We start from the raw sequence: 144,179 nt of genomic DNA, 5'->3' as shown, positions 1-144,179 counted from the left end.
AAAAACGTATGTTGAAAGGAATTGGCTGTCATTACAGTTCTGATCGAACTGAAAACCAATATAAGCGTCAGTAATCAAGAAGCCATGATGTTTCTGGTTTATCGTTGTAACATATCAAATGGCAAGATACCTCTGCCAATCGCTACTCCTCTCGACCCAAAGACCTGAAAGGTTTATACCTCACTCTATATTCTCGGAGTTTACGGTGCCTGTCATGTTTTGACTATTTGGAGACCCAATCACATTAAAATTTCACCATTACAGTATAAGCTGAGTGTAAATTGAAGTTCAGGCGAGAAAATGGGAATTATGTTGTCATTGTGTGTCAATGAAAACCTAGGTATTTCTTCTGCTTTACAGTCTGTTCACGGCCCGTGAAGGACAGGGTTAGAATTGGCCTTCAGTAACGCATGCTTGTCGTAAGGGGCGACTAACGGGATCGGGTGGTCAGGCTTGATTGACACGTCATTGGTTCCCCGTTCCGTAGATCGATCCTGACCCTGTTGATCACTGGATTGTCTGGTACTGATTCGATTACTTACAGCCCGCCATTATATAGGTGGAATATTGCTGTGTGCGGCGTAAATTCACTCACAATCTGTTCACATCAGTTTTTCTACTTCCTTTGACCGGGAAAGGTGCCTTAATAGATATAACCTGTTTCGGTTGACATGATACTGATGAATCACAATCTAGCACCAAATCGCTGGGTGATCAAACATACATTCATTTCAATACAGAATGTAATGAAAACATCAGACCAACTCTAGGAAAAAAGCTTTCAAAACGTTTCTCTCCAAACTGTACTGCTAGAGGAACCAGTCTCAAGGGCCGGACGTGACTTCACGCCAAGCCTAGCCAATCGATTTATTGACACGGTACATAGGACAATGAAATGATTTTATGAATTGTTAAAGGCGGAAGTGAAAGGGTCGTCTTAAATATGTCCCGGATGACTTATTAAATGAAATGCATGTGCAGCTGGGGTGTCTTATAAACAACTGAAAATATTATTGAGACAATGTGCAACCGACTCAGGCACTATTGAGGAGACGGTATCAAAATCTCCATTAATTAAATTTGACAAATTGACTGTTTTCAAAAAGAGTTAGTAAGAGATGCTAATAGAAGACAATAGCAAACAATTCCCTTCCTTTTCCTTGCGTTTTGAAAAAGCAAATGGACACAAAGCATTGACTATATTCAAACTTTAGCATAAACGAGGGTTCTGCTACAAAGAGGAAAGTTTGGAAAACAGGCTAGTGCTGTGTGAAAGAGCTAGCCCCAGCGATTACGCAACATGTATTTATGCACTAACAGATCTACAGAAATAGATTTTTGGAATGAATCATGGGTGACGGACGGCCAGCCATGCCGTATAATGTTAAATAGAACAAATCTTTAACACTGTAGTATAAATAAACTTCCTTTCAAAAGTTAAGACCCACTAGTATAAATACTAGTATAAATATAGCCAGTTATGTCAGGCCGTCGGGCATGTGTTCAACCGAATTTTTGCAAAAAAATTCCATACTATATAAAGGTACTGACTTCACATATACCGATGTATTGTAAAACAAATTCGGAATGTTGAAAAGATTATTGTCATAAGGTCAATAAATAATAAATATCAGCGCTAACTGGAGACATTTTAACAAAACTTTACACCAGAACGATACTGTTCACGTGTAATTCCCCATCATATACTTATATGCACTATAGGCCTGTGGCCTCTCCATAGCGAAATCACGATGGAAGACTGAAAATCCCGGTTGAAAAACCACACGTAAATTTCCAAGGATTTAAATGGGATGTAACAATTAGAAAGGTTAAGTCATAAAAAATAACAGTGGAGGATGTGCATTTGCCAATTACGACAAACACTTGAGGCAATCGAAACAGTGAATACCATGTACGTCCTCAAAGTTATATGACCGCACGTCACCCACCAATAGAATCATTGTGGATGATCCAGTTCTTTCTGAAAGGCTTTTGTCATTACTCCATAGTCTGTGACTCTAGTACAAAGTGACGCAAACGTGTGTCTCGCGTAGCCATATATACTCATTTGGGGGAGATCTGGTGACACTGACGACGACAGTTAAATTATATCCTTTGAGTTCCCTGAAACAAATGCAGACGAGTTGCTTTGTCATACCACTATAATCAAGTGTACTTGTATTTTTGTGCGTTAAATTAGATGAGTTTTTAAGGAATTATGGATCGTACTGACAGTTCAAATCTCGATTCTTAGGGACACAAACAATGTCTTGAAACTGCCTCTCTGAGCAATATCCTGAGAGATATCTTGTCTGCCGAGACAGTCATGACCTCTTGTTGTCTTCAAGGAATATCATATGAACGTAAAATGATATAGTTGTTTGTCACATTCCACAAGGCGTTCAGTTCGACCTCGACCTTGTTAGTGTCAAAACCACGCTCGTCAATCATGATCAGAGTGCTTGCTGGCGTGGGTTAAGCATGCAAAACCTTGAAGTTAACAAAACAGGCAAACTGAATGACATAATTGAAAACATTTCTTGTGAATCAAAGGGATCTTGGACGCTTTCATTTGGTGAACGAATACATGATAATTTTGCTCTTTAACAACAGAGCAGAAAAGGGAATATAATCATGGCAATGTATGTCGTGAGCGTTATAAGAGACTGCAAACAGTGTCACAACGCGTCGCTGATATCGCACATCACACGAACCATCGACTTAGGCGGAACAGCCGTTTCATGTAGTGGATTGTGTTGAGGGTAGGGATTTTTGTTACGACTAGATTTGTGTTTGGTATTTTTTTCCAGCTAAATATATTAGGTAAGAGTTTAGCCCGTACCCCACCCCAATCAAAAGCCAAAATTACAAACTGACATGCATGCCTGACCCTATACATTCAATAAACTAGGCCAGCTATTAAAAAAAAACCAATCAATGAACTTATTTCAGTGTTGGAATATTACACCGGGAAGGTGGAAATATTCTACGTGAAGAGGGGGGGCAAGGGTGGAACTCTTTCCATATATTACACCAGATGTTCTTAATCAAAGTTGTCGGTCTAAAATTACTTGGGAACATTTTTGTGAGGTATTTAATCAGGAATAGCATACAAGTATGAAATCCACAACCTTCATTTTACTGGGTGATGTACGCTCTCCAAACGCACGTGCATTTTCAGCTGTCCATTTCAATATATCTTACAGTATACCTGAGTAAATACATCGACTGTAAAAGTCCAAACCTAATTCATCGATTCCTTAAGAAACTTAGACGAAAATGAGGATAAAAATGCCAAGATTGAATGCTTCTGACCGAAATATCGCCATTGGACGTTAGGAAGAGCAGGAGAGTCACAGTTTGCCACTTCAACGTCCACATAGCAGTGTATCTCGATCATGGCATCGATGCCTGCTTCAATTTGTCTCACATTCGCCTCAGAGCCATGTCCTGCAAGGGTAGATCAGAGCTATTGGTAAGTTTACGACAATCTTGCAGCAAATGGCTAGATTGACCAACTTCTGCGGCCTCGCCTCCTCCCACTTTTTACCCGCCAGAAGGAGCTATTTCAAGACGACAAAGCTATACCTCAAACAGTTTGTGTAACAGGTGCTGTATCTCGCCAATGCAAACTTCAATGTCCTTCCAAATCACCTGATCTGAACCCGATCGAGTATCTATGGGACAAACGAGCTCGATGCGTCCGCAAACGTCACCATCGCAATCCCTTCCAAAGTGGAGTCGAAGTGGGACGACTGCAAGCGTTGGCGTCACCGTCAAATACTGACCTGACAGCCCCTTGGGTCCACACAACTTGTGTGTGTAGTTAGTGCACTGAATTAATGCTGACACTGACGACAATACATAAGGTCATCTATACATTTCTTTCATAGTTACGTATGCACGCTCAAATACGTCGAATACACCTTTTTTGCGCTCTGCGTTTCCTTTCTTTTTCTCTAATTTTGCGAAGAGTTTACGTTTCACAATAACGTCACGAGTCTACATGCGGAACAGGGAGTCAAACGACCATCTCATAAGCTCAATAACGGGTATGTGCACCATCGGCGTTGAGAACAACAGTGCATCATCCCCAAGGCCTGTGGGATGTCGCGCCTGATTCTCTCAAGCTCTATTGCAAGGCTGAAGACGTTATCTGGCGGATGAGGAAGACGGCGTAGACGTCGATCCATCGCGTCCCAAACATGCTCTATCGGAGAGAGATCCGGTGAATTTGCAGGCCAAGGCAGTATATCAACGTTGGGGTGTTGCACGAAATCCATAGCAACCCTTGCCATATGAAGTCGGGTATTGTCTTGTTGGAATCTTAACCCAGGGCCATGACGTTGCAAAAAAGTAATTGCCACAGGTCGAAGAATCTAATCCCTGTAGTCCACGTCAGGTAAGTTGCACTGAACAATCACCAAAGGCGTTTGGTGTGCTGTTAATCCACCCCAAATCATCTCGGAACCACCTTCAAAGCGATTCCTCTCCAAGACACAGGTCTGTGTATAACATTCTCCCAATGGTCTATAGGCACGTTGACGTCCATCACTGTGGGAAATGTTAAACCTGGACTTGTCTGTAAAAACAACATTTCTCCACCACAACAAGGGCCTGCGGACATGATTTCGGCACCACGTTCGGAGAGCTTGTCGGTGACGTTGTGTCAGGATACTTCGTATGGCGGGACGTCGTTGTCTTGTCTCGTGATGACGTAAACGTTGTAGAAATGTGTTGGGTTGAATACAGCGAAGTCCTGGGATAGTCTGGGAAGTAAGCAATGCAGTCTGAAACATGTGGTGAAGATGGGGGTCACCCTTATCCATCTGCCCTGTCTTGGCGTTGTTACACGTGGACGTCCAGAACGTGGCCGCTCGATGACGTCATTTGTGTTCTTGTAGTGTCTCACCAGTGCAGAAATGATGTTCCGGTGGCAGTGGAAATGTGCAGCCACTTGTCGTTGAGACATTCCCCTGTGGACCAGCCCAGTGTCCCCATGAAGTTGTGCAGACGTTAGTCTTGGCGTGCTGTGCGTTTCAATAGCCGTTGCTCAACGATCGCAAGGGCAGGGGCTGAGATGTCCAAAGTGACTGTATTCTGTAGCATTCATTTGCCCTGTGTCTCTTTTTTCCGGAATGCTGGAAAAACGTATTGCAGGTCTCAAGGACGAAACCACTGACGTCACGGAACGTGGCACGTGCATGCATATTGGATACGTGTCACTCGTCTCTGAGCTTAAAGCCTTATGTGTCTACACAGGTTTGATAGATTTAGATGTTAAATGTTTGTATGTACAGTTTCTTTATGTGCTTAGTATACATAGTGTGCAGCAATATCAATGTGTAATATTCTGCATTTACTTTTCATACATCGGTCATCGCCACAATAACATTTCTTTGGACGTGATCCTACAGAGACATAACCATCAGAAGCAAAAATACAGTTGCACGTTTTTCTTTGTTATAACACTACCTTGTGATCTTCAACAGAAGAAAAGAATGATGTAAGGATGCATTAGGTTCATTAAATGAGGGAAAATCGATATATCATCTGACCTTTAAGTATTGATTTTTCATACCGGACGTCTTTCTAGAGCAGAGAGAGAAACAAAAAGAGAAAGCAATAGGGACTATGGAGATGTATCAACAAAAAATCTGTTTTTCTTAAAAGAATCAGCTAGATTCAAAGGTATGTTTTATCCACACGAGCCCTGCCATTTGGAGCCCTACATGGTGTTGATTTTGAATTCGTCGCCGCTAAAGTTGTATATCGTAAGTTATAAATCCCTGGGGACTGCGGCGACTTCGTCAACAACACGTCTTGAGCTTTCATAACATATACTACAAATAAAAGGTGGGAACACACTAACATTTGATAGTCATATATAAACATAAACATGGCTTTATCGCTTATACTGTAAAGTAAATGCAACGTTTTGTGTGCTCAATATAATCTTTAAGCAACATGTTAGAACCTGCAGTGAAGCAACTGATTCAACATGTCTTGAGTTTGAGTGAAATGAAACATTGTCAAAACCAGCGGAAAGCAAGGGTGCTGAAACACACCAGTGACTTATTTGATTCAAATCAAACCAAACATGACAAACTTCCTGTGCAGCTTGTGGTACTTGGGCAGTGGCAGTTGTGATTCACAACACAGCTTAGTGCACAACACATCGGTCATCTGCCCTTGATGTTTTCTCTGACTGTTACAGAGCGAGGTCTGTTGTGTACTCTACTAGATGAAACCCGTTCCTCAGTCTGCGAGTGATCGAAAGAGACACCTGAAGACAGCGAGCAACACTTCTTGTGGATTCCCCATCCTGTAACCATGCAATGTCCCTGCTTCTGTCATGGGCGCTTAACGGTCGGCGCTGTAGCATGTTGAAGAAGTTGTGAGGTTTCAATACTGTCTGCTGCTTGTTTTCACGAGGGCGAATACTGGTTTTTTTTCCAATTTGATACACACCAACACGCCTACAGCTTGAACAGCATTGAAGGGTAAAGGAAACATGTGTGTCTTCTATCGTTCAGATTTTGTGACTCGTTGGATTAAACATGGTTTAGTCGTACATCCAAGCTGAGAAAATATCCAGTTCCAGCAAAGAAACAACACACATTAAAAACTCCAAAATAACTTAACACCAAGACGTTAACGCTGACTAACTGATCCATCAAGTCGCTCTTACTGTCTGCTCAGGTTCACGTGTCCACTAATTCTGTGAATCCAGAGCAGGCATCTTGTCTACAACCAAACTTGCAAAAATCTGTTCATTTGACATTTAAATTATAGTTCGGGAAGAACGTATCGGTTACAAAACTGAGATAAAACTGATAATTAATCAAAGTATACAATTTGATCAAAATACTGTTTACATTGCAACATTCAGTCATGAAGGCATGGATTTAACCCCACATTATACCTCAAGGCAATGTAATAGACATTCCGCAGTTGTGCAGTAACCTCATTTGTAACTGCATAGGAATTAGTGTTGTGGACGCAGTGGCTTTCTCACCAGACAGAAGGGGGCAGTTTTCAAAGGCGTCGGTATGCGTATTCTTAATTCTCAATTCCGACACAATTCACTTATTACGAACCATTATCATTCATTACGGGAATGGTATAGTCCCGCTCCCTTTTGGGAAGGTTCAAAATGGCCGTAGATGGAAAGAATAGCTCGATAAACGGAGGACGAGCGATCTAAGGCGCTAAGATCCTGATCCAGTGAGCTTGAGGTGCTGGGATCGAGCCCACCTGTGACCGGGTGTAAACACCATGGAGTCAACTTTGTGTGTAGACTCCTTCAGTGCTGTCACAACCCTTGGTGTACTGTACGCAACCCTGGACATTTAAAGGAACCCACGAATCCATTGGTATGTGACCAGATGGTGGCCACATGTATACGTGCAAAAAATTGTGACTGTGAGTCTCAGACCACTTAGCTGTGATTGGGTACGTCGGTAAGATGGGGAAATCGCCTAGTGGCACCAGACGATACATTGTATTGTGAGTACGGATTATTTTCCAAACATGCACCACTGCAATGGTAAATGTTAGTAAACTAATTTCAGGTTAATGTACAGATAATGTATGTCATATTACGCTCTTTTAGGTATCTACAACAAAAATCTTCCTATGGCCAGTCCATGAATCTTTGATTCACTTTGATCAATTTCATCGTTCTGTCAGCTATCAGGTTGTGATACGGACATTTTAAAGAAACTGTTGTGTATTGAAAAGTATAAACTGCTTGTTTCTAGATATTGTGTGTTGGTGTTCAATAAAGTGTAAATAATAGTATAAAGCGGAACCGTGCATGTAAACAAAGTCCTTTTCAAAAATAAGTGCATATATGTTTACACATATATGTATACAGCGCATATGTTTATGTGCATGTCTGGTCCCCTCGCTATATGGTTGAACTGACTGCAATACAATATCACTGACAAATACCTGGAGTCATCCCAAGAGAGCTGTGTGTAGACAGAGTGGTTGTTACCAAACTGTGTGCCGATTACACACTTGATTAGTTGACTGCAGTGGGAACATGTTGCGCTGAAAGAGTAAAGAGTGAAGAGTAAGAAAGTAATGATTAATAACAAATGCAATGTTTGCACACTTTCAGGTTATACAGTACATCAGTAAAATATTAACCAGCTCCAGTACAATGTATTGTATAAGAGCAAATACATGTCCATTGGTGTTCATTGATTTGTGGATAAATGATGTACCATTGTGCCTTCGTTCTGTAGTATATGTAGCTGATTGTATCTTTCATGTTGGATAGCATCCGCGAGTTGAACAAGAAGCAAGTTACGTCCCTTTGGCGTTGGTCATTTGCGTTACAACAGTGTTGGAAGCCTTAAAATTCATGAACGTGGCTACCATTGTGAAAAAATTAAAAACGTTTACTAATGATTGGTGCTTAAAACGTTGGGCATGGCCACAATAATATCTAAAAAAATGTACATTACAACTTGTCGGGCTTACACGAAAGAAAGTAGCTTGCTACACGCCTGAAATTTCACGAGGTTCCCCTCTGTAATCATGTACCTAAAGTGCCCAGTTGTTCTGCTGATGGTGAGATGATATAGGTCATTGTGATTTGACACAACCATTGCCCCTGATCACATGAACGTAAAATAGTATTACTGTTTATCCCATTCCACATGGAGTAGCGTTCGGCCTCGATCTAGTTAGTGTTAGCAATACTTTCAGGCATTTAAACGTCCTTTTTGGCATGGATTTAACACGATAGGATTCCATGCAATACGTCATGCCCGACAAATAAAATAATTGAAATTTATTAAATAATTGAGGGAAAAGGGACATGTTTTTTGTCGTATGTTATATGCAGCCATATGCAGTCTCACAGTCATTTGTACTATTTAATGTATACAGATCGTGCACAGTACAGAATTTCGAGAAATGTTTATGTGTACTATTCAGCATATCACAAAAATCCATCAGATCTGATGGACTGACCAGTTCATATTCAGGTAGGGGTTGGTGGCAGAACATTTGCTGAGACTAGGAAATCTTTTTTCCATTAAACCAGATGTTTTCATCAAACTTGTAGGCCTTAATATTTATTTACAAACATTACCATTTTGTGAGGCATTTAATCAGAAACAGCACAGTAATATGAAAGCCACAACTTTCCTTTCACTGTTTAATGTATACTCTTCCACTATAGGAACGCACATATATTTCGAGCAGTTATTTTTTTGCCAAAATATTAAACCAGAAGTTGTAATCAAAGTAGTGTGTCGAAATATTTATTTAAGAACAAAACCGTTTCTTGAAGTAATAAATGTGAAGCAACACAGTAACATAAAAGCCACAATCACCCTTCATTTTATTATTTAATGTGTATGCATCGTTTGCAGAAACATTAATTGGAATTATACGGTATATATCTTTCATATGATAATCCACATCGTTGTAATTATCTGCAATTACCATAGCAACTGAATATCAGCAAAAAATGAATATAGACTGTAACAACAAGCAAAATTGAATAAAGACTTTTTTCTTTGTAACAACCACCTTGTGATTCTATCATCATCAACTGAGAAGAAAACTGCAAAGCAATGATCAGTTTTGATACTTAAATGATGGAATATCGATAAATATTACTGCAGGTTAAGTAGTGATGGTATCTCCTTTACTGACTGTATCAGACCGAGATTGATTTATCACAACTGCCTCAAACATCTACCAAGTCGCCTTTAGATCAGCTTCAGTTTAAGAACGTACTCTAATTTTGAATCCCCAGGATGCATCTTGTGAAATGGGCCAACTTGGAGAACGTAAGTTTGTTCAGTGTTTATTTGACGTTCAAATGAGACAACTGTGGACCAATTTTAGACCACAAATCCTCACGGCATCAAAACCGTAGGTAAAAGCTGCTACTTAATCAATGTAAATATTAAACTGGGGAATGAATGGAAGAAAGCTGTTCACGTTGTCATACTCAGTCTTGAAAGCATGGAATTGTCCGTATTACTTTAGACTGATGTAACTGACAGTTTGCTGTTATATGGTATCAAAGGCTGACCTATCAGACAAAAGAGGAAGGAAGAGGCTCAGCTACAATGTACGTATTTAAGACAGCTAGAATACAATATTTAGAAGCCTAGTAGTATAGTCACACACCACGTTCGGGCCAGTTCTGGCTGTACAAAAGTTTATATTTTTTAAAAGTTAAAAGGAGATGGAGGTGAAAATAGCCTTTAAACTACAAGCGTACATCTTTTTAAACCACACCTTTTCTGTGGCGAGTTCTATTTTCAAACATATGTCATTGCACTGGTAACTGGGATAGTGTAACACCGCAGCAGTAATTGAGCTATATGACGACCATCTGTAAATAATCGAATATGGACCAGACAATCCAGTGGTCAAAAGCATGATCATAAATCAACGAAAATGGAATGCAATATGTGTCAAGCAAGTCAGATATGGTGTGAAAGAAAAGTAATTAATGAATTTCTTGTAGTGAGGTAAATGCAAACATGTGCAGAAGCAAATTTACTAAAACCATGATTTGGTGGTTACCTCTAAAGATCACATATACTCTAGGGGGTGCAAGTCCATGAATCACTTATTAGCATCGTTATAAATGAAACCCCGTCATTAAAACTCCCCATTTCGATCTTTAATTACCTCAATTCTTAACCTCATTTACCATAACCTCATTTAGTGTCACTGCCATCAGAAAAGAATGACATTTTTAAACCGGATCTTCACGGGTCCCTCCTACTGACCCAGATTCTATCAATGACATACATACAATTTTCAAAAGTGGGAAAGGTGCGACAGTTTATGGATTACAATTTTTCGCACAATATGTGATGCGGCATTTTCGAATAGATTCCTATACCGTTACTCTGGTTCGGCAACAGTATTATACTCTATACCGATTCAGAAACGTCACATAATATTCTAGGAATTTGTTCTCTGTAAAGTATCGCACATTTGTTACTTTTTATAATTATTGCTATATGATTTTAATGCAGATATCTTTCTTACTATTTATCAGTTTCTAAAATGCCAATCAAACAGATTCATTTTCAAAAGTATTTTTTTTTATCTTTGGAAATGTCGTTCAAAGACAATCAACAGAATCGGGCATGACAGAACGCAGTTCAAACCCACAGTTTCTTAAATGCCAATCAAACAGATTCATTTTCAAAGGTATTTTTTTTTAATCTTTGGAAATGTCGTTCAAAGACAATCAACAGAATCTGGCATGACAGAACGCAGTTCAAAAGCACAATTTCGTATCTTAAACTCATTCAAGTCAGAAGATGGCGTAATCACAGACATCCCCAATAATCGGATGAGTCACCATCTTTCCACATGCTCCAGGTCTTGTTTCGTACAGCAGATGCGTCTTAAAGGCATCTCTCGACTCTAAAGCGTACATCGCTAAAACGAAAAGGAAATTTATACACTCGTGCGACAATCAATTACGGATTCGCCAGCAGGCACGTATTAGGAGTGGATATACAACACAATTCCACCTCACTAAGGCGGCTGTTACACATATCTGTTCAAAGCATCATTATCCATAATCACTTCCGTGTGTGCAATTTTTCATATGATCTTTACCAGAAACTTCTCTCTTCCCATGAAAAATGTCAGTGGCTATGGTCTGTGAGCTACACAGGGCACATTCGCTTCCTGGTTACACAGCAGGAGATTCTCATCGTTCTTCTTTTCCTGGAAAAACAGCGAATGAAAAATATGACGTTTGGATGTTTCACACAGCAGAGGACCAAGTTAAACGTCAACATAGATGCTTGATTTATAAGCCACGGCGTTTGTCCTGTGTTCGGTTAAGAAGAAGGTAATTCATAATTCATAATCTGAGAATCGGGTTGGTTCTGTCAAACCAAGTAACATAATTGGGCTAAATCTTGGATTCGAACTCTTGATAATTTGTTCCTCCAGTGGAAATCATGTACACGAATAGTTTTTTTCCTTATTCTATTAACATGGTTAATTGGTGTTTCATACTGTTTATTCCATCTATATGGCGGAAGTCTGTAAATGGTCGAGTATGGACAATTCAGTGATCACCCGGATCAGTTGGGATGTGGTGACATGTTTCAGTCAACGAACCTGACTACCCGATCCCGTTGATCGCATTTTGCGACAGGCACGAGTTACTGAAGATCGATTCTAACCAGCATCTTCAAGGGTTCATACGTCTAGTGAACACTTGTAATATTGATACTGAAGCTGAAATTTCCACCATCCCCTATTAGACCATACCTTACCAACAATTAAACAATATGAGAAAGAAACGGTCATGTGGCATTCTAGCACGAACCAAACGGAGTACTCACAAATCCATTTAAAGACATATGGTGGCACAGATGTCAGGATCCGTGCCATCTGACCCAGGACTATGTCCTCAAGAATGTTCACTGCTAAGGTCAAAGCTATCTATACCGTTTTGACTGTTTTGATTGTTTAGGGAAAAACACAGTAAAACGTTCATCGTTCAAGTTCCCTGTCATCCCTTCAGGCTTTCACAAATGTCTCCTCGAGTAATCCAATTATCCTTGACATTTTGAAGCCATCGTTCTACTGGCCAGTGTCACATCGTGTCTTGTTGATTACCATGCAGTCAAGCTGGTGAGGTCTACACAAAAAGCCAATGCAGCAGGCATAGCAGCTGTTGACTAGCAGTGATCCCACCGCTTATCCCGTGTTGAGATTTCAAGACCACCATCAAAAGTTACATCTGGCATATTAAATTTCAATCAAGAATCGTCTGAACATGTTTGCGTTGTCGGCCATGAGATGACGATGCCATTTTGCGACCAGTGGTATTGGCCACAGTCGGTTTACTCACAATTATCTGCTTAAAGTGAGTGGGTGTGTTGAGTTGCACTCAACAATAAATATGTTTAAGCCATAACAAAAATAAAAACCCACTAAAACAAACTGTTAAACATACTGTGACATACAACATAACGCTCTCAAAACTAATAAAAGAGTGAGTGAGTGAGTTTAGTTTTTACTCGGCAATATTCCAGCTATATGGCGGCGGTCTGTAGATAATCCGAGTCTGAACCAGACAATCCAGTGATGAACATCATCAGTATCCATCTGCGCAATTGAGGACCGATGATAAGTGTCAACCAAGTCAGCGAGCCTGACCACCCGATCCCGATAGTCTCCTCTTATGATAAGCATAGTCGCCGTTTATGGCAAGCATCGGTTGCTGAAGGCCTACTCTACCTGGGACCTTCACGGGTATTGTCTGCTTAAAACAGATGACAATTCTCCTGTGCATATTCCCTGTGATGAGAGGTTGACCATTAAACATAATTACTTCAGGCAGATACAGGCAAGTTCAAACATCAAAACGTTTTGTTATCAAAATCCCTCAGGAGAAATTGCAGTCACTTTTCACATACAAGTGTTCCTTCTGCAGTGATGTTTTCGTGAATACCGACATTTGAAGGGAAGTCATGGTTTTGAACTATGTCATTGGGGCAATGTCAGAACTTGCCTGAAGGTCTTTGAACATGTTAGTAAACACTTGAAAGATATCTAAAACATTATTCTCCAGAATCAAAGGATTTTAAAAACCAATTTTGCAACATACCAAGTGATGGAATTGTATGGCATGTGTCTGGGAGCTAGAAAGACGATTTCTAAACGCAGACAAATGCGGTCTCACTGGTAAAACACTGAAAAACATATTTATCACACACAAGGATGAGAACTTTCTGGAACACTACCTTTCGGAGTGCGTACTTACTGTGTCATCAGGTAAATGGCCTCTTGCAATTATACCTCTTGAAATCACTGTTATATACCACACCATCGGGCCACCAAAGTGAAGCATTTATTCGAAAATATGCTTAAGAGTTGGGTTGGAAGGCACACCAAATCCCAAACTCATAAAACAGCTGACAGCGGACAGCTGACAGCTGACAGAGTGAATCCGATCTAGTGGTCATGTAGCAGTTGAGGTCAGATGACCTCGTGCATGATGCTGTACAAGTATAAAGACCTACTACAGGGCCGCCTCCTATTCTCGCGGTAAACACATTTTCTGCCGAGATCGCCGATGCGTGATACTTAGCGGTTGTTTACATCATTGACCGGCAACTAGGAAGTGGCCAAAGTCTGTGAATTATCAAAATTTTGCAATGTAGCGAATATTCGTATGTTTTAAGCAACTTGGAAAAATCGTAACTTTTCCCCGCCCTTTCCGATAAGATTCCCCTTCCTTAACCTAATAACGTTGTTTTCTCGTTATGCCGCGAGAATGGGAGACGCCTCGAAAAATCAGCGGCGGACGACCATGTTTCTCATTGAGCTCAAGTGAGATAATACACCTGATTGATCAAGCAGTCGACAGATGCAGATGTTAGAAGGGGAATCTCTTCATTTACAAACAACAAGCATACATACGAAAAGAACTGTTTGTATTATTTTCTCAGCCGATATCCTCAAGTACCTCGAGAATCGGAGACGCCCGTATACCAACAGAGATCACGAGTTTCCTAATATCGTTCTTGGTTGAAATGGTTTGGTTGATGTGGTTTAACAACACCAAGAAATATTTTTCTGTCATTCACTGTGTCGCAAAATGATATGTTTCAAAAAGAGCACATCCATGTGTGTTCCTCGCGTTCGTGCTAACTTGCTTGTAATGCAACAACAGAGAATGTTTTTGTTACGATGGAAAGAGAGAGTTCTTTCTCCTAACTGTATCAGCAACAACGACCAAGAGACTCCGCACGGTCATTTCAGACAAACACTAAGACAAACGAACGTTAAACATACCTAATGAAAAAGTTCTCACACTTGTAGATAAAACGCTGAAAATATCCCCATCAAACGTGTTCACGTGCCAAATGTTTCCAGTGATCTTTAGCAACACTGGTAGCCAAAGGCTAAACTTCCTTAGAGACGCATGATAACATCTCAGCATTAATCATTGAGACTTTTGCACTGCGCATCCTTACTTCCAAGGATAATCTATTTTTTAAATCACAAAGGAAAATTGATGTTCAAATAACATCTTCTTCATTAAACACATTGAATCCTTGAAATTGACGTTGTTGAACCCTTGGTGCACACGCGATGGCACACGTGCCAGAGAGAACTCACTATCGATTATCAGCTCACGCATCAGCAGTTGACAATATACCTAGGTATGATTAATGTGCACATCTGTGTGTGTGTTCGTTAGTTAGTTAGGAGTTAGCGGGGACATCAATATTGTACATATGTCCTCTGGCTGGAGGGGGTTTCCTTACTTGTTTTTTCAGGAATAGTTTTGTCAATGCTCTAAGAGTTATATCTGTGTCTTTTGAAGACTGGAACGTTTGAGTTCATCACAATGGTGGAATCTTTAACAGAGCCGATTACATGCCTTTTCAAGCATCTTACTCAACGGCAAATACAGTCAACGTCCTCAAGCATCTTGAATGACCAGTCAACACCCGTCCACATAACCGCAATGCTTACAGCTCCCTCAATTCGTTCAGAGGTGCTTGGGCTAATTGCTAAAGTCTGCAGCCGTCGTAGACGTTGACGTAAACGTCTGTCTAGCTAAGCCCATCTACTCATGTAGTTTAGGTCTGGTGACATTGACGGATAGGACAGTATGTTTATGATCTGAGCTCGTCGGAAATCAGTACAGACTTGTGCTGTTTAGAGACCAACATTGTATCCACAACAATCGCCACTGAATTATATGTGCGAAGTCTTGTCATAAACATGTCAAAAATTGTACAATCCAGATTTTTTATGTACGTGAAAGGGGTTTTGTCGCTTTTTGCATTAATCAACTTGTTTATAGATTAACGTGGAATCAGAGAAAATATGTGTCTCAGTTATTTCCCAGTAAATATGAACTTCATCAAATATGTTTAGACCACGAGTATTGATGTGCCTAGTGCATAATCACATCAGGTGACACAAGAGAGATGAAATACTGAATAAATTGTTTTCTCCGAATCAGCCATTAACCCTTGTTGTCCTCTCAGAACATGTATATCACATGAATGGAAAACAATATCGTTGTTTGCTGCTTTCACATGACATATTCAGTGGAACTAGACACTGTTAGCGTCTCATGAGTCACGATCCCAACCCTTGCTACTAGAAGTGAAATGTAAGACGAGAACCTTTAGTATAATTGTAACAAAATAGTTTCTTCGTGATTAATTAATCAATGATTAATGAAAATCAATTTGTGTCAAATGCTTCCAGCAAAGGGGCGTTATTTGTAAAAGAAAATGCTACTTCGTTTCGGTCACGTCGTCACAGAACAGTCTACCAGGGAGAATAATTATTTTAGCTTTGAAGTTGTTATGAAACTTGTGCCACGTACAGAAGGGTACCTCAGCAGCCACGTCGTACCTACCCGTCGGAAGGGGATAGATAACACAGCTGCTCATGCAAAACCACATATTTTGTTTTAAAAAATATTTGTACAAATATGCCTTTTCATTTTTCTCAAACAGAACCTTCCAAGGGCGCCTTTGTTAAGAACGAACATTTCTTTTCCAACGGTCTAAACCATAATAATATGGTTGTTGAGCGTAGACATGACAGAAATATGTTTTGTGGACGTGGCGCACACCTCACGCTTCACAGTTCAGGTTTAGCGCAAGCCAGGAGGAGGAAGCGATGAAACAAGGCTGACGTCCAGGTAATTTCACCAAATACACACAGAGACCAATATACATGGGACCTTATTACTCAGAGACCCTCACAGACAGAGCATTCTTTTCTTCCTTCTTGAAATGTTTACTCAAAATATTGGCACAAAGAGAACCTAAACTAAGGCAACACGACCGTCGCTGTCATCACAGCCAGTTCCCATTGTTCTGTCACCACCAGTGCATCTTAACACCATGGGTATAACTGTCATCCTGGCTCAGACATATGAAGCTTGTATTTATCCTCTTAGGGGAATTTGCACAGGTTGTAAATACTGTACGGCAGATATAACAGTAGCATGAATGATACCTTTGCTTCCTCCATCACCAACAGCATTCGACTGGTCATCCTTACGAGTCAGAGATAACACGGTGTTAGTAACGGTCTCCTGAATGCTTCTTTAGCGCCTTAGGTCTTTGAGAAATTGAAAAATAACCTGTAGCATTAGAACTCCTATATAGAGATCGGGAGATTACTCTTTTGTATCGCTACGGAGGTAGAGGCACGAGCGTGGATAAATCTTAATCATGACGCCATGGGTGTTGTTTTTATTGAATCGTGAATCTATTCTATTCCTTCGGCTGAGGCCCTCAGTGGGGGTGAAACCTGAACCTGGAATTCAGACCCTTGATAGTAGTGCCGTGAAGTGATTAAGAGTCAGATCCACATGAAATAAGGTATATGAACTGCTTAGCACAGTTTCTTCATCACTCAGAAAGTTACATTATTCTGGAAATATACAGAAATGGTCAAGAGGCCTTTGAGTAAGTCAATTCAGGCCAGTGTCAAGTGTTATCTTGTCAGCGAAATGGATCACACTGCTTTGGGCAGTATTCCATTTGTGTACATGTTTTCGTCATTCTGAAGCACAGGTTGGTAATGGATTACATAGACTCAATGCACACAGATATTGCCAACTGATCAAGACACAAATAAATATTATGTTGCATTGAAAAGGCCACATTCATTGTGAGCTTACCATAGGGAAACAATATTGATTTTAATACTTTTTTCACGTCGACTGTGTAAACGAAATCCACTTGAAGCAATACAACTGCACTAAAATCCAAATTGCATGAAGCCTCTGTGACTCCCAGCTGATCCCAAAATGAATCCCCTAAAGGGTCGTGAGAACTAAAACAGGCTGCTGTACCTGATTTTAGATTGGATCGCCTTTAGCAAAATGTTTACTCTTGACTAATCGACTTGAGCTATTTTCAGTAACATTATATATTTCGTGTGTTTATTTGGTGGTGAACATCGATCTTATTAAGTGATATCATTTGACGTGAGCCAGTTTTCTAGTGAACGGCTCAATGCAAAATCCTCATTCACACGGAAACAAAACTTGGAGTGGTATACAATTTTCTAGGGAGATACTGAACACATAATTCCCTAAATCTGCCAGTTGTGATGGATGTTACGTTTATTTTGGTGTTTATTAAACCAAATGCTCATAAAAAATCTTCGGAACAATTTTCTTAAACTGCGAACGAAATATCTAATTGCTAATAATTAGATGAATGAACAAATGTACACCTCAGCAACACTTGAACTGCATTTTCCTTTCTCAGTATAATATCGCAAAGCATTAATTCTCGTTGTCATCCTTTCTTCAGCTTTTCCGTTCAGGAAGTAATTGATGGCTGTCTTTTTACTTTAGACGAAGTGAATTTATCATTAAATGTGAAATCTCTGACATGAACTGAATTAATGGAGGCATCTTAAAGGGTTTCTGCTGTGCTTAAATAATGGAAAATGAAAAGTGAGACGGTCATTCTTTTTGGTTTGGATCAGCTTTAAGAGACCTACATACTTTTTAAGAGTAGTTTTTAAATATTTTTGGCACACAACTGATGACCGCTACCTCCCCAAAACAGAATGAATGACCCTTAAAATAATAACCACGGGATCGAAATCCATACTGGATTATATTACCGCCGATCTTTATAACTACAGCCGTGTTAGATACAAAATCAGAACACAGATAAGGTAACAGTGGTTAAACCACTAGGGATTGTTATGTCCATTGCCCTTGCAACAATAGGAGCTAAAGTGATTAACCGACCTTGGGCAATTATTTCTATATTTCTATTTTAAAAAAAACAATAAAAATGTGCTTATTTTGACAATCCTCATCATGCCAAGAACATTGCAAGCATCTCCGCGTGGTGGATGACCCTCACTACGCTATATATAAATAAACTCCGCTCTGGCAAAGTCCTCTCAGAGTTTATATAAATATTTACCTTGTATGGGTGATTAACCTATACATAATCGGGCATCTCTGTCGGTGACATTTGGTATTTCTTTGCCAGATCAGCCAGTGACCTTTATAAAGATTGGATGACAACATGTGAGATTTCACTAGAAACTCATCATAACAGGTCAACATGTCTATATTGAGCTTTCCACACAGAGCTTCCTTGCGTGGAATATATCAACCAATATCATGGTCTCCCGAACAAATGAACGTTAAAGTGAAACGTGTTTGCTTTTATGGACAAAATGGTATTTTCACATGAATGATAAACCATCATTACTTTAGTGTCATCTTGGGTATGAAAATGGGTATGGATTCCCCTGAGATCTCGCGAGAATCCGCATTGTGTATCTGTGTAGGGTTTGTGTCCCCATAGATGATCCAAGTATTTTAGTAATATCAGATTTGAGAAACTCAAATGCAGCTAAAGAAATATGTTGTCGCTGATTAATTGGTATACAGATGGCTGAAATGAAATGTTTTCTGAATTGGTCCGAAACGGTTATTCTCAGTATATATGTAACATGAGGACACGTCAAACGAACAAGGTGTTATGTGTGCAGATGACCATTGAAATTTAGGTGCTCCTGAACAGATGAGGTGATGAACCCTTGTGAGTAAAGCGTTCGGTCGTCATGCCGAAGACCCAGGCTACATAGGTACAATATGTGAAGCCCATTTCTGGGCTGGAATGTTGCTAAAAGTGCCGTAAAACCAAACTCTATCAATCCTGAATAGGGATACCGCTGCATCGTTGCTTCGGGGGTGCTACCATGGGAACAACGACAGATTCTCAACTTATTATTTAACCGTCTTTTCTATAAGATACTTCTGTGGATTTGGTTCCATTTGCGTTTGGCAATTGTAAAGCATTGTGTTCTTGACCACACTATGATCCCTTGGCAAATTTTCTGGAACCGGTAACAGTGAAGCTAGCTTGTGTATAGAGGAACCCGACCAGTCCAAACTGGGGAGGGAGCGAGGGAGTCCTTCACACAAAGCAACGTTCCTTCTTGACAATTGACAAAGTCCACCATACCCTATTCACTTAGTCTACATAACCAACATTTTGTTGATACAAATTCAACTCATCGAGGTGAAACTAATGGATACTCGCTCTTGTAACGTCCTTGTAATTCAGCAAACAGAAGCCACACGTCCTGCAGAAAGACACACACTGTCATGCATGATAATCAAAGGGGCACATTTATCCAGTTGTCTGCTTCGAGTTTTGATGTGGGCGTATTAGAAATTCCAGCGTTACGCGTTTTGAATGACCAAGCTAACCCTTTCACAAATGGTCGGCTTTTGAAGTTGCACTGCTTCTGACCAAAATGCAGCATGAAGATTGTCTTTGCTCAGTTAGCTAAATGGACTTCTTTGCTTACCAGAGGGGAGGACCTTAAAAGGCAGTAGTACATCGTAACGTGGATGACTCGGTACCACATTATGGCTTGTCCAAAACAATAATGTCATGACATGGAGTATCAGATCGTTATAGACAATGATAGACAATACAGATAACCAAGACACAGATAACAGTCGAGCTGGAATGTGTACGGTCTTAAGCCGAGCCCACTGGTGTTGTGTAATGTGGTTTAAACGAATGACCAATGTCTATGTCAAACTGAGCCCGCTGGTATGGAGTAACGAAGTATTTCATAGTTAGCAGTCGACATTAGCAGTCGACAATAACCAGGCCGTAGTTATGAGAATGATAGAATGATACATGTATAGTAAACAGTCTCAAGATCGAGACACGAGTTACAGATCAGCAATGGTCAGTTGGAGTGCGTATGCCAAAACCTTGTACAATTCTGGTAAAGTGGCGCTGTATGCTGACAGTTAATTCTAGATGTATACAGTACAGATAATTCTTTTCACAAATCTTCCCATCAAAATCTTCCCAGCATTTTGCAAAGGCTTATATTGAAGAACGTTGGTCCGATGCAATAAGCTTTAATACAAGTACAATATGCTGTAGTTAGTTATCATGTGACGGCGTAACTTTACCTTGTATCATCAGTATTTGAGAGCGCATCGACAACTCATGGGTAAAATGCTTCAAATGGTATCTTTGGACTCTTTAAGGATATTTTGGCCATTCCCAATTTCCCTGTTCCGAGCACACGCTCGACCACCCACTAGCACGCGCGCCTGCACGCGCACATGCACATGCACATAAATCACATATTTCATAAATGCATTGTTTGCACAATAGGTGTGGCTGAATAAAATACGAAAGTGGGATTTTGGCACCCACTTCGGATCGTTATATTCAACTGGGTTAAAAGCATTCAAAGTCATGCGGTGACAAACTGCATGTCTGTCAAATGACCTCAGCTTACCAATAAAACTTCTAAAAGCACATTTTTCTTTCCGAAACTGCAAAGTCCATTTATTCCTTTTGCTTTAACGTTAAAACTCAAAGATTAATCAATAAACAAGCCTGAAAAATTGTCTCACCCACAGAGCAGGTTAAAAGCTGTAATACATCACAGCTTAGAATGCAATTCATTCATCAGATGGCGAATGTTGTGAGCTTGCATTCCAATCCCTTCATTGCAGTCTACACAGGCTTAAAAGTTGAAATAAACACACCGGTTCATTTCTGAGCTTAGTTGGTCTTTCAAGAGTGAGAGACGAACGGATTTATACAGTCATTGCGTTCAGAATCTGAAAGCAATTTCTCGAAAAGCCATGTCGAAGCTGTCAGAGACGCGTAAAGGCTCAAGTCAAAACCGATCTGCTGTTATACACTATGACCAATATATTATATACCGATTGATTATATCAAGATCATTTGCACGCTGAATGTTCCCTCTGTAACTACTTGTATCCTTTTCAAAATATCGAAATAACGTCATTCAAAACATTCAGGGAACGCTGGCGATTTCAGATCAAACAACCTTGACAACAGACGAACAGCATTTAGTTTAGAAGGTTAACAGGAGGGATTTTAAAAACTGCACAATGGTAAAAGGCTGTCAGAAATCAGCTTAAAATGACAGATAAAACGTTCAATAAAGAATCACGAACATGTAACAAATGTTTATAGGACATTATTATGCAAGGAAGTCATACTTACAGAAGTGAAACAACACAACATGGAAAATCGTTGATTACATCAGTGCCCAAAACATTTAATAGTGGGTTTCTACAACTCATACCAACACAGTCAGTGTAAGCACGAAGTGCACCAAAAAGGTCCGTGGAAATGTTCATCGGCATATGCAACTCGAAAGAGAACAGTTTAAACAAGAAGAGAAAAATTGAAAAGTCGGAGAGATTTATTTTTGGTCTCGAGCATGAGTTCTCCATCAAGACTCTCAAGTAGCCCTGTGCTCATGGAGTGACATGATCGTCATATTTCCTGGAGAGAGACTGGCTGTGGAATTCTGGACCCGTTGTAGACCGGAGAACGAAGTTGAGAGACGCATCGGCAAAATGGCTAATGCAATAGATGTGGAAGGGTGACAACTGGAATATTTCCTTCTTTACAAGGTTCACTGATTTTCCCCAGTGTGCCTTTCCAATTGTCGGCCTCGTTTATGAAGAGACAGGATAATACTTCGTTTCCATCGGGGAATCCAGTCTCAATGACTATGATGTACACCAGAGTTGATGCATCAAAGTGTTTTCCACAAACCTCCGGAGTTGATGTTCTGGTCATCCTCACCAAAAGACTTGTAGACTCGCTAGACCACCTCCTTGGTTATACAAGATGTTAAGACACACGCATCATCAGAACGCAGCCTAATAACATTGATCTCTATCTCAACTTCAAACCTATTTGCATCACCAAAGTGAGCCAGACTGGTTGCACGCATCATACTTTTGTGACCAACGTTTCCTTGACATCATTTGTTGGCAGTTCCATCTACTTCTGGTTCGGTGAAGCAGCTTTGTGGTCAAAACGTTCGTTTGTCACGCCGAAGAATCGGGATGAACTCTCTACAAACGTACAATGCTCGGAGCCCATTTCTGTTGTCCCCCGCTGTGATGTTGCTGGACTAATGTCATGATAAGCGTAAAACTACATTCACTCACTACATTTGCTTCTTACGGTGTACATTCCTTTAAAAGCATTCGTTTGCCATAACAGAAGGCTTTTGTATCCAGCTCAGTGGTTTGGTAAAGTCTACAAACTATTTATCCGCATGCCTCACATACTCCCTGAAGAAATCCTAACTGGACTAATATTCCTCGAATGATTGGCAATCCATGTCCCTACAAATGCAACTATGTCGTGACTGAAGAATGCCTGGATGGAAGGCATAGACGCACACAAGTCATGACGGCACCAGTTCAGTAATGTACATATCACTCATCAAAATTTCTACGAAAAGTGGGACAGGAAAAAAATGTGTGTGTGTGTGTTGGTGATGGTGGTGGTGTGTGTGTTGGTGTGTGAGTGTGTGTGTGTGTGTGGGGGGGGGGTCTTCAAAACAGTGTTGACCCCCCAATTCACTCACTCACGCATAGACACAACTACAGGCATCAGTCAAGTCAGTGTTTCCCTTGCATCTTAATCATCATCTTGGATTTTTCGTGAAAAGAACATGTTGGCAACAGCCTTTGCTGTGTATCTATGTATTCATCGAAAATCAAATCCTTTTTGCATAAAAATGACATATGAATTTGGAATCTCAGTGGCATGGTGTCATTGTGTCACCTGTTCTGACATATGAATTGTCGGTCACACTACAATGTCAAATTATTTTACTATCAACTAAAACAAGGGACATAACGTGACAAACATCTACATCAGGCGGATGTTTAAAAAATCACAATCAAGAAAGGAATCGACAAAGGATATTGACATTTTCCACATCAGACTAAAGACAATAACACATTTGATCAAAGAAGTTTTAGTTATGGCACACAATACCATAGATCCAGTTCGGTGACCGTAAATTGACATGTATACAGCATACATAACTTGCTTCAGATTCTTCAAGTACACATCGTGAATTGTGCAGCCAGATCTATTGATTTAAGAAGCAGATATGCAGTAATTGGCCGTGATCAGCTCCGAATCGTTAAACTATGGTAAGAACACAGATAATGTGTGTCTGGAATGACATCTAGTCACGCAGTCTCAGCATTCAACTCCGAGCTCTAATCTCAAAGTCGAACAAACGATGTGGGAAATTAAGACAAGATTCCTTATGATGTCTTTTTTCATCTTACGCTACTTACGCATCATAACGATTACTCAATGACAGAATTAAATAATCTAGTCTGGACCAGATAATCCAATGTTCAACAGCATGAGCATCGAACTTAACAAATGGGAACCGATGACATGTGTCACTCAAGTCAGCGAGTCTGACCACCCGATACCGTTAGCTGCCACTCACGACAACGCCTGGGTTACTGAAGATCAGTTCTAAACCTGATCTTCACGGGTTATCACAGACATGAGGTCTTAGAAGTACAAGCAGTCATGGTTGTACAGACATGGCAAGTTAAGACGTTTAACCATAAGAATGCATGTGTATATGGATAAACTGGGTTAAATCTTTTAACCAGGTTGACACATACATGTGCATACATACGAAGGGTGTCCCAAAATGTTCGGCCGCACCTGGACATTTACGAAAATGCAGCTGTTTTTATGTTTTATATTTCTACATATTATCTGTCAAGCTCAAGCAAATTGTTTTTGCCATGTTCCAGCACTCTCGATCCCCGTTTTATTTGACTTTTTATCTTGGTACACCCAAAAAAACGCAAATCGGCAATAATTGCAGCAATAACTTCAGGAAACAAAATATGAAAGAAACATTTTGTGCGTTTGAGATGAAAGGAAGTCATCTAGAATCAAACGTAATATCAAAGTGCATAAAAATGCAATTTGAAACTACAATCGCCTTTTAAAGTGACACCCTTCATGATATTTACTGACACAGCTTGTTTTGGAGATACTACCCACTCCACTTTCAGATGACGTGATCAAAAGGACATGACTTATTCTATGTTTTCACTTATTCGTGCATGATGCCAAGAGTTCAAACGAAATACTGAATGGTCACACAAGTATGTCCTCTCAATATGTTGTAAACAGTGCCAAACTGAATGTCTGGACAAAATGTTTTAGAAAGATGAAAATAGGGGTGTCCTTTAAAACACAATCTCGCCTAAAAATAAATCAAGCAATCCAAATCTTTGAATGGTGATTATGAGGTGAAGTCATCCATACCATACTGAACATATTTTATATCACATTATCTGAGCGCATGCCACCATCCAAGAGGTACCAAATGACAGATAGTTTTTCACTTTCTGCAATGTCTAAAGCAATATTACACCCCAAAGTGTTGTGATGTCGAATACCTCGTTAACCACATATGTGAAATTCTGCACACACACAAAATATCCCTTGCGTGTTTTTTGCACGAAAAACGCAGATTTCTACGTTAACGCGAACACCGTTGTCAAAAAGAAATTTGAACCTATTATATAAAATGGATAAATGTCCCACATACCTATTGGACTACCCATAAGAAAAAACGAAAATTGGTACGAACGAACTGAGATTTACTTTCCTTTGAATGACATTTCTTATGGCTTCCTGTACTGCACCTTCAAATGTGATGAAAATTACCGTGATAGATGTCATATGGTACCAGAGGCTTGACAACCTTCTGAAATGAAACCGTTTCCCTTGCGTAAAGCAATACAGCAGCTCCAGACATTCATAGATGTCATTTCACATCTTTTAGTTTTCTATAGAGAACCCTCTTTTCACGAGGGGCGGTTGAGTAGCCGAGTGGTTAATTTGTGAGGCCAATTCCTGTTGTCCCCACGCCGTGATGGTTGATTATTGTTCAAAGGAAATTCGGTGCAAAATTGTGTGATTACAATTACAAAGATCACAAAATTTTACGCAGCTGTTTGCTTCATATTTAGATCTTTGCATAAGGAAGCCCAAAGTTCTTAAACGTCATTCACTCTGTGCATTCATCTGGCATGAAGGAGAAGACGTTTTTGACTCCTGTATCCCATGATGATAATCCAGTGTATCTTAAATATCTTGTAAAGACAAAGCAGAAAAACTGTTACTTCCTCTTTGAGTCAACCCAGCTAACAACCTTCGTTAACAACCTACGTCTTCCTTGATATATGAAACACATTTTTTCTCAAGCTGAAAAGCACAGTAGAAAGAAACAATATCATTCTAATATCAATACGCGGCAGACGTTTGTTGCAAAAGAAACTCATCATGTCATTATGTGTGAGTTTAGTTTTACGCAGAACTCAGCAATATTCCAGCCATATGGCGGCGGTCTGTAAATAATCAAGTCTGGACCAGACAATCCAGTGATCAACAACATGAGCCTTGATCAGGACGCAAGCCTGACCACCCGATCCCGTTAGTCGCCTCTTACGACAAGCATAGTCGCCTTTTATGGCAAGTATGGGTAGCTGAAGGCCTACTCTACCCCGGGATCTTCACGGGTCCATGTCATTATGTAGCTATAGGTACACACACAGGGGCAGATAATACAGATACTTGAAAAAAGTGCGTGTTGAGAGTGGGGTTGGGGGTGATACCGTTCATTTTCACCCGTTTTCACGAGTGTTTCAATGGTCATGTGATATACCTTCAGGCGCACCCCGGTACTCTTGAGGTGCGTGTGCTTGTGCGTGTTGTGGCTTTGGGGAGATAGAGGATGCGTCGAGCAGGCACATCCATGCTTTATAGCATAAATAGGAAATTAACATACTGTGTTTGAAAATCAAAGGTACATAACGAAATTATCTCTGACACATATCACAAGAAGCAACATCCATGAGATGCAAACAGACAGAAATTGCTCGGGCTTTCTGAGCAACTATGTTTTTGCTTTCTAGATATTTTGACCAACGGGAAAGTTCGTATATTAATGGCTTAGGAGGTGGAGGATGGAGAAGCAGGTACAATGTGAGTGACCATCCCTAATTTTTGTACAAGGTTCGTGCACACACAGACACACACCTCCCCTAACCCGCACCCACCACTCACGTTTCCTGTTTACTAGGTTCCGTCCTATTGCGCAACTTAGTGCGATAACCAGTCCAGAACGTTTAAACTTTGTCATTTAAGAGGATGCATGAATACTAATCAGTGATTTTGATAAGGTTAAGCACTTTTATGTTGCTCCTTCTAATCGTAGCAAACACGTCGTACAGCGATCTCTGAAAAACGGAAACTTCAGAAATCGTGGAAATCTCAAAACGAGGCTCTGCCGATAGAAAAGTTTGGTACGGAACTGACATTACATCAACCTCACTGTGGGTAACAGAACTACGCTGAATAAGCGTAAAAGGTTTAACTCATGCCAGGTTTAACCAGTGAGCCAGATACACTGTGAATCATTTTACGACCTCATCAAACTGGGGCAGTCTATGATTCCATAGTTAAGGTATGCTGCCTGAACCTCGACATAAAGTATAGAAAGACGGTGTTATTCAAGTTTAAAATTAAAATTCATTTGTACATACCATTTTGTTATGAAACAAGGAATTGGAATTCAGTTTAACCAGATGTGTTTGTGGTGTCTATTTTCACTTTCACTCGACAAAATTCGGATCGGCTGAAAAGTAGGTCATTGTCTGAATAGTTTAATGAGACTAATGTTTCGGTATGTGATTCATTTAAACGTTTCACAGTCTTCAGAAATAAATCATTGCCTTGCCTCGTCTATTAACTACGCAACATTTCTCCTAAAGAACGCCAAATGAAGATTTACTCCGCTCATCTTCGATTACCCAGATGAATAGTCTGCTTCCCAGACAAAACGACGCCAGTTGTTATGAACCCACTCGTCTTTCAAAACGCCACACTGGTTGAAACTTCCGATGTGTGGTTGCTGTCAAATATCAGATTTTTGCTTTGCAACTTTTTTGATGTTTCTATAATACATTTAATACAAAGATAACATGCATCTATTTCTATCATGTAATTGACTAGACGTCTGTAGTCCAAAACGAAAAGTTGAAAAAGTTGAATAGTCCATTGTGGTTGCTGTCAAATATTATATATTTCCTTGAGACCTGTCTCAAGTTTCTACAATACAATTATGCCAACGATAACATGCAATACAATAAGCATGCATCTAATGACAAACAAATGACACAGAACGACAAGAAATCATTAGAACTTTACTTGCTTATTTCCACGGTAACATATCTCAAGAATAAGTGAGTTGCTTTAACACAGCTTTGAGCAGTATCTAAGCTTTTAGATGTGTTTTTGTGTGTCAGTGAGTGAGTGAGTTTTACGCTGCACTCAGCAATATTCCAGCTATATGGTGGCAGTCTGTAAATAACAAATCTGGACCGGACAATCCACTGATCAACAGCATGAGCATCAATCTGCACAAATGGCAACTGATGACATGTGTCAACCAAGTCAACAAGCCTGACCATCCGATCCTGTTAGTGGCATCTTATGACAAGCATGTGTTGCTGAAGGCCTATTCTACCCTGGACCTCACAGGTCTTCTGTGTCAGTGGATCCCCAAGCACAGATATGATGCTGACACACAAATGAACATACGTAAGATGGGATTTGAACCCAACACCACGGGGTCCTAGCACACCTAAGGGTTACTGCAGGTCACAGTTGTGTGTTCAAAGAAATGGACCACAACAGCATGTGCACCTCAACCAACTTAACACCAACTTAGTCCACTCACATCAGTCAACGTCAGTCATGTTAAATGATGGTCTTTGCCAGCATTTGTCACTCACCATGAGCTCAAATCTCACAGGACTCCATGATCTATAAGGAAATCAGTTACACCTCCACAATCATTTACATTGCAGTGTATATTTCATGTTTATTGACCATGATCAGACCATGTGCACACAGACAATTCATGTTGATTTCAGCTTGACATCTGGAAAACCCTGTGCCTCGACATACTCCAGCGCCTTCTGTTTCACTTTCTCCACTGACTTGGCATCACCATTTTTCTTCTCAAAGTCCATATATTTCTTAAAGAAAAACTGCATCTTCTTTGATGACATTTTCATGTGGATCACCCTCTCAAAGAGACTCCTGCAAATAGTGTTTATCAAACATGTATTTAAATAACATCTAGTTAGACTAGAATGGCTACAATATTGCTGACATGGCAGATTTTTCTGCCCGACAGACCAACATTTCTTCCACATACACCTGTCTCTTAATATATTTGACCCATGAAGGTCCGGGGTAGAATAGGCCTTCCTATATGGATTCATACCAGTGCTAGTCAAAGTCGAACTCATACAAGCACAGGGCATGTTGATTACCTGACATCCTCCATGTTGCCTGTTCTAATGACCATGTCCAGATACACTGACCAGAGGTCAGTACGCTTGGGGTAGTTGGTGAGGATGTTCTCAAACATGGTGCATCCACGCTGGGGTTCCCCCTGTTTGTACTCCATTTGAGCAAACTTGGAGATCATCTCCACATCTGGGGAAACATAAATACATCATAGTATAGTTGACAGTGGTTGCCCTAGACATGAAAATTTAGGAGTCATTATGACTCCCTAATGTCATGAGAGGGAGTCAAGGTCATGTTTGGGGTAGTCAACTTCAGTATGGAACTTTCATAAAGACATCAACTGGGTCGTTTAACAACAATAAAAATCAAGATAAAGCAGATCAGGTATTTAATCTGCACTGAGCAGTTAACTGGCAAACAATAAAGCAAGTAGATTTAAACAACAAGAATTTACTTGCTTTGATTATCTGAACAGTAGCAGTGTGTCAACAATGGCGCAAACCTTTAAATTCACTGTGTATTTGAGATAATTTGAATGTCAAACACATAGGTGATCAGCATCAGGGTCAACACTGGATTGGTTGGTTTTTTGCTTAATGCAGCACTTAGCAATATTCCAGCTATATGGTGGCAGTCTGTATATAAACAACTCAGGACCAGATAATCCAGGCCTGTGAGTCTGACCACCTGATTCAATCGGTCACCTCTTACAACAAGTATGGGTTGGTAAGACCCATTCGAACCTAGATCTTTTTGACTATTGCATAGTTTAATTCTAACTTATATTCTTTTATTCAAATTTAACTGTCTGGGAAATAGTATCCACGTCAAAACCATTTTTAAGTACATTCAACACTGGTTGATGCATAACACAGTACAATACACTTCATGTTACCCTGGTTCGCAGGAAGAACTGAAAATCATGTGTTTCTTTTGCACACTTCTTGTACGAAGCTGCCACAACAGAAGACTTTGGAACATCTCTAGCATTGATAAGTGAGGGATTTTACATGACTTCTAGCAATAATCCAGCAATATCATTGTGTGGGATACTGAAAATGGACTTTCCCACACTGAAGCTGTGTGGGTAATTGAACCTGTGTCTTTAACGAGAGGACGGAGTGTTTAAAATTCACTACGGTGGGCCCATGATACATAATAAAGTCAAAACATATCTGAGTGACTTACGATCTTTCTTGTCCAAACTTTTGAGACATCTTTGAAGAAGTTTTCTTGCAGCTTCAGGCCGACCATTTTTGAAGAAAAACAAGCCAAACCCTGTCCAAACTGTTTTGTCCTGGGTGAACTTCTTTGTCATAGTGTTGTACATTTTCTCCGCTTCCTGCAAACAGATATGACAGGCTCAAACACTATGGGATAACACTCACATTGCTCAAGGATATGAGACTGGGAGATGATTAGACAGTGATTGAAAGGTTGGAAGTAGTGTTGGATAGTTTTTAGCACTATTCCAGCAATATCAAAGAGGTGGACACCAGAAAAGGGCTTTAAGCACTTGGCTACTCCACAACACCCTGCACCATTGGATGTGAACGATGCATGACTCTCTTGTGTGTGTTTGACACATGTGCATATGTGGTAAATGAGTGCACGTTAATTGATGGGTAATTGAAGATCAATTCTAATCTGGATCTTCATGGACAATTAGGCATAGGATGCTGACCATCTGATCCTTTAAGGGCTTCACACATTGTACCCTTGTGAGGAATCACACCAAAGCCTTCGGTGAAGTGAATGCTTTAAGCACTTGGCTACTCCACAACACCCTGCACCATTGGATGTGAACGATGTGAACGACTCTCTTGTGTGTGTTTGACACATGTGCATATGTGGTAAATGAGTGCACATTAATTGATGGGTAATTGAAGTATCAGTTGTATGAGACTGTTGAGTTATGGCAGACTGGATAATGGGTAATGAAAGAGCTGATAATGAATGGGCAAATGCCACATTTGTAGCTGATAATTAACTTGTGAATGATTATATGAAGATAATGACTAAAAGATGGATGGGTGAGTGGATGGGTGAGTGGGTGGATGCGTGGGTGGGCAGGTGGGTGGGTAAGTGAGTGAGTGGGTGAGTTTGGGGCAAATAGGTGTTGAGGAAGTGAATGCTAACAATTGTTCTGATAACGGATGTGTCTTGTACAACCTCTCACCTCCATCTTGCCACTGCCAGAGTACACCTGTACCATTTGCTTGTACACCTTAATGGGGTCGTTCTGCTGCAGGGCTCTGTCAAACACTGCTGTGAGCTGGGCCTCTCCACCGTACATATTCTCAAGGTTCATGTAGGCCAGCCACACATTCAGCTTCTCCTGCTCTTCCCTGACACAAACATACACTCATCACTCAACAGCAACAGCAACAGCAACAGCAACAGCAACAACAGCAACACACTAGATGTGTTGGCAAGTTGACTGAAGTTATACCTCCCACAAACTCATGAGGAAAACACCCTGATCACAATTAACTGGAACTTGATAATTCAAACTTAATCTGCTGATCGACTCATTTATTGTACTTACAACACGTACTTATTCTTCACAACTGTCACGTTCATCAATTCCTTTCTAATTGTCTAATACCACTCTGTCATTACTGGGTGGGTGAGTGAGTATAGTTTTATGCATCATGGGGACTCAACCCTGGGTCTTAGGCACTGCAAGTGAATGCATTAACCACTGAACAAACCTGACACCACTTCACAGCTGGATTCATGTGTCAAACTACAACTGGCTTCAGTCATGTGTCTACATAGCAAGTCAGTTCAGATTTACTTAATAAGAATATCAGGTCCTGATTTTTTCAGTATCATGTTTCATAGCAGCATGACCATTATCATGTGTGGACCAGACAAACCAGTGACTAATATTATGAGCATGACTCATGCCTTTAAAGTAAAATTGACCAGTAGATCCATTAAGCTTAGGAGGCTTTGGACAAATTCCAACTAGGATACCGACATCCCACTCCTGTAAGTATTGGAGTGAGTTTAGCCTTACATCACACCCAATATTCCAGCTATGTGATGGTGGGTCTGCAAAAAATCGAGTCTGGATCAGCCTCTTGCGACAAACAAGATCTTACTGAAGATCAATTCTAATCTGGATCTTCATGGACCATTAGGCATAGGATGCTGACCATCTGATCCTTTAAGCTTAGGAAGAATTGGACCTATTCCAACTAGGATACCTGTGGGGTGACAGCGATAGAACACAGTACCTGAAAGATATTGTCTTGAGTGCTCTCTCTGCCACAGTCCTTGCCTTCTCGATCTCGGCTGTCTCCAGATGGAAGGCCATGTACCTCGTCCACAAGAGTGAGCTGTTGGGGGACTGCAGCACCAGACGGTCAAAGTCATTGCTGGTCACTGGGACCTGATCCCCTTCTAGCTGCTGACGTTCATACTGTAACATTGTTATAATACGCCATTTTGACTGTAATAATATGGAAGATTGTACTGTGACAATAAAGTGCCATTTTGACCGTAATATCATGGAATCATTTGAAGCCGAGCACTTGTACTGTTATTATTTGGAGCTGTTTGCACTGTCATCATAGGGAACCATTTTTATTATAATAAAAAGCACCATTTGGGGGGTAATTACAACTTGTTTGTTATCATAAAGACAGGTTGGGATTGTAATGATATGGAACCAATTATATTTCAATACAAAAGTATTTGGACTGTTATAATATGTAGCCACTTGTATTCTAATAACACAGAACTATTTATACTGTTTTAATTTGTGTTGTATACTTAGTCGCTAATACTATGGATAACAGCATGCAGCCATTTCTACTGCAGGTGTAAGGAATTATTAGTTTAGTGCTTGTAAGGAGCAGTTTCTACTGTAGTAACATGCATACACCTGAACTGTGAATGTAATCTCTTTCACCGTAATTACACAGGGCCATCTCCACAAGGAATCTTTTGGGGTTTAGCATGGACCCATTGGTACTGTGACAAGATTAACTGATTACTTCACTTCTTCCTATCTGAGTGGTCAGTATCAGAGAGGTTATCAAACATTCATCTCACAGCATAAATTTTCTTCTCTTCTTCAATCCTTTCTTGTCGGCGTTCATGAGCGGTCTTCTTCACAGGTTTCTGAAAAAAAAGCTTTAATCAAACATACATCTTAAATTTCGGTCCTGTTCCACAACAAGGCACATGTGAGTCAATGGGTTTCACCTTAGGCAAGCGAGTTAGCTCAAAATTGCCTCTGTTCACACAGCAGAAAATGGGTGCCAGGTGTGATAAAGTTGTGTGACCACACCCCTCCAGTGCCTTGGCAAATTGGGTTATCTGAGGGTAACAAGAACCTGATTCTTTGGGCGTTTCAAGAATGCATTGAGCACGGTGAAATGTGCATCATAAATGGGATATTATTACCATGGTGACACACAACGACAAGATCATCACATCTCGTCACCTAGTTTATACAGTCAAGAGTATAAGACAAGACCTATGCTAGACTTGGTTGCTGGTGACCTATATCAACCTGGATTCCCACAAACTTCCACAAGAGGTACTGGGTTCCAGTGTGGCATCACAAACCCAGCAAATGCTGTTCATGAATAGGTGTGCTTGCTTACAGCAACTGTTCATACACTGCGCCAGAACCTTGGTTCGATTCCCATATAGAGCGAAATCTGAAGCCTACTTCTGTTGTCCCCTGTTGTGACATTGTTGGAATGTCATTCAGTCAACTTACCGTTTCTTCAACCTCATCATCACTGCTGTCATCACTGACATGAGTTGGACCTACAGAAAAGTCTTCACTGAAGGAGAACCCTGCAGACAGCGATAGTCTTGGAGGATTAGAGCCAACTTTTGGTATCTGTGAGAGAGAACATATCACATAATGTTTGAACTATTTGTTGTTGAAGTGATTTTGAGTGGAATCAGCACAACAAATGATATCTGGTTCATTCCATGCTTCAAAACATATACATTAGAAAACTAGCAATGGTCAGTTGCCCTTAAACAGAAATCATTCCAAGACAGTCATGTGCAGAATTAATCAAAATAGATTCAAAGATTCAGTGCTGGAAACCAGAGTTCAAACTAAAAGCAAGTAGTCTTCACTTTTGTGTTTCGACTAATAGCATCAGTTGCTGAGGTCCTATTCTTATCCATTACTTACATCAGTTAGACTGACACTGAAGTTTTTGTCAATACTGAGAGTCACTGAGCTTTTCTTTGTGTTTTGTTTGTTTGTTTGTTTGTTTGTGGCAGTCTGTAAATGACTGAGTCATGGCCAACAGCATGAGCATTGGTCTATGCAACTGGGATACCATGACATGTGTCAACCAAGTCAGGGAGTCTGATCGCCCAATCCTGTTCGTCGCCTCTTATGACAAGCATGGATTACTATAGGCCAAATTTAGCCCAGATCTTCATGGATTTGACAAGACCACTATAGGTGCGTAGACATGCTGCTACAAGATATTTGAGAATCACCAACATTACCTTCATGTCTTCATCGTCATCAGAATCTGAAGCCTTGTTTATTTCAACCCCACTGTCACTTTCCTCTGTTGTTTTTATCTTCCCTTTCTTTGATGGCGTTTCTTTCACTGATTTCTCCTTAGTTCCTTTGTCTTTCTTTCCTGGTGTTTCTGTTGACAATTTCTCTTTCAAAGCCTTTTCTCTTCTTGGTGTTTCTTTCACCAACTTTTCTTTATCCGCTTTTGCTTTCTTAGCTGGTGTCTCTACTTCCTCAATAACAGCCTTTACTTTCTTTGATGGTGTCTCTTTTACTAATTCATCCTTAACAGTCTTCTTTTTCTTTGAAGGTGTCTCTTTTACTAATTCCTCTTTAACAGTCTTGATTTTCTTTGAAGGTGTCTCTTTCACTGATTCCTTAACAATGGACTTGTCTCTCTTATTTAATTTAGTCTTTGTTTCCTGTATATCATAGTTGTCAGTTTCCACCTTTCTCTTGTTTGTACCTGTTACCTCATCATCATTATCATCATTATCATCATCACTATCATTACTTTCACTCTCAGAAACATCCACTGCATGTTTCTTTTTCTCCTTCAATTTCTTTTTCTTTGCACTTTTCACACTGTCCGAATTGTCAGTTTCACATGCGATGTCACTTTCTGACTTAGATTTCTTCTTTTTCTTTTTTTCACTCACACTATCAACATTTGAAGCGTCACTTACACATTTCAGTTTTTGCTCATCTTTTGAAGATTTGTCACCTTTTTCTGATTTCTTCTTCTTTAATTTTGGTTCTGATTTGGCAGCAGTATTCCCAGTTTCTAACTTTTTTTTTTGCGTGTTTGACTCTTCGGTTTTGCTTGGTTCGGTCTTCCTGTATGACATGGCCATGGAATTCATATCAAATTGCAAAATTTGTTCATACTATGAAAATATTCTACAGATAGATGTTATCACATCCATGATGATATCTTTGACACATGATAACCTTCAGAGTAAGTGAGTATGTGTTTATACCACTTTTAGCAATATTCCAGCAACATCAGGGCAGATGAAGTGGGCTTCATACCTTGTACCCATTTGGGGAATCAAAACATTTTGCAATTTGACTTTTCAGATTTGGTCATGAAAAATATGTTCAAGGTTAAGAGGAGGGTCATACTAAATATGACAAGCAATGGGGTAGAGTATTTTCAGTACATCAGTGAAATAAAATCTACTGACCTGTTACCACTGTGATAAACGACTGGTCCCTAAACTAATTTTGAGAAATGGTGTTGGCGGCAATAATAATGATGATGATAATATTCATAAATTAACTAGAAATGACTCTGATTTGGAATCAACAATGACATTTACAAATTTCTGGCACGGTTTCAGTGTGTCTTACATTCTGTAACTTTACTGACAGACCCTCTTCAGTGTTAAGAATACATACTCTTTAATGAGTCAGTTTTATGCCAGTTTTAGGAATTTATGGATTATCTGGTCCAGACTGCCAGCGTATAGCTGGAACACAGCTGACTGAGACACAAAATCAAATCTGCCCTGGTATTATCAAAGGGGTGAAAACTAACTTACCCTAACAAGTGTAAATGTACAACATTCTCCATCAAGTTGTAGCCAGTGACTGTACACCTGACAAAACAAAAAGAACATCACCAACTTCTTCAAACCATAAATCCTGGTTATGTTATCAATCACATAATCATGTAAGTTTCTGGTATTCCAAGGGAAGTAACTCTGAACAGCAAACATGATACTGCATTCCAGACAGCTAACCAGAAGCTCTCATATTTGAAACATCATACTAAAGTCCTGTCAAAGAAAGATGTGAGTGAGTGAGTGAGTGACTTTAGTTTAACGCTGCACACTGTAAATAATCGAGTCTGGACCAGACAATCCGGTGATCAACTACATGAGTATCGATCTGCACAATTGGGAACCGATGACGTGTCAACCAAGTCAGCGAGTCTGACCACCCGATCCCGATCACCTCTTACGACAAGCACAGTCGCCTTTTATGGCAAGCATGGGTAGCTGAAGGCCTATTCTACCCCGGGACCTTCACAGGTCTCAAAGTATGTTGTAACGTTGCTGCATAATTAACTCTGGAATATACCATGCTATTTCATCAGACATTTATTACTGGTGTCATTTTTAGCATGAGAATTAGGACATAAACAAAGGTATATAATCTGTCCAACGTAAGTATCATGAAATATCCGAAGATGGTGATAACTAAGTATTTTGATCCACAGGTATTTCCAGACTTTAAAATTTCCAAACCATGTCACTTCAACACATTCCCATTTCAACTCACTGACAGTTCCACACACTGACATTCAACACCATGTCATCTCAAACATATTTATATTGCAACAAACTTACATTTCCACATATTGACATTTCAACACTGATATTTTCCAACTTTGACATTTCCACAAATTGATATTCCCACACATTGACATTCCCACACTAATATTTGCACACACTGACATTTCCTACCTGTGCTTGTCTCCGATCTGGAATGTTTTTTTCAATGGTATTGTCATGTCAGCTACTGCCGCCCTCAGATGTGGTCTCTGGTGAACAGAATACAGTACATGATTAAGAGATATGGATCAATGTGCAGCAACTGTATAGCATTACCTTTTAATTTCAAACTGTACATTCAGTCCTAATTTGGGCACAATGTTTTCCTGAGTAACTTTAACTTAAATCATACCAAGTTCACTTTGTCCACAAACTACGATTTCGTGATTGATACCCATTTACCACACTCTTAACAAGATGACACCTTAGTTTGGCACATGGTAAAATAGAAACTTCCACAGCCTGGGACTGGAATCGGTGCCATATGCCAGTCCCATTCTAAGCATACAGTTTCCTATAATTGACCTTCATAAACACTTGTTGCATAAAGAGAATTAAATAGGTATATTTTGAATAATATGTGACGTTTTGCAGCTGGGACATATATTTTTCTGCTAAAGTTCTCTATTTCACGTATATTTTGGTATTTAAACTTTTACTATTTATGTTTAACTTGTACAAACCGTTGCCAATGCTCTGAGTCCATTGTCCAAGGTGAACCAAACTATCCACTCCGTGACGTCAAAAACTCTGGCGACATGTGGTACGGTCTTATCTGCTGCTAGTGTGGAGAACTTATCGTTGAGGGTTGCACAGCTGGTGCCAGACAGGTGAGAGAGGAGGGACAAGTGGATTGATTTATTGGACAGAGTGTACAGCACTGTTCCTCTTACCTGGAAAAATAACCAAATACTGGGTCTGAGAGGTTTAACTCCTGCAGTAGTCACACAGACTCACTAGGGATAAACACACACACATTGCTTACCTAAATCCAATAGAAAATCATGAATGTGACATAAAAAAAACATTTGACTGCACACACTGAAACGATGAAACATGGTATACGAGTTCCAACACAGGAATTCATACATGACGTATAGTGTCTGAAATCGGTGGTTTCTACTGTCCATGATAGCTACTGATTTTAAAGAGCACATGTTCCAGTTTTACTTCTCCTCCATATGTTTTCACCTCAGCGTTTTACACTATGTGTCTAGTATTCACAAACTAGAGAATGAGCACAGAACACATACAATACTGCATCTGGAGAGACTAATAAAAATACCTAGAGCACACATAAAGCACAACAAGAGTAGTCATTTGTAGTATCTATCAAGAGCTGACCTATCAGTCATGACCACTGTCCACTGACTTCATTTACAGAAGTAAATATCTGAATATACAGTACAGAATGCAATTCAATTCAAATTTCAATAATTAACTGTACCCTCTTGTTACCAGCACAGACCCGTAAAACATATTGATTGTAAGTGATTAAGTGAATTTTACATCACTTTCAGTAATATGACAGCAATATAATGGCTGAGATACCAGAAATGGGCTTTGCATTTTGTACCCATGTGGGGAATCGAACTCAGGCCTTTGATATGATGAGCAAATGCTTAAACCACTAGCCTACACAACTGCCCCAACTTACTGATGGGTTACCCCTTGATCCCCACTTTTGTAAGTCAAGGTAAAACCCTGGTTCACCCTTCTCACTTACCTCGCTCCCCTCCTTATACTGCCCAAGGGTGTAGGCCGGAGTGTGGGTCTGATGTACTAAGCCAGTCTGGCCATCAAACTCAACAACCAGTCCTTCTTTAAGTACCTGGCAAGAGAAACAAATACTGCTGACCTATTTGAACGTTTGGTATTGACTGTTTGCAGTGTCACGGAGGCCATAGATACACACCATTCCTGCCATGAGCATCAGATTCTCATTGGCTGAGACCTACTTTTACCTATATTACCTTTCACTCTTTGGATACTCACAGGGCAATGAGATATATCTCTGATATTACCTGCATGAACTGTTGAACTGTTGACATCACATTTGCAGCTTATAAACGGCAATTTTGTGTGGGTTGATAAAAATAACACACAGACCTAGGGGGGATAATTCTGAGTTCATTACATTATGGCTGCTGGTTTGATGAATGAGAATATTATGCACAGAAGATACTTGTGTAACTGTGGCATTTTGAACAAGAGTGAGTTATTTGGGTTAGATGCTTCTCTGAACAGTATTAGAGCAAAGTAACAGAAGGGGACATCAGAAATTATCTTCACACATTGTATCAGTGTGATGAGCAAACCTTTAACGAATAATGCCAGTCACACTACTAACCTGCTGAATAGTGCCTGACACCTTCATTCCTGGGACCACAGTCTCGATCTTCGCCACCTATAATACAACAGAGTAATATACCATGATGAGTTACTTCCCTTTTTGTCCAATTTGCAAATGCTGTCAAGTCTGTACCATCAATTAGTCCCTAAAAACTCCAAGTCAGACATAGTCTATAAAATCTCAATGCAATACACAGAAATTAATAATCTGTACTTAACAGTATCTGTTGTTTGTGTGCTTGTTGTTATACACATCATTGAGGGTGGGGGGTGGGGGGTGGGGGTTGGGAGTGTAGGGGGGACAACGGTTGGAGAAATAGCACAAACATCCACTGAATGTGTGACATAGTATCCTACACTTGATTTTTAGTTATTTAGCAATTCAGTCTTCTCAATGAAACAAATTTATGCATCAGGACATTTCTCAATAATGACTTGAACTTGAAGCAAGAAGACATATGTAATCACTCACTGCATGTTGACAAGGGTGCATTTATATAAGCAACATACTAAGAACCAAATACCATTTCTCTGTCAAACTTAGCTCTAAACTGCAACTAGCCAGACAGAATGTGAGTTATCATGATTAAGCAAAACACTGGTTCAAAAATATATATAAAAGACAGAGAAAGCACACAATGGTCCATTTCACTCATTCAAGAGTAAGTTAAAAGTGAGTTTTACATCCCATCAGCAATATTACAGCCATGTAGCAAACATTACACTGTAGACTTCCTTCTTCGTCTAACATATCTTTAGTTGATATTACACCAGTAGTTCATTTTTTTGTTGACATACACTTTCCTTGAATCATGGTTGCTTGGCTACCATTGCCGGCAGTGTTCCTACCTGTGCTTTGTCGACTTGTTTTGGATTGATTGACACTTTGATGTGTTTGTTCTTGCTGGACACAATGGAGCACTTGACAACCTGGCCAAGTTTCAGCGATTCACCTGCAAAACACAAGAGTGAGTGAGTGAAGGAGACAGGTTTAAGTCTCCAGTGGTATCAGCACAAATCCACTAAATGTGTTAGTATAGTCTGAAGTAATGAATTTCCTTGACATCTCTCAGATTGGTGAAGTGTAGAAGCATGGTTACAGTGCTTTAAAATAGACATCATATTCATAAGTGCCTTGCGCTCCAAAGGGACACAACTCTGAACAATGAACTGGGACAACAAAGATAGCTCTGCCACCTATACGCAGTAACAAACAAAGGGATAAATTCTCGAAAAGAAACACACCCTTACTGGAAAATGGAACTTCCTTACACAGACAATCATGCTCTGCAAAACTTGCAGGTCCAGTCTTGAATTTGAAAGTCACTGATCCTAAAGTGTGTTTGCATCAGGGCAAGGTCACTGTGTCCAGAACACTTACGCATCGAAAGCTTTTAAATCCCAAATCCACCACAAACTTACCATAATAAATTCCTATCCCTTACTGTTTAGATTATACATGATTCAACATATTATCTCCTAGACAACACACACACAGAGGTCACAGACATTACAAATTCAGTTTAACTCCTAACTGTTGCATCATTAACAAACTTTACTGAGTGAGTGAGTTTAGTTCTACGCTGCACTCAGCAATATTCCAGCTATATGGCGTCGGTCTGTGAAAAATTGACTCTGGACCAGACAATACAGTGATCAACAGCATGAGCTTCAATTCGCACTATTGTGTCAATCAAGTCAGCAGGACTGACCACCCGATCCCATTAGCTGCCTCATAAGACAAGCATAGTCGCCGTTTATGGCAAGCATGGGTTGCTGAAGGTCTATTCTACCCCAGACCTTCACGGGTCCAAACTTCACTGAACATGCAAACAATACGACTGGACACAGTAAACATAGAATCAGTAATACAAGTCATTAACAAAACATAGGTCCAGATGAAATGGCGGGACATTAATGTCAGATGCTTTCTACCTTCATTCACACAAGTGATGTATTTGTCTGCCCGATTGTTGGCTAGAAATGCTGTCACTCCATCCACACCAACATCTAAAACATAGCCATGATCTTCGCATGACTTCACACTGCCAAGCAGTACCTGCAACAAACATTTCCAGAATCACATCAGAAGATCATTATGCATATCACAATGAATAAGTCCTTCAATATCAAACAGTGCAGTCAGTGACTTCCTCTCACAAGTAAGCTCATATTATCAATCCCTGAAGAGCATTTCTCTCTAGTGTCTGGACTTCATGGTTTACAGGCATCCCCTTTCACCAAAAACCTGGATCCACCCTGAAATACAATTGTAAAGACCAATCCACTTGTTATGTGTAAACTGTTTCCCTGTATAGGAATAAACTACATGCTGATATCACAACACTCATTACCATGCCCTCCACAAGATGCTCCACCTCGAGCTGTCTGTTGACAAGCTTGGGGTTCATGCTGAGGAAGATCTTCTTCTTGGACCCAGAGCGTATCTTGAGAGCTGTCACCTGACATGGTAGGATCAGTCCTGGTCTGAACATATCCTTGAGGAGGGCGACTTCCTGCAGGTACAATGTCATATATTCCCGAGATACATAAACCAAAGTGAGCTTTAAATAACATTTAATGAATAATCACCTGACAGACAATGTGTTAGTCAAACAAAGAATGTCTTCTTTTGCACTGGAACAATTGTGACAAATTAATAATGTCATAATACAGTTTCAGACACAAATAGTGAAGCTCATTTATTGGAATTATTAGGAGAGAGGCAGTTATTACCATTTCAAAACATATTCATTTTTTGGGCTTAGTTAACGCACAGTCAGCAATATTCCACCTATATGATGTTGGTAAGTAAATAAAGTTTCCAGAGACTGAAATCACGACATCAATCTACCTATCTGGGAAATGACGACATGTTCCACCTAAACCAGTGAGTGTCATCATCTTACAAGCTTGGGCTGCTGAAGAATAATTCCAATTCAGATCTTAACAGGTTATCATAGATGCGTACTAGAGTCTCATTAGTGTCATAAAGTGTTACTGTCATTTATTTAACTGTCGCCATCATTACCTCTTCCTGTTCCTCTTCATAGTCACCACTCGTCAGTCTGCTGAGCTGGTCAGTGTAGATGTCTGAGATGGCTGTGATGGCCACCTCTCCCTGCAAACCACCTGGAAGGTCCATTGTCAAGCTGTAGTTTCCAACTTTGGCCACACAACACAAGACGTGCATCCCAATCTCAATGTGCTGGTGTAGAAAAAAAGACATCCATTACAGGCTGAACATTTAATCATAAACAAGTGTTTCACTCCACAGACAGCAAACTCCTTCTACGGCAGTATCAAATCTAGTTCAAACCCAGTGGTTGACATCATGAGCATCAATTTATGCAACTGGGATTTGATGACATTATCAGCAATATCAGAAAGCTGACCACCCAATCCTGATAGTAATCCCTTATGACAAAATGGCAAGTTGAATAATACCAACCCCAAAAAGTACTGGTGCTTGCTTGTAGTTTATGAAAGTCTCATAAAGAATATTTTATTCAAAGGTAGCAGTTTTGAACATGCTCTCATTAGTTCTTGATCAACTGTTAGCCCTGGAAATAATTTCCATCAGTCTCTCCACAAAAATGGATTGAACAAATGAGCTCAGTTTTACGCTCTGCTCAGCAATATTCCAGCTATATGGGTGAGATCTGTGAATAATCGAGTCAGGAACAGACAATCCAGTGATCAACAGCATCAATATTGATCTACACAAATGGGATACGATTACTTGTGTCAACAAAGTCAGCGAATCTCACTACCCTATCCCATTAATCACCTCTTCCAACAAGCATGGGTTACTAAAGATCAATTCCAAGTAGGCTCTTCTGAGGCTGCATGTCATGGCAATGTGTGTAGTATATGGTATAATATGACAAAAACAGACAGGAATGCAGAATTCCTGTAAATATTGCCCTTCTTACATTAAATCAGAGACACTCAAACTTGGATGAACTCTTCTGGGGCTGCATGTCATGGCATTATGTATAGTATATGGTATGATATGACAAAAACAGATAGTAATGCAGAATTCCTCTTAATATTGCCCTGCTTACATTAAATCGGAGACTCTCAAACTTGGATGAACTCTTCTGGGGCTGAGGAGTGTGGCTGAATTGTTTCTGTTTCTGTTTTCCGTGCTTGAACTTCTTCTTCTTTGGCCCACTTTGATGCTCATCTATCCTCTTCTCACCATCATTTGTCTGAAGAAATATTCCATAATGAAAACCAATCTTAACATTGTGAGACGAAATAGATGTAACTGCTGCTGAGATGTCAATCTGCCATCAAAAATAATTACTACTGATAATATGGAAATTTGTATAGCGCTAGTTTCACATCACATATGGACATGCTCAAAGGACATAGATTACCAAAGATATGAATATCGATCAGTTATCAATAAATATCAGTGAAGTACCTTTGAACACTAAAATCAACATCTTTCACATCAGTATTGAAGGCTGATATGATAAGTAAGTGAGTGAATTTAGCTTTTGCCATTTTTAGCAATGTTCCAACAATATCAAGGGCAGGGTACACCAGATCTGGACTTGTACCCATGTGGGAAATCAAACCTGGGTCTTTGGGGTGATGGGCGAACACTTTAACCACAAGGTGACCCCAAAGTCCCACTGATATACATGTCCCATGTATTACGACTTGGGTTACTCAGCAGATACCATCCTGAACATGGTTTAGAAATATCCTGTGACTACAGATCTACTTTGTGTACTGTTGCAGCAAATGAAAACTCAATTTCATCTCAACAGTTCATGCAATATGCAGTGTATAATTTGTATAACCAATGACACAATTTTCGTATCAATAAACATTAATAACTTTTTCAGCAAACACATTTCTGAATATCAATCTTTTCAGCCTGCCCTCACAATTGAAAACTACATGTGAAAACATTTCATGTAAAAATCTTCAAAATAATGTGAAGATGATGAAATCGGTTCAAATCTGAAATGTGTGAAGATACACTATTCAAAAATGCTAACGTCACACAATTCTTTTAGAGAACCACAGTTAGTCAGTCATTCCATGAGAGATTAACAACAGTACATTGTAATAACTGAGTGATCTTTACCCCTTTTTAGCAGTAAACAAAAATGAAAAAATATAGACAGAGGCTAATAGCCAATGTCAAATCAACACTCTTTGCCATTTAGTTCACAACATAAAAATATGTTCTGTTATCAATGGGCATCATGATAATTTTTGATAACTTCTGTGTTTTTTCAGAATGATTCTTATAAATGAATTGTAATATAGTTGTTACATGGGAAACTAAATATATCATGAAACAAAGGCACCATGATAATCTTGATAACTTGTGTATTTTTTTAGGATGATTCTTATAATGAATTGTAACATAACTGTTACATGGTAAACTAAATATCTCATGAAACAAAGGCACCATGATAATCTTGATAACTTGTGTATTTTTTTAGGATGATTCTTATAATGAATTGTAACATTACTGTTATATGGTAAACTAAATATATCATGAATTGTAACATAACTGTTACATGGTAAACTAAATATATCATGAATTGTAACATTACTGTTACATGGGAAACTAAATATAACATAAAGCACATAAAGCAAATTACCTTGAACAGTTCTTGAACTGGCCCAGTTGATTTTCTCTTTTGAGGTATCTTCTTGACTCCACCTCTTGGGAAGTCCTCAATGACGGCCATCTTTACCTTGGAAGGTTTTGACATTATCTGTTTTTACCTGTCAAATGCCAGACAAATAAATAATACAAATGAATATCAATCTCCAGGCACATTTCTATGTAAATATTTGAAAAGAGAAAATATACACGCTGGAAATATTTAGGACATTTTTCAAACCTCTAATCATCAGAGGCGCCAATGGGATAGCCTTGTGGGTAAAGCACTTGCATGTCACAAGGATCCAGGTTTGATTCCCCACATGGGTACAATCTGTTAAGCTGATTTCTTTCATTGGGTATGCTGGAATATTGCCAAAAGCAAATCTCACTCACACTAACTCTAAACTCATTATGCCATGGAACTAAAATATCTGCCATCTCAGGATTATATTTCTGTTTTATTTCATGTTTAATATTAAAGATACAAAATGAATCCCAACCAGAGGCATTTAGTAATGAAAATTGCAACCTCAATTCATACGTTTCCGATCGTCATATGTTTTCAATCGGCCATTATGATTCCCATTTGTAGCGCGATTTTGCGGGCAAATCCATGAGAATCCATCCTGCATGTCAACAACATGATCCCTGCTATTGGATTGGAAAGATTTATTTTCACTAGGAATCATTCATGCAATATCTACCTCATAATCAAATGCATAAAAGTCCTAAAACTTTACTCTAAAGATGCCATTCATGTTTCGCCTGCATGGTTTACATACTACATTACATTAGTTACAAGATCACGTTACTAGTCATATGACCATGCTGCTAGATTTATTTTCATGGCTCGCCAAAATGGCAAAATTGATTGCGTAAAATCGGAATTGAATTGCAAAATTCATTTCCAAGAAGACACTAGTGTCGTTTAAATTATTTTGCCTCATGAAGGCTATCAACGCAAAAAGGCCAGATACCGGCAGTGTAATTATTAGGCTCTAGATAATGATGATAAGGGGTAGCTGGACGGGGAATCCTATGTCTTTCTATCTCATATGGTACACACCATGATAAATGACATGGGAAATCTACTTATGGAGGTGTTTTGTTCACGGCTACAGCTAAAACTGTTTTAGAGCAAATTAGAGAGGGAAATTCTTTATTATCTCTCCAAACTGAAATGTTTGACTGTATGATGAGAGTTTTTTATACCAGAGGCATGTAGTACTATCACAAAATTGATAAACATATTTGAAAGGATCGAAAACATATGAGTCATGTCCGGCAAAACTTTGAGACTACTTCAATAGAAGTGGCGGCTTAACGACAGAAAATGCGTGATATGCATGGGAATATAATAGTTTATGAAATAAACTTCATCTTGTCTTAAGGTAGGCTGACGGATATTAAAAGATTGTATTTATTTTTCCTTCACGAAATATTTTATCATTATCCGCTCGAAAACCCATTACGACAGGATACATATAAAGAAGTCTTACTTTATATGTATATGGTCGTAGATATCAGTGTACGCTTGTTGGACCCAGGACGTATTATTTTCAGCAATACAAGCCCCTGTGCTGGAAACTGATTGCAGATTACATCAATTTTGGTCATTCAAAAAGAGGTCCTGAAGATATGAGGTTGGAGATATTGATTTCTAATAAATATGTTCAAGACACAATTTAAAGATTTAGATCTTGGTCAGTGTTTTCAAAATTTCATTGTAAACTGTACTTAAATGTGAACTCACATGACACGGAAAAGCGATAATCATCACAGATGTATGGTTGCATCCCTATCTGCGATACTTACCTGATCTTACCTGCAAGGATCCTTGAATGTTATTTGGTCTGTTTATAGTACGATTCTTCAAGTCCACGTTTTCATGGACGTCGCCATATTTGAAGTTCAGCAGTAAATAGTTTTACAGCGTCCATGATTCAAACACATAAAAACACTGGTAAATTGGAGTATTTATAGTAGCTTGCCATATTCTACTGATCGCCATCCTTTTTTAATATTGTATAATAATTTTGTATCCATCAAACTTATGTCTGAAATATCATGAAACAAATTCGCCCCGAACCTACTTTCCTTGGCCACCACAGTTTCCGGAGACACTGTGACATTGAAAATCTGATCAGAAGGTACTTTTGAACAAACGAATGCCTCAAGTAGATATTGAGGAATATATAAATCACTGCTTTTACTTTCTGTGTCACACATTCAGCAAAATGTTTGAATCAACGTGTTTTTGTGTGATGGATTGCAAAATTCCGCACACAATGCGTAGGGCGATATGACTTGGAGGTCTGTACATTTACTGCATCAAAAGCTAAAACTTCGGCAAAAGCCCTTGACGTACGGTTTGACTTGTAATTACATGCTGGCGTGGCTGATGCAAGTGCATCATAGCCCTTTGACCCTGAATGTCACTGTGTCAAGATTTATTAATTTCAGAGATCAAATTTAGGATATCCCACGGTATGAAACTCCCAAATATTTCAGAAAACCAGACCACAGGTCAGATGAATAACTTGCCAGCCCTGACCAAAACTTACTGGTAAGACTTCCGCCAGTACCCACCCCCTCCCTCCCCCACCCCATACTTTTCTTTTTAATCAAATTATATAACCTGAACATATATATTTCCCACTTGATAAGGATGAGTTTTATAATGTGTATTTAATTGTAATCAAAATTTGTATACTGGTGTCTCCTATTCTCGCATACTTACTGATATCAGCAGAAAAAATAATGCAAACAGTTCTTTTCGTATGTATGCTTCTTCTTTTTAAATCAAGCGATTCTCCCTCTAACATCTGCATCTATCAAATGCTTGATCCATCAGGTGTGATAACACACCTAAGCTCGATGTAAAACATGGTCATCTGCCGCTAACTTTTTGAGGTGTCTCCCATTCTCGCGGCATAATGAGAAAGTAACATGATGAAGTGTAAGGATAGGGAATCTTATCGGAAAAGGCAGGGAAAAGTTACGGTTTTTCCAAGTTGGCTTCAACTCATGAATATTCGTTATGTTGCAAAATTTTGATAATTCAAAGACTTGGGCCACTTCCTAGTTACCGGTCAATGATGTAAACAACCGCTAAGTATCACACATCGGCGATCTCAGCAGAAAATGTGGTTACTGCGAGAATAGGAAACCATGAGAATAGGAGACGGCCCTATACCTGAACATATTCAATGAAATATCAAACTTCAAAAACTACCACTCAAATAAAGGTTTCCTCATCATAATATTTACGGACGATACAGGCTGAAGTCTTACATTAGTAATGATGTATTATCCTCAAATAAGATTAATAGCTACGCTTATGTCTAAATTATTACTTGACCGTCGGGCAGGTGAATGTGAGAATCTGGCAGTTAATCTTGAAAATAACCTTTCCTGGTGTTTGGGCAGGCAGGTATTTCAAATGCTGGATATACGCAACAAACACTACCTAGCAAACTGTGAAATAACAGGATCTGCATAAACTGAGGTTGAGTAGTTTCTGTCATTGTTTACACATTTTTACGCCAATAACATTTCAGAACACAGAGGTTGTAAATCAGTGTCTTTTATCATTTTATATTTATATATTAGCGGACAAATCAACCACAGGTATATTATCACTGATTTAGCACATGTTGAAATATCTCTGATATTTCTGATTGATTGCCTCATGGATTTTGAAAGAATTACCAACTGATATTCAAAGACTGATTTTTTTTAAACGTAATGATGTTCATGTCGTATGTCAGGAACATGATGCTGAGTGACATTTGTTTTGATCAGACACTTTATTCATTCCCATCCGACACTTGTTTATGCAGACAGATTTATGTTGTATTTATCAGGCTGTTAATATGATTGTCTCACACATACGCCATACCTAATTTTCCACAGATGGCATTAGTTACTGAAAGTATATCTTGTTATAAAGGTATTGATCTTAAGGAATTTCTGGTTGTTATTTTTGGAATTGTAAATTTCCAAAGTGGGTACCTGGAATATACCCCAGTATACCTACCTGGTTTGCAACAACCACTGCAATTGACAATTCGCATGATACTCTGACATATTATGCACATTGAATCACTGCTCAACAGAGATAAACTTCATACAATTTATTCTTGGAATAACTTGGGAAATGTAGTCATGATTGGGACACTTGATGTGTCAGTTGGAAAACAATTCCAACACCTTGAAGTTTAGTTTCATCTCCCACTTACTAAGAATGTCAGGATTGAAAGAAAACAGTAACCATACATCTAGAGCTCATTAACCATATTTTGGTGAACTTTGGAATTTCAAAAAATATTTTTGTGATCCGTTTTTTTATAGTGGATTTGTAAAATATTTATGCTCTTTAAGAAGTGTAAAGTGAATGATATATTTTATACACACTATAAAGGAAATGTGTTAGAAATGAATAACTTAGTGTTGTCTGTCTCACATCGAAGTACTTCAGAGATTAATTTTGAATGATTCTGTTCAGTGCTACAACAGCAAATTGTAACGTACAAGCTACAAAAGCTTTATGCATAATATCAGCCATTTAAATTGTTTGAGGTGTGTCTCTCTCAATATCCAGAAACAACATGTCATATATCTGAAACGTGGGTTTTGTCATATTTCTATGGACAATCTAATATTGTAAAATCAATATATGATGTTTGGGGATGTTTTAACTTATGATAGGTTCTAACCTGAACTTTGTTTTGTCATTTAATCCTTTGAATGGTTTGATTGATGTTTTGTTTAGAATCAACTAATAATTTTTTTCTTGCTGCACTTCCACATGCATAGCAGACAATGTGTGATGCATGCTATGTGTGAAGTTGACTACTTACCACAGACTTAGCCCTTGGTTGTCACATTGACCACCTCCAGGTTAGCATGGTTAGATTTGTCACATGGGTACAATATGAGAAGCCCATTACTGGAATACTGCTGAAAGAGGCCTACAACTCGATTCACTTGCAATGCTGTCCTTAGAGTGTCTGCTGGCAAATCTTTTCACATTACCTAATGAGACCTTGGTAGCTATGCTGGTTGAAGTCATCAGTGGCGACTAAATATGATACATTGCGTACGTTACTCTGTGGTCATTCATATTCACCTCATAATGGGTTTGCTTTAACCTTAACATTATCTCATTTGTAGTGGAAGTGTGCCATGCTTCACTTTGGATTTTATGATGTGCACCTACATAGTGTTGGCAAGAATGTGTAAAAAAGCATGAAATTTGAATGTTTTGCTCATAAAGGTTGTTTATTTTATGAAAAGGTCTTAATTTCCAGTGATTTTCTTTGAAAAAGCAGTAGCTTTAGAAAAATGTTTCAATAAATGAGCATGTGAGAGGAAACTATTACATTTAAACTGTAATGCCAACATGTGTATTGATCTCCACCCTGAAGTTGAACATTTCCAGCACAGTGACATAGCTACGAGTTATTTCCCTTTAATGGTCAGCCCTTACACTCAACCAACCTACATGTATTTACCTGAATACCTATGCTTTATCTTTTTGTAAGTCTTTAAAAAAGCTTCAGACTTCATTGCTATCAATCTGTACAAAGTCTGTTTCATCTGTGACTATAAGATGTTTGCTGTGATGTTTTCAGGCTGCAGTCATGGCAGGAGACTTTGTTGACGAGAAAGTAGCCAACTACAAGGGCATGCAGTTCTACTTCAACTCTTACACAAAGAGAGGCAGGCTAAACGTGAGACAGTTGATACTTTATATCTAGCAATGTTATCCTACAAATTGTGTTGGCAAGGACCATTATGTATATTTGCTTATTATCGTCAGAATAACTGGAAAATTGGCAGGAAAAGTTACACTACTTAATGGATGTGGAAGATTTTTAATTGAAAATTGAATAAGTTAATAATGACAATAAACAACAATTTGGCGTTACGTCAATAGCAAATTTCAGTCAGTCATGTTATCAAGTTTAGCTTTGATGTAAATTCCAGCAGAAGTTAGTTCTTAAACGACATAGGTCCTACTTGTGACTCAGATTTTTCAGTTGTGTTCTACATCTCAGACTGTGTGTGAAGAAAGGTCTATTCAAACATGTAATTGATACTATCAGATTCTGGGGAAAGAGGGGACTACTTTTAATTCAGCTGCAATAGTTTTGTTTGAATGGTTTTTTTTTTTTTTTTTTTTTTTTGCTTTTCCAGAATGTTTATAGAATGAAAATTGGGGAATCTTGTCAATAACTGTTAGTAAAGATAGCCATAATAATGTTTGTGTCTTTTTTATTTCAGTGGGTCATGGCTACATACGGAACCCTCTTCGGCTATTATTTGTTCAGCAAATTACGGAAACCCAAGGCACCAGCCAAAAAATAACTAGGCAGCCATTTAGGATGAATATTTGTGTACAAGAATTGTGCAGTGATATGTAGACAGGCTGGAGAAATGACTCCAATATGTCATCAAGCATTTGTGAACATGGCTGTAGCATGTTGTGCCTCACATTTGGAAAATTGGAGATAAAACCATCTTGATCATCAGCTTTGTTACATTATAAATACGTTGTATGAATAAACTATGAAACATTTGGTTGGTTAGAATTGTGTTGTTCTTGTTTGTTATAGAAGAACTGTATGGTTGTGATGGGATAGACTCGTGGTTTAACTGTTCGCATGTCATACCGAAGACCGTGGTTCGATTCCCCACATTGGTACAGTATGAGAGGCCCATTTCTAGTGTCCCCAGCCATGATATTGGTTGAATATTGCTAAGATCAACCTGAAACAGTATTCACCCACTTTAAGAAGTGCATCATTTAGAGTTTATCTCCCAGGTCAAGAGGATATCCTGTAATTTGACTTCTCATTCACTCTTTAGGTAAAAGTTTTTAATGTTAAAAAAACCAAAACAAACAAAATTTGTCTTTGGCATGTGTGGGTTTCAAAGTGAAGAAAGAACTATTTGATACATTTGGGATATTGTTTAGGCCAAAGGAATGTTTTTGTTCCTCACTTTAAACATGGTAACGTTGGGTAGGGATATATGAGATATATCTTACATCTGGAATAAATGTATACCGTCATCTTTTATGAGTTTTGAGGGAGTGCGGTTGTATGTCACAGTATCTTTCACAGTTTGTTTTAGTGGGTGTTTATTTTTGATATGGTTTAAACATATTTATTTCTGATACATTGTTCAGAACTGGCCAGCAAACAAGCAAAACTCTGATATTAATGCTTCTCCAGACAAAACAACATTTATGCGATTTACATTTCATAACAATGTGACAAAAGTACATGATGTCATGAATAACAATAAGCATACAACATACATGGATATGAACACCCATGCGGCCAAAATACTTTTAGTTCTGCAAAGGGTGAGATGAAAACTTAAGATTGATCATATCTTCTTGAACTGGTAATAAAGACATGCACATCTTTAATAATGTCATGATTTATGACTGCAGGTAATTCTACGTTATCACATAGAGCGTCATTTATGTTATATCCATGTTTGAAATAAATTGTTTCTTATGGCATCATAATTTGGCTACTATAACGGGATCGGGTCAGGCTCGCTGACTTGGTTGACATTTGTCATCGGTTCCCAATTGCGCAGATCCATGCTCATGTTGTTGATCACTGGATTGTCCGGTCCAGACTCGATTATTTACAGACCGCTGCCATATAGCTGTAATATTGCTGAGTGCAGCGTAAAACTAAACTCACTCACTCATAATTTGGACATGCAAAAAGACAATGAAGGATGTCATCGAAGTCAGCACCACAAGTACATGATGGGTTAGCGGATATAAATCTGTTTGATTGATATATTGACATCAAAACCGAATGAAGTATTTACAATATGGTGTAAAATTAATTTTTAATTCACTTGGTGACTGTATAATTCTGAGTTCTTCAGGTGAAGAATTCCGAAGATCAGTGGTACTGGGTGGATATGATTTAGCATATGAAGTCATTCTTGTTGCAGTTATTTGTGGTTTGAGTGAATGTTGTTTTTAACCAGCACTATTTCAGATGTATTTCTACCTGTAAATAATATAGTTTGACCTTGACAAAGTGATGATTAATGTGCAGCAGTCAATACCATTTAGGTACATGGTACACGGAATCCTAAATCAAACACTGCAGTTTTGTTTTCCTCGGATCTTGCAGTATATCTGGACGGAAGTTCGGACATTCAGGAGAGAGGCGATGCAGTTTCTCTAAGGCTTCCACATCCCGATGGCAACAGAAATACAAAAGCACATTTTCATTCTGCAAGGATTTACTTGTTCAAGCTACCTTCACTTGTTGGTGACAAAATGCAATTTCCAAATATTATCATGTTATTAGAATGAAAAATTGAGTAAATATGGGTTTTTACCTTTCATGTAAAACTTTAGAAGTAACAAAATTGCTAAAAGTGCCCAAAATGTTTATTCTAAATTCTAATCGCACTGTAGTACCTGTGGTTGCCGAGGATCTTCAGTGGAGAAATGCTGAGGGTTGTTCTGGTCGTGTGATATTGTATCTCTCTGTGTCATGGTTATTGCTCGAATATTGGAACATATGAGACAAGATGTATTTAAAAAATATAAATTCAAAATACGAAATATTTTTTTTTCCAAAGTTAAGTGCCCATGAAAAGCTTTAGTTCAATCAAGTGAATATACTTCTAAATATGAAAGTACTTGATGACCGTTACCTATATGTTGTCATGTCAGTTCAAGTTTTTTGATGAAATGAAGTTCACTATGAGGTAACACTGCATCCATTACCGTGGACTCTCTTTGTATCCACATCATATCGCGTATGTTAAAATAATCATCTAAAATTGGAGTGACTGAATTTAGTTTTGCATTAGTCAGCTTTAGTGTAACACGGAAGTCTGTTAAAAGTTCAAGACAAATTAGCTAATGCTAGTAACAACAGTCACCAAGCCCGTATGAGTTTAATCTTAACTTGTATTTCACATGACCTTTTCATAAGAGGTATGTTGTGCTTGTAAAAACAAAAGGAATTATTGTGATGGTTTGAGATAGATTTCTTTCTCTTTCCAGAACAGCGATGCACAACTGTAAATATAGAACTTTGAAACACTCCCCACCCAAGCGTTTCAACTGAAGGTCCTTACAACCAAACGACTTCGTGTAATCTGTACTTACATTTCTATATACGCTCAAAACAGTAACAGCGTTTTCGTTTGTCGAAGGGCCACAAACTTATGGGTCGAATCTCAGTGTCCGTTTGTTTTCAGTAGTTCATACACATGTTGCTGACATCAAGTAGGAGTAGTTTCATACCTCGGAGAATAGATACTGGTTGAACTAGGTTACAACTCTAACAGCCGTTGGTGTGCCCATCAGAGGACACTAACTTCACCCAGTTGCACCTTTGGCCATCGCTAACACAATGCAACCTGTATTATTTTCAGGGTGCTTCAGCCAATTATGATAATGGAGTGTGTGAATTTAGTTTTACGCCGGTTTTAGCAATATTCCAGCAATACCACGGCAAGGAAGATCAGAAATGGGTTTCACACATTGTGCCCATGTTCGGAATCGAACGCGGGTCTTCAGCGTGAAGAGCCGGCGCTTTAACCAATAGGCTACCCCACCACCCTTATTATTATGGATGTATGAGTTTGTGATAGTTTTTAAATTTACGATATGTACGCTGATAGGTTTAAGTATTGATTTAGTGTATGAACTGACGACGTCGTATCTGCAACGCACGTCTTCCGACCAGTAAATGTTTCACAGGTGTGTGACAGACAGTGGAAAAGTACCAACAAACCCAGAATGTTGACGATTGACTCCTTTGAGTTATCAAAAATAAGGCCCAGCGAATCGAGCTTCAAACTGTTGCAAATATGCCTGCCTGAAAGGAGTTGGATGGCGCAGGCCTCGGAGTTGTACAAACCTATTAACACTAATCAGTAGCAGTGTGCGAAACAACCAATGGGCTGGTAGCCCGTGGCTAGTATAAAGGCAGTCGGGCGGGTAAATCTCCAATTTTCATGGGGTTACACTGTAGTTCTATGACTCTGTCCGACTTGTTAAGTTATAATACACTTTTGAATCATGCAAGTGTATGGCCTTATAAAAATTTGCCCATCATATAAGCAACTTAATGACGAAACCCGTATCATGCCCGAATATCTTATTCTTATCTATTTTTGCAGTATTTCTACATTCATGTTTCGAGTTTGTGAATTATTTTGTCTGATAGGAACCTTCTGGCTTGGCTACGTCGCCTGGCTAGAAAAATTGGAAACTATTTTGCACACTGATCAGCATGTTCAACAAAATAAATACGGCTTGTTCGTCCCTGTTCCGAATCCCTTGAACAATCATGAAAGCGCTCGAGCAAAAATGTGAGGTATTGCGTGCTTACGTTGTTGAGGATGGGGAGAGAAAGGATGCGTCGACGTCGAACAGACAAACCCGAGATTTATAGCATGGGCAATGAATTATCACTCTTTGATGATAATAGTACAAATATTTTCTCATTTACATCACGATTAAATATTCGAATAAAATTACTCCCTCTCCGTTGGGGTATGACGACCTCCAAGCAACGTCTGGTTGCAGAGTAAATGGCGCCTCATTCTATGCTCGTAATGATTATCAGTGACTGGGATCTAAGTCCAAATTAAAAATACAGGTCACATACTTGAGGTTATCCATGTTTTATACATTCCGGAAGTTTTGAACTGAAATTTGCCCCGATTCACAGGCAATTGCTCGAACTGTGTGCAGCTGTTCCCTACATTACTCACCTATCCACAGAACAGACAGATCTATTTGCTTAAAGAACCATGTTTTAATAAGTTATTCTGGGACCCTGTCAACAAACCGTTCGCATTTCGCAAGTCAGTGATATAGTGATGCTCGTGATGCTACGCGCGCTTTGTGGCTCGGGTCCCTGCCATCTTAAACACATGCTTGTTTATTGTCTCTGACTTGTGTCCGCCATTTTGGTGACTTCGATTTGATCCCATGTGCTCCCCACTGATGGCGAGCGAGAGCGTCGGACCTCGTGTACCTCTGTTCACATCCGGGTACATTACACATATGCACCTTCTTCTCCGCCGTCTTCAGGTGGGTCTTCTGGTGCTGTAAATAACATCATCATAACTCCATGAGATGACACTAGTATCGATAGGCCCAATACTGTACATCTAGAAAGGGTGAGGTGAGGTGAGATGGTGCAACACCGTACTTCAGAATATTTCGCTGAAATGACGACGTACATGCTTGTGAATGTGTGGGTGTTTGTACTAGCCCAGACTTAAGCTGGTTTTACAGTGCCAGCTCACTGAGATACCATGCCACTGTTAGGTGTCAGTATACCCCACTAGGACACATATTATACTCCAAGGGTCCTGAATCTCTCACACTTACAGCTACCACCACAATATGCTCGAAAGGTCAATTACGCAGATGAGGCTTGAATTTATGAAAGAATGGTCAATCATAGATTAAAATAGAAAGGGGAGGTAATTCAAGGTTATAATCAGCAGTTGCACCAGTTGTCACGTGCATGAAGGCAGGGTCCTGACGTAGACCACAGAGCACACAAGACCGGAGATTTCCTCGACATTTATATTCCATAACGTCTTCAACCAAATTTTGCTCTCTGGCACAATCATGCCTGCTGGCGACCTGTGAATATCCAGTCGCAACTCATGCTTGGCCGAAGCGGCGACTAATGGGATGTGATGGCCAGGCTCCGTCAGCTGCGTAAGTCCATGGTCATGGTACTGATAACTGGACAGTCTGGTCCAGTAGTGACTATTTACAGATCGCCACCATGTAGCTGGAATGCTACTGAGCGCAGCGTTAAACAACAACCAAACCAAAACTATTTCAACTACCGATATATGGAGCAGTGATTGTCAATGAGAAGTTAAACCTGGTACACTAACTCATTTTGCATATTGAAACACATGCACATTTCGTTTACATGCAGGTGACTATGCTTGGCGTAAGAAGCGACTAGCGGGATCGGGTGGCCAGCCTCGCTGACTTGGTTGACACATGTCATCGGTTCCCAATTGCGCAAATAGATGCTCATGTTGTTGATCAGTGGATTGTCTGGTTCAGACTCGATTATTTACAGACAGCCACCATATAGCTGGAATATTGCTGAGTGTGGCGTAAAACTAAACTCACTCACTCATTCGTTTATATGCTAAGTTTCTGAAGCATTTCATTATAGTGACATCCATCCAACTACCTACAGCACATAACAACCTGAATTAACTATTTTACAGCTGTATATAAACTACCGTCCAAAAGAAACGCCACTAAAAACTTTCTGGTCCAAAACAAAACTTCAGCAAAATATGGTAAAATTAAATGTTTTATTGTTAAAAAAAACCCCAGTCATTCAGCGACAGTATTTAATGGATAACAAGAAGAAAACGACGCAGCTCGTGTTATATTATCACATGAATGACATTGGGTGCATTATCCAGTATTCGATCAACAATGCAGAATCGTCTGGGAGTTTTAGAACTTTCTGGGCAGCACATATTGTTCAATACCGGGTGTGGCCATCCCTAGCAGTGATGCAGACCCGAACCTGACGTCGAACTAAGTAGGTGAGTCTTTTGACGTCTTGATTAGGGATCCGACGCCATTCCTTTTGCAGGGCAGCTGTCAAAGCGTTCCTCGTCAATGGCTAATTTTGTCGTTTCCGAATACGACGACCCAGCTAATCCCGAAGGTGCTCAGTTGGGGACAGATCTCGAATACCTGGAACTTGCTTTTGTTACTAAAGTTACCTCTTTGCCAGTTTTGCTGTTGCCAGAGTGGCACAGCCCTGGCTGATCTCAATCTGGCACGTCACTGTTGGCACGTGAACGTAATGCCATTGAAAGGTCGATCGGTATAGAGACCATCAATGTGGAGTCGTCTGGTGACCTCTGTCTGTTGACTGGATGTCCAAATGCTTTGATGACGTCACAGTGACGTATCGGTTCGTCAAGTGAAACAGCAAGAAATGCCGCTCTTCTTTTTGTTTTGGGTAGTGACCTTCCGTCTACCACTCTTTGGCCTGTCTGCAGTACTGCAAGTCTATCGTAGACATCTGACAATTCCTCCGATGGCGGATTTTCAGCATCCCATGGTCCTGGCCACATGCTGTTCCATCTATCACATACCGATAGCTCTCTCCCTCCTGCTGAAGCATGGTGCTGGTTTTCACTCGATTAACTTGATGTAAGAGCATAAACCTGGTTAGCTCTTATACCCTAATTTGATACGGGTAACGTTGCGCACGGTTTCCATTTTATTCGTGTAAATTCGGATTTTTTTCACAAAATACGAAATTGCAATTGTAAGTGTCCACTGGGATTAGACATGTTGTGTTCGAGAGGGGTGTTTTTAACTATGTTCAAACAGACTGACAATTATTTTGACAATTTATAGTCGTTTTCATTTTGGTGGCGTTTCTTTCGGCCGCTAGTTTATGTGCTCCGTTCTTTGATGTAGATGAATCGAAATTTATACAACACGCATGTCTAAGTATTTTGATCACCCTCGAATTACCATACTAAATATTTGTATCCCAAGGGATAACTTGGAACATAGCAGAGCATAGCTGCAACTTCAAACCCATTCATTGGTTAATAACATCAAATGGCATTCAATACCAAATCTTCAACTATAACTAAAAGCAACATGCGTTGTTTTCAATATTATTCTTACCTTATTTAGGTGATCCTTTCTTCCAAACTTTTTGCCGCACGTGTTACACGTGTGAGGACGGAGTCCGGAGTGGATTCGACGGTGACGGGTCAGTTCTTCGTTCCTGGCGAATGCTCGGCCACAGTCCGCGAAGTCGCAGCGAAATGGCTTTTCGCCTGAATGATAAACATCGTAATGTACAATGTGATACGTTCTAATGAAACCACGTGGCGGGATATACAGACATGTGACATAATAACTGCCGAGGGATCTTCCATCCAAAGTATTTCATGTAATATGCATGGCTAGATTGAATGAATGAGTTTGTTTTTAAGCCACTATTATTAATATTCCAGCAATATCACAGTGGGAGTCATATTCTGCCCCTTTGACGGAATCGAACCCGGTTCTTCAACGCGATGAGCAACCACTGTAACTACTAGCCTACCCCACTGCACTTTGTAGTATAAACATCGCTTTGCCTTACCTGTGTGAACTCGTAGATGACCTTTCAGCTGGCCGTTGTTGGCACAGGATACACTGCAGTAGGGGCACTTATACTTCCTCCCCCGTCGATCTTCACCCTCCTCCGATGACGGGGTCAGCAGAGGCTCACTAAGCATGTCCAGGAAGGGGTCAGAGAATGGTGTCTCGAAAGGATATTCCGATGGGAATCCTGACGTAAACTCCGGTTTTAGTCCCATTTCCTGGTCCACTGTAACAGGGAAGTCAGAACCATCAGTTAGTCCGTATTTCGTGTCCAGGAAGAATTTCAACTTTGCACTATCAGTGTTCGGAGCTTGTTGGCAGCTCGGCTTATACTCTGGAATGTAAGGGAAATTCCTCTTTGGCTCGTGTGGTCTCCAGGCTTGAAACGCGCTCGTTGTACCATGATTCCCGTTAGGTAATTTAAAAACTTCATTTTCTGCCCCACCTCTTGCCTTCGGAAGCCATTGATGTTGAACAGCCGGCTGGTACGGGGCAACGAACCCAGGTCTCTTGAATTCAGGACTCACAGAGTTTTGCAACCCATCCGAAGTCAATCCAAAACAGTTTCTTGTACATTCACTTTCTTTGACGTATTCACACCTACCTCGTTTATATTCCAGCCCCTGCAATCCAAATCTGTACCTGTCTTTTTCAAAGTCTAAATTTGGGGCATCCTTGACTTCGGCTCCTTTGCATCTTTCGTCCAATGTCAAAGAAGGACGCTGATAGATAAGTACCGGAGAAAATGTTTTAGGGGTGACTTGTCCGCAAGGGTATGCACACTGACTGCAGTTGGGAATCCGCAAATGCGGAGGCTGAAGTGAAAGCGGGTGGGAAAGTGGGCTTGACAGTGGGCTTGACATCGCGCTTGACAAAGGGCTTGACATTTGGTTCGGTGCAGCTTGACACTGGTAGGCTTGACTGCTATGGCAGAGCGGCTGGGTGGGAAGGTGGCTGAAAGAATCTCTGGATGGAATATGCCGCTGAGTTGAAATATATCTCGGCTCCGGATGGGATGAAACTGACATGTTTTGGTCCTTGTCGTTTTCTTTGAAATCCATTACACTCCATGTAAATCGACATGAAAAATCTACAAGTGTCGTCGACGTCACGCCCTTCATCTGCGCGAAACTGTACACAACAGGAGACAGATTCCCTTCTTTGAAAATTCGATCGGATGTTTGATCCATTTCAGATCGAAATTGACACTTGTCAATTTCAATATGTCAATTTCACCAAGCTTCGATTTGTATGTACATTTCACAAAAACATGTACATGATCGACAGGAACTGGACGTCCGTACTGCTACGCACGCCCATCAACAGTACAATCAGATTGATAATATACTATCTATGTGCAACGACTTCTAATCAAAGTTCATGTCAACAATTACGCCCCCTGCTCTTTGATCGGTCATCATTGTCTATTGTGGTACACAGCTGATTACACTGCTCTTAACAGCACCGTGTACTTTACATACATCGCAGATATCCATTACATTTTTGAAAGGAGAATTCATATATTGCTTGCATTGGTAGTCGTTTTATATTTCATACTCATTTTTAGAAAATACTTGGGTTTTTTTAAATTAAATATTTTAATGGGTGTATATATTCAAAGGACTTAATTATGTTGTCAATCAATTGTTTTATTGTTTTAATTGTTGTTTTATTCTTTAAACACTTAAATAGATATTTAAATTTTATTATATTCACATTTCAAAAGGTAATTTCACAGGTAAGTCACGTGATAATAAAACTGATATTCCTGATACTATTCAGCTTAACGTCCGCACCAGCAGTACGAAATGTGTCTACAAGAAACCGATGATACCTGAGTCATGTATTTCACAACATCGAGTCACCATATTTCACAACAGTTTGATTATAAACCTTATTCGATTAATGAACACGCACGTGAAAAGTACATTTCACCGCTGAAACTCTAAATATTACTTAAGACTTTTATCCACCTGGCCATATTCTTTCCGTGCGGCTTCCAAGCGCTTATTATCCATCTAGCCATATAAAAGGCGGGGGTTTGTAGGGGCTTAGTATTGGGCGTGACTAGGCAGGCACCGAAGCGGTATCAGCACTTATACAAAGTCCACCGAGACGATTAAGTCAGTTGTTGGTATCAGGGAGAGAATACAAAGCGTGTAGATATGAACGTTGTTGTATGGCTCTCGTGCAGTAGATGTCAGCCCGGTGGTTTAGTCCGTATCAGCGTTGATGTGTTCTCTCGTCGTGTTTGATGGTATGAGTCAGGGGGATGGTGTAAGATGATCAAGTTCGCAGTATCTGATGGAGACATGTTCAATTGTTTGTGACTTTATCATAAAACATGTCATAACTAGTCATGTATTAAGTTTAAACACGGGCCTTTCGGGTAAGTTTATGTTACAAGGAATTTGTCTCTTTTTGTGAACCAGTGTGGAAATACTGAAGACAGAATCTTGAAATTATAAAGCATTTGATTGCTTGTAGCTTTTCATTCAAATATGAGACATTAAAATACATATAACTTTCGTCCTTTTTGGAAGTTGGAAAGTTGTAACTTATTTTTCATGGAAATAAACAACGGCATTTGAAAAGTGGTCAGATGTTACTTATGTTATATTTGGGATTATACTTTCTTAGTGGGAAAGATCGCCGACTTTGTGTGCTGGCGATTAGCTGACTGGCTCTGGGATGGGATACAGCCAAAAGCAATACAAGAATATGTACTTTGCACAGAAAGTTTAATCCCAAATATAACATATTTTACTTCGTTCTTGTGCTCTTTAGACACAATTTTCGGTAACATGTAGGGAACTAAAAATACCTGATATAATTATAAAAATCAATTATTAGTTACCTTTAGTCCATTTCCGGTAAAAATGTTTTTTACGCATTGTCTATAGTTTGGCATGAGAAGCATGCGGCCATGTTGTTTGTTTTTTTTGTGTGTGTGTGTGTAAATAACTCAGTCTTCATCCAACGATCCAATCGATGTCAAGCATGTTTTGTCAGACAACCTTATCACATTGTATGCATTTGTACTGCCGCTGTTACAAGTCATTGGCTCCCTCCCTCTGCAAGCACTCTGCTTTCTGCTGTCTATTTTGTTAACAGTTACATAGACAGATTCTTTCATACAAATGCATAAAAATGGTGATTTACAATGTGATTAGGTTGTCTGACTAAACATCCACTTGCAAATTTCTAGATCGAACCGGGGCCAAATGCATTTCAAGCCCAGCTATAGTTGCATGACTGTCACGTTTAGCCTTGGTCTACTGTAGCGACATGGGGTTCAAATCCCGGCGCTTCCAGTTAACGCACTGTCCACTAAGCCACCCAGGACCAACAGCTTCTGGTGCGCTATTTGTTCCGAGGGATTTATCAAGGATTGTTTGGATTAGGAGGGTAATACCCATAACATACTGTTCTCTGTAACGTTCTACACTAGGGATTGGGAAAATGAGAATGTGTCCGCTTTGGGCAAGTCAGGGCAAATGGCTTAGATTCGATTTGAATAGTGTTTAAGTCATGTGACGATTCATGGAAGACAGTGATGCAAACCTTTAAAGTTCACCCCCTCGGTCACATCAACGAGCACGGTTAATGCACCTGACAAATCTAGAAAGACGATCAGGACACACAGGTAATTTGAACCATTAGTAATATTTATTTGATATTCCCAAGTGAAAGAGTGAAAATCTACCTCAGATATTTTCTAAATTATAGTATATTAGATACTCGTCGTTTGCTTATTCCGCTAATGATTCGTCAAACGAGCCTTGTTTGACTATAAACTATAAATACATGTAATTCGTTAAACTTCATTATACATGTATTTTCGATGTCAGCGTTTATTCCGTAATATGTATCGATTATTCATCATGTGGCCTTTAACCCACACAGTACATCTTCTATAAATTATTTGGCCTATAGCTATAACAGTGTATACTCAGCTTAGTTTTCAAATTAAATTTGCTTCCATACACATAGCTGGAATATTGCTGAGTGCGGCGTAAAACTAAATTTTCTCTCTCTCTCTCTCTCTCTCTCTCACACACACACACACACACACACACACACACACACACACAAAGTATACCGGCTGTACAACTGAATTGCCTTTGCATGTATTTGATAATGAGACGTGCACATGAAAACCTCTGAATGGTACAATCTGCCCTGCCCCACAGATCGATTATGAAATGGCGCAAATGATTTATTGCATTTTTTCATGTTACAATTAACAGTATTTTCGACAAACAATTATATTTGAGTCTTAGTTTATGTACACCAGTGTAAAAAAGGGGGACTATGTTGATGCTCTTTACATCGGCTTAGCCGTTGAGCTGCATTGAAGGCGCAAATAATATCTAAAAACAAAAGTTGTTACAAATCACTACGTTCAAAACCCTCTGAGATCTTATCATTTAGTGATTGTCTATATTAACGTACTTATGTCTTAAAGTTTCGTTATAACCACCTCGTACGTGCGACATACCATGCTGCTGATTTGAACGCCACACACTCTACATAAGAGAAGATCCGCATTAGAATTGATCGTCAGTAACCACGCTTGTCGTGTGAGGCGACTAACGGCATCGGGTTGTCAGGATCGCTGACTTGGTTGACACATGCTATCGCAGTCGTATCTCGATTGCGTAGGTTGATGCTCATGCTGTTGATCACTGGGTTGTCTGGTCCAGTCTCCATTACTTACTCCATTACTTAAAGCTTTAACATCGGTGAGTGTGGAGGAAAACTACACTTGATAACTCACACACAATATGCTGACTCGTCAGAATTTTATTCTGTTACGATGCGCACAGAGAGTCAATAATCCTTCGACACTTTTGGTTTGACCCCTACGGGGTTTGAAACAACCAAACATCCACCCTCGGTACAAACACTGTATTTAGGCCATCGATAAGTTGTGATTGAGATTAAGAAGCAAGCCACATGATGACGCAACCGGTGTATAAGAAAATATATCGCCCATATGTACTCCGTAAATATTGATTGGGTTGTGGTACGACCACTTCCATGGTTTCATGTGTACACGTGACCTCATACTACGTGACATTAAGCTCATCGGTGCCGTCACAAACAATTCGTAATCAATAAAATGTCTGTTTGAGTATTTGCAGGTTAAGCTAATATTGTCTATTGATAGGGTCGACACACTTGAAGTTTGGGGGTTTTTTTCATCAAGTATGATTTCAAGTATAATATTATTTCTTCGTTAAGACTTGAGAAAAGTTGAAACTTTGAAGGAAAATATTCTTTGAAATGATGTTATTGTGTTAGATGAAATACATAGAGGGCGTCAGTAAATGGAGCAGTATTAGGGATATTACTGACGCATTCAGTGAACGGAAGCGTTTAACGAATCACTTGAAATGTGTTTATTTTCATTAAAAAGTGTATTTTTACTTGAATTTGAGTGTTATTTATCCACACAAAACAAGATAATAGTCAACACTGATTAATATTTAATTTGACAGTGGGGATGGTTCGGGGTGGTCTAGTAGCTAGAGCGTTCGCTCGTTACGCCAGAGACCTGGGTTCGATTACATGAGTTTAAGCCCATTTCTGATGTCCATCGCCATGATACTGCGGGAATACTGTTTAAAGAGGCATAAAACTATACTTACTCAGTCACTAATTGGCCAGTGACCGCTGGTCATGTCATGGTAAACAAACGCTTCCAACATTACAAAACAAGTCAAATAATGTATTTTGTTTTTGTTTAGCTGAATACACCGAGTGTTACAGAGGCTACTGACATTTTATTATCCAGTATACGTGTTCATTATTTAGTATTAGAGATGGATAGCTTTTGCAGCCCCATCCTATGTTTCTGTTTTGGACGATAAAACAGTTAAGAGACCTGTATATCAGAGACGCAATGTGCCGAGAGAACCCGCCTCAAATAAATGTCACGTTCAGAAACAGTTCGCATTGAAAATCGATATAGTCACTATTTTCATTGGGCTAGCGGTTCTGTTCAGTGCCATGGCGACAGATGCAGTTGGACAACCCTGGACCTGGTAGGTGTTTAAAGCAGCATATAAACTCAGGATAACCTTACGGAAACCTGGAATGAAGACGTGGACGCTCCATCAATGGACAGCCTTCACAGGATGAGGTATTGACCCTCATCGGCTCTTGGTGCGACCGAGCTTAATATCAAATGAAGGTAAGTTCTAGTCACTGGTCATTATAATTAGTTAGCATGGCGTAAACTTCGACCTCACCAAAGGAAAATATGTGAATGTAGATTCACCTTCTAATGGTACATGTCCACGTTATTTCATTCAAAATGTATTGTAGATGGTTGTCGATGTGCGCTACCTGGCATGTCTGCGAACAGCTGTTGATGTCCATTGTTGTCTATTCTGCAACACGAATGGATTTGCCATGCGAAGGTATTATAGTGTATGCAGTCTTCTACATGATGGAGTTAGACAGGGAACCAACATCAGGCTCAATGGATTCACAGACAAATAGAAGTGTAGTTTACCAAGGAAAGATCATCGATGTCACATGTTTGTACACAATGGGTCACATTGTTTCGGTTTTAGAGCTACCTTGGTACGAGTTACCTCACTACTACTATTACTACTACTACTACTACTACTACTACTACTACTACTACTACTACTACTACTGGGTCGGTCGGGTAGCCCAGTGCTTAAACTGTTCGCTCGTCACTCCGACGATCCGAGTTCGATTCCCCACATGGGTACAATGTGTAAAGCCCATTCTGGTGTTCCCAGTCGCGATATTACTGAAATTTTGACGTAGGCGGCGTAAAATTGAACTGACTCACTCACTACTACTACTGTCACTGCTATTACTTCTGCCTCCACTACTACTACTCTACTGCTACCACTCACTGCACAACTAATGTGTGGGGTGGTTAAAGCGTTGTCTCGTCCCGCCGAAGACCCTGGTTCGATTCCCCTAACGGATACATGTACATTGTACGAAGCTCATTTCTGGAGTCCCCCCGCCGTGATAATATTGCAATATTGCTAAAAGCGGCGTAAAAGTAAATGCACTCACTCACTAATGGGTCAATGAACGGTGATCACTCTGTGCTCTTGCTCTGTCATCCTGAAATACAGAGTGACAGTGATAGGTAAAACAACAACAGAAAAAACACACAAAAAAATACCAAAAAAAAAACAAACCCGAAACCGTCAGTGATCCCACCACAAACACACCACTAGTGAGGCATGTGTGCGTGCAGTCTGCCTACACCACATTCTGTTGTTGATAGATAAATAATTATCTAAATATAAAGAATTATAAGTTTAGATAAAAAGTAAGATGTAAAAATGAAATAATAACAATATTATATAAAATAAATAAGAAAACACATTCGCTCTTTCAAACCTTGATTCATCCCAAAATATAACGTTTTGATCATGACAACACCAATCGTGGGATAACACGTGGACGCAGCACATACACCTGCAGGTGTCATCTGTGCAACGATTCTGACCTGTCTCTCGAAACACTGTAACACCTGTAGACCCCCAACAATGCCCCTGTGAGCCCCCACCGTGATATTGCAAAAAGCGTCGTAAAATCATACTCACTCATTACTTACACCCTCAAAATAGTTAAGACATCCTAACGCATCGATGATTTCAGCAATTTGGACATGGTCAATGGTATTAACGGTTAATGCATTTCACTCATTGTTCCATCTACAATTTTAAAGTGGCATCGCTGTTGCAATAAGTTGCTATAAAGACCGACGGAGAACACCCAGGAGACAGTATCACAGTCAGGTAGTCACTTCAATATTATACATGACTCAGCAATCGAAGGACTGAAAACTGGGGTTGGTTTATGACATGATATAGTTTGTTTTTGATATGAAAGGTCATGAATGAAGACACAATTATATGCCAGGCGTGCATTAAACTATGTCCACGAGAAAAGGGAACTGGCTTTGTGGATTGTCATATCAATACACTTGTGTCTATCGTAGGTTGTTTGAGTCATAACAATTTTGTGGACAACAGATGTTGACACGTGGACTTCTGTTTATGGACGACATATGACCCAGGAGCCAAAGGAGACACAAAATATTATGCTGATATAGGAATTAGAAGAGTATACATTCCAAAACCATTCATCCGGTGACCATTCATCCGGTGGCCGCGTGTCTAAGAATAGTTTCTCGGCTCAGAAACATGCGAAGATACAATAGATCTGCTGTGTGTATTCATGGTGTAGCCTTCACAGACGGAAACATAACACGCGTGGTCACATCTGTTTACTTACCCAATCGACTCTTGTACTGTCACAGTCTTCAAATTTCATGGTCCCTTGAATAGCGGGATCGATGAGATTCTATTGTGCGGTATCGATTCATTTAGAAAATCATATTTTACTCGATCCAGTTGAACGAAACATCGACAGTCTCTTGCAGTGAAAGCTGTAATGATTTGTACGTTTCGTTTTAATGAAAACAACAACGCGACATGCATGTTGTTTGATGCCGCTTCAGCCCTGAATCAGCTTTAAAAAATCATTGTATAACTTTCGACATCTGTTCCCGTTAATCATGTATTTATCTAAAACACGCTTTAGTTAACAATGATCTTTATACTGACCAGTGTCGTCTTTTACTAGTTACTGTGACATGTAGTGTAGGGAGACAGATCAAACATCATTAAACAAACCATTAACAGTACCGATACCATGTACCGTTATCAAAGCCTTCAAACCTTCTTTCAAGTGGTATACACGGGATCTTACACAGAAACGATGTGACATCACGACAGGAGTGAGTGGGAGAGTGAGAGAGTTCAGATTTACGTCGCACTCAGCAATATTCCAACTATAAATAACCAAGTCTGGGTCAGACAATTCAGTGATCATCAGCATAAGCACTGACCTATGCACGATGGGGTACGATGACATGTGTCAACCAAGTCAGCGAGCCTGACCACCCAATCCCGTTAGTCGTCCCTTACGACAAACATGGATTACTGTAGATCAATTCTAACCCGGATATCCAAGGGCTGTGTGAAATTTACACTCATTCACATGATTATGTAATAATGTAATAAATCTGTCCTTATATAATGACATACAACACGAATCTATTTAGGTTACACACATCCTCACCCCCAATATTCGTTCTGTATATAATAGCAAACCGGTGATCAACAGCATGAACATCGACCTACACAATTTGGTTAGTTACATGCAAACTCCAAGTCCTGTTGTTTCCATATTGCAGTGGCAGATCAGGATAATTATTCTTACATTATGCCTGTTATCGACGGTCGTTGTATGGAAGTCTACTAATATGTCAAGAAGGAAGGCTGGCAGGACGACCCCAGTAATCAGACCAACATGTCAAGGATCAGAACGTACCGGGGAGAAAACTAAACCGGGATTTGATATTCTCAGTTTTGTAAGTATTCCAGGTGGATGGTGTATGTTGGTGAGTGAGTGAGTGAGTGGCCAGCAAAATAATGAGTGAGTGCGTTTAGTTTTACGCCTCATTCAGCATGATTCCACATATATGGTGGCGGTCTGTAAATAATCCAGTCTGGATCAGATGATCCTGTGATCAACTGCATGAGCATCGATTTAGATTACATGTGTCAACCAAGTCTGCGAGCCTGACCACCCAATCCCGTTAGTCGCCTCTTACGATAGACACGGGCTGCTGAAGATCTACACGGGTACCATCAAAATGATAATGTAAAAGTAATTTGTACCAAATGATATTACATATTGCATGTGTTTTGAAATTCATATGGGTAAAAATGTCTATAAAGCGGCCTTCACACGTCAAACTAAAGTTTAGCTCGAGTGTGCGAGTGTGAACTGTCCGACAACGCTCAACCGACACCAGTCTGTTCTCACCACCTTTACATCAAACTGTTGTCAAATTCGAGTTGATCAGGAACAACCAATCGCAGTTATCAATTGCAGTGATTGTCATTTGACCGCACCGACAGAGACATGGCACGCAAACGACACAAAAGTTTGACATGTGTGTGACAACGCGTGTTTGACAGATTTTTACAACATATGTCAAACCTATTTTGCCGTGTGAAGACCGATTAAAAACAAAGTAATTTTTTCCAAAACATTAACGGTAAGCTTCAGTGAAAGTCGAAATAGAATGGTTCAGGTTTTGTGCCACCTCTTTTGACCAGTCGTGACTGAATAACGATTTATGTTTGACGTGTCTTGAACACTATACCAGCAACATATCGTTGCTGAGCCAGAGCCCTATATTGATCGATCACAGTTCGATAACATATCGTCAAAACATTGATTATATGACTGGCTCGTTTTCTTGCTGACTGAGTTCCGTCCTATTGCGCAGCTTAGTACAATAAGCAATCCAGAAATTTGAGACCAACTTATTAACCTGGATTTTTTATGTTAATCAGTAATATTAATCAGTATTATTTGATAATCTAGTCAATCGTATATTACGACACTACAGTGCTTCTAATCCTCGCAAACACGTCGTGCACCGTGCCGTGTTGCACAGCGCCACTCTTCTACCCAGAGTTCTGCGACAGACCAGAAAGGTGAAGTAGCCGGTTTGAAATATAAACATACATTGTCATAAACCTAACTATTTGCGTAACAGTGTTCAACAGCATGAAAACCGCACCAAATCGCTCGCGTTATGACAGGATCTACTTATTTATTCACGTTTGTTTACAAACAAGAGCAAAGTCCGGTCACGTGATATGCAAATTAGCCTGTGGTAGTCATCGCTGCCATACAGTGTGGCACAGCAATACGAGTTCGGTCGCTAGAGAGGTTTGGCCGTCTGGTACGAAGTTGATATTATATCAATTACATTGTAAGATACACAAATACATTTTATAAGCGCAAAGAACACATAACAGGTGTAACCAGTGAGCCTGAAGAATTGTGAATCATTGCACGACCTCTTCTAATAGAGGAAGTCTGGGACGTCTTAGTTAACGACAACCTGTCGAAATTATACATAAAATACAGAAATACGATTTTAAAATTAAGACCAATTTGTAAGGACCATTTTCTCATGTAGGAGGAATTCTAATTTAGTGTAACCATAGTTGTTTATAGTGTCTCTTTTCACTTTTTACACGTGAAAAATCGGTTCTGCTGAAAAGTAGGTCATTGTCTGAACTGGATAATGAGACTCATTATTCATATCCCTTCATACCGAAGCCCCTAGATGATGGCCTTCCTGTAGATGCAAGCGATCTCTAGCACTTTATATTATTATTATTATTATTATGTTGTTGTTGTTGTTTATTGATAGTGTGTTGTATATGTCCTCGAATGGTTTCAAATATGATATGTGACATCATATTATTGTTCAGTCGTTTGATTACAGGATTTTGTACAATTCAAATATGTTTGGCGTTAATGTATGATATGGTTGAAATATTACCGATTTGACGTTAGATTGTTGCTCACTTACCGTGAGATCAGTATTAACCTTTCGGCGTGACTTGCCCATTTTAAATATATAAATATCCTCCGTCAAAATAGAGATTTCCCATACCAACTGGTGTTCTCGGAGGGTTTCGTACATACACAATGTTTGGCTTGGTGCGCATCGGCTATGGATTATAATTATTGTTCAAAGATAATCTGCTGATCATGATTATCCCCCTCCTCCTCATCGTTGTCGCCATCATCACGATCAACATTTACCATCAACATTATTAATCATCATCATCGTCGTCGTCGTCGTCGTCGTCATCATCACCGTCGTCATTATAGGTTTTATAACGTCAATTCTTAAAAAAAATGTTCCTACTCTTAACCTACTCACTGTGCTTTTATTATACTAAAAACTGACAAAAATATATCGATGATAGTGTTCCCCTGGGATTCAGAAAGAATAACTTCATTCTGATCACTAGAAACTTGTTGTAGATGTTATAGATGATCAGTGTTCCTTAGATTGTTATCTGTAATTCGTGATATTCCAGATATGCAGATTGGTGATCATTTTGCTGATCACTGGATTGTCTGGTCAAGACTCGATTATTTACAGCTGCCACATAGCAGGAATATTTCTGAGTGCGGCGTAAAACTAAACTCACCCACTTTTAAACGTGAATGTTTGCTTTGAAAGGAACAGGAAGTGGTTAAAGTGTGTATGGGAACAGGAAGTGGTTAAAGCGTTTATGGGAACAGGAAGTGGTTAAAGCGTGTATGGGAACAGGAAGTGGTTAAAGCGTGTATGGGAACAGGAAGTGGTTAAAGCGTGTATGGGAACAGGAAGTGGTTAAAGCGTGTATGGGAACAGGAAGTGGTTAAAGGGTCCGCTCGTCACGCTGAATACCCGCATTCAATTCCCCACATGGGTACAATGTGTGAAGCCCTTTATACGTGTTCTCCGTCGTGATAGTGCTCGACTATTGCTAAGAACGGTGTAAAAGCCAACTCACTCACTCATAATATATTTCAGCCTCGACCCGAGTACATCGGCAACTTTCGCAACCCGTGTTGGTATGGCCACAGGTACCCGGACGACGTCCATTCATCAGTCCGCTGTATCCCAGTATTTTATATCGTCGGACAACCAAAGTGTGGAACTACTGACCTCTTCAGCAAACTGTCCTCCCATCCTGATATCGCTGATAAAACTACCTACTCAGCAATTCACTGGTTGTCAAGGGGGAGGTTTAGTAAGTATGGCCACGAACGAATGGAGGGCGTTAACTCCACGGTTTATGGCGTTTGAATAGAACTGTGCTCATGCTGTTGATCACTGCATTGGCTGTGACTCAGTCTCGAATTTTACACACCCTTGCCGCACAACTATGTAGCGAGCAAACATAAGTGCTACCTGATTCCCACAGAATACGGGCTTTCTCAATACTGAGTGAGTTTAGTTTCTCGCCGCACTTGGCAATATTCCAGCAATATGGGGCAGTATGTAAATAATCGAGCCTGGACCAGACAATCCAGTGATCAACAACATGAACATCGCTCCACGGAATTGGGATACAGTGACATGTGCTAACCAGACCCATTCGATCAGCCAGGACCATCTGACCCCGACTATCGCCTCTAAAGCGGTGGTTACTGGAGACCAAGTTTCAACCGAGATCTTCACGGGATCAATACTGCTTATAGATCATATTATGCAGACTAATTAGGGTTAGCCACCAAACATAACAAAGTGATAAAGACAGTTCTATAATCATAAGAAATGTTAAGCTACATCAGAGCCCATTGTCGATACCGACTGTGTCGTAAGCATGTGTTTATGAATAATATTCGGAAAGGGATTGCAACAGATACTAGAGAAAACGTAAGCACATATTGCCCATTTACGGCACCCGTCACAAACACGTATTAAGGCAAGGTCATTTTATCTGAAAACACCGGTATGATATGGTGATTTCAACCAGAAAACGACGACTGACGTCAGTTCTGTTTCCGATGCGTCCAAAGAGTAAAACCCTTCACAAATCCACTAAACTGATGGACACCATTGTCAGTGTGATGAGGAGTATTTTAAACATCGTGGTTGTCCTCCATGAAACATGATTCATGTCCAAATCAATACATCGTCTAAATATGCTTCATGTATAAAATGTTCTGAATTCATGTTCACATTAACCGAAATATGTATCTTTTTTTTTTCATTTCAGAGCAGAGACTTCTAGATGCTCCTCCTAAATATAGACCACGTATGTGTATAATGCTTATTAATTGTCGAGAGAGTGTGTGAGCTGATGCCGTATAGCCCTTGTTTTTAAGTAAAAGGGTCTGATCCCAACTAAATTTCGTTCTTATATTTTCGATCTGGTGTGCAGGGGTGTAGCATTAAATCACAGACTTTGGTCAGATATTAACGTCATACCCACAGAAGATGTTACTAAGACATAAATTGTTTCCATGATGCTGTTGAACAGCTCTTGTTGTATTTTACATATAGTGCCAAATAGTAAGTACGTACACATTATCCAGTCGCCAAATACGTTTATCACTGGTATATGGAAACCATAATGCTTCCAGGTAGACATCCGTTTTATCCTTATATAATTACATATTTTACAAATGGTAATGTTAAAAACTGCTGAAACACTGAGTGTGTCCCTCAAATGACCCGATAATTAATTAAGAATTTTACGTGTAGTGCGTTCACTCTATAGAATATAAAGCTACTCTGTTTTCAATTTAGTGTTCCTTTATTGTTGATTTAAGACCACTACATACAATGTAAAAACCGAGCGCGTTTACCATTTAAGAACAGTTTTGATGAATCGAGTATCACACAATGTGGTGCTACAATGCATACTTATGACCTATTGTAAAGTTACTGAAACAGAACTGAACACTTAAAGACTGCAGAACAGCACACACTATGGAGAAGTGACAAGGGTCTGGAAAACATTGTCCAAGTCAAATATTGCAAATATCCTGACATCAAAGTTTGGAATGGGAAGCATACCAGGATTTAATAGAGCTATTACATTAAGTAACAACTGAGACGTTACATCTTCTTCCGTATCTTTCTCTGATACCATATTGACATCGTTTCTTTTTTAAATTTGTATTCTAGGTTTAACCTTTGATCACTACGCTTTGAGGTTTCGTAACAGCACCATTCAAGTGGAGCGGAAGGTGGACCTTACTTCAAAGATAATAGATTACCATCCGATGATTATAGGTAGGTCACAGGTGGTCACTGAGTTGGTTGAGTCCGGTTACGCAGGGCAATTGCCAGCCACAGGTGGTTACTTAGTCGGTCGTGTCCGGTTACATAGATGCATGTGCTGGAGACAGGTGTCTTACTGCTGCACATATTATTGCAAGGTGAACTAATTTAGTTGGATTCACAATAGGCGTGGTTGATATATATATGTATATATATATATATATCAGTTCTTTTAGGTTCAAAGAGACCCCGTTGTCTTCAACGTTGACTTTCACATAGACTCTATTTGTCGTCAGCGTATTCTGTCACACAGACTCTGGTTGACATAAGAGTTGACATCCACAGAAACTCTATTTGACATAGACGTCGAATTTCACAGAGACACTGGTTATTATCAGCGTTCTCTGCCACAGAGACTCTTTGTTGGCATCAACAGTGACTGTTGTAAATATTCGTTGTGATCTGGGCAAAGCTATATAGATGAGAATACCCAGCGTACAGTTGTAGATATATAATAAGTAGTTTCCGAAATAATAACACAACACGGATCTTCTCCTACATGTTTCAATCGTGTATCTTCAAGGAGAACTCAGGAAAGAGACATACATATGTAAATGTATATATGTAAATGACTTAAGTCCATTTAAATCTAAATTTTATAAAGTTTCAGATAGATTATCAACGACAAAAGGTGGTCTATATGCATTTCAGGCGATCACTCACCGTCTACTTTTTCGGACAACGGACACTGGCAGGAATATGTAGGTAATGAAAACTGCCAGGAACCAAGGATCCTCAATGCCCATTATCTAAGATATATGATTCCAGATGCCAAAATAATATTGACACTGAGGGATCCAGTTTCCAGGTGAGTAAGCGTATACTGTGTAGGTCAAAATGATGATCATGATAAAAGGAATATTTACGTATCGGATTCCTAGAACATGTGTCATGCATTATCTTGCTTCAACGTGGCTCGAGGGCATTAGGCAACAGCTATGCAAACAGACAATGCGCGCCTTATCACTGAATGACTTGTTAGGGTAAAAATGTGTGAAAATCTGTCACAGTTTCAGCTGACTCCGATTGTCCGACTGTGTTTGACGTAACATTTGAGTGTTCAAGTCACAGTCTGTCATCAGCATTGACTGTCACAGAGACGTTGGCGTTAACAGCCACACAAACTGTGATTGTCATCAATGTTGACTGTCACAGAGACGATGTCTGTCATCAACGTTGATTGTCATTGAAGATTTTTAGTTGACGTGTGCGTTGTTGCAGGTATTCTGGTAGACATAGGGACACAGATTCATATTATTTCATCACTAGTGTTGCAACTGTTGTATTTCCTCGTGTCCTTTTACAGGCTATATTCCAGTTACTGCTATTTTCTTGGCGATGGAACGCCGGAGGATTTTCATGAAAATGTTGTCAACCAAACCAAGATGTACACTGACTGTTTTAAGAAGCACGGTGTACGGCAATGTGCTTACAATAATACTTTATCGGAAATGAGTTCTGTAAGTATCTGTCAGTAATTAGTGTCACAATCGACGAACTGTATTTGCTTAGTGTCAAAGTAATCGATGGCAACATTTTCAGACAATCTATTAACAGTTTACGGTACCCATGAAGGTCCGGGATAGAATCGGCCTTCAGCAACCCATGCTTGCCACAAAAGGCGACTGCACTTGTTGTAAGAGGCGACTAACGGGATCGGGTGGTCAGGCTCACTGACTTGGTTGACACATGTCATTGGTTCCTAGCTGCGCAGATCGATGCTCATACTGTTGATTACTGGATTGTCTGGTTTAGACGCGATTATTTACAGACCACCGCCATATAGCTGGAATATTGCTGAGTGCGGCGTAAAGCTAACCTCACTCACTCAATAATTTACGATATGCCCACATTCACGTCAAATCCAGAGAAAACGTCTTTGAATGAATAATTTACTTCAGTGTAAGTTGCAGATAGGCACGTTTCTCACAGATATTGTAGTTGCAAACACACAACGTTTATTACTAACCATCTAACTTAGAAAATAAGTGATGGGGATTGCTATTGAAAAATCAAAAAATATTTCAGCAATATATCTATTTGCATAAATGCAGAAACGACATCGAATATGTATCGTGGCAGGAACAATCCCGATGTATCTATAAGTTGTTTGATCCTGACTGATAACAGCGATTGATGAGTGGGTGAGGATGGTCTTACGCTATTTTAAACAATATTCCAGCAATATCACGGTGGATGATTACAACAAATGCACTTCACGCTTTCCACACAATTGGGGATTCGAACTACGGTGAGCGAACCCTTTAACCACAGCGCTACTCTTCCATCCTTCCATGTATCATTGAGCTTTAGTAATTGTTTCTTCATCTCCTTAGATGAGGATCGGAATAGGGTTGTATTCCGTGTACCTAGAAGACTGGTTCCAGACGTTTCCACGGAAACAGATCTTTGTGTCATTTCTTGAAAACTTCTCGAATGAGCCAGAAGCAACTCTTGAAAAAATGTTCTCATTTTTAGGAGTCTGTAAGTAAACATTTAATGATTTGATTTCCGTACATGTAAAATGTGTTATCATTATATATCTCATACGTTGATGACACATTATTATGTCTATATCGTATATTAGATTTTTTCCGATGTTATACATACTGTAATAAGTGCCCGTAAATATAATTTATGGCACTTGAGAAATGTTCAACGACTGAAGAAAGGATAAAGTGTCCATTTACTTAGGTTTTGCCAGACGTAAGAGCAGTACTGTGATACCGTACCAAAGGTCTTAAATTGCATCTAGAAGTGATACACATAAGAGAAAGGGTATAATGGATGTCAACTTCTCTATAATGCTTAGTAAGTGGTATTTGTGGAAAACGTCTGTTTTTCTTCCAAGGTGAAAGATGTTATATACCCGTTCATATAGACTGTCTTAGAAACATCATTGTGGTACAGTATCAAAGGCCTTTTATGAAATTTAGAAGTGATACACATAAGAAAGATAGTTTTATTGATGTCAACATTTTAGTTATGCTTGCACCTAGTAACAAGAGAGTGATGGTGAATGTCGGTTGTTCTTCTTGCAAATATGTGTCTCCGTTGATTAAATATTTCTTGCAAAAATTATGAATTAGTAAGGGCGTCAGTGCTGGTTCCAAACCTCGCCACAATTCTTAAGAGGAGTTGATGGGACAGTACTCGTTGATCGTTGATTAAAACTGAAGAAGCGCAATGTCGTTTGTCACTAGTATCACCATTCCATGAGATCCACCAACGGAATGATCTCTTTCAGTTTTCTCTGTTCTGCTCTTGAAATTGTTGTGGAGAAGACGCTGACAGGTTTAGATTTTAAAGTTTCGAATAATAGTCTCAAGACAGAAGCAATACATAGCACACCACGGCAACACCACCTTGATTTAAGAGCTTGTTGTGTTCTTTTTTCAGCACCGTTGAGCAAAACGGAAATTAAGAAGATCGCCAACGCATGCATAATCAACAAGGGCAAAGTTCGAACTAAGTCACAACCAATGTTACCAAAGACGAAGGCGTTACTGGACACGTTTTATGAACCTTTTAACACAAAGCTGAAAGCTATGTTGAAAGAAGAACCCAATCGATTTTAATGAAACCCTAGTATTCGGACCGACCAGTGTTCCTGAAAGTCTTCATATTTATTAAAAAGAAAAGAAGACGTCTTTTATCAGGGGTGTCCAGGAACCAGAATGTCCGGAATCCAGGGTGTCCTGAACAATGAGGTTGCAGACTTTGTAGCAAGCAAGCAAGACATAGTACACAAGTACACGTATTGCTAGACAAGTAGCATGATCACAATGTAAAGCTAAAACGACAATCAATTCAACATGTACAGTTCATTAATCAAACTGTGTATTTTGTAAGTGTTTGCTACTGCTGAGAGAAATACCATTGTTTCCCAGTTATTCAGCCCAATGATTGCCCAGTGGTTAAACGTTCGCTCGTCACGCTGAAGACCCAAGTTCGATACCCCACATGGGTACAATGTGTGAAGCCCATTTCTGGTGTCCACTGCCGTGATATTGCTGGAATATTGCTAAAAGAGGCGCAAAACCATACTCACTCACATCATCCCCACAGAATGACAATACCGCTGAAGCGACATAAAATATTGACTCTGTTGCCTGAAAACTGTCATAGTTTAAAGATGTTAATCGTTTATGAGTTGAACAGGGTTATTGGGTGAAGCTTTTTCATCCCTATATTAGGCTTCACCTATTTTATCCATGTCCGAATACAAACCTATGTTCGGCGTGACACGCGAACGCCTTAACCACTCGGATGGAGATCCAACAGAGAGGGTAAGAGGATCGTGCGGTGTCCGTGCGAAAACTGATTGATATCGGTATACCATGTACATCTTGTTGTCTGGGACCTCTATCATGAACTGAGACAAACGACAGAACAGGTAGGGCTTGCTAATGGTTTTATCCATGATAAAACGTTTGATTGGTCCATCGCAAAGCTGTCGCAGGGCTATCATGTCATGCGGCTCCCGTGGGATGACCGCGCAATATCCGTGGAATTTTACGTACAGCGCACGGAGACCTTAGATGGCCTTGGGGATATCCTTCGATCGTCGATATGAAGAGAACTTCACTCAAGTGTCTACTGATATGAAATATATCAACACAAGTTGATAAAGTAACAAATATCCGAGGTTTGCCGCTGATATTTTTACCTTTATCAACGAGTGTTGATATAACTGATATCAGTAGACACAAGGGTGAAATTCTATTTATCATCCAAAATCATTCTTCATTAGTTTTCAATGGAGTATGTATATCTGTGAACACAGCACTGGCATTAGATTTGCAGTGCAACGATGTCATGGCATTGTGACATAATCAAGTTCATGACGTCATAGCATTGTCAGGGCATTGTCAGGGCATGTCTCCAAGGAGATATCGTCTGATCTCACACAAGCGATATCTCCCGTGGAACACAGTTTTGGATGATAAATATATATATATGATAGATGTATATACAGTGTTCAGTAACACATTAGACACAATGTGAAGACGTATATTACTTTCTGGTGACATGTCAATATTACTGCTTCTGCAATAAACACATATGCAAATGCATATAAGTAGGCATGTATCTATGCATGTTTGAGGATTAAGAGAAAACATTAAGAGTCGACCATCAGCGAGGGAGGGAGTGGGATTAGTTTTGCACCCTCTATATACAGTATGGTTCAAAATTATTGAGAATAGCTAAAGCATTTCATATTATTAAACGAGAACAAATCAGATAAAATTGAATGTATTGTGAAAGTGAACTGACCTTTTCATGTTGTGTAGGTAACAATTTAATATTTTATCAAGTCTCCTTGAGCTTCACGGCAGAGTCTAAGACGTTTAGGCATACTTCCTATCAGAGAGGTTAGTGTCTCGTGAGTTATGCTGTCCCAGTATCGGGCCACTTCTCTCTTCATGTCTTCAATTTTTGTCAACCCCTTTTGATTCACACATTCCTTCATCATCCCCCAAATGTTCTCAATGGGATTTAAGTCAGGACTATATGCAGGAAATGGTAATGCAGTCACATTTTTCTCCTGAAACCACTGCTTGACATGTTTTGCGGTGTGTTTAGGATCATTATCTTGCTGCAAAATCCAGTCATTTCCATCAAACACATGTGCACTTGGAAGGAGAAAATTATCTAATATGTTAGTGTAGCGTTGACTTGTCAGATTTCCCTCAAACACACACAGCGGGGTCGTTCCTAATAAGGATATCCCTCCCCATACATGAAACTTTGGGCTGTATTTAGGTCGTCGATACAACGGTGCTGACGCAGACTTTGTCCATATTTTCACATTATTGGGATATACCCATATTGAGCTTTCATCAGTAAAAATCACATTTTCCCAGTCAAAGTTTTCATGTGCCAAACACGACTCAACACGCCTGTCTTTATGTTCTTGTTTCATGAGAGGAGAAGGAATCCCAGTCTTTTTCTCCCATCCAAGATCAATCAAATTTCTTCTAACTGTACATTTTGATACAACTGTTGATCCCCTTTCTATCATTTCATACCTGATGTTGGAGATGCTTGCCCTTTGCTTTTTAGACGCTAAAATTCCCAGCCGGACGCGATCTGAGAAGTCCAACTTTCTGGGTCTCCCTGCTCCTTTCTGGTGCCCCAAATCCTTTCCCTCTTTAAAATTCTTCCTAATCCTATACACAGTAGAAAGAGGAGTTCCTGTTCTCTCTGCCAGTGTATTTACATCATCAATTCCTTGATTACACAACTCAAAAATCAACCTTCTTTTATCTTCAGCAGACATTGTTGACAGTGCTGAGGAAAATGACGTCTGCTACAAATTCAGGGGAGGTAACTCTAATTGTACTATACTCAGTAGGCCAAGATGAGTTACCTCCCTTATACCATAACTTAGTTTTAAGTATCAGTGAATCAGTTGAGGTGTTAGGATAGCTCAAAGTAAGAAGAAAAATTCTCAATAATTATGAACCAGACTATATATATGGTGGAGGTCTGTAAATAATCGAATCCGGTCCTGACAATCCAATGATCAGCAGCATGAACATCATTCTGCGCAATTGGGAACCGATGACGTGTTAACCAAGCCAGCGAGCCTGACCATCAGATCCCTTTACTCTTAAGACACGCACAGTCGCCTTTTATGGCAAGCATGGGTTGCTGAAGGCCTGTTCTCCCCCGAACCTTCACGGGTCCGACCATCAGTGAGAAATAGGTTATCCTAAACGTGTGAAGTGGTGTGTGTCACTGTCATTATTCAGAGAGTAACAGTGTACACATGACTGCACCCCTTGACATCAGGAACAGTGACTCTTTCCCAACTTTAAAGAGAAAACTCAGAACATTTCTTTTTCTCATCTACTGACTAAACTGTAAGAACGTGACTTCTAACGTGTAAATCACCATTGAGCAGCTGCATATAGCTGGAAACAGGGGTTATTTAATTCATTTTAAATATGGTGAAATGACGTGATAAAGCGTCTACTTACCCAATCGCTCCACAATGTACCACTCGTGAAGTTCAGGGTAGCACTAGTCTGCAAGAACCATGCATGTAACAGGATCGAATGCTCAGGATTGGTCGGTCGATCCACCTAACCTTATCGCAGTTGCGTAGATCAATCCTAAATCACTGGGTTGTCTAGATCTACTTCGTTACATATACATTGTACAGTACATGAACAATGCCATCGTCAATCTGTTATGTCGAAGTTGAAGGGACCTACTTAACTGATTCGAGTTATCAGAGGTTCGCCACAATCACTAAAAATATGACTACAGGGAATGTGTGAGGACCAACTTTTACTTCGACACAACAGTATTAACTGTACATTCACACCACTAGAGTGAGTGAGTGAGTTTAAGCAACATTTCAGCATTATCACGGCGGGGGACGCAGGAAATGTCGCGAATATTCCGCGGGATGAGCGAACTCTACAACCACTGGGCTTCCCCATCGCCACCAAACCACTAGACGAATTCATTGTCCCTGCGTTTAATTAACATTGTCACATTTACGATGGAAAATGTTTCCTAAAACAATTTGGTTAAACTTTCATGGCATTACTTAATGTAATATTGCCCCCAAAATGTTTGTATCCCGACCCAATTCGTCTAACTAATTTTACAAAAAGCAATGCAAAGTAGTCTGCAAAAGAGGGTCTCATATTTTTGTTCACTCTGTTTGTATCTTTCTGATAACGATCCAGGTTAAAGGCCCACGATAACTGTCAACTTAACAATACTTCCGCCCATTCATTTTGAATTTTTTTTCCGGGTTATATTCACCACAAGTTAACACTTGCATGTAAATAAGTGTAAAAAGTATGAAGTATATTAATACCCCCATCACGTACAATCATGGCATGTTTTCATCGCTTTTATGACTCTCATTGCGCTCCGTTTGCCCGCATGGCGTGTTGGCGATTGTGAAAGAGGGGTGGTGTCAAAGAGCTTTGTGACGTATCGCCGACCGAATATTGCATTGTAACGCGTTCATATCATATCTACGGAATACTGTGGAGGTTAATATCTCGATGTCGACCGTTGAAAAAGAGGTAAATCGAAACGTAGCTAAATATAGTAAGCAAGAAGTTGTAATCCATAAAGTTGTATGTTTCATTTTTGACTAACCAACTTCTAGAATATCCATTAAACAAGTAGAGATGTGCAAATACTTGGCGTTAGAAAATGAAATATGGTGTTCTCGCCGTTTCGTGTCTTTGTGGTCATATGACGAAAGATTGCAAACTTTAGAGATTTACGTCAAATCTCGTATTTCTCATGCCGTCGACTTTTGTCAAATCTCGCGTTCTCACGCTTTTGACATTTTAGTTTGTTTCCAAAGCAGGGGGGTGAATGAAAGATGGCGACAATGTCCCTTGCGTTATTTCATACAGATTCGTTTATGACGTGCTGAGCTAACATACGGTGCATATTTTATCTAAGTTCGCCATGGATAGGGAAACAGCTGACTGTGTAATCGGGAAGTCCAGAGATTCTAATCATATGACTGACATGTCTGACATTTAACACTGCACGCGGAAACTGACACGAGCAATTAAAGGAAAGAATACGCAAACACCACTGATCACATGCTTGGTATGGAATACTGGGTTATTAATGCCGCGCCCAGCAATATTTTAGCTATACGACGGCGGTCTGAAAATAATCGATTCTGGATCAGATAATCACGTAATGAAGACCTGAGCATCAGTCACGCAATTGAAATACATGGGTGAACCTGACCACATTAGACGCCTCTTACGTAAGGCCAAATATAACCGGAATTGTCCTAGGGTTTGTAACCAGTATGATACACAACATATCATATTCAACTCGCATAGATGACATGCACTGAAAGTATTTAACATAGGTATTTTTGTGTGTCAGCACAATAAAGGAAAACATCTTTACATCGTGTTGATCTCACCGTTCGTCAATTTTTGTGAATAAGTGAGTTTACGTTTACACCCCCTGGGGGTGATCTGTAAATAATCGAGTCTGGACCAGACAAACCAGTGATCAACAACATGAGCATCGATTTGCTCAGCTGGGACTGACCACTTAATCCCGTTAGTCGCCTTTTGTGACAAGCATTAGTTGCTGAAGGCCTATTCTATCCTGGATCTTCAAGGGTCCAATTTTTATGTTGTCATCAGGACGGAAACGATAGAATATCACTGTCGTGTTATAGAAAAGTGCCCCAAATTTGACACAAATGCCCCCAATGCTTGAAATCAATCTATATAATATAGCGATTGCATCTATACATTGTGAAACCATAAATGTCTCATAACTGCATACATCAAAGTGCCTCCTGACCTCGATAAAGAAACAAAGTACTAATCACTGTAGATTTCCGAATATTTTAGCACCTGTCGTGATGAAATCCTCAAATTAGAATCGGCTTCATCAGTCATTGGTACTTATTGTGATTTATAATGTCTAACTGACGAATCAGAATCGAGTATTTTCCCAGGTTCTTGGATGTTCATTTCACTAACACCAACCTGGACTCCAGACTCCCCCGAAGTTGGCTGGGTTTGACTTTGGATCTTTTGGTGGATCTTGGGCTGGTACACCTCGTTTTCTCCATTCTTCCAATTTTACCTTCATCTCCTCCACAAGGTCAGGATATTTTGCCGACAGATCAAAGTGTTCTGTAGGATCAGAAGAGATATTGAAGAGCATATATGGAGGGAAATCCTCATCTTGTTCCATTAGGCTTGACTTCTGTCCTAATTTCGGCAGAGGTGTCCAGTCGTTGTATTTTCCAGGGGAACCCTCAATTAACTTCAGGTGACCATACCGAATAGCGGAAGCATTTCGATCTCTTTCACCACTGTAAAAATTATACACAAAACCATCTCTTTTGCTAGGACCTCCATTCAACAACATGTCTTCCTGACCAACCCCATCTCTGTCAATAATCTTGCTAAGATCTCCTCCAGCAATCTGAATCAAAGTAGGGTACCAGTCCACAGCATGCATCATCTCAGTGTTCAAGTACCCTTTCTTCTTGAGGAGGTTCTTGCTGTAAATGAACGCTGTGCCCTTTGTACCACCTTCCCACAGTGTAGTCTTGGCTCCGCGTAGTGGGAGATTATTCGCCGCAATGTAGGTAGGACCGCCATTATCTGTAGTAAATACCATGAGCAGGTTCTCCATCAAACCAGTCTCAACCAAAGCATCAGTGATGTTGCCAACAGCTTCGTCTAAAGCATTGACCATTCCACAATATATTCTCCTGTGAAGATCTTGAATGTGGCCACATCTCGCCTCATACTTCCCTGGTACCTGCAGAGGCTGGTGCACAGACTGGAATGGTAGATAGAGGAACAAAGACTGATTATGGTTATGTGAACGGATGATGTCGATTGCTCTTTCAGCGAAAATATGCGCTGAATAATCCCCTCTATATGTCTTTAAAGGTTCTTTGTCCATTCTGAAATCCAGTCCATTGTACTGAAACGCATCTGCACGATAATGGGTGTAATAATCTTCTTCTCCTGAATAGTATCCGAGAAATGATTCAAAACCTCTGTAAGTTGGTGTATAGTTCCAATTACAGTATCCCAAGTGCCATTTGCCAACAATATGACTCACATATCCAAGTTGATTTAGCTCTTCCGGAAGTGTAGTAAAGTTAAGTGGCAAGAACTTTGGCTGTTCAACATTAATCACACCATCTTGGAGTCCAGTCCTGTAGGGAAAGTAACCGGACATGAAACAATTCCTGGAGGGAGAACAGACAGGCTGGACGTAGGAGGAGTTTAGGATGACACCTTCATGGGCAAGACGATCTAGGTTTGGAGTTCTCATCTCTGGGTTCCTGAACCCGACATCATTCCATCCCAGGTCATCAGCCACTATGAAAATGTAATTTGGAGGGGCTGCTCCTTTTGGGCTACTGATGACCGTGACAATGAACGCACAGAGAAGGAGCAAGAAGAAGCAGCCTTTCGCCATGATGGAGTTCGTAGCACTGACGTCACACTGGACTTAGATCAGTTTGTGCCGTAAATACTACCGTATCAGTAACTACCACCGTATAAACAGAGCAAGGTCAGAAGCATTGTTATCATGTTGTGTGATAGAGAAAGCTACTTTGTGCAGATTATTAGTGGTAGGATGGCTAAGGTTCTGATATGAAATTCTGGTTATAACACGTCCTCTGCAAGTTTTTGCTTGTCTTCAGATGGGGCCAGTTTGGAACAGGATGCAACGCTTGTTTGCGATTTGTTTTATCTTTTTTCTTATTATGTTTTACAGATTACAGATTTTACAGATTCAAATGCAGCAGAGAAGGTTCGGGTGATCCTGGCACAGTCAGCCCAGTAAGGCTCGTCATCAGCTCAGGGCCCTTGCCCCCTCTACACGCAGCCCAGATAGCGAATGAGACTTCTCCCAGGAAACACTGCCTGGTCCAACTCACCAAGAACTTTCTGGAGGATATGAAGGCTCCCGAACATTGCAGCCTTCTGCATTTCCTAGACTGTCAGAAGGACTGTGCTCCTGGTAGAGAACCCGGCAGCTCTCCTGATCTGCGCCAAGAGTTCAGGAGGTACCAAACCAAGGGCACTGAGAACAATGGGGAGCCTGACGACAGTGTACTTGGGATGCAAGCGAAACATTTCAAAGGCGATAGCCGAGTATTTTTCATGCTTTTCCTGAAACATGCTAATCACATTGCTGTCAAAAGGGACAGCCAATTCAATGATATAAATAACTCCATTGGTTTTATCAAACAGGATAAGATCAGGTTTGTTGGAAAAACATTCTTCTGAGGCTGTATATTGGCCTATTTCAGAGAAGTTTCCATGACGCCCTGTTCAGGGTCGTATCATGGATGGACCTTGGGGCCAAAGCCACAAGCATGGCGGAGACTATAGAAAAAACAGCGTGCCATGCCACCATGTCTTTTAAGATATGCTGTTTGTGCCATGGAAGGGCATCCACTGACAAGGTGTTGGACAGTCTCTGTACATTCATTGCATAATCGACATTTCATGTTATCATTTTGATTAGGAGATAAACCTACTGTGTTTGAAAATCACGCGCACGCGCAGAGGTTTCAATTGTAATATTTAGTCGCCATCAATTCAGCACAGCATGTCTCTGATTTTCAAACTCAGTAGGTTTATCTCCATTCTACCATGAAGAATTTAGAATCGAACTTCCTCGCTTTGCATAAGACACTGCGTGATCCGGCAAGAGATGAGAGGCGAGTTAATCTCGTCTGGTGCCTTTCGTATTTTTAAACATTTCAACATCAAAAATATTCTGTCCAAAGAAAACAAACACCTGTTTATTCAATGCAATAATGTAATGCCTAAGAGCTTGATTTTATAATCCCAAGTAGAGTTACGCAACAGTTTGAAATGGCGGACGAGACAGTGTTTACATTTTGCGAAAGTTTTAAATTTGACGTGAAAGTGGAGAATACTTGACCGGCTGTCGAATCAGAACCCTCCAGAATCGAAGAAAAGATCGTTTTGTCATAGACCTACGATCTGTATCTCATCAAAAACTGTTGTTTTTCACGCTCGGCGAGTGTCGATTGTGCTTTCATGTACTTGCCTCCACCCCGGCATACGGCAAAAGAGTGACAGTGCCGTTTTGTCAAAATGTGTGTTCATGCGACTAACTCGGGATTCCTGGAAACTTTGTTTTCATCATGGATGTATTGAGGCCAAGTTTTTCTCAAAGTCTACGAACACAACAGTGACTGCCTTGCGGGGATGATGGCAGAGCAGAACTCCAGTGGTTCAAGTTTTTACATATGGATAATATTGTGTCATGATGGAGTATGAGCATAAATTTGGTGTTTCGCGCTAGAACCGTTATCTTGCGAATTTCCCATTCTAAATGGAAACAAACATAGCATATTCCAGGTAGGTAAATGTTTACTAACGTTTTGCTGAACAATTTTGTCTAGGGGTGTATTAGGGCAGGGCATTCGGATTTATGTGTTAGATATTGTTTATGTTGGGGGCTGTGTATTTTAATTGGATGTTTTTATAATAGCGGGTAATATGATAGTGAAATTCCCATAAAATTGTGGAGGAAATATCATATAATTATATTTTTTGAGTTTTTATCCATCACGTATGTTGTGCTCATATCATGTTGGTGGTCAAACTGAAGTGGTGAGGCAGTCTTGTATATATATATGCGTAGTGAAGCGCCATGAAATCAGACGCATGTTCAGTCCAAAAATTTCAAACTGCATAGATCTATGTGGCAAATACCCGAGTCAGCGTCAGAATCGATGGAGTTGTTGTTATAAACTGACATCATTGTGATTAAATGGAAGTAGTTCTCACAACACGACTTGTTAATCCGCGGTGAAACGGCCTAAAATCAGGTAGCGTCAATCCAGAATTGATGCCGTCTGATTTTTCTGAACAACCAGTCAGAATCCAGTATTTTCTTGAGTCATCTCAGAATGAAGAATCACATTCTGACGATTTCGAGTGGGAAGTGACTGGTCCTGAGCAGCGAAAAAGAAGCCCTCAGTTTCACATTTGAGACCAGCCGACTTCAACCAAGCGACGGAGTTGGTTGGATTGCTGTACTGTTCCACACATTTCATGTACATACGATGAAATGGCTTCTCAGATAGCTTCTCCAAAAAGGACGGACTCTGAGCAGACATGATGAAGGACTTCACCTGGTTTACTTTCATCGATGTACCGTCCAGTAATACTTCATTATCATCATTATGTATTATCACTATTTTGTAATTGTTTACATGATGACTTGAATGGAGAGGAAAAGTATTGAGTACGCTGTAAAAAATACGAAATTAAAAGAGACAAAAGATAGACATTATAGTTTTTTTGTATAAGTATAAGGCAATAAGTACGCACAGATTGCCACCGATAGTCTGAGACACGTCTGTGCACGCAGATCATAACTCATTGTCAACTTTTGCAACATCCAATGCACGATAGTTAAGTGTAACAAAGTGCTTACAACAGCGAACTAACTGCAACGCGTCCCAGTAAAGTACACAACACTCAGTACAACGCATGGCAGTAATGTATATTAAGATATTAAGTAATGTGGCAGTAATGTGACAGAATTGGTTGAACTCGTGAGTCTTATGGTGAAGGATACAGTAGATTCTAAAAGTGAATAAAACTCAACGATTGTAGACTCTAACAGTGACTGAAACAGTGAATCAGGAGATTGTTTGCGTGTGTGGGGATTTAAGTCGACTATTTCAGAATAATGCATATTAACATAGATCGACCATCTCCTACAGGAGATACTAAGTCCTTCGTAAGAGATACTTCTTCCTGTGTAGGAGATATTATGTCCTCCACAGGACTTGATAACGTGTGAGATACTAAGCACTACGTTGGAGATAGCAAGACCTACGTAGAAGATAGTAAGAACTACGTAGGAAATACGAAGTAATACGTCCTACGTAGGAGATACTAAGTACTACGTAGGAGATAGCAAGTCCTACGTAGAAGATAGTAAGAACTACGTAGGAAATACGAAGTAATACGTCCTACATAGGAGATACTAATTACTACGTAGGAGATAGCAAGTCCTACGTAGAAGATAGTATGTACTACGTAGGAAATACTAAATGATAAGTCCTACGTAGGAGATACTAAGTCCGGCGTAGGGGATATTATGATCTACGTAGGATATAGTATGTCATACGTAGGGGATATTATGGCGTATGTAGGAGATACTATGTGATGCGTGGGAGATACTAAGTCCGGCGTAGGAGATATTATGATCTACGTAGGATATAGTATGTCATACGTAGGGGATATTATGGCGTATGTAGGAGATACTATGTGATGCGTGGGAGATACTAAGTCCTGCGTAGGAGATATTATGATCTACGTAGGATATAGTATGTCATACGTAGGAGATATTATGGCGTATGTAGGAAATACTATGTGATGATTGGGAGATACTATGTCCGGCGTAGGAGATATTATGATCTACGTAGGATATAGTATGTCATACGTAGGAGATATTATGGCGTATGTAGGAAATACTATGTGATGATTGGGAGATACTAAGTCCTCCGTAGGAGATATTATGATCTACGTAGGATATAGTATGTCATACGTAGGAGATATTATGGCGTATGTAGGAGATACTATGTGATGCGTGGGAGATGCTATGTCCGACGTAGGAGATATTATGATCTACGTAGGATATAGTATGTCATACGTAGGGGATATTATGGCGTATGTAGGAGATACTATGTGATGCGTGGGAGATATTAAGTCCTGCGTAGGAGATATTATGACCTACGTAGGATATAGTATGTCATACGTAGGAGATATTATGGCGTATGTAGGAGATACTATGTGATGCGTGGGAGATACTAAGTCCGGCGTAGGAGATATTATGATCTACGTAGGATATAGTATGTCATACGTAGGGGATATTATGGCGTATGTAGGAGATACTATGTGATGCGTGGGAGATACTCAGTCCGGCGTAGGAGATATTATGATCTACGCAGGATATAGTATGTCATACGTAGGAGATATTATGGCGTATGTAGGAGATACTATGTGATGCGTGGGAGATATTAAGTCCTGCGTAGGAGATATTATGATCTACGTAGGATATAGTATGTCATACGTAGGAGATATTATGGCGTATGTAGGAGATACTATGTGATGCGTGGGAGATATTAAGTCCTGCGTAGGAGATATTATGATCTACGTAGGATATAGTATGTCATACGTAGGAGATATTATGGCGTATGTAGGAGATACTATGTGATGCGTGGGAGATACTATGTCCGGCGTAGGAGATACTATGATCTACGTAGGATATAGTATGTCATACGTAGGAGATATTATGGCGTATGTAGGAGATACTATGTGATGCGTGGGAGATATTAAGTCCTGCGTAGGAGATATTATGACCTACGTAGGATATAGTATGTCATACGTAGGAGATATTATGGCGTATGTAGGAGATACTATGTGATGCGTGGCAGATACTCAGTCCGGCGTAGGAGATATTATGATCTACGTTGGATATAGTATGTCATACGTAGGAGATATTATGGCGTATGTAGGAGATACTATGTGATGCGTGGGAGATATTAAGTCCTGCGTAGGAGATATTATGATCTACGTAGGATATAGTATGTCATACGTAGGAGATATTATGGCGTATGTAGGAGATACTATGTGATGCGTGGGAGATACTATGTCCGGCGTAGGAGATATTATGATCTACGTAGGATATAGTATGTCATACGTAGGAGATATTATGGCGTATGTAGGAGATACTATGTGATGCGTGGGAGATATTAAGTCCTGCGTAGGAGATATTATGATCTACGTATGATATAGTATGTCATACGTAGGAGATATTATGGCGTATGTAGGAGATACTATGTGATGCGTGGGAGATACTAAGTCCTGCGTAGGAGATATTATGATTTACGTAGGATATAGTATGTCATACGTAGGAGATATTATGGCGTATGTAGGAGATACTATGTGATGCGTGGGAGATATTAAGTCCTGCGTAGGAGATATTATGACCTACGTAGGATATAGTATGTCATACGTAGGGGATATTATGGCGTATGTAGGAGATACTATGTGATGCGTGGGAGATACTCAGTCCGGCGTAGGAGATATTATGATTTACGTAGAATATAATATGTCATACGTAGGAGATATTATGGCGTATGTAGGAGATACTATGTGATGCGTGGGAGATATTAAGTCCTGCGTAGGAGATATTATGACCTACGTAGGATATAGTATGTCATACGTAGGAGATATTATGGCGTATGTAGGAGATACTATGTGATGCGTGGGAGATACTCAGTCCGGCGTTGGAGATATTATGATCTACGCAGGATATAGTATGTCATACGTAGGAGATATTATGGCGTATGTAGGAGATACTATGTGATGCGTGGGAGATACTATGTCCGGCGTAGGAGATATTATGATCTACGTAGAATATAATATGTCATACGTAGGAGATATTATGGCGTATGTAGGAGATACTATGTGATGCGTGGGAGATATTAAGTCCTGCGTAGGAGATATTATGACCTACGTAGGATATAGTATGTCATACGTAGGAGATATTATGGCGTATGTAGGAGATACTATGTGATGCGTGGGAGATACTCAGTCCGGCGTTGGAGATATTATGATCTACGCAGGATATAGTATGTCATACGTAGGAGATATTATGGCGTATGTAGGAGATACTATGTGATGCGTGGGAGATACTATGTCCGGCGTAGGAGATATTATGATCTACGTAGGATATAGTATGTCATACGTAGGGGATATTATGGCGTATGTAGGAGATACTATGTGATGCGTGGGAGATACTCAGTCCGGCGTAGGAGATATTATGATCTACGCAGGATATAGTATGTCATACGTAGGAGATATTATGGCGTATGTAGGAGATACTATGTGATGCGTGGGAGATACTAAGTCCGGCGTAGGAGATATTATGATTTACGTAGGATATAGTATGTCATACGTAGGAGATATTATGGCGTATGTAGGAGATACTATGTGATGCGTGGGAGATACTAAGTCCGGCGTAGGAGATATTATGATCTACGTAGGATATAGTATGTCATACGTAGGGGATATTATGGCGTATGTAGGAGATACTATGTGATGCGTGGGAGATACTCAGTCCGGCGTAGGAGATATTATGATCTACGTAGGATATAGTATGTCATACGTAGGAGATATTATGGCGTATGTAGGAGATACTATGTGATGCGTGGGAGATACTCAGTCCGGCGTAGGAGATATTATGATCTACGTAGGATATAGTATGTCATACGTAGGGGATATTATGGCGTATGTAGGAGATACTATGTGATGCGTGGGAGATACTCAGTCCGGCGTAGGAGATATTATGATCTACGTAGGATATAGTATGTCATACGTAGGAGATATTATGGCGTATGTAGGAGATACTATGTGATGCGTGGGAGATACTATGTCCGGCGTAGGAGATATTATGATCTACGTAGGATATAGTATGTCATACGTAGGAGATATTATGGCGTATGTAGGAGATACTATGTGATGATTGGGAGATACTAAGTCCTCCGTAGGAGATATTATGACCTACGTAGGATATAGTATGTCATACGTAGGGGATATTATGGCGTATGTAGGAGATACTATGTGATGCGTGGGAGATACTCAGTCCGGCGTAGGAGATATTATGATCTACGTAGGATATAGTATGTCATACGTAGGAGATATTATGGCGTATGTAGGAGATACTATGTGATGCGTGGGAGATACTCAGTCCGGCGTAGGAGATATTATGATCTACGTAGGATATAGTATGTCATACGTAGGGGATATTATGGCGTATGTAGGAGATAGTATCTCCTGCGTAGGAGAAAATGAGGATGAAACAATTAAGCGTGGCCGTACTACGTTTCCGTAAGCTAGAGTATTTGGTGATAATGAGACATGTGTCCTTCATAGTGACTGTTTGGATATGTGCACTTTATGTCTGAAAGTGTGCGTGTGGATTTTGTACAAGTCCAGGCAAAGAAGACCCGTTTTATAGGGCCAAATCACCGAGATACGACCACGGTGTAAACATGTAGCCCATTATACCTGCATAGTATATACGCAGTTTCATACAGAGCTCATATTGACCTCATTCGATAATGTGTAATATAATCGAATACTGCATCCGGGTTTATGCATGGAAACTTATGTGACTTAACCTGAAAGTATAAGGAAAAACCCAGTGCTGCTAAATAAACAGCTTACAGCACTGCACCCTGCGTTCATTATCGCATTATCACCCCACAGCAGTGAACACGTGCCGTAGACGACTCGGGTAAGTCTGTTATATTTCTGTCTCATGTTTTCAATTCATTTAGCGGAAAACTATTATTTTGTTTTGTTTTGAGTAAATGTCGCTAAGTGTAACGGGACAGGTTGATCTCCATTTTACCATCACGGATTACGTCTCTGCAAACAGTTTCGTTTCGTTGCGCACGTATTCAGTGGAATAGACACTGGACATATTCTAGCTCCCCAGTTTCTAGGACTTGGCAATGGTGCAAGCCCAGCTTTAGGTGGTGATGCGATAATGAACATTTTCTATATTGTATCTGCAGGAGTTATTGTTGTCCTTGTTGTACAATAAAATGAGACATAGCATAAGTATTTAAATAATGAATGGATCTACGTTTCCTTGGCGAGATCAGCAATAACAAGACAACCGTACGTTCAAATAAACCAACTATAACCTAACAGGTCACATGATATACTGACAGTAATGGTGGTGAGGTGACAGTCGTGGGTGAAGCTTGTACTAATCGTTAGTGTCAGGTATCTTTAATGAACGCGCAGGCGCGTGAGTGTGTGTGTGTGTGTGTGTGTGTGTGTGTGTGTGTGTGTGTGTGTGTGTGTGTGTCTTTTGCCATGGTTGGAACTATCAAGTGACTCCAGCAGTATACAAAGCACAGAATATCTACTAACAGATGCCACGGCTGCATTACTAGTATCTTGTGTCGTGTATAGGCATTGCTTTAGTGATTGTGACATTTCGTGGGTTGCCTTTGTCTTATGGGTATCAGTGACCAGTGTCTGTAACGATATGATTGGAACTTTCTGTTAAACTCCGAAAATGTAAAACCTGATAACTCCTCAGCTGTGTATGGGTCTGGGCGCCTATGTGTGTTTATGGGGTGATGTGGGATGAATGTGTCTTTTAAACACGAAACGGAACAGTTTGAATATCGTCATATATATCACTGATCCAATGTAAGAATTGTAAAGGTGGTTGATGAAAAATATGTATCTGAACAATCACGGCTCAGTCCCGCTGTACCAGGATATGATATCAGCACATGTTGAAAGCGAAGGAGATATCGAGATAAAGGTGCAACACCTATTTAACTTTCGTTGAATTGCTTGAGCACAGATATTGCGCTGACATAACAAGGACAACAGTCACGGTCAGCAGATCCTGGCGTAACTAATGGTCGCTACTCTAACCACTGCCGTGCACTACACATTAGGGGACTGCCCATCGTCCAGTGGCATCGGCATCAAAATTGAAAGACCAAAGACCATTACGAGATCTGTTACCTATCTTGGTGGGATGTAAGGCAACACTTTCAAGTGACACCAACAGAATACAAAGTACAGAATATCGCTGTAATATCATATTTCTACTCACAGGCCATTACAATATCTATTACAAGTCCGTTTGATTCCATTTGAGACAAATGAATTGCTCACTGACACAAAATCTAATAATTGCAACAAAACCAACTTTTGCACAGCCACATGAAATCGACAGACCAACTCTGATGATGTGTCTCATAATTTGGGACACCCGAATAAAAAAGTTGTTTAACAAACGATCATCATTTTCTTGTCACCTTTCTCTATTTTGTACGAGGCCTCTTGCTGGTAGAACAACCAGGTGGGCAAGGTACACGTGTGAAATTGACATGTGTGATTTGCTCCTCAAACCAGACATTCGTGATTGCAGTACGTGAAGGATTATCACACGACGCTAAGTCAATTATTTGCAAAGTATTTAACTTTTTTTTAAAAACGAAGGTGAAAGGGTAGGCCTCAAAATGCTTTGGCTAAGTATCGTTTACGAACTGCACGTGCTGTTGTGATGACGAAAGGGAAGTTAAAACTATCTTGAAAAACTGTACCGATTCAACCTGCACGGACACAACTGAGGGAACCGTCTCAAAACCCACACGATGTGAGAACGTCCATTCATTTCAACAACAGCTGGTTAGAAACGCCATTAAGTCTCTATATAAACAAAATACCTTTGTATCTCTGCGTATTCTGAAAGGCATGTGGAGACAAATCATTCTTTGGTCATTTCAAAATATCAGTTATGGAAGTTGCTTCACAAATTTGGTTTCCGTTACAAAAATGTAGGTTTTGTTGCAGTTATTAGATTTTGTGTTAGTGAGCAATACATCGGTTTCAAATCGAATCAAACGGACTGTACCTACCTTGCCAAACGTCACATTTTGAATTCACTCGGATGAGACGGATTTCCAATTAAACACGCTCTTGTATGAGCGAGTGATGCATATTCAACATCTGTGCATATGTATAATGGAAATGTATCTCTGCGCCAGAGACGCCGCATTGTAAGTGCTCACTTCAGCAAGCTATTGAAATAGTTCCACCGCGCGAATTATTCTTGATCGATACATGGAAGATCGCAATTGTAGAGCGCTCCGGTGTTCAAAATAGATGTAACGTCACAGGGAAAACCAGTGTTGATAAAACAGAAACGTCATGGGGAAAACCAGTGTTGATAAAACAGAAACGATGTCATGGGGAAAACCAGTGTTGATAAAACAGAAACGATGTCATGGGGAAAACCGACGACGGTAAAATATAAATAACGCCAAAGGACAACTGCTTGGGCTCACAGAGAGAAATATCAGCTTCAAAGTACACTGCCATCGTAATGGTGATCCCATGAAAAGGCGTTGTAAAAACATCGTGGTAAGAATTCTTTCGTGTCTACATCGCTGTAAAACTACTTTCTAAATTTAAAGTATACACTGCATATAACTCATATCACAATATGTGTACAATAGGTAAGACTGCTTTTTATCATTATGACGCCATTTTACATAAGGACAATTTCAACTGTTAAACTGTGCGCTGGTTGTATGCTGATTGTATTTTACTCACAAATGCCTGACATGGCATTGTCAGGATTAGGCCAGTAATAATTGTCTCGTATGCTGTTGGGCTAACTGTTGTGATTATAGATCAAGGCTGCACCGATGTGACATTTAGTTCGTGCTCTTATTCATTTTTAAATGTTCTCGACAGCCTCATGAGAAACTCGACTAGACATCTGGTATTATCAGTGATCAATTCTTTCCAACGCAGACCCATGAAGATCAGTTAGAACTGTTCTTCTGAAACCCATGTTTGTCATAAGAGTCCGGATCGGGTGGTCAAGCTTGCTGACTTGTTTGACGGATGGCATATTATCCTAATTACCTACATTGATGATCATGATGCTGATTGTTGGATTGTATCGTCCAGACTGTCAGATTATTTACTGTCTGCTGTCATGTAGCTGTGTGATGCTAAACAACATACAAACAAAGGCCTGGGTTCGATCTCCACATGACAACAATGTGTCAAACCTACCACTGGTTATTCTCGACGATTCACCACTTTCCCTCGACGTGACATTGCTAGAGTATAGTTAAAAGCGGCGTATATACACTGAAACTCAATGAGGCAAACATCTAGACTGGTAAATATATACGTATACCATTCTTTCACCTAATTTTCAGAATCTACAATGGCTACAAAATGCACTGGTTGCAGCATAATATTTGCAAGTGACAACGATCTTTATCAACATCATTTGAAAACCCTTCATGCATGTCATCACTGTGGACGTACTCCTTCATCAAGAAAGGACGCTAAACTACACATGCGTACTCATAAGATTCACAACTGTACACTATGTACCAGGGGATTCTTCCTTGCTGTTTCTCTGAATCAACACATGGCGATGTCATCACATGTCAAGAAGCAGCGAAAACGGAGACCCAGATCTGAAAAACCGAGACAACCGACCTCGTCACTAGTGTATTCAAGATTAAACCAGACGAATCTGTCGACCTCGTCACTAGTGTATTCAAGGTTAAACCAGGCGAATCTGTCGACCTCGTCACCAGTGTATTCAAGGATTAACCGCACCCAATCTTCTCCGCAGTCATTTGTCTCAGAAGTGGAGAAGTATCCGTCATTTGAATCCTTTCTGAAACAAGCAGTGTACCCCGATCAGAGTGAACTGGCAAAATACAATGAAATCGTTGATAGCCTGATGCGATTCTTACAGCACAACACGTCACACAATGTTGCCAAAGTCGTCAAGGTAAGTGTCCCATGTCGGTTCTCAAAGTACTGCATTTGGCTTTCAGGAATCTAAGATCAAAGCTGTCCGTGTCACAAGTCTCTATAAAACTTTGAAGATGATAACCCAAACATTCTATCGGGTACATCTGTACACATACTTAACACAAGCTTTACATCAACTCAGTTCATTCTAACTGTCACTATCTGAGTATCTGTGGCAGAAGAATTCATCCTGTTGATAGCCGATGAACAGTATAGCAGAGTCATAGCAGACTACGTACAATCATGTCCAGTGGCGAGGGACATTGTTAAGAATACCAGGAACTCGTTCCTAAGCAAGATATTGATCGGTCGCCATCACATAACTTAATTTTTGCTTAATGTGGTGAAGGGAATGGGTATTGGTTAATTGAATGGTAGCGTAAAATACAAAATACAGTTTGGTCTTTTTCCATGGCAATTCCTCGTGAAATCTCGTCCTTAGAGAAGTGGTATTTAGGAAATATTCCTATATCAGTATTCTATCTATGGCATCCACAGTTTGTAGTTACCTTAAGTCAATTACTTCAATATGATTATACAGGGAGGCTCCATGGGGAAAGGTACCAGCATTAAGAAGAAGAATGACATTGACATCGCAGTGTTCCTGAACGACTACAGCGTAATGGATCTGAAGAGAGATATGAAAACAATTTTGGCGGATCTTAAAGAACATATCCTCCGAGATGCAAACTGGGCTGAAAAGATTGTGTTTACACGGACAACAGGTCACAGCATCCAGTTCCAGCTGAAATGTCATCCCAATGATGAGCTTCAGGATGTGGATCTCCTTCCTGCTGTTGATGTACTTAGTCAAGGTACAACTTTCAGTACTGCAATTCCTAATTATGCGATGCGAATTAAGGATCAGCTATAACATATTAAAGTGGTGCGCTGCCCTGTTCTACTGAGAAAATAGACTGTATATATTTATATTATCGAATGAAAGTATATCTCAATGTTTTGTTTCCCCTTTCCCCATGTGTACAGGATCAGAGGATAGTGTTTATCGCCAAATGAAGTCAATGTCTTACTGGGATCGAGAGTTTTTTTCCGTATGCTTGGGACCACTTCAGGTGGAGTTCGTGAAGAGATGCCCAGCGAGAGTGAAAGACCTTATACGACTTGTCAAACATTGGAAACGCGTACGTACAGCTATCATCCTATCTTGCCCGATGTACGTTAAGAATCTGAGTGTTGCCAACACTATTTAACTACGGAAACATCGTCTCAACTGATTTACTTAAGAAAACAACTTTTCCCGGAAGAGTTATTTTCTCAATGCTATCTCCATTCAGTTTGATATCTGCGTTGATCACCTCGATAAAAGACAGCGTTTTTCTATTTTTGGCATTTCTGGCATTTGTTTCCAAAGAAATACCGATCTATGGTTTACTTTATAATGTTACAGACAGAAGAAGTTGATCAGCTGGTATCCTACTGTGTGGAACTGATTGTCATCAAAGCCTGGGAAACTTGGGGCAAACCGGAAAACTTTGATCTGGAAACGCGTTTCAAAGATATCCTCAAAAGGATCTCTGCTATTGATACCATGGTTATAGAGTGGCCAGGATGCTACAATCTTTCACAATACGGAGTGCTTCCGTGCGTATATTCGACACAACATAATTATGTGTACATCATAATATATCGTTATGTAAATATGTTGGAAACTATTATGAAATCTATTGTCATACGGCTGCGAGGAAAATGTGTGTAGTGTAATTAAAGTTCAGTTATCTATTTGTCCTGTTCTTCTAACAGGACAAATATAAGTCCTGTTCTGCTAACAAAGATATAGAACTGACCTGACGCGATATTTGGTGTTCCAGAAACGATAAAGTCGTCATAATGGATCCAGCCAACCCATTCAAGAACACTGCGTCCAGAATCTGGAATGTTGATGAGATCAAGAACAAAGCTAGACGTACGATCGAAGACCTGGCTTAACTGTAAGGCTGTTGGATACGTTAATCATTTTGCCACTAAACGTGCATTGTTCCAGCTTTGCTTTAGAAGATGGTAATATGAAATAATGCTTGGTGCATCCATACATCCGTATCCTCCTAATCTGGAGACATCTCAAGTACACTTTTAGACGTTTGTAATGTAATCTTACGTATTACATAAATGTGCTTGTTTGATAATTTGACTCGCAGCTATCACGTATTTGCATTGGTACCTTGTGCAGTTACGTTCTTTATTTTCAAGGATAAGTCATGTTGAAAACTAATGTCGATTTCACACTGAAAGATGTTATTTTTCATGTGACATATTTTGCACTTTACTTTTATAATGTATCTGCCACAGATAGACTTGTTCCTTTCATACTTACCTAGTATATAGATGGTACACTGGCATCATTTTGACACTCTTTATTTGATATATCCCGCCTTCGGATGGATCATCAGATCGAGCACGTTGACTTGGCTATCACGTAGTATCTGCTACACGGGACTTCCTGACACCATGGTATGTCATTGGTTCGTCTGGTCACAATCGGTCGCAGATTCCTGTGGTGCAGCTGTAATATTGCTTGTTTTACTTCAACGACACGTAGCTATGGTGACTGTAAAGCCTAATTAATCGTGATCTGTTAGATATTCTAGATTCATGACCAAACTACATTTGTACAGAGATCCGTTTGTTAATAAACATTTGTCGTAAGTTGTTGTGATATAGCTGTAATATTGCTTATCGTGGTGTCATTAAACATGTTTTTTTACTTCAACTGTGGTGACTCTGTAAAGCCTGATTAATTGTGATTAATCTGTTAGATTACTTTAAAGTACAATTGTATGAAGATGTGTATGTCAATACACATTTTGACTGGGCTCGCATTATGTTAAGTCCGTTCACTAGAGTGAATCCAGGAGTTGGGGGTATGTTTGAGTTCCATCTCAGTTAGTAATGAGAGTCCACAGAGACGAAGGTATGTGATCTTTTAGAAACCCAATGATCACGAATGTAGTACTCACCAAACAGGGAAATGGCTATCTGAGTTTCTAAAGCTCAGGCGAATAACGGATTCGGGTGGTCAGACTGGTTGACTGAGTTGACACATGTCATTGTATCCCAACTGCGTAGCTCGATGCTCATGCTGTTGATCACTGGGTTATCTGGTCCTATTTACAGGCTCAGGACCATAACACTACACAGAGAATTTATCGGTGGTCTGTTATCATGAGATAGTGTCAGATGAGGTCAGATGATAAACTTATATGAAATATTAACACCATTCCAGACAAGACTACATCAACGTCATGTTTTACTTTACATGTAAGGGAGGACTCAGCATTTGATATTCCCCGGGTAGAGTTACTTGCAGTCTGGCATATCAAAAATAGGTCTTGGTACCACAGCTTTTCACCATTATCACTAGTCAGATTGACCTCTGAACTGAACAGGCAGCCATGTTGTGACAAATTATTTACATTTTATAGAGAAATGTTACTGAAAGGAAATCATAGATACACCATAGGTCTGGTGTATTGTTCCCAAGTAAGCACTCAGATTTGAAAGTGTGCGCAGTTCTTGCCCACTAAGACACAAAATTGCGGTGTAGCATTGCAGATGTCTCACAAAGACACAGCATAGTGCCCAGTACCACTCAAGGTCAGGATGAGTTCCAACTTTTGTTTTGTCATACACATGAGTTGTTGAAGATCGATTGAAAGATCTTAGTTGTCGGCGCATCAGACATTAGCACGAAAAGATTACATATCTTAGCAATTTCATACACACACGTGTTACGTGTTTATGAAGAAAGGTTCGTTCTGTTCACTATGCTCTAACAGAAAAGACCTAACACAAAGAGGACAGTGAAATTCAGGGTCAGAGAGATACACGCACAACCATATTACACACAGGGGGAGAATGACAAACAGTGAGTGAGGGACTTAATAATAGTTAACGTCACATTGACAATGTCTCCACCACATCCTGACGAAAACAATTATGTCAAGAGGAAGGTCTGGTGTCAGGTCAGTATTGTGTGAAAGACAAGGAATGCTTGAGTAGGGATTTTATCTTGATTTGTCTTTAGAAGTAGAAGTGATCAAAGCATTAGTGTCGCAGCTCTCGATTTGTTTAAAGCCTTGTTACGCCTCTTAAACTAAGAACCCTAAAATATGTTACATGAATCTGTGGCTTAATGTTTCGTGCCTTTACCCAACCAGGGCATACCATGCAGCTAGAGTATTAGGTGAAAATGAGACATTGTTTCTTTGAGGGTAGTGGTTGGATGTGTGTACATTGTAATGTCTGAAATGAAGGTAGGGACATGTGGGTTTTGTTCACGTTCAGACACAGAAGATCCGTTTTACAGCCCCAGCTCATAGAGATACAACCACTGTTTAAAATTGTTGCCCATTGTATCAGCATATTATGTATGCAGTTTCTTACAAAGCAGATACTGATCTCATACAGCAATGTGCAGAGCTCTAACTGTAATAGCATATCACATCTGGCTTTGTGCGAGGAGCATATCTGATTGGGCTCGAAGAGAACAGGAAAAACCCAGCATTGCTAAATATACACCTTACAGCGTTGCATCCTGCATTCATTATTGTCACGGTCCCCTTACCCAAGAGCAGTGAATACATCCAGCATAAGACACAGGGTAAGTGTATCCTATTGCCATCTCATGTTTTTAATTCATATAGGGGAAAACCTATTATTTTGTTTTCTATTTGATTAAACATTGCTAAATATAACAGGACAGGTTTATCTCCATTTTACCCTCACGGATTACAATATCTGTGCTCGTCGGTCCTGACTGCAACAGGAAAATCCCAGCTTTGCTAAATATACACCTTACTGCTGTGCATTGTGCAATCATTGCCAGCTTTGTCCCTTTACCTCATAGCAGTGAATACATACAGCAGAAAACACAAGGTAAGTAGTTAAGTATATCATATGTCTATCGTATGTTCTTAATTCATTGAGGAGACAACCTATTTCATATTTTGCTCACATTTTGATTAAACACTAAATGTAATAGGACCGGTTACATTTCCAGTTTGCCGTCACAGAATACGTTTCTGCAAACAGTTTCTTATTCAGTGGAATAAAGAGATCAGACACTTTATATGAATTCTCAATGGTACAAACCCAGCACTGGAAGGTGATACGATATCTGAAATTGACGTGAATGACGAATTGACTGGGGTTTTTTAACTGGCGCTCAGGTTGTAAATAATAACAATGTAATGAATATATATGTTTTTAAAAACCAAACCAAAACAAAACAAAACTCACGTGTACTTAAAATGTTCATAACTTGATCTCGTCACTATATCGCTTGAATAATGCCGATGTGACGTAACTCAACAACTCAACAACTATCGTCGACAGACGTCCTTATCGTAATGGTGAGAAATAACATAATGTTTAAATGGTGAATGGAGCTACATTCCCGTGGCGAGATAAGCAAAAGGCACCCGTACGTTCAAACCATATACATAGATAAATACTTGATCAGTATTGGAGGATCGCAATCGTACGGAAGCGTAGTACGGAAATGTTTTTGGTGTCACTAACTCCTTCGTAGAACTTGCTATCTCCTTCGTAGAACTTGCTATCTCCTACGTAGGACTGAGTATCTCCTGCGTAGGAGGTATTATCTCCTACGTACGAAATGCTAACTCATACGTAGGAGATACGAAGTCCTACGTAGGAGATAGTGACACCAAAAACAATTTTCATCGTGGCCCTACTATGTTTCCGTACAATTGTATGCTGCTCCAGTGTTGAAGTCCAAATAAAGTCAGAGGGAAAACCGATGGTAAAGAGAGAAATAACATCAAAAGAAACTGATGGCCAAAACTAGGACTGACAGTTTCAAGATACACCACCGTGTTAATAGTAGGTCCAGTGAAGAAGCGCTGTAGAAGCCGCTAGGTAAGGACTCTTTCGCCCCTAAACTAAACTTTGAGGTAAAACTACTTTCTTAATTCCAAGGATACACTGCATATGACTCATATCACCATATGTGCTAAGAATGTTTTCTATATTAACATCGCGTGTGACGCAATCACAACTCTCTCTCTTCTACAAAGCGGCTTTACATATTTTATATTCGTTCTCATGTCTCTGTGAAACCTATTGTAGCTTGTGTGCACTGCACTTTTTCATGCGTGTGACGCAATCACATGGGCAATTTCAACACTCTCTCTCTTCTACAAAGCGGCTTCACATATTTTATATTCGTTCTCATGTTTCTATGAAACCTATTGTAGCTTGTATGCATTGCACTTTTTCATGAGTAGGAAATAAGAAGAGATCACGGAAACATGATTTCAGACAGGGAAGATTGTTACGATATAATAGATTTTGCCATTTCAAAAATTCGATTAATATATGTGTGATTTATTGATACGCAAAGCTTTTTTCCAAATATAATGACTTATTAATACAATTAACTAAGAAATTGCTGAAGGATTTGCGGAACCTGTTTTGAATTAGCTATTGTAGAGAATTGCTTATTCAGATTTGAATGAACCAACATCAACGACAAATGGATTATTATACCATTAATACCGAGAGACTACGTGGTGCCAAAGCTACTATCTGTTAATGCCTTTCGGTATATCTCAATCGACGCGCTATCAAAAAGATCAGTCCTATTTTTTTCTAATTTGTCCTATTCAGTAATGTTCAAGTAACAGACTCTAACAGGAAGAGTCTATGTGTTGATTTCAACGTAACCTCTTGCTGTTCACTGAATTAATGTAAATACCAAGTGTTATTGTCGTGTCTTGATACTCGTTTCTCGGTTACTGAGCCTACTTTTGTGACTTTACAACATTTATCATCAATCTAAACTCCTCATAAAGCTATTAGTATTTACAGCAATCTTAAGGAATATTCGCAGTTTGATAAAACACAAGCTGCTTACCTTGCCAATTTAAGAACCGATGCATTCCTTTTTGTGGATGCTGTTCTTAAATGCAAATGTAATGAATATATATATTTTTTAATAAAACTCTGTTGGACCTTCGACTTGAACTAGTTATAGAATCAAACTCTCTTCACTATATGGCTGAAATAATACCGATGTGACGCAAAGCCAAATCAACCCAACTTTTTGAGTGGAAATAGTTCAGCCAAATTTCTTACGCCATGTTTGATATACATATCGTCTATATCTTCACTTGTTTTCACAGGATGAGTTTCACGTGTCGAGTGTGCCGCAGTAGAATCTTTCACAGCGACCTTGCCATATACAGTCATGCGGTACACAAACATAAGTCATGTTTCTCCTGTGGAGACAAGTTTCATAGTGTGAGCGAAATAAGGTCTCATATGCGAACAAAGCATTCGGACTATGAATGCACAATATGCAAGCGGGCTTTTTATCTCGACAAGAGCCTTGAAGACCATGCTAGAATGAGTCACGGAAATAGAAAACCATTTGAATCCGAACTGCGTCGTTGTGGCGGTTTCAGTGGCTTGGTGCGTGATATCCAACCCGACCATGAAAAGATGAAAAGATGCAGAGAGGCTGTAGAAAAGCTTAAGTTATTCATGCAGCACAACAGTAGATACAGCATTAAGGAATTTGTGAAAGTAAGTGAATGTCTTAATATATCGTTACAGTTCAATTCCAATGACTGAATTGTATAACATACAGTTAAATAATATGTCATTTTCACAGTGAATCCCAGTACCCTAGACTTGTCAAAAGAGTCGAGTTTTTGTCTGTGTTATTGTCTTGTCTTCAGTAACCCATGCTTGTCGTGAGAGGCGACTAAACGGATCGGGTGGTCAGGCTCGCTGACTTGGTTGACACATGTCATAGGTTCCCAACTGCTTGGGAAGATGCTCATGCTTTGATCACTGGATTGTCTGATCCAAGTTCGATTATTTACTGGTCACCGCTATATGGCTGGAATATTGTTGAGTGCGGCATTAAACAACAGTTGTACCATGACTTCAGTAAATACTGGATTGTGATTGGTTAATCAAAGTCATTCAGAGGTATATAGTCACGTTATATATTTCTCATTTTCCGACACACTATGCATGTTTATTAAATCTTAATAACGGTTCAATTTTAAGTCAAATTTACAGTTATTACTATTTCCTTATATATCTCAGATTTTCCAGTACATGATGTTTATCTTTTAATTAATCAATTATACTGATATAGATGGAATCAAGGGGAACATCTAAACATTAAACTACAGTCAAGTATCAGGATCGTTCAAATCCTTCTGTCTGTGAAGTAGCACAGTGATGTATGTTCCTTCCATATTTCAAGGGTGGCTCTTTTGAAAAAGGCACGAGTGTCAAAGATACGTTTGACCTAGATCTGGTGGCCTTCATCGAAGACTACAGATCCGTGACAGAGTTGAAGGATGACATCACAGGAATACTCTCTGCGTTAGAAGACCATATAGTTCATGGTGACATAACGTGGGCAAAGAGCGTTATCTTTAAAAAGAAGTCACACCGCTCTGTTCAGTTCATGATAACCGGCCATGAAAGCGAGGATTTGCTTGAGGTTGACCTTCTCCCCGCAGTGGACCTTGGAAAAGGTACTACCCAGTAAAGATCTTTTCATACAAACACGAATGTGTTCACGGTTGCCATCTGATAGTGTAAACACGTTATTATATGATAATATGTCACATGTATTATACTAACCATTAAGAGGCGTTATTCATTTTTGTTGCTTCAATGTAGGAATGGTTTTCATAATGATATAATAATTTAGAATTGAAAGTGGTGTCAAACAAACAAAAATAGAATGCCTTTCAAACAAATCAAAACTAGTAAATTGCTTGATACTTCGAAGAAAGCATGGCATTTGTGAGACCGCAGACCAGGGTTCGATTCCTTACATGGATACAATGTATGACGCCCATTTCTGGTGACCCCCACCGTGATATTGTTGGAAAATTGCAATACTAAATGCAAAACTGACTAGATACGTCCTTGAGGAGGCCTCAGAATTGCGTTAGTTCGACTCTTTTAACTGCCCGTGGGCATTGTATATAGGTTTACTGATGTGCCATGTCTTAACTCTTTCATTCACCTGTCTCTGTGAAGCTGCAAATTAAATTTCAAATGGGAAACAACATTCACACAAGCTGAAATACGTTTCATGAAATTAGGCAACTCCCACTGTCAGGTATTAGGACTTTCACTAGATATATCCACCAAACAGAAGACAGTACATTTCAGTGATAATGTTGAGTCTTACTGTTTACATTTTTCTAGGACCAAGGGAAAACATTTTTAAGGAAATGAAAAGATCCCCCGAAACTCAGCATCTCTATTCTGCATGTCTCACAAAAGATCAGACCGAATTTGTGAAAGACATACCACTACAAGTAAAGAATTTGATTCGTCTTGTCAAACACTGGAAAGAGGTGAGACCTCGGTTTCTCCCTAATGAGGTAACGGAAAACACTGATATTTATAGCGATGTCTAGCTCTAGTAATTCAAAATATAAGAACATTATGAAATCAAATTGTGAAACTGACAAAAAACATCCTATGCTCGAAGTGTTGTTTTGTTTTCATGTCATAATGTTGTTACATAATGGTATCAACTGAAAAGCACCTAACAGTAACAATGATGTCCTGTGACACGTTGTAGCACACAGACCAGTTGTGCCAAGTGTAGCCTTGTAATTAAAACGTTCGCTCGTCACGAGGAATACCCAAGGTTCAGATCCCCATATGGTTTCAACGTGGGTATCCCATTTCTGGTTCCCCCGTCGTGATACTTCTGGAATATAGCTAAAAGCGATGTAAAAATAAATTCACTCACCCACCACATTGACAAGCTTTAGCAACTTCCCTTGCATTGCAATGCCTTAATGATTAACTGAATCCATTCATTGAAAATCTGGTCAGCAACACAGCCTTGGTTATTTCAGCTTGAAGGTGTTAAAATTCGATCATACTGCGTCGAGCTTATTGTGATTGGATTGTGGCAACAATGGGGAAAGCTTACATTTGACATGAGTGAAGGATTCAGGAAAGTTATGAAAGAACTCAGCCGTTTTGGGTCTATGCAGATGGATTCGCTTGGAAAACACTGTGTGTCTGATTACACGACTCTTCCGTAAGTATACTATGTCCTAAAAGAAGTGTATCCTTAACCTTGTATTTCATAGTGAGTGATACATTGTCGCGTTGCCGCATTGTCGCACTCTCAAAAAACAAACAAAATGGTGCAAAATCAACCAAAACGCGACACTGCGACAACGCCACATTTCATCACAATCGCTTCTTTTTGAGCGGGCGACAATGTCCCATATATGATTCCATGCTTATCTAATCTGCTTAATAAAATAAAATAAAATAGCCATCGTTGTGTCTTTTAGCTGTATTTACCAGACTGTAACTCCGACCTTTCAGAATGAACAGTTTCATTTCGACGCCATAATACATTCATAGTGAACTATTTTCACATAAACCAAATTGGTGGAATACAATTTTTATGTCATTTTAAAGCAACACTCGGCATTATCGATTGTTATTCTTTCATTGTCCTTAAAACGAATCAACAACATGAAATCAGTTTTTATCAGATTATATTCACTAGCATCGAACTGATGAAATGCCCCCCAACCTGACACCGTTTGATTGCAGTTCTCCGCATGCAGTGATTGATCCTGCCAATCCGTTTGATTGCAGTTCTCCGCCTGCAGTGATTGATCCTGCCAACCCATTCGTGAACGTTGCCGACAACATCACACCCAGTGATGTTAACAACATTGAGAGAAAGGCAAAGGAAGTTCTGGCGAATAAGAAATACCTCATGGGCTGACATGAATGCTAAGGACATATTGCTGTGTTCGAAAAATAGACTAATCTGCGGATACCTTGTACCCATTTCCCAGTAAGCATACCCAAATTTCTACTGACTGTCACCTTTGGCTTAACCAAACTCGGATGAATATATGGAATATCTGACACTCGTATGGTTGATGCATGGCCATCATGATGGCCTCTGGTTAAGATGTGATTTTCTCTGCTATTTTTCCTGACAGATATGTTAGTTTTCACTTGGGACGATGAAGTAGCTTAATGATTAATATACCATGATGACCTATCTTCAGTTGTTGGCAATCTATAGCCTGCTTATTATTGCTATGTATATTGAAATATTTTAGATTTAGTTACTAGTTTTAAATGTATCTGTAGTAATCTGGTTGTTTACATAGACAGTTTTTTTTGTAATTTACTTTTGATTAAAATACATCTAGAACTTGATTTAGCCGTCAGTGAAATACTGCGGATGTGGCTTAAAATCGTAACTCCCTAACTCGCTCACTCTTAGAAATGGAAGGATGCAGTCGTATGAAGTCTAAGTGTATCTTCATATTGCAGATTGTTCCACGGGGATGTACATGTTTTTATGACATTCCGTTGTATATTTACTTGCTAACACGTCGCATATATCCGCTACGTATTGTTGTGATATGAAACTGCGGTCGATACCTGTGCACTACACTGTCGTAGTCCGAGGATTATTCGTCATTTATACTCACACTGACCTATATTCCAGATATATAACGGCCTGTAAATTATCTAGTCTGGACCCAACGATCCTGAGTTGAACATCGCCAACATCAATCCAACATCAATCAATCCAGTCAATTAGGAAATGATAACATACAAAATCCAAGTCAGCGAGCCTGACCTCCCAGTCAAATTATCCAAAGTCAACGCCAAAGAACTCACAATGATAATAAGAAAAGCGACAAAACCCTTTCTTCATCAGTGTGATAGTTTGTAGACAGAAATGGTCGATCGTACCATTATGAGCATCGCTTATGAATCACCATCAAAAGAGCGACGACATGGTCTTTGTGAAAAGGTTCATTCTGCCTCATTAGTGGCGCATATATAACCAAAGGCGGGTGATGACTCCAGAAAGATTTTACGGGTCCATCGTGTTGTCAACAGTCTCGAATTGAAACTGGGAGATGACAGTAACGACTCCACGAGGACAGCTGTCTACTTTCCTCGACACATAGCGTTTGGTGACGCCTACTCAGTTTTCTTGAATGAAGATGGAGAGAGAGAGAGAGAGAGAGAGAGAGAGAGAGAGAGAGAGAGAGAGAGAGAGAGAGAGAGAGAGAGAGAGAGAGAGAGAGAGAGAGAGAGAGAGAGAGAGAGAGCAAACAAAAGACAAGTCTAAAACATTCAAAAATTGTATTATTAGCCAACGAGAGCAAGTCAATTTCACAATGCCGATTTCAAATACAATGCAACTGAGACAAAATGTAAGGCAATGGGTCACAAAATATAATATAGCAAACTCACCAGCGAGTGTATACTCTACTAATGTGTGTCCCGCGTCTCAACACGGCATCTAGCCTTGATCATATACTCCGTCATTTCCCGAAAGTTTGGGCACATACGACCATCGCCAACACTGTAGAAGTCTTATCAGTCTCCCGGAAGTAACAAACAGAAAACCAAGGGCAGATAATTTCCGGACAGCCTGCTACCAAAATCCTAAAAATGCGGATCATCTATTATACGAAATGTGATCCATCATAATTATTATTCAAAACACTAAATGTTATGACCATAAAATAATTATTACTTAATTAATAACAAAAATATACAGAAAATACACACTCGTAACAGCAGAATGAGAGAAGCATACAGAGACAGACACAGTCACACTCATAAAGCACGAGGCACACGCGCACAGAGAGAGAGAGAGAGAGAGAGAGAGAGAGAGAGAGAGAGAAGCAGACAGACTGAGTCACACACAGTGTAAGAAAGAGAGGCACACAGAGTGAATCACACAGAGAAAAGGAAGTAGAAAGAGAAAGAGACGCAGTGAGAGAGAAGGAGACGGGCACAGACAGTCACACACTCACATAGAGAGACACACACAGTGAGTCACACACAGCGAGTAGGGGAGACAAAAACAGAGTCAGAGAGAGACACAGAGTAAGAGAGACACACACGTAGAATCACACACACTTAGACTAAGAATGAGACCCACACATGGAGTCAAACAGGACTTAATTTACAGGAATACGATATGCCCCAAGAAACGTCACTCGGCATACGCACCAGATACCAGAGTTCAATATTCAAGTGGGATACTGCTTGTTTAAGGTAGTAATGTACACGTTTTCTACATTGTGCATATTTCCTTTCCTAATTTTCATCAGAAAAAAGTAAGCTGTTTTTAAATAAGTTTTGTTTAGAATAAAAATATTCGTGAATTAGCTGTTTTCCAGAATGAGACAGATGAACAAGTAATGGAATTCAGCACTAATATCAGCTGAGGTACAAAGTGGACATCTTTCACTGGTGTAGTTTTCCATCTACGAGTTTCAATGGACAGAATATGATTGCAGGTTCTGAACTTTACCAACAGACAGAAAGGCAAATTTGGGTCATTTTCATACCTTATGGAACTATGGGTAAAGTCTCAATACTGGTCCTCACTGGTCCTCTCGGAAGATGTAAACATTGTAGCTTGGGAACATACTGGTGCCATACTAGTCTATGTATGACTTACTGTTAATAAGTTAATAAATACTGTAAGTACTAAACTACAAATATTTCATATAAGTGGTGTGACGGTTCATCTCTTAAGTTTATAACAGCATTTTGTTTCTTTTAGTTTGTACTTGTTTTTTTTTTTACTTTTATGGGACTTTTCACGAATGCAAGATTTTGTATTTTTTGTTTTGATCTTAAGGTGTTTTATATTTGGTGTTAAAATCAAAGGTTTTAGTATCATGATAAGTATTGTATCGCCACCCTTATATCGGGATACGTATCGTGCCGCCCCTGACGTGTACAATATCGTGGCAAAATATCGTCGCGTCACAATAGGTTATGGATGTTATCAACGTTATTATTTTGAAGCACTATTTTCCTGTTCAGAGCAAAAGTGATTTGAGCAGCGTTGTACCCCGCTTACAAGCGAGTAACATTTTCTATGTTCCCCGCTGGGAATATCATTTGGTACTCATTTGGTACTTCTTGGTAGTAATTTTGTATCTCAAATAACACTGGATAACGTATGATATACGGAAATTACCCATGTTTTGCGAATGCAAATCGATGGAAGGGAGATAACTCTAAATCTGTTTTTTCTTGTCTGCAAAATCTAACGATGGCTACAAAACGTTTTGCATCCGTGCTTGAAACGAGTCAAAATTTACCCTTCAGATTCATCGAACATGACCAAACATCGAGGATACATAAATCTAGTGACCAGCGAACAACTTAAATGTTCCTGTATTTTAACATCAAAGCAAAGTATTCTCAACGTTTTCGGTTTAGTGTTTTGTATTATTACAACTGGTGTGAGAGGTTACTCACGTTTATACTACAAGTAAACTATTTATTAGATGCTCGTTTATCATTAATGATTTTCATGGTTTCTTACATGTATAAGTAAAATGTTCAACATATCGATAATATACTATTATTCCGTAAAATATTTTTGTGGAAGTGAAAAAAGGCATTCAAAAAAAGCAAACACAACATTTCCAATGCATATTTTAAAGACAAAACTCATGATACAACATAGGCAAGGGTACAATATACAGTTGGAAAATATATTTTAAGGACACCCAGACATCCCCTGGCAATACTATTCAGATCATTAAATAACCGGCCCCTAATTCACGATATTTTCTGTTGAAGAGAAAATATGGAAATTGCAATTTTGTTCACGGACAGTTCACATGGGTAGGATCTATTTCTTACCGGTTAATTTAAAGAATGAAGCCTTTTGAATCCTGTAGGTTTACTCATAGTGATTTCTTCTCATAGCACAAACTTCTGATATTGACGTTTAATGAAAGGTCTGATTGAAATCTTGCAACCGCTTTGCAATGCCGCTACCAAATTCTAGATTGGCGATAGCTCCGCCATAGAGAGAGCAGCCTGGGTCGGACCACCGGAAGTTCAGACATCTTGGTTCTTGAAGACAGGATCTTGCACATTCAGTTTCACTTCTTGTGTTTTTGGTGTAGAAGGATGGGACTCCCAAAGAAGAGGACGGATTTGCACTGGCGAAGTAGGCTGGAGTTAACATTTTCAAAATTATAACTGTTGTCCGTGTTATTATTCTATATGACATTGCTACTCTGAAAAACGAAACACCTCTGAGGATTCTGATATTCCTTGAAAGATAGATATTATCTAACGACCTAGATTGTGTTCATTTAAAAATGAAAAAAAAAGAATTACAAAACTGATTCTGCATTCACAGCAAAAAGACCCCAATGTCAACAGAAACTATGCAAAACTGGTTGGTTCATTTCATGTCTGGACCATCCTCGTGAGGACAGAGTATTGTACTGTAGGGCACTGAGTCAAGGAAACATTAAGAGTGGGGGAGGTTACAGGTGGCATACTTACCTGTTATAATAACTACTTTTTTAATGAACAAGTATAGTATTTTCTTTACTGTTTCAAATTAATGGAATTTACTTCTGCTGGATGTCTATTTTAATACACTTGTGTTAACATTTTACAGTTGTAAATGTCAAACCTCCTTGAACAGACGAAAATATATCGAGTTATCCATAGTTTGAAACAAGCAGAGTAACGAGTTCAAAGAACTTTGTCTTCTGCAATTGAGACTGACTATTCTCGACGTTGCATACTTAAACACCTTACTGAGAAATATCGGATTATATTCATTCCCAGCTGACCCGTGAAGGTCCCGGGGTAGAATAGACCTTCAGCAACCCATGCTTGCAATAAAAGGTGACTCAGCTTGTCGTAAGAGGCGACTAACGGGATCGGGTGGTCAGGCTCGCTGACTTATTTGACACATGTCATCGGTTCCCCATTGCGCAGATCGATGCTCATGTTGTTGATCACTGGATTGTCTGGTCCAGACTCGATTATTTACAGACCGCCGCCATATAGCTGTAATATTGCTGAGTGCGGCGTAAAACTAAACTCACTCACTCACTCACTCATTCCCAGCTTTCGTCAACTTGAAGGGATTGGGAATTTTAGCGACAAGCTACACGGCCTGTAAAAGCATGTCGGTCTAGATCGATGCTTTCGTCAGTCACTGGATTTGGTTGTCAAGATTTGATTATTTACAAACAACCGTCAAATAATTTGAATGTCACTCATTACGTTGTCTTTGCAAGTGTTTACGGTGCCAACACAAGGCATAGAAGGACTGACCTTTTCTCTAAGCATCTGCCACTAATTAATAATAGGATCTAAAACACATGGTCAGTATGATTAAACTGAAGTTGTGATAGTACAAAGTTTCACCTGTGCGTCTTGTAACGGATGCAGCTACCCCTTCCACGCCCAAAACACAGAAGATGGACTTCTGCTTGACTTTGTTCTCAATCAAAACGTATCGTCCTGGCTTAATTTGATTCTTCGCACAAGACAAATCCTTCCCAGTTCCGTTTGGCCAGCTTTCATAAAATGCCATGCAGCTGATCCCCCTCATGACGGAGCACTGGTCAGCAAGGTGCAAGCCAACACGGATGGTCAGGTTAACTGTGAAAACAGAATCTAGGTCTAAATGGCCATAGGATAGCTAAGTAGTTGCAGCGTTCACTCGTCACGCCAAAGATGTGGGTACGATTCCCCACATGGGTACAACGTGAATAGCCCATTATTGGTGTCCTCCGTCTTGATATTGCTGGAATATTGCTAAATCGGCTTAAAACCTCAATGCAAGCATCACATTCTTCTAATTTTGTAGAATTAATGGCTGATCACGTACAGCGTGCCTATATGCTATTGTTAGTGGTATGCTGTTATACGAGTTGCGTCCCTTGAGCGGAATTAATTTTGAAAAACACACATGTTGGATGCAGTATGGTGGATGCAATGGCCTACGATGCGGTGCCAGCTATAGATGCGATATTGTTTTCAACTCTGATTTTGTTCGTAACTGTGATTCAAAGAAAATGTGCAATGTTCAAATTTTCACAATATATTTTCAAGGCTATCGACAGACTCAAGGGAATCAATCAAGCAGAGTTGCGAATCTACTGGGCTTCAAGTTCGACATAGGAGAAGTTCGTTCTGCGACAGCTACAATTCCACTGTCTTTTCTTTCATAATTGGGATAAAAGATCACAACATGTAGAAGGAGTTTATTTTTATAAGGATCCGGTAATCCACTGCAAAGGTTATATATTAACACTGACGACTGTATGCCCCTTTACCAGGGCCTTCCTCTCGAGTGAACGCTTAAACCAGTAGGCTTCCCTACTTCCTCTACTAATATTAACATCACTGGAGGAGTGATATACGTATTACTAACAGTCCGACGCAATCCCTCAATCAGGTGCTTGTGTCAAGAAATAATCTGACTGGACCTACTTTAACAGTTAATATCATAATGACAATACCCACAATCCGAGTGCTTACCAGGCTGGTGACCATGTTTCTTTAGAAACACTTTCTGTACTCGATAGTGTCCACCAAGGTCGATGATGATTACATTGTTCACATGAAGATCATAGCAGATGTCCCCAGTCCAGACGGTATCGTTACCATAGTTGGTCAAATTCTCCCCGCTTCTACAATGGAACGATTTCCTGTTCCTGGCAATGTTGTTTGAGGTTGAATTCGTGGTGGTTTCTGGAATGTCAAATATGTTTTCATTGTGGATTGGTTAGGTTTACAGCGCAACTAAATGTGTGAAAACGTTAGTTCAATTCGGCTTAGCTTTGCCTTAGGTCGTGTATAAAGTTAATATATTCCCTTGCCTGGCCAAACAAGCTGTGTTTACGAAAAGTTCAATGGGGATTAAAAGCAAAGCCCTCATGAGTGAATGTCATTTTGTCTACGTTGGGATCGATGCCTTGATGACACTGGATTCTCTCGTCCCGACTCGATTAGTTTGGAGTGCGCCCTCATATATAACTGGATCATTGCTGCTATGGCGTTAAACGACAAAGAAAGAGAGAAAAAAACATACAGAAGACTTCCGTGTATTTTGATAATTAGTAGTTGAAAACGAAACAGGTAAATTGTGACCGAGGGAGCTCTTTTACAGCCGAACTCGAAGTCATCTACAACTTTCAAAGGTATTTAGACATGAACGTAGCTTGAAAAATCTAATGGAATCATTTGAGACTGTAGGGTAAACGATCCAAGGGACCTTTGATACTGACCTTGTACCTTTCGCAGTCTGAACCAAACGTATAACAGATTTCTAGTGTAAATGGTGGTCGCGGACCAGACTTAACGCCTCAGGAGTAAAGACATTCTTGCTTGTCGTAAAAGGAGGCCAACGGATGCACATGACAACATATTATCACATTTGATGTCACTCAGTGGATTGTCTAGTCGAGCGTGTACAGAAAACGGAACAATGGGAATACTATAGCAGTTGCTGATCTCCGAACACAAAACTCCCGAACTAACGGAAAAATGAACAAATGTACACGGCGATCGAATTCCGACCATCCTGTGGCCGTCTACGTTAACATTCGTCGACTATACTCATTGCCAAGTTACAGTTGATTGTAGATCATGTTTTATTTGAATGTGCGCATTGGCTGATGCTTCCTGGAGAGGATCCACCCCAGAAGGAGGGATATTTATAGCATATCAAACGAGCTTTCCCATTCATAACAAGTTTATGTCCCGAGTGAAATCATTTTGGTTTGTCACTAGCTTTAGCGATTGACAAGCCAAAACTATTTCACGAGGGACATGAACCTGATATGAAAAGGGAACGAGTTTTGTATCCGTTTTATTGTACACGTTCTAAAAATATATCGTTAAAATAAAGCAATATTTTGCTCTCCTAAATAGAAGCATGTAACGCGGATTAATACACCATATTGGTGATTGGAATGTCAACCGTATTTCCTATACGGCGCCTAATCACAAGAAAATAAACAAATTAAGACAGAATCAAGTCGTAATCAAATTTAATTCTTTCCAGTTTAGGATTTGTAAAAAGCAATAATGTAATTCATCAAAACACTTGAAGCGAAGTGTAAATATTTTGAACTTGACTACGTGACCTAAATCTTGAATGAACGTCAGTCGGCCATCACTGTCGGGCTAGTCGTCATGTTGAGGAGTGTTCACAAAGAAGATTATAGGGAGTATTCAGTTAGGAACGGCAAACTCAACAGCAAAGATGAATGTGAATAACAGGGAACTGTATGTCTCAAATAGTTGCGCTTAATGTTCTTAATCGGAGAAACGAGTTACTGTAAATAAATCGGCAACGCTTTGCACAGGATGCCAGTGATGCCTTCTCATCTCGGCTTGGAATTCACACTTGTCGAGATTCGATGTTTATGTTGAAGACTCCATCGAAAATTGGGTCTGACAACACAGCCCACAACCTCGAACGAAGACGATTTCAAGCCTATTGTGTTCAGATTCTGGGAAGTGCTTTTGACCCCTACATAAGACACCACGGGAGGCATGGCAGTGACAATATGTTTGTGCGGGAGGACGCGAATGGATGCGGCTGACAGTGATAGAGATAAAAGAGCGCCGCTCGTCTTTTGATGTTGTGTGTTACTGTACAGTCTTGACAACTTCACGCAGACGGTATTCAACTTTTTGATTATATTCACAATTCTTCCAACCAGTTGTCCGTCAATTTTGAACTTTTACGGGCGACGCCACATTTGTTTACACTCAGGAGAGACCTACTAGACGCATTTGTTTACCTATTTTTATAGATTGTTTTATTTTCGTCTTTATTACAGAAACTTTGTTATAGAATTGAAAATAATACTAGTACCCACTGTAAATGAAATACTTTTTTTGTCTAATTCCATAGAAGTGTTTTCGTTTTACATGCTCTCAGGTGTGAAAACGTTTGAATGAAAATCATGAATGGAATCATAGAGTGATGAAAGTACCAGTAATGTCAAAGTTCATGTATTAGCCAATCAAATCACTCGAAGATTTGTAATGAAACACCTGAAGTACCACGTGGGTAGTAATAAAGGTAATGTTGCGATATCAGATAGGTTTCTTAAACATCTTCCTCTTTGTTGTCTCAGGAATATTAACACAGTACATTGGCCTTGAATATTCTTAACATGTTTAGGGTGTTTGGTCACCTTTTGACCCCGAATATCTTAACCGTGAAATCCGGGTTAGAACTGGTCTTCAGCTACTCATTAGGCTCCTAACGGTATAGGGTGGTCATGCTCGCTAAATTGTCATTGCGTAGTTCCAGTTTTTCTATGTTGACCACTGGAGTTTCTGGTCGAGATCTGAAGACTGCAGTCATATAGCTGGAATAGTGCCGAGAGAGTCATTAAACGAAAGAAAAAACAAAACAAAACAAAAACCTAAAACAATACAAACAACCTGCAATTAGGATGCAAAATGCCTCGCCAGTGAGGCCGATTCACAATGTAACTCTAATAGGAATGCAAAACAATAAAACAATATATATATTGACTAGTTTACATGACTTACTTTCACAAGTGTCTCCGCTTGTTGGGTCATAGCAGGAACACTGTAACTTCGTCCCGTTTCTTTGTGAACACTCACCAGCATTCCGACACTGGATACCGATGCATGCTGAAATAGGATGCGCAGTTCAGTTCAGTTTCTTAACCACAAACCTAGTACATTGTTGCTTTACGTACACGTTATACCCACAATGGTATGTGGTGCATCCTTTCGTGTTATGAAGCCAGGTAAACCTCCTACCACAAGGGGCGGTGGGGTAGCCAAGTGGTTAAAGCGTTCGTCATCACGCCGAAAACACGGGTTCGATCTCCCATATCGGAACAATATGTGAAACCCATTTCTGAGTCCCAGGTCGTGATATTGCAGCAACAGTGCTAAAAGCGACGTAAAATAAACTCGCCCACCCCTGCATGAGATGCATTTACATTTGGATAGTTGACTGTTGTCTTCACCAATGGTATACATCATTAAGCATCATTAAGCATTCAGCACCTAATGAGGTGACTAGGGGATGGGGTTGCCAGGCTCGCTGACTGGATTGTTGTCGCAGCTCAGTTACGTAGATCGATCCTCATGACGTTGATCACTGGATTACCTGACCCAGACACAAGTATTTCATGTAGTTGCAAAACTGCTAACGAAAGTTGTAATTAGACTTGATAAGTATCCACCACATTTTCACTAATTGCTTTTCGATGAAAAAGAGGACTCATGATCAGTAACATTGAAACCATTTTAACTCTAGGTCCACGTGTTTGGCGCCTTCTCTGAGACAAATGTTTGCTGACAAAATGGTTGAAACATAACCAGAAAGGTGTGTAGACGAATAAGATAAACGCTAGAGGTTTTTGGTTGTTGTTGTTCAACGCCGCACTGAGTAGAATTACCTCTATGTGCCGGTGGTATGTAAATAAGTATGGAGTCTGGACCAGACACTCCAGTGACTAACACCGTCAGTATCGATCTGCGCTACTGATATACGATTAACAACCAAGTTAATGACCATCGATCTCCGAATTTGGGATGCGGTGAGATGTATCAAACAAGTGAACGAGAAAAAGGGAAAAACAGGCAAAATATGGGTTAAAAATATATGAATTCAAAAGATCTCTGAAAATCAGCAATAACACCGGGAACGGTTGGGTAATCCAGTGGTTTAAGCGTTCACTCCTTATGTCGAAGTGGGTTCGGTTCTCCACATGGGAACACTGTGTGAAACCTATAAGTGCTGTCCCCTGTTACGTCGCTGAAGGATGGTTATAAGCGGCGCAAAACTAAACTCACGCAACCGTCTCTTCAGACCTCTATTTGTCTGATCCAGTCACGCAGATCGATGCGCATGATGTTGATCAAATGAGTGTCTGGTTCAGTCTCGATTATTTGATATAGCCAGAGCATTGCTGAAAGCAGTGTTAAATAACAAACAAATATTTCGTCGTATACAACATCGTGATACCCGACTCTTCATATGTACTTACTTTCGCACTGATTTCCAGTGAATGCGCTAGTACATCTACACATCGTCCCATTTCCCGTAGATTTTCCACCGTTTAAGCAATGTGGTGTAGCTGTGGTTGTGGATTGTGGAGAATGCACTGGAGGAAAAGAAGCCTCTTGTTAAGATCGGCATAATCAGCATCTATTGGCTGTAGTTTCATACAAGTATATGTTTCTAACAGGGTCGGTTGGTAAGTTGGTTAGTTGTTAAACGCCAAACTAATCAATATTCCAACGATATGGCGACGGTCTGCAAATAATCGAGTCTGGACCAGACAATCCAGTGATCAATACTAATCCGGATCTTCACGAGTATGTAACAGGGTAATACTGTAGCAGATATGCTGTGGATGCACATTTGTTGATATGCAGGCGTCGTCAGCATCATCCATGCCATCTTGTAGGCATGAAAACTATTCTACGGTTAACACAGTGCCTGAATGTGATTATTCTACTGTCTTCGACCGCACAGTGTTGTACGCGATGTTGAAATGTCCCGCTCACAAAAGGCCAGTGTATGTGAACGGGAAGAGCAAATTATATATTGCGTCACGAGGGTCCAACAGTAATATTCGTTTATACGTGCATTTCGCTTAAACGGTGAAATGTCACGTTCACACAAATGGCCAATGTCTCTCTCTCTCTCTCTCTCTCTCTCTCTCTCTCTCTATATATATATATATATATATATATATATATATATATACAGAGAGAGAGAGAGAGTTTCGAAATAATGAAATCTCATAAAAGTAAATAAAGTAAGATGTAGTAAACCCATTATTGATTCAAAAAAGTACCTTACAGAAAATGTAATTAAACCAGAGGTCTGCCACAGTTGCCCGGGGGTCAAAGTGTGCACAGTACACTTTTATGTCACTAGGTATTATGTGTTTACCGAATACTGTTGCTGACAGTATGTATATGAGACACCCATCTGTAAATTGTCCATTCAAGCACGTGAGTTGAAGAGAAATGGGGTGTCATGTCCAAAGGAGACGTGTATGGACATATCCCAAGGTTGCACTTACGGGCTGCTTCTGTGGACGTGAAGGCATGACTGCTTGCGACGGAAAGGACCGAGACTATGGTCATCATGTTGACGCGATTTCTGAAACTGTGAAGACAACAATGGTGGCAATTTGAATTACTGAACAGAATACAGAGCAGACTTGAGGCAGCAAAAACATGGTTCTAGTGGTTTATAGTTATAGATACAACTGGTATATGAACGTTTTGACGGGCATACAGTTCTCTCTTCACGAAGCAACCTTAACTAAGGTTAACCTTAATTCCGATTCTTTAACACTGCACCAAGGTTACCTTAATGACTTACGATCATCTTAGCGCTGTGTGAAGACAGGCCAAGGTTTATAGTAAATTGAGTTATCTGAACTTCCGCCCCAAAACGTTATTATTTTGTAGCTGAATATGAAACGAAAAAAGAATTAACTATTGTATTGTTTCCTGATTGGTTTCAGCCAAGAAGCATTTGGTCCTGTTTTTAAGTTTCTGGTCAAATCCATTTTTCATACTTTAGTTTACCTGGCAATTTGTTTCAGGTATATTACAGCGTGTCATCAATGTGGAACATCAAGACATTCGGAAGTATTTAAAGATTTACAGAAACGGGAATACCGATGTCAAGAAGAGAAGATTATCACGGCGACTTCGGTGTTTTCACGTGTGATCTGTATGTATGTGCATGTATGAATAATAAAGTGATAATCAGGCCTTGATTTGATGAATTGAATTGGCATGAAAATCTGAATATGTCACGACTTCTTCGGGAACATTTCTACTAATGAGCGTCGGATATCTTATGAGCGCCCGGCCTCCAAGAGGCTAAAGCAGCAATTTAATATATAATTAAGTACTCCCTGTGGGCGCAATGAGCGCCCGACGTCCATTAAGCGCCGGGTCTGGAAGACAGTGAAACGGAATACGGTACCTTATGTAATATTACATATTGAAATATACGCAATTGTTTCAGAGAGGGTTTCCTGGCGATAGTTGGTTGGTATATTTTCTTGTAACGAGAATGTCTCAAGATACTTTTCGTCTCTTTGGCTACATGAAACACATAGGAGGTATTCTCCTCATCAGTACCTTCTATAAATGTAGCGTTTCTATGCAGTATGAAAAGACCGCGGGGAAACTGGCGGAGAGATGGCACAGAAACCATGAGTAAATGTCATGACCACGCTAAACGTGAAATGATATTCACCTTTTTGGTGACATGAACCAAAACCGACAAGGATACACGTATGATGAATAGAAATGCCACGTTATGAGAAATTAATTATGTTAAGATTAGGTGGTACTAGGTAGTTGTAAGGGCGGATACCATAATGGCCAGGTCGAAACAGATTGGTCCACGAGCAACGCACTTCCTTCTCATGTCTGCGGCATAAAAATGGCTCAATCAACTTTCTTTTTTGTTCCGTATGTGTGTCATGATGACAACGCCCAAAGCGGCGAAACATTGACCATTGGCAAGAAACTGTATATTTTACTAGAATTTGTAATATGATACCAAAACAACGTATTTGTTTATGGATCACTTTCAAATAATGTTTATACGAGGAATTGCATCGGACTTTTATCACTGGCGTGTCAAAGTTCGAAATATTTTCCACATACGGGAGGTTTCAAAAGGTGGTTGGAAGTTTTCGTACCAACTTAAATTTAGGAATAATTATAACTTGCACTCACCGTGTGTTGTCCATTCTGCCAGATGGCTGCAAACTGTTGTTCGATATGATGTCAGATTTGTATAAATATATGTCCAGTGAACATTTACCCTCCATTAATCCTTGAAACTCAGGCGTCTGTAGTTGTGGTGTTTGCCATGCCATTGATGAATGATGCAGTTCGTGCCAGATCCGTCCCTGTCAGAACTAACACTGCTTATAACGTACGAACTTAACATCACTTTCATTGTGCGCTAATTGTTAATACCAGATAACTTAAAGCTGTGAAGTTGAAATGTTTTGATCATCGAAATGCATGTGATATTAGGAGAATAAAACCTACCGATTTACAGCAAGCATGTCTGCTATGAAATATGAGTATAAGCCGGAAGTAGAAGCATGACTGCAGGGGAAACACCCAGATTTGTGTACACGTCAGTGAAAGCCAAGTCAAATAGTCTCCATAACAAAACAGTGTGTTCAAATGGATTGAAGTACACTTGTTCATATAGTATAGTAAAAAAATCATGCACACTTGTCATAGTTTGAATCACTGCGAGTTAAACCTGTAAGGATTAGTGCGAATGGGGGAGGGCTGATGTACGCGGGCATGTACATAGTCTGCATGTATGTAGGGGGTGCGGTGCAAGCGGACGCAGGTATACATGGCGACTGAGAAATTGTGAAGTGGGACAAATCCTGACGTCATCCACTTTCTGAATCACCATGTATGACATATTTTATAAAAAAGGGGCGGTGGGGTAGCCTTATAGCTTAAGCGTCCGTCCATCACGCCGAGGAGCCGAGTTCGATTCCCAACATGGGTACTATGTGTAAAGGCCATTTCTGGTGTCCCCTGCCGTGATATTGCTAAAAGCGGCGTGAAACCAGACCCTCTTCGGGGAGACAAGTGAACACTTTAACCTCTGGGCTACCCCACCGTAAATGAAATGAGAGAGTAGTTGGAGAGTTTTTCAACAATGCTCACTAATATAACGGTTGACAACGTTTTTATTCAGAGGTACTGACATGATAGTAAACTGATCAATATTTTATTCTGTCCATGACATTACTGTCATTAATAAAAAACACGACACATATTTTTATGTCTCCGATATTTTAAATATCTCGTGTTTGACAACAGCGAGCAACTTAGCAAGGTGAACGAAATGTATTTTAAGGATAAGTTGTAGATCTGTAGACCTAACAGCGTCTAAATCTAAATCTGGACCTCAAGTAGCTATGTTTATCTCAAAACAAATCTTGATAACATTCAGGTTGTCTGTTATATGAAGTGACATTGTTTAACGCGGGACTTGGGCAATATTTCACTTTGGCCAGGGCGGTATGTAAATTATCGATTACCCATCATTAAATCCAGTGAGTGACATCATGATTATCGATTACACTGTATAAACATATATCAGATGAAACAGCGCCTGACTAGCTTGGGTCATCTCACTTGGATAGGGGGAGGGGGCAAGCAAAAATGCCATCCCAGCAAAGGTAATGTTTGAAGACGAAATCACTGTAATGCAAAGGGTCAGATTTGAAGACACGGTGTTCTAAAACCTGAAATATGCACTCATATATACTTAAAGGTGATCGAGGAAAAAATGTGTCCATCATGTCATGTCAATCAGAGGCTGTTATGTTATTTGGACTATCAGACAAATCAAAATATATCATTTTCACTATTCATGGTGGAACACATCAACACTATGAACCAAATAACAGTGCACATTTCACTAACACCAACCAGGACTCCAGACTCCACCAAAGTTGTCAGGGTTTGACTTTGGATCATTTGGTGGATCTTGAGCTGGTACACCTCGTTTTCTCCATTCTTCCAGCTTAACCTTCATCTCTTCCACAAGGTCAGGATATTTTGCCGACAGATCAAAGTGTTCTGTAGGATCAGAGGAGATATTGAAGAGCAGATATGGAGGGAAGTCCTCATCTTGTTCCATTACGCTTGATTCCTGTCCTAACTTCGGCAGAGGTGTCCAGTCGTTATATTGGCCAGGGGAACCTTCAATCAACTTTAGGTGACCATACCGAATTGCGGAAGCATTCCTCTCTCCACTGTAATAATTATACACAAAACCATCTCTTTTGCTAGGACCCCCATTCAACAACATGTCTTCCTGACCAACCCCATCTCTCTCAATAAATTTACTCAAATTTCCTCCAGCAATCTGAATCAAAGTAGGGTACCAGTCCACAGCATGCATCATTTCAGTGTTCAAGTACCCTTTCTTCTTGAGGAGGTTCTTGCTGTAAATGAACGCTGTACCCTTTGTACCACCTTCCCACAGTGTAGTTTTGGCTCCGCGTAGTGGGAGATTATTCGCCGCAATATAGGTAGGACCGCCATTATCTGTAGTAAATACCATGAGCAGGTTCTCCATCAAACCAGTCTCAACCAAAGCATCAGTGATGTTGCCAACAGCTTCGTCTAAAGCATTGACCATTCCACAATAAATTCTCCTTTGTCTATTTTGTATGTGACTACATTTTTCTTCATACCCTTCTGGCACCTGCAAAGGTGAATGCACAGACTGGAAAGGTAGATAAAGGAATAAAGGCTTGTTTTGTTCATGTGAACGGATGATATCTTTTGCTCTTTCTGCAAAAACATGAGTTGAATATTCACCTCTATATGTCTTTAGGGGTGCCTTGTCCATTCTGAAATCCAGTCCATTGTATTGAAACGTGTCTATGGAACGATAGTGGGTGTAATAATCTTCTCCCCCTGAATAGTACCCGAGAAATGATTCAAAACCTCTGTACGTTGGTGTATAATTCCAGTTACAGTATCCCAAGTGCCACTTGCCAACAATATGACTTACGTATCCAAGTTGATTTAGCTCTTCCGGAAGTGTAGTGAAGTTAAGTGGCAAAAACTTCGGCTTTTCAATATTAATCACACCATCTTGGAGGCCAGTCCTGTAGGGAAAGTAACCGGACATGAAACAATTCCTGGAGGGAGAACAGACAGGCTGGACGTAGGAGGAGTTTAGGATGACACCTTCATGGGCAAGACGATCCAGGTTCGGAGTTCTCATCTCTGGATTCCTGAACCCGACATCATTCCATCCCAGGTCATCAGCCACTATGAAAATGTAATTTGGAGGGGCTACTCCTTTGGGGCTACTGCTGACCGTGACAATGAACGCACAGAGAAGGAGCAAGAAGAAGCAGCCTTTCGCCATGACGGAGTTCACACCAATTTTCATCTGCCACTCTAAATGTGTGTGTTTAGCCCCTTTATATACACTTTTGTGTCAGGATGCAAATGTCAGACACATCCTTGGCAGGTCGTTAACCGGAATAGGAGATCTCATCTATTTCATTTCATGTTCGAACTATTGAAGAACCCGCTCCAAATCAGATGATAGAGAGCTAGGTGAAATCAAATTTGGTGGAAATTCGCCTTCATTAATGTACTCGAAATATTCTCTACACCATTCGCTATAGAAGTGCTATTAATTGGTTCGTGCATTGTTGACACGGCACAACGCAATATTCCGAACAATATTTAGACGTTAATAATTACGTTTGCTTTGTACACATTCATTACTTATCATCAGAATATATTGATGTGTAAATTGATAAAAAGTGGCACTCTCCACGTCTCCATTTCACAAACGTGTATATTGTGCCATCTGCATTGTGTGTCAATATGCACCTTGTTCGAAATTAATCTAATTTGTTTTATTTTCCAATACTTTTCGCAGCACCACATTAGTGCAACACGTGATCAAAATATCACAACTGCAGCCTTAGTAGGAAACAGGCTCGTCTTTATTGGATTTACTACTGAGTGCACATTGGACTACCCATTCACAAATTTCTAATTTTTCCAGATCACACTTCATCAGTAGGAATATATTTGTAATTAGTAATGATTTATTAACATATACAAAGTGGTAGGTAGTTTGTTTTTGTCTTTGTTTGTTCGTTTGTTTGGGTTTGGGGGGTTGTTTTATGTACTAATAATCATATTACAACGAGGTGTTAGGTATGGTTTCCGATATACCACATTGTGTCCTGGAGATATTGGTGGAAGGGTGGGACCAGTGGTGAAAAATGTAGACGTTTTGGTAGAACCCTGAAGTACGACTCTATAGACACAATTAGAAATAATGTAACTTTCAAACCCAGAATCTTGGTTTCTTTTTGATCTCATACTTAGCCAGTTAGACGACAATGTCATGAATCAGATCATGTTTCGCTACATACGTGCATGGTATTTCATGTTTCAGGCAAACAGTGGATCAGACATACTCTTATAGTGTCTACTTCAGGACAGCCATGTCCAAATATTTCTACAGATATATTTCTATTTCCATCGACGTTATCCACCCGTTGACAACTTGTCCCTACAAAGGCAGTCGGAATGCCGGTCTCCACACTCACATCTCACGTCTCACATCCAGTATAGATGTGAGCATACATATATATAGTTTTTAACAACAATAGACAGGCAAAGATTCAACAATGGACAGATAGAGAAATTAATAATGCTTCCTTCTACAGTTGATGTTATGACAGACACAGCCAAGGGGGGTGACCACTAAAGGCCATAAATGTCATATACAGTAATTAATGGAAGTGACAAAGAGGAACAAGGTAGCTAACAACACAATGTACTCTGCGGAAGTGATAAAGATAAAGACTGCAGATTTAATAATAATAACTAAATAACATATAGCCTGGCCAAATAGTTTTTGGTCTGTAGAAATATTTGGACATGGCTGTCCTGAAGTAGACACTATAAAAATACTTTCAAATATCTTCACAAGTCCTCTGGTGATATAAGATAACGAACATTGGTGAATGGAAACACTTATTGTATTTATAACATTTATCAGACATATGAAAGTCTTACTCAGCTGGGAGGTGTACGAAAATAGAAATCACTGACGTGAAATACACTGCATTCTCTTTAAAGAAGAATGCGCATCACTGGTATGAATGTCTGACTCATCTGGGTAATGTAAGAGAATAGAAACTACCGACATGATATACTCAGTACATGTATTCTCTGCATTAAGAAGTATTTCACTCGAGAGGCCCCTTCTACATTGAACTTTCAACAGCTGACAAGATATTTCAATCAAGAATCAAGACTCTGGTAAGTATAGACATTTAGTTAACATTCACACTTGTGACCTAGACATCTGTACTACCATTTATTGTAACGTTCTTTATCCAATATATAATTGAACTATTATAGACTCGTCTTTCTTTTATTTGCTGCTTCAGAGAGTACCCACAAGACATTATCACAGCAATTTCTGAGCCGTAACAGTATGTAGAATCAAGACACATTCTTCAAAGTAGTACCCGTGAATGTCCGAACATTGACCTTCAGCAACCTATGCGTTTCGTAAGAAGCGAGTAACGGGATCGGATGGTCAGGTCCGCTGATTTGGTTGACACGTCATCGGTTCCCATTTGCGCAGATCAATGTTCATGCTGTTGATCACTGGACTGTCTGCTTATTTACAGGTTGCCGCCATATATTCGAACTTTTGCTGAGTGCGGCGTAAAACTGAACTCACTCACTTACGCTTCCATGCTGATATGGCAATCTACAAAACTGGAGCAGAAGTAGCGAGAATTATCCATCTCCTGTTTTGACGCCTGCCATAAGTTCCCATGTGTTTTTTTCCCGCTGAAAAACCAACTTATTGAAAAGTATAATTTCCTGACCCTTGATGTTCAAGAGGAAAGTAATCTTCGAGCTACGACTTCACGAAAGACAGTTTGTGGTCAGTAAATGTTTAATGCAATCACTATTTCTGATACCAAATCATCAGGATTTATTACCTAATCCTTTTACATTGCACTAAAAGTTTCAGTTGTCAATCGTGAAAAACGTATGTTAAAATGGACGCTGAAGTGTCTCAACATCCTGTTGTTTCAGTGCGTGTTAAGCTAAATCCTTCAAACCCAGATCCGTCATTCTTGGCAGAGTTTCTTTCATAGTGGTAACACAAGTTGGAATCCCATGTAAAGGTCACGCATCTGCCCTGTTCCATGCAGGTTACAGCACAGTGGATGGCGCTAGGAGACTCCAGTGTTGTGATCAGTTGTCTTCCTGACTGTGGAATGTACTTGATGGTTCCTGCAATATTCAAATATTGTCAAACTCCTATTTCCGTTTCAAACTTGTTTAATCATTGATTCATTGTCCGATTTCTGTGTTTCACAATACTGATGTCATATATATATATTACTGAATTAGTGAGGTGGTAGTATTTGTCTTGAGGCAATAAAACGCATTATTTAGATCTGCAAAGTTTTGCTGAATGTTTTGGGCTGACCAACATTTCTCTACTCTGGAACGTTTTATCATAGTGTGTTTTTGTACTAACCTCATGTTTTTGAGCTATACATACATACATACATACATACATACATACATACATACATACATACATACATACATACATACATACACATACATACATACACACACACATACACACACACACATTCGTTTTTCAATAACCTATACATATGGAAATTAATTAAGCAACACCAAATTCAAAGACACATAAAAAGTTAACAAAGTTTAACGAAGTAATTTTGATGATTGATTATTCAATTTTGATGTATTGACATACAGCATGAGCTTTTCATGGGTTGATATGACGCGCGTGAAGCTTGCACAGCGCACGTGCATTGCTTTAACCTCAACTTTCGAAAAATGCACTTTTTCCCTGGGGTGTTTACAAGCGCAGGTTGTCGATTGCATTCGGTTTTTCATTCATTTCAATGTCATGGCACGTAGGAAATTATCAGAGGCCACTCGTTGGCAAATAATCGGCATGAGGAATGCTGGTATGTCTCTAAGACAAATCGGGACTCAAATCGGACGACATCATTCCATAATTTCAAAACTTTTGAAAAAATACCGGGCCACTAATGAAGTTAAAGACCTGCCTAGACCAGGAAGACCCAGGAAGACCACAGTCCGGGAGGACAGAGCTTTACTGAGACTTGTACGGCGCAGGTCCTTCGACTCGAACTCTCGGTTGAGACAGGAGTGGCTTCCAGGGAGACCCATCTCGAACAGGACTGTTCGGAATCGTCTGAAAGCTGCAGGATACCGGGCAAGGAGGCCAATCAAGCGACCCAGACTGTCTCCAGCCCATAAGGCAGCCCGACTGGCCTGGTGTAATGACCGTTTGCACTGGAACATTGCCTCTTGGAGGAAGGTCCATTTCTCAGATGAGAGCCGGTTCTTGCTGCACATGGTGGACGGTCGTACTCGGGTCTGGAGGCAGAGGAACACAGCAATGGCTCCACGGAACATCCAGGAGACTGTGGCCTTTGGGGGAGGTTCCGTTATGGTATGGGGGTGCATTTCCATGAACTGCAAGTTGGATATCATTACCATCCGTGGCAACCTTAACGGTGTTCGTTACCAACAGGAGGTTCTTGACAGGGCTGTGGTACCTCATTTTGAGAACCATCCTCTGGCAACGAGACCCATATTTATGGACGACAATGCTAGACCTCACAGGGCGCATGCTGTAAATGATTTTTTGCGGCAAAATGCAATTGACAGAATTCCATGGCCTGCCATGAGCCCTGACCTCAACCCCATTGAACATTTGTGGGACTTTATTGGCCGTCGTGTGAGGCAGAGAGACCCACCAGTCCATAATCTCAACGAATTGACGGCTGCCCTGCATGAGGAGTGGAACAGGATCCCCCAGAATCAGATCCGGAGACTCATCCAAGGAATGAGGAGGCGTCTGGAATCGGTGGTGCGTGCGCAGGGAGGACACACTAGATATTGATGAAAGTCGGTGTGCAGACTCTCAGATGACTGTTCTTTCTTTCCATGTGACATTTGTGTTAATACACCTGACAACAACGTCTGTGGATGAATAGTAAATTGTGTCCATTTTTTCATGAATTTAAGACAGTTTTAAGAATTTGGATTTCGTTGCAATAAAGCAAAGTCTTGATACTTTTTCCCTTTAAGTTGTTTGTCAGAGATCGTCTGTTGAATAAAAAAGTGTCAAACTATATCAACCCGGCATATTTTGATTGTCAGAACACTTCAAAGTTGCTCCAATAGAAAAAATTGGGGTGTTGCTTGATTAATTTCCAGGTGTATATATTTGTAAGGGGCAACTTCGGGGACAGGTCTGGCATATCTTTGTTTCAAAGTTGCGTAAACCGATGCTCATTATGTCAACCCCTGAACTGTCTGAACTGTCAGTTATCCAAACAAACATATAGTTAGTTCATTGGTCATAGTCATCCCTCATATTTTACAAGTATCCGTGACGATCGGACTTTGAACTGATCTTCAGCAACTCATACTTGTCGCCAGAGGCGACTAACAGGATCGGGTGTTCAGACTGGCCGACGCATATCATCGTATCCCAATTGTGTAGATTGATGGTCATGATGTTGATAATTGGATTGTATGGATCAGACTCGATTCTTTACAGAACAAAGCTATATAGCTGAGACAGTGCTGGCGTTAAACAATATTACCAACAAGAAAACAACCATATATCTGTTTACCTGTTCTTGTCTCTTGGCGTACAACCCCACCGACACAGATCAAGAAGGAAGTTGACGAGATGTACCTGGCTCTATGGACATCAAGTCGCAAGAAGCGCGTGGACAACCCGTTGCATGGAAATGTCCGCGAGTCCGCTATGGTATAAAAGCCGGCATGGCGTGAACACAACTGACCATCGGTGTCACCAGGTCCGGACAATGCCAACAGAGTAAGGTTTGCTAGAAAAAAGGTAGGGGGCTTGTGAGTGAGGGACTTGGGTGAAGAGTCAAGTTTAAAGTACAATATTCAAGTTCATTTCATTGTTGGTCCAGATTGTGAGGGGCGGTTCGGTAGCCTAGTGGTGAAACCGTTCGCTCATGACGCCGGAGACTGGGTTTGATTCCCAACAAGGGTCCAACGTGTGAAGTGTATTTCTGGTGTCCCCCAGCAATTCTGGAATATTGCTGTAATATTAGTGCTAAAGGCGGTGTAAAACTAAACACACTCACTCTAGTTGACGAAGGTATTGTAAGAGGCTCATCACAGCGAAGGCCCTTACACACACATTCAGCATTTTAACATGGCTGGGATTGTACAAAGGATTTGTGAAGACGCGCAGTGCATCTTTGAAGGTATAAGGATCCTGTCATCATGTCATCTAAGTTGGTTTTACATCACAGTGATACTAAACTAACTATTATGTTTACTTACCACAAAGGATGATAGATTGATAAATATGATCTACAGACTGGTCAGATGACAGCTTTGAAGAAAAGTAACGTTTCTTCGGTTATGCCGCGGCCAACATTTTAAAACTCTCATGGAACGTGATGGTGATTTGAAGGCAAACATTTTCAAGGGACCTACTCTAATAATTCGAGTTAACCGAGGATCGACAAAACCATTAACCAATGACTAAATAAGGAACTCCCTGAGATTACTTACGTACAATGGTAAGTAAGTAGTATCAAAGTTAGCCACAACACTGCTGCAGTGCTGCATGTACACAGATGCAGAGGATGTTCTCCTGGAATGTGCACCCTCTTTATGAAGCATCAACTGAACGCTTAAAAATCTCGTTTTGGGTGACAACATAATACCTTATGGGGTTTGGAACGAAGACTGTTTAACAGAACAATGTTCTAGTGATTTTTTAAATATATATTTGACGTGCATCCCCTCCCTTTCTTAAACGTGGCATTCGACTTGTTAAGGCATGAAAACGGAACGACACGAAGTTAAACGTTCAATGTTTGGCCTACCACCATCACTGTAGACCACGATTTTGACGCTGCTGACAGCATAGCTTTGTCCAATGTCCATCTCTATTGACTGACCAACAGGAACCCTCCAACATACATCCCGACTCCAAGGCTCGCCATTTTTTATTGTACCACCAGTTACACGTGTTTGGATTCCATGGACGTTGCCGCCTAGCTGCCTTGTAAAATCTGAAAAGTAGGAACAAAACTGACTACCGTTAAATCAAGAAGTCATCACTACAAAGAAGATTCTGTCCGACATATACCGATACAGTATACTCACACTGGCACCGATCTCCCTCAGTTCCCGGGAGACAGTTACACAAGGTTGATCCGTCAGGGGCGTCCTCACATTGTGCTGCGTTGTTACAATCGTGAGCACCACACAACCTCAGATTACCTGAAATGTTCAGGCATTGGGAAACAGTTTTGGAATTCTACAATTGGGCGTTAAGCGCTAGGTTACCTTACTGGGTGTTATTCTGGGCATTTTTGTTCAACATTATATTATTGCCTCATCCATGTTTGACCGTCAGATGTTTGACCTCACAGAACTGGTACAACCTCACTGTCTATCTAGAGCACTTCGATTAGAAAACCAAAATCTCTTGACAGCACCCAAAGTCAGGCTGTTACGATCTGGACAATGTCCGTTCTCTTGTGCTGCTGTTTTAGAGTCGAATGGTCTGCTTCATCACATCTGTTCTTGTTCTGTTCATCCCAGACCCAGAAGTGTCCTAAAACCCCATTCCTTCCGAAATGCTTTCTGTTGTGAGCATTTAGCGGTATATTTCGCCCGAAGAGATGCTATACCATCTCTCTATTTTTAATGGTAAATCCTTAAATCGCAACACAATATGTTTGCAAATATATAAGATAACCATGCATAACAAATTACTGAGAGCATCATCTACCTACGTTGTCAGGGCAACCCGCCCCCTCTTTCTCTCTTCCTCCTCCGCGTCCCTCATCCCCTCTCACTTATCTAAATGTTTATGTTTGTTGGCCAGGTAACATTTTGGAAAACGTTGTATGAATCAGCACATATCACATATATACGATTAAGAGAACATATTACTCTCTTTCACATCAACCGACCAATGACTAAGTAAGTATTATTCTTACCTCCACATAGGAAAGTGTAGATTTCGACGTCACAAAAGCACGTGTATGTACCGTCATCCAATCCAACACAGGTGCTGAACGTACCACACGAAACAGACCTGCACGCATCTACATCTGAAACATGAGACATTCTTATCACAATGTGGTTTGGTGATTACAGTAGACACGAAAAGTTTTGATCACCCTATATGTTACCCTTAACCCTTTCGTAATACCTTCATGCATTAATGGTGTGAGTAAATGAGTCAAGACTATTAGACACATCAGCAATGTTTCAACCATATCGTGTCTAAAACAAGTTTTACTTTCAACATACATATGACTACACGATGCCATTTAGAAAGTGGTCAAATGCAACATACATGTATGTCATACATGTATGTCATACATGTATGTCATACATAAGAAAGTGTTCTCCCATATGACATATGTTGCATACATTTACATAAATTATGACATAGCTATCAACGATGGACAGTAAATATAGTTAGAATATCACAGATATGTATTTGAAACATTCATTAAGCCTACGATTTAGGAAAACACAAAATACTACGTTTAAAATATTCGGTAAGTTTAAATTTCCTGTAGCATTTTGGGCCTAGCGCACTTCGTACGTTAATCTAGTGACTTTTCTTCGCAATATTGTTCTCCACGTTTCTTAAACAATTGTCTACCATAACTCTTACATTTAACTCATTCCTAGACTATAAACTGTTCTTGCTTATGCGTGTTCCATGGTTTTTCTCAAGGATTGTTGGATGTTGGGTGTACGAATTTACATTCGGCATTTACTTGTGTTGAGCAATGGCATGGAATTTCGAAATTCCAGAAATTCTTAAAGGGTGGTCCAAACGGTTCGAACCGTTAAAACCCCACCCCCGGGTCTTCAGTGTGATCATTTTCCTACGGCCCAGTCACTAACATATTGACAGTAAAAGTAGACAGTGAGCACCAATTTTACACATTTACTATCTTAAATGAACTGTTTGTGCATCTGTGCATTCTTTCAGATTTTCAAAGGTGAAAATGGGAAATGAAATTAAATAGCGTTACCTTGGAAAGGCAGTAATAGCATTAAGTAAATATTCACGGAACAGTTTAAGATAACGTTCAGCTGACAAAATAACGTAAGCCCCTCTGACTAATTCATTGTACATCATCCAGATGTTACTTTTTGAGAAATGAAAATACAATGTGTGTATGCGATATTGCAAAATCAGGAAACTAAATTATATTATTAATGACATATTTTTCTGGTTAGCAACGTGGGCGATTTTGCACATTGGAATACAATCGTACATGTTTCTGCAACTAATACCGTTAGCTCATTCACAATATTCACATTTGGTCACAGATTCATGTTTTAATATTTTACATCTGTCAGTTGGCTTGGTGATGTAACTTAGATCATGACGTCATAATTGTGACGTCATGGTGTGCTTACAGGTCGGATACTGTCTTATCAGGATCTGGTCTGTTTTACTGGTAGGGATAATTGGAATACGTATTTCAACGAATTTTATTTTCCCTCTGTCTATCCCATGGGAAAGGAACTCGGGTCCTCATCGCAACGAGCGAACGCCTTAACCACTAGGCTACCCCACAATCCATCCTGAGTTTTGATTATATTGATTTCAATCCAGCTTTGATATTATCCGTTACAGTTTTTGTAGATTTCACCCTTATTGCTGTTGAATTACAATCCCAAAATTTCTAGTGATAAAATAGAAAATGTTTTGAACGTATTCTGATGGCATTTATTCTGTTTAATCACAGAAAAAACAACTGGTTTCATTTAAATATTAAACCAACGGAACTTCCTGAGGAGAACCAGTTCCAGGACTTAGACATCCTTTGAAAACTCGCAATTCTTAAGTTATTTTGAAATCGCTTAAATCGATAAATATCTTTGAAAGTAGGAGTTTAGTTTGCTGAGTTTGAGCAGATGGAAGATGGCAGAGGGAAGTCCAATAATATGGCTACATGCGTTTTAGAGATAAGTATGTGTATACGTCGCTCTTATTTGACAATGGCATAAAGATATGACAGAATACACAAGCTGCCATCCACACACATTCCTTGTACTCTCTGTTCACATACGCGTATTAAACCTACGTCGTGTCTAGACGCGAGCTGAGAACGTACTCATTCCACTTCACTCACACATGTACATTCCTTCAACGTTTTAGTTTATGGTTTTGTTTACAACGAAACCCACGTATGAACTGCCATGTAATTTCTGACTGTATTCATCATACAATAGACCCATGAAGACGCGTGGTAGCATAGGTCTTCAGCAGCCTATTCTTGCCATAAAAGGCGACTATGCTTGTCGTAAGAGGCGACTAACGGGATCGGGTGGTCAGGCTCGATGACTTGGGTGACACATATCATCGGCTCCCTGTTGCACAGATCGATGCTCATGCTATTGATTAGTGGATTGTTCAGACCCGGATATTTACAGACAGCAGCCACATAGCTGGAATATTGGTGAGTGCGACGTAAACCTAAAGTGACTCACTCACTTCATACCTTACGTGATGTTCAGCATGAGTAATAATAAGACACCGCATGCCCTTGTGACGATGAGATAAAATTAAAATTGTATTTGTGGCTTTCAAGAAAGTAAATATGATAACCATGCCTCGGTCATAGAATAGGATTGTGTTTAAATCTAACGTCGCATTGGCGTTATTTCAACATTGATGAGTTGCAAATAGGGAAAGCTTTGATGAACACTAGCAACAAATTCTCCTGTGTAGGAGAGGCATACATACAGCATGTTTACCTTTATAAAGACGGGATGAGGTAGTGGTTAAACAGTTCGCCCGTCACGCTGAATAATGCTGAAGAGTGCGTCATATTTAGCTCATTCACGCTTTTCATAGAAACAACAGCACTTGTTCTGTAAGGCGTGGCAATCCGTTGCGCTGTACTGTCTCCCTTAACGAGGAGTCGTCCCAGAAATTGATTTAGGATTGTGTTATGGTTCTGTGTTTTGTCAGCACAATTCCGTCCACCGAAGTGTTGGTGTCCCGAGTCGCATCGAACTGACCTCACACATGAGACTGGCGCTCAACAAGTTCAGCCAGTGTCACAAAATGAACGTGTAGAGCGAGCTCTACCATGTATAATTGTGTGTACCATGCATAGAATTTGTAAAAGAAATATTCAAATCAACTGTTGCACCAAATCCGTTCTACAGATTTTTATAGCAAAACATTATCAGGGAATTTCAGGGATGCCATTTTCCTACGTGAAGTTACTGATGTGCCTGAAGTATTTATTTACTGAATTTCAGATTGTTACATATCACAATCACAAACACAATCTACTTAAGAAAATACTATTTTTTGTATGTAGAGTGGTATGAAAACAATCATTCTAAATATTTACCCAATTCAAATGTAGCATCCACAACTGTCTTATTTAGCTGGGCCTCCACAACTGTGAGGCACATGGAAAAACATTTAACATGTATATGAGATACAATCTACAGCTCCAAATAATGTCAACATCGCCAGCCATGTAATCCATGACACGGCAACCGAAGATACATGATGACGTCCAGACAAAACACCGAACATATTTAACAATATCAAATTATTATACGCAATGTTGTATGAACCTTCTGAATTATTAGTTTTATAGCTAATACAGTGTTTACTGTTACTATTAGAGCTATTACTACTCTGCTAGAGGATGTCCACAAACTGATGACAACATGAACTTCCCTCCAGCGCTCCCGGTGGCATTTCCTTGTTCATTTTTTTCTGTATCATTATTATTGTTATTCAATGTAGCCTTATGTATCATCCAAAACTGTGTTCCACGGGAGATCGCTTTCGTGTGTAGATTTTGTACAGTGCCAGACAATGTTATGACGTCACAATGTTATGACGTCACAATGCCATGACGTCGGTGCCCTCCAAATCTAATGACAGTACTGTGTTTAGAAGCGTACATTTTTCATTGTAAACTAATGAAGAATGATTTTGGATGATAAATAGAATCTCACCCTCGTGTCATCTGATATCAATTATATCAAAGCACGCTGATAAAGGTAAATATATTTTTGGCAAGCCTCGGATATTTGTTACTTTATTAACTCGTTTTGCTAATAATGATATCAGTAGACACTTGGGTGAGATTCTCTATACATATCATCTGTATCTTCATATGTACATATATACTTACATCGTATCCCAAAATTGCGTGGATCGATACTCATGCGGTTTGACACTGGGTAGTCGTGTCCAGATTCGATTATTTACAGATCGACGCCATTTAACTGGAATAATGCGGTGGAGTAGCGGAATAATGCTGAGTGTGGCGTTAAACAACAAACCAAATCATATAGACTTAGAGTAAAGCTTGCATTATGCTAGTCATAGAGAATGAATTGAACATATTAATCCAACTTACTTTGCAGTGAAGCTGCAGTGTCGGTCAGACATCCTCCGTTGAGTGTATCCGCGATTACCTGGCCTGGCACTGAATCCAACATAAGATGACAAAGGTTACATGCAGCAACTGAGACTTTCCCATCTTGCAATGAAAGTCATTTAAGGAGGTAATTCGTTCAATAACTTTGTGTATTAATGGGCATCTTTCATCCGGTCGAGGCAAATAAACGTTAGAATTAGGCGATCACACCCTTGTCGTAATCTCATGTTGCAATGAAATAATGACAATCCACTGAACAGTTATATCTGTATCATATTGTGCGTGTTTACGGATCATTTTTAAAAACATACGATATCAAATGCTAGCTGAGGGATGAGCCTCCCATCCCTGCCGTGGCAACCTTCACAACCACACTGCAAATGTACGCCAAATGCTGAATATGGAAGCGACACAATCCTTTCCCACTCATACGAAATCTATGCTAAAAGCAAAGTCGACTGTACAGTTAATCATGAGTGTATATTTGTTTCAGCAGGATTAGAACTGTACGATGTGGTTTGTAAACAAATCGAGTGGGACGAGACAATCCAGTGATTGTCACCATGCGATACGATGCGTGCCTGAATCACCGAGAAATAGCGATGATACCAGGGGCTCGCGAAAAGCTGCGCGGATTCTGCCCCACCGAAGGTATCAGTCATAGAATGCATCAACAATGATAGGCCCTACATACATCTTTCATAAACTATGCTAGCAGTTAGAGCACACTGTAAACACAGAAAACAATTATGGTGAACACCTACTCAAAGCGACCACGAATTTCTGGTCCACAATCGCATATCTACAGCCTTCTGTGAGAATTTTCTTAATTTTTGAGTACTATCCTGGTGAAAGGCTGTCTGGACCACAAAAAACAGTGATTTACATCATAAGTCTGTATCTGCATCACCCAAGTCATCGAATCTTCTTTAGACCATTTCTAAATTAACAGAGTCACCGTACTAACAAGATGTTGAGAAATTGACTCTATAACTTACCTGATGAACCAAACGTTATCAAGACGAAGCACACATATACAAACATTTTAAACATTTCAGTATGTTACGTCTGTGACTGATGCTCGTCTTTTATGAATGTCCGGTCAATTGGAATGGATTTTCAATGACATGTACTGCGCTAACGGCGAGGGCACCCTAATCGCAGATTTACAAATTCCTCCACAATTCCTTCAATTATATATTTTCCCTATCACGCACAGTTAACCCCAGCAAGTGTGTTCAAACTTTGATAATAATCACGACGTGACAAGTGACCCTGTTGTGATGATACAAAGAGTTAAGATAATAGCCAAACGTAGGGTCAGTCGGCGCAAACGAGTAGGACACTCTGTTTTCTAGATAAACAGGACATCTTCATTAGGCTAATCCTTTTTCAAAGCAATTGACCACGGTCCATACATTAAACTATTCATATTAGATATCCCTTGCGTCAACACCAGCATGAATCATCTTCCCATCATGTCTTCTAAAGAACATGACTGCACCAAACATTTGTCCACAAAATTTGGTTGTTTAAACATTATCATAATGGAAAGCTTTTATCTGTTATTTCTGAATAAAACGTGATACTTCATTTTTCAAATAAATTGCCTTTATAACCAAACACTGTTTGTCGGAGTTGAAATGACATACGGTTATACTCTGAGTTATACAAAGATCGCCGCAGCTAAAAAGTACGGCACTATTGAGCGTTTCCGCTTAGGGTATGGCCAAGTATTGTGGAGTCAAGTGAATTACAAGGGACCAAACTCATAACGAATACCCAGGCATAATTTTGTTTAATTCGAGACAAACCTAAGGTCGACACGTTAATGTTCGATACAGACGTATTGGACTGGACTCTAAACTTTTATGTTTATAGACAGCGCTTTCTATCATTGAAACGTTCGTCCAAATAGCCTTTTAATATACATACTTTACTTACAGATGGCCTAGTTTGAATTTAACAAAGAACATATGTTTTGGATTGAAAGGGCAGAATTGCATTTCTCTCAAATAAGCAAGTTAAATTGTGATCTATAATATATAAATCTCGATGCTCCTGGTGAACCATTTTTACTTGTTCAGAAACAAATACTTTAATATTACGAAAGGTAAGAGTGAATGGAATATGACACTTGTCTGAAATTGGTCAGATATTCTTTGTCAGTTTAATGATTCGCACCAATTTCATAAATTCTTCATGTTGACCGGTGTGAAGCTTTCTATTTGATATCTTTATATTCGTATCGTTATTCTGTAATAAAATGTTTTTTTTAAAATGAAATTGAACAATGTGAGGCCTTCCGTATTTCGCTATCCAAAGTTGCGTCCCGTGGCCAGATACGTATCATTACGAATCCTGGTTTCGGTATAAGTTTACAACTCCCTCAATCCTCTCCTCTTTAGGTTTTCCTCCCTCAATCCTCTCCTCTTTAGGTTTTCCTCCCTCTTTAAGTTCAACCCAGTGTTAATATTAGGCCATTTACTCAGTGTAAAACGTCGGCTCTGACGATAACGAAAACGATTATGCTTATCGAAGCACACCGTGGTACAATCATTAATAATGTCTGGGTACAGGCATGTATGCACGTCTGTCTACCATCTCAGAGATTAACACCGATAACCGTCGAGCAGCTAGCGGTACAAACAATCTGTATTCATGATGATAATAAATGATGGGGCGAGTTCGGAACCATTGCGAAACCAGTACATGTAATCTGTTTCCGAAGCGGGAATCAAACCCGTGTGTTTGGCGTTATGAGGCAACCCTGACATCAGTGCCATCTACTAGCCCCCGGGGACAGGTGGGTTCATGATCATTCAGAAGTGTATTACCTCTCACTTTAATTAACGTTGTACAAAGCAATCTTAAGTCGATGGTCTACCACTTTATTTAACCATAGAATCAATGCTATTAATATTATTCATGGCTGGATTTGCCTCTAATCGCTATCATCTGAAAGGATATTGTATTTCCAGGTAGGAACCATGCAGGTATACGTACTGTCAGTTCCCATGATCGAGATCTGTGATGTATTGTCCGAATTGTAATATTACTTCAGCGTTGCATGCTATTTTTAATTCTGTCATACTTTCGTTGTTTTACAATATATATATACTTCTTATCAATGTACATTTTGCTCTCGTCATGATCTGACAAAATTATTACCGATGTAACTTTAAGTGTTATCTCATATACCCTCTTAAGTCACTGTTTAAGCTTTAAGGGTGCAAGTAAAGACCACCTTAGCGCTAAGATCGTTTTAAACACCGTTACCCTGGAAACATTCTTCGTTTCGGAAGTGACGTCATCGTACCCAAAGACCAGTGACCAGCGTACCCAAAGACCAGTGACGATCAATTGACGAGAATTGAACAGCAACCCATGCATGTTATAATTATCGTATGTTACCACACAATTGCACTTGCGTAACATCCATATTTCAGATTAAGCTTTCCTTTCCCATTTTATTTCAAAATGTTCTTTAAGAACGTCACAGTACGTTCACGTTGCAATCCGTCGGCAACAAACCATGCGATTTCTTTAAGTGGCATTTTAGACGTTGCTATGATGAGAATGAAGACTTTTATATGTAGACACACCATTCAATCCGGTCAACATGTAGGTTGGATATTTGGCTTTTTTCAAAACAAACAATTGGTTTAAAAAATTCAATATTCAACTCATAAAGTGAACGAAGCGACCTACAATATAGTTTGTGGGTGCTTCCTGGTCTGGCACAGATGGTACATTGACAGATCCGCACATAAAATGTGTCCATACACGTGTCCACGTTTTGTGTGTTAGAAATCTCCTATTTGCCACTGAGTGGCATAGTTTGTTCAATGCTTCTGTCAAAGAACATAAATTATATTATATTATACACTATAAACTTAAGTATAAGCTTCAGCCATTCGTCGTGCCTTTATCATCTTAGGAAAATAAACAATAACAACGACTACTAAACATGTGAGCATGTTTAACTTATCTTGATATATTTTCGGAAACATATATTACTTTGGGTTTGCTTCAAAAACATTATATTATTTATTCATCAGACGCAACTTTGAACGGATACATTGTACATAAAGAACAATGATAGGTGAAAGTAGTTGACAAGAAAATGGAGTAATTCATATCATCATCGTGAGACAGCGCCACCTGGTAAATACTGGCTTAGAGTGGACGTTGTTGTTGGCGTGGGTGCAGGCAGGCGTCGGAAGAAACCATAAGACCAAATAACATATTTGTCGATTTATTGACAAACACATAAACTATCACATGGGATGCTGATTAGATTGTCTGATGTGTTCAAAATGAGATCGACATACTCATCACATGTCCTACCCGTCACAAACTGTCAGTTCATTGACCGGAAACATCATTGGCCAATGGCCCCAAATCGGTTTTTGACCGTCAGACTCATCGCTGTTTCTTCGGCACGTTATCATTGTTTGTCTCCATGTTTACATCCTCAGTCAATATTGATCTTTGACCAACTTTGAGAATGAGGCCTGAAGTTGATAAACAATAGAATTGCTCAGTACTTCGCAGGCACTGAACACGCTAAAGCCAGTGTCAGGTTGAATCAAATTCGCCGCAACAGAATTATTGCGATGTTGGAGGATTTCGATTATATTATCACTGTAATCAAATCAAATGTGAAAGTTGGTAACACGTCACACTGACATGGGAAAATTGTAACAGTTGCACCATGTATCTATCGTGATGATGTTAACAAAATGACAGACGCACAATTTAGTCAGGGGCCAATCCCTCGAGTAACGTATGGCACACGCCGTTGACAAGAAAACTGCTCTGTGTCACCTATATCAAATGAAGCTGCGTGTTGACAAAATATACCATACACTAGTTCGGAATAATTGAAACAAATGTGGAAGGGTTTGAGCCAAATATACTTACCCAAGGGTTGTATGTCATTAGTCTAGGAATGTGGAAAAATCTGATATGATCTTGGTTTTGTTCGATTTGTGTATCAACGCATATGTCACATACACAAATGTAAGCGGGGCAACGACCGTATGATATTCTGGGAGCTGGGGTATCGAAAGGAATAAACTGATCTATAAATTCTTTGAAAATAACAATGACTTTGTACCCCTTCTGAGAACACTTCTGTTCCAGGAAATTGTTGTTGCCATATGTTTATAAGAAAGATACACGATACGTATTTAGGATCGTGTTTTTCATTAAATAAAATGCCTGTTTTCTCAGTTGATCAGTATCTATGATTACAATCCCGTTTAGAAAACGGTGAAATGTAACTCATGTCCTGTTTGGGATTACACTTTCTTAGTAAAGTCCACATTGTAATACTTTCTTAAGTTGAGTTCCATCCGGTAGCTGAAAACAATGCCTAGTCTCTCCACAAATTCCGATCTGATATTAATATAAACACAGCCTGGTTTCACACTATAATACTACCATGTAGTGCCATAGACATGAATTCAGTGCGAAGGTATTGGGCCACTAAAATTATTGATGGTCTTTTCAAACTTAGATTTTCTGACACACCAATGGTTCAGATACCTACGTGAGATAAATGGTTTCAAACATATGGTGGGATCGAATGAAAGTGAGTATTCGGCTACATCCTTGGTGATCTGAGTTCATGTGACGGCACACTATTGTTTGCAAGTAGCCGTGCACCGGTAGAGCTACATCTGTATTGAAACCCTAGAGTTAATGTATGTTCATAGCTCTTGTCTCGTTTTCATGTTCATCTTTGTCCTGATAATCTGTCGTAAACGTCTATGTATGAATAGTCACACACTATTCCGTATGAAGTCACAAATGGCTCATTGTGTTATGTATTGATGCGCAATTGTACATGTCTATTTATCTTTTTAAGCATCATTTGGCAATATTCCAGCTATATGGCGGATATCTGTAAATAATCGAGCCTGGACCAGACAATCCAGTGATCAACAGCATGTGCAGTTATCTAAATGGGATACAATCACATGTGCCAACCAAGTCAACTAACCTACCCACCCGCTGCCTTTAGTCGCCTTTTTTGTCAAGCGTGTGTTGATGAAGACCAATTCTAACCCTGATCTTCACGGGGTTCTGTGATCATGAGATCATAGCGCTAAATCGATGCTGAAACGGTGTGATTCCACGGTGATCAGGAAACATTCATGGTGCGCATGCCTGTCAGGTAGCATTTAGTTCTCAAGTCTTTTTCGAAACAATGCAATTACATTGAGACTACTACAAAGATACTAGTAAATAGTTCCTCACTGACAGTAGTGTAGCATTTCTGTGTATGTTGCATGCATATCCACGTTGCAGAATGGGTAACGTTACATGTGTCGTGGAGAATAGAATCTGATGATCCGAATGGATGTCGACTGTCACTGGCTTAATGCGCAATGTTAACTCAGTCTGTTTTGCAATATTGGTTCAAAATCATTTACATGAATAATTTTCAGATTACGGTAATTGCATATGTATGATATTGTGTTTATGTGGGTAGAATTAATGCATAAACGTGGCTTCTTCTCTCTCGAACAAATTCAATAAAACAGAAAAAGAAGAAAATATAGATTGTTTAAGTAACTCCAACACTGCCTACACTGAGTCTGAGCAATCTCTTTCTCACCCACGCACTTTATCGTCATTGAACGATAGACTCTTTCTTTACTCTATGGTCTAGATTCTATGGTCTTTATTTCCACAAATTCACAGTGTCTAATGTTTCTATCTGGTATCTGCCCTGTCTCGATACGACTGATATTTTGCTGAAAACTCACAGACTTCATTCCGTATTCTTTCGTTTACAAACGTAATTATATTTTTACGATTTTTTCCAATTGTGTCCTGGGCGTGTGTTTATGAATATACTGACACTCCTGTATCACCTTTGGCACATGTTAGGGAAAAAACAAACAATAACAACAACAACAAAAACAACATGTACAGTGAGTCCATGGCTGAAAGCAAAACCGTGTATACCGTTCCAATTGGATCATGAGCGTTTGTTTATCAATATACCAGGTGCTCGCGAAAAGCTGAGCGTTTGTTTATCAGTGTGCCAGGTGTTCGTGGAGAGGTCAGCGTTTATTTATCAATCTACCAGGTGTTCGCGCACAGGTGAGCGTTTGTTTATCAATATACCAGGTGCTCGCGAAAAGATGTCCGTTTGTTTATCAATATACCAGGTGTTGGCGCACAGGTGAGCGTTTCTTGTTTCACTGTTGGCTCCAGTTGCAATAACCACCTAGGTAACTAAGTTGCAGTAATAGCATGAC

The 144,179-nt window shown here is 39.8% G+C and overlaps 7 protein-coding genes, 1 long non-coding RNA gene and 1 pseudogene across 16 annotated transcripts; 4 read left to right on the top strand and 5 right to left on the bottom strand.

Moving 5' to 3' along the window:
* Positions 1-28,107: 28,107 nt before the first annotated feature.
* LOC137265862 (protein RRP5 homolog) lies at positions 28,108-47,003 on the bottom strand. Of its 2 annotated transcripts, none has more exons than XM_067801322.1 (20): positions 46,910-47,003; positions 45,077-45,203; positions 43,511-43,657; positions 42,475-42,651; positions 41,798-41,959; positions 41,379-41,502; positions 40,293-40,396; positions 39,442-39,498; positions 38,818-38,922; positions 37,775-37,984; positions 37,224-37,300; positions 36,297-36,353; positions 34,737-35,589; positions 33,979-34,104; positions 33,303-33,371; positions 32,483-32,667; positions 31,417-31,585; positions 30,426-30,579; positions 29,258-29,423; positions 28,108-29,021 (listed from the first exon to the last, which is right to left on the bottom strand). In XM_067801322.1, the coding sequence occupies exons 2-20, from the start codon at positions 45,188-45,190 to the stop codon at positions 28,838-28,840; spliced, it is 3,240 nt and encodes a 1,079-aa protein (XP_067657423.1). In that variant the 5' UTR covers positions 45,191-45,203; positions 46,910-47,003; the 3' UTR covers positions 28,108-28,837. The 2 variants fall into 2 exon arrangements, with proteins under 2 accessions (XP_067657423.1, XP_067657424.1); XM_067801323.1 differs by having other exon boundaries at positions 46,900-46,999.
* Positions 47,004-47,160: 157 nt separating this feature from the next.
* Positions 47,161-51,680, top strand: LOC137265407 (uncharacterized). The gene is made up of 3 exons (XR_010954930.1): positions 47,161-47,234; positions 50,721-50,819; positions 51,373-51,680. It is a non-coding gene; the product is annotated as an uncharacterized lncRNA (long non-coding RNA).
* Positions 51,681-55,895: 4,215 nt separating this feature from the next.
* LOC137265719 (zinc finger protein 768-like) lies at positions 55,896-60,627 on the bottom strand. The gene is made up of 3 exons (XM_067801159.1): positions 59,268-60,627; positions 58,802-58,956; positions 55,896-56,203 (listed from the first exon to the last, which is right to left on the bottom strand). The coding sequence occupies exons 1-3, from the start codon at positions 60,457-60,459 to the stop codon at positions 56,021-56,023; spliced, it is 1,530 nt and encodes a 509-aa protein (XP_067657260.1). The 5' UTR covers positions 60,460-60,627; the 3' UTR covers positions 55,896-56,020.
* A 4,669-nt stretch (positions 60,628-65,296) lies between these two features.
* On the top strand, positions 65,297-79,071 carry LOC137265218 (carbohydrate sulfotransferase 15-like). Its single transcript, XM_067800566.1, has 9 exons — positions 65,297-65,468; positions 68,535-68,711; positions 71,739-71,958; positions 72,931-72,969; positions 73,845-73,952; positions 74,652-74,808; positions 75,307-75,460; positions 76,337-76,484; positions 77,400-79,071. Exons 1-9 carry the CDS (start codon positions 65,463-65,465, stop codon positions 77,576-77,578), a joined length of 1,188 nt encoding a protein of 395 aa, XP_067656667.1. The 5' UTR covers positions 65,297-65,462; the 3' UTR covers positions 77,579-79,071.
* Positions 76,949-84,991, bottom strand: LOC137265216 (arylsulfatase B-like). Of its 2 annotated transcripts, XM_067800563.1 has the most exons (3): positions 83,510-84,980; positions 80,987-81,034; positions 76,949-77,698 (listed from the first exon to the last, which is right to left on the bottom strand). In XM_067800563.1, exons 1-2 carry the CDS (start codon positions 84,966-84,968, stop codon positions 81,030-81,032), a joined length of 1,464 nt encoding a protein of 487 aa, XP_067656664.1. In that variant the 5' UTR covers positions 84,969-84,980; the 3' UTR covers positions 76,949-77,698; positions 80,987-81,029. The 2 variants fall into 2 exon arrangements, with proteins under 2 accessions (XP_067656664.1, XP_067656663.1); XM_067800562.1 differs by lacking the exons at positions 76,949-77,698; positions 80,987-81,034 and having other exon boundaries at positions 83,231-84,991.
* Positions 84,992-92,580: 7,589 nt separating this feature from the next.
* LOC137265829 (2'-5'-oligoadenylate synthase 1A-like) lies at positions 92,581-99,671 on the top strand. Of its 2 annotated transcripts, XM_067801294.1 has the most exons (7): positions 95,388-95,518; positions 96,331-96,920; positions 97,485-97,758; positions 97,931-98,085; positions 98,352-98,545; positions 98,773-98,892; positions 99,352-99,671. In XM_067801294.1, the coding sequence occupies exons 2-6, from the start codon at positions 96,339-96,341 to the stop codon at positions 98,888-98,890; spliced, it is 1,323 nt and encodes a 440-aa protein (XP_067657395.1). In that variant the 5' UTR covers positions 95,388-95,518; positions 96,331-96,338; the 3' UTR covers positions 98,891-98,892; positions 99,352-99,671. The 2 variants fall into 2 exon arrangements, with proteins under 2 accessions (XP_067657394.1, XP_067657395.1); XM_067801293.1 differs by lacking the exon at positions 95,388-95,518 and adding an exon at positions 92,581-92,855 and having other exon boundaries at positions 98,773-99,671.
* A 1,793-nt stretch (positions 99,672-101,464) lies between these two features.
* Positions 101,465-108,160, top strand: LOC137266100 (2'-5'-oligoadenylate synthase 3-like). 6 transcript variants are annotated; one of them, XM_067801605.1, is made up of 6 exons: positions 101,465-101,561; positions 104,107-104,509; positions 105,204-105,480; positions 106,166-106,317; positions 106,831-107,018; positions 107,594-108,160. In XM_067801605.1, the coding sequence occupies exons 2-6, from the start codon at positions 104,108-104,110 to the stop codon at positions 107,724-107,726; spliced, it is 1,152 nt and encodes a 383-aa protein (XP_067657706.1). In that variant the 5' UTR covers positions 101,465-101,561; position 104,107; the 3' UTR covers positions 107,727-108,160. The 6 variants fall into 6 exon arrangements, with proteins under 6 accessions (XP_067657706.1, XP_067657704.1, XP_067657705.1 ...); XM_067801603.1 differs by having other exon boundaries at positions 101,478-101,561; positions 107,549-108,160; XM_067801604.1 differs by having other exon boundaries at positions 101,557-101,836.
* A 3,580-nt stretch (positions 108,161-111,740) lies between these two features.
* On the bottom strand, positions 111,741-119,932 carry LOC137266122 (uncharacterized). Its single transcript, XM_067801617.1, has 5 exons — positions 119,866-119,932; positions 117,344-117,448; positions 114,308-114,520; positions 113,189-113,425; positions 111,741-111,970 (listed from the first exon to the last, which is right to left on the bottom strand). Exons 1-5 carry the CDS (start codon positions 119,930-119,932, stop codon positions 111,741-111,743), a joined length of 852 nt encoding a protein of 283 aa, XP_067657718.1.
* A 3,343-nt stretch (positions 119,933-123,275) lies between these two features.
* On the bottom strand, positions 123,276-124,742 carry LOC137264858 (arylsulfatase B pseudogene; annotated as a pseudogene).
* Positions 124,743-144,179: the final 19,437 nt, after the last annotated feature.

This window comes from Haliotis asinina, chromosome 15, assembly GCF_037392515.1.
Source record: "Haliotis asinina isolate JCU_RB_2024 chromosome 15, JCU_Hal_asi_v2, whole genome shotgun sequence".
Lineage (NCBI taxonomy): Eukaryota > Metazoa > Mollusca > Gastropoda > Lepetellida > Haliotidae > Haliotis > Haliotis asinina.
Note: the sequence above shows the minus strand (reverse complement) of the source record. Positions and strands in the feature narration are given on the sequence as shown.

Coding starts and splice junctions, on each gene's coding strand:
- LOC137265862 (XM_067801322.1), bottom strand. CDS start 45,190: ATGTCAAAACCTTCCAAGGTAAAGATGGCCGTCATTGAGGACTTCCCA. Junction 43,658..45,076: donor CAGTTCAAGAACTGTTCAAG/GTAATTTGCTTT, acceptor ATATTTCTTCAG/ACAAATGATGGTGAGAAGAG. Junction 34,105..34,736: donor ATGACGATGAAGACATGAAG/GTAATGTTGGTG, acceptor TCTCTCTCACAG/ATACCAAAAGTTGGCTCTAA.
- LOC137265719 (XM_067801159.1), bottom strand. CDS start 60,459: ATGGATCAAACATCCGATCGAATTTTCAAAGAAGGGAATCTGTCTCCT. Junction 58,957..59,267: donor TCATCTACGAGTTCACACAG/GTAAGGCAAAGC, acceptor TTTATCATTCAG/GCGAAAAGCCATTTCGCTGC. Junction 56,204..58,801: donor GAAAGGATCACCTAAATAAG/GTAAGAATAATA, acceptor TGTTATTTACAG/CACCAGAAGACCCACCTGAA.
- LOC137265218 (XM_067800566.1), top strand. Junction 72,970..73,844: donor TCCTCCTAAATATAGACCAC/GTATGTGTATAA, acceptor TTTGTATTCTAG/GTTTAACCTTTGATCACTAC. Junction 76,485..77,399: donor GTTCTCATTTTTAGGAGTCT/GTAAGTAAACAT, acceptor TTCTTTTTTCAG/CACCGTTGAGCAAAACGGAA.
- LOC137265216 (XM_067800562.1), bottom strand. CDS start 84,968: ATGGCGAAAGGCTGCTTCTTCTTGCTCCTTCTCTGTGCGTTCATTGTC.
- LOC137265829 (XM_067801293.1), top strand. CDS start 96,339: ATGGCTACAAAATGCACTGGTTGCAGCATAATATTTGCAAGTGACAAC. Junction 97,759..97,930: donor TGTTGATGTACTTAGTCAAG/GTACAACTTTCA, acceptor CCATGTGTACAG/GATCAGAGGATAGTGTTTAT. Junction 98,086..98,351: donor TTGTCAAACATTGGAAACGC/GTACGTACAGCT, acceptor ATAATGTTACAG/ACAGAAGAAGTTGATCAGCT.
- LOC137266100 (XM_067801600.1), top strand. CDS start 104,063: ATGTTTGATATACATATCGTCTATATCTTCACTTGTTTTCACAGGATG. Junction 105,481..106,165: donor CGCAGTGGACCTTGGAAAAG/GTACTACCCAGT, acceptor ACATTTTTCTAG/GACCAAGGGAAAACATTTTT. Junction 107,019..107,548: donor TCTGATTACACGACTCTTCC/GTAAGTATACTA, acceptor GTTTGATTGCAG/TTCTCCGCATGCAGTGATTG.
- LOC137266122 (XM_067801617.1), bottom strand. CDS start 119,932: ATGATGACCATAGTCTCGGTCCTTTCCGTCGCAAGCAGTCATGCCTTC. Junction 114,521..117,343: donor AAGCGGAGACACTTGTGAAA/GTAAGTCATGTA, acceptor TTGACATTCCAG/AAACCACCACGAATTCAACC. Junction 113,426..114,307: donor GAAACATGGTCACCAGCCTG/GTAAGCACTCGG, acceptor CTGTTTTCACAG/TTAACCTGACCATCCGTGTT.